This window comes from Canis lupus, chromosome 6 (genome assembly GCF_003254725.2).
Source record: "Canis lupus dingo isolate Sandy chromosome 6, ASM325472v2, whole genome shotgun sequence".
Classification (NCBI taxonomy): domain Eukaryota; kingdom Metazoa; phylum Chordata; class Mammalia; order Carnivora; family Canidae; genus Canis; species Canis lupus.
In genome coordinates this window covers 60,742,102-60,886,280 of record NC_064248.1, presented here as the reverse complement: position 1 = coordinate 60,886,280, position 144,179 = coordinate 60,742,102, and the positions used below count along the sequence as shown (strand labels likewise).

General features: G+C 43.2%; 2 long non-coding RNA genes across 2 annotated transcripts; both read left to right on the top strand.

Annotated features, from left to right (window-relative positions):
* The first annotated feature begins 55,982 nt into the window (after positions 1 to 55,982).
* Positions 55,983 to 74,840, top strand: LOC118354919 (uncharacterized). The gene is made up of 3 exons (XR_004816334.2): positions 55,983 to 56,242; positions 58,446 to 58,500; positions 74,768 to 74,840. It is a non-coding gene; the product is annotated as an uncharacterized LOC118354919 (long non-coding RNA).
* Positions 74,841 to 80,580: 5,740 nt separating this feature from the next.
* On the top strand, positions 80,581 to 112,769 carry LOC118354918 (uncharacterized). Its single transcript, XR_004816333.2, has 3 exons — positions 80,581 to 80,609; positions 80,946 to 80,996; positions 111,384 to 112,769. It is a non-coding gene; the product is annotated as an uncharacterized LOC118354918 (long non-coding RNA).
* The last annotated feature ends 31,410 nt before the right edge of the window (positions 112,770 to 144,179 follow it).

The following is a 144,179-nucleotide window of genomic DNA, read 5'->3' as shown; positions in this document are numbered from 1 at the left end:
TGGTCTGTTGGGGTCTCCAGAGCAGCTGTTCCCACCTGGATTTCTAAGCTTCCAGAACCCACCCTCCTCTCAGCTGGCTTCTGGGCAAGAAGCGCTGCAGCAGCCAGGATGACTGCCCCACTGCCCTGCAAATGCCATCTTTGCCCCTTGGGCCTTTGTTCATGTTCTATGTTACCGGGAAGCCGTCCTCTTCTGGTGCATCCTGCTAAATGCCGTGTATCGTTGGCCGCGTCCTCTCTAAAACTGTTCTTGGCTTCCCTGAGCTTCACCTCTTCTTCTTTTCTTTATTTTATTTTTTTAGATTTTAGTTATTTATTCATGAGAGACACACAGAGAGAGGCAGAGACATAGGCAGAGGGAGAAGCAGGCTCCCCCCTGGGAAGCCAGATGCAGGACTCAATCCTGGGACCCCAGGATCACAACCTGAGCCAAAGGCAGACGCTCAGCCACTGAGCCACCCAGGCACCCCTGAACTTCACCTCTTCTAAGCTCCCACTGACCACAGTGTAGCAACTCTTTCTGTTGTAGCCTCTAGTTTAGTCCTGCTTTCCCATATACACCCTAAGGTTTTCACAGCTACAAAAAGACACAGTGCTGATTATGTATCAGGCTGTGTGGGAAGGTGCGTCACGTTATTATTTCATCTTCATGACAACCCTATGAGGTAGGCATTATTGTTATTTCTACTTTTCAGATCAGGAGACGAAGGCCCAGAGGGCAGAGTTGACTTACCCAAGGTCATGCAGTTAAGAAGAGAGAGAACTGCTGTAACCCCAGGTCTCCCTCAGGGGTGAAGGGCTTACTCCCCCAGCTGCTGCACGTGCTGCCTGATAGCCCTCAGCTGTCAGCTCTCTCTGCTAATTGCCTCTGCCCACGTGAGCCCCTTCACCCAAGTCATGCCTCTTCGTTGGGGCAGCCCGTATCTGAAGATTGGCTTTCAGGGGTGCCAAGGTCTGCATGCCTCACTCCTACTTCGGACAACTTCTACGTGCAAATGGGCTTCAGAGCTCTCTGTGAGGTTGGCTGAGGCCTTACTTGTGACTGCATCATAGCCCAACTTCTCCCTGGGCCCACCCCTCTTTTCTTTCCTTTGCTTTCCCTTCTACAAAGGGTGATTTCCTAGTGTGTACACTAATCATTTTCCTGTATGTAAATCTCAGATCCAAAGTCTAATTCTCGGAGTACCCAGCCTAAATAGTTTGTACCAGTAGTGGTCTGAGAAAGGGACACTGAGATGGGATTCTAGAACTTGATCACCTGATTGCCACCGATAATGAGGTCTCCCATCTCTAGGGGTAGGTGGAGCAGTGCTAGATCCTGGCACAAGGTAGCAGTGGTGAACTCACATGGTGGCAGGGAATGTGCTAGTGGGCAAAGGTATCAGGCATTTGAGAAATATGGGGAACTGGTAATTATAAGAACAGTGGTATCAGATGGCAATATTGCTGAGGGCAATTAATGCTTTGGAAAAAGAGGGTAATTGGTTAGTAATTAAAGGCTCAATGTGAAAACCACAAGGCTTCACTGATTGGGTAAAAACTGAGCCTCATCTCCTATCATCAGAGGGCAGAGAAAGTTGAAGATCAGGGCTAGAACTCCATCATAACGTCAGTGGAGTTTCAGGGAAGGTTCAATGTTCAACCTAGAGATGTGTGCTATGCCAGGCCAGGGTTCTGATTGGGTGGAACAGGATCTTGAGATAAGAGTTGCTGTATTTGAACATCTGGAGTCTCCAGATTCCCCTAAACCCTCTGGGCCTAAGTCTTGTAAAATAAATGTGCCCCCTTCCCTTCAAGATCTGTCCCTACCTCCCCTCCCTTGGCAGTCAGACCAATGGATAGGATTAAATCACACCATCGCCCAGCTGGGGAATTGCTGGTTCTGCTAGAGGAAGAAAGGCATTGTGCCTTGAAGGAACTGCAAGATCTAGCCAACAGATACTGGCAGGATGTGGGGCATTATTTGAGGGACTAAGTTCTGGGACTACTGGATCTAGGCGAGTGGAATGTAAAATTATATAAGGGGGAATTTATTGAAATGGGAGCATTCTCCTAGGACGCAGGATGTCAGGTAAGGATCCTAGCATGCTGCTAATATTCTGCTAGGATGGCTCTCAGAAACTTGGAGAAAGAAGTAATCCACATCAAGTGAAGTCGAAATGAATTCCCATGACAGTTGGTGGGAGAAAGGATGAAAAGGCCCAAATAAATGGGCACAACAGAGTGGAAATACCACATAAGGTCAGAAATACCACCAAATGACCAAGTTTCGTGGGAGGGCCCAGAGAACAGATGTACATGTTATGAAATGCAGCTCGTGGTCTGCTTTGGGATTCTTCCTATTAGTCATCAAATGGTTATAGGGTCAGGATTGCCCATCATAAACTGTTTTTGTCAGACTCAACAGGTTATAATGGTAAGTGGGTAGACCCAGAAGTAAACCATTGAAAGATGGAAGGGGTGCACTTGAGATTGGACATAAGTAGGGCCAGAGGGCACAAGTAGATTGTGTGATCAGACCCTGTGTCATCATCTCCCATCATGGCACCGCCTGTCTCTTGTTACACACCGGTGACTCCATGGGGGTCCCTTATGATCAGCTGATGGAGGATATAAAGGGGCTGGTTTGGTCTGTGAATGGGTTGCCTTGGTATGTGGCTGCAAATCAAAAGAGGATTGCCACTCAAGAAAGCCTACTCAAGGGTGATCTTGAAATCACTGATTAGTGGAAATGCTCCCTATGAGCATAGCTTCAAATGGTGTACTCGCCTGCATTGTGGGGAAAGGGAATATATATAAACTCATGGACACTGGCAAATGGCTTGACTGAATGGAGCCAGAAGGAAGAAGATTGGAAAACAAGGAGGTTTGGGGAAGACACATTCTCGTGGGAATGGGCATGAAGTGTGAAGATCTTGGTATCACAGGTTAACATCCACCAGGGAGCATCGAAAACCAGAAAAGGCGTTAGACAAACAAGAACATGGATCGACTAGGCCAGTTGACATCAACTGGCCACTTCTATCGATCACCGTAGTGCTGGCATAATGGGTGCATAGATGCAGTAGGCATGGTGGTGGTTGGGGCTAGACATGTGTCCCACTCACCAAACTAATATGTGCAATCTGTTAGCAACAGATCGTATCCCAAATACGATATTGTCCTTTGAGATCACCAACTATCCACTTGGTTGCAAGTTAGCTACATTGTTAGAAGGGCAAAATTTCATTCTAACTTGAAAAATTATATTCCAGGGTTTGCCTTTCTGCCTACAGAGCCTCAGCTTGCACCACCATTTGCATCTGAGGGCTTTTTTGATCTATTCTGTATCACATCATGTCACTCAAGGGACCTATCTTATGGCAAGGGAGGTATGCCAGAAGGGACATGGCAGTGGGATATACTCATCCGATCTCCTATGGCACTACCTAGATGGAGCCGGTCTGCCAGAGTGATGGCATGACCTATTGAAGTGACACTGAGGTGCAGCCTTGGGGATGGTATCTCTGCTTATCATCACCCCCGGGAACCCACAGCTCTGGGCTCTGCAGGCTTAGAGGTCTTGATTTCCAAAAGCAGAGAGCTTCTATCAGGGGACATAGCAAAAGTCTCACTGAGTTCTCATTTATGGCTATTGGCAGGACATTTGGGGCTCCGTGTGCTAAGGGACCACCACCTTAGCAGTAGGGTTTGGCCCTGATAAAGAAGAGATAGAGCTGCTCTTCCACAAAAGGAGGAGGGGAGGCATATGTTTACCACCCAGTGAACCACTGGGACATCTTTAAGTATTCTCTTACCCAGTTTTGATGGTAAATAGAAAATTCATCAACCTTGGTCTTAGAAGAGGCTCAGGGATGGGATCAGATTCCTCAAGGATGAGAATCTGGAACACTCCACGAGGTAAGCCACCCAGAAGAGGAGCTAGCTGAGAATGAAGGGACTCTAAAATGGTCATTAGCAGAGGGAGATAGGGTATCAGCTGCAACCGAAACCAACTGCAGCTATAGTTGGCCCCAGATACCGCAGCAGGGGCTGTGTCTGCGGGGCTGGGCCAGTGGGGATCCATACTGCCGCTCTGACAGGCCCAGCTTCTTTGTCTTTCAGGCTGCCTGGCCATTTGGTTCAAAGATAGTGCTTCCATTTCTGATACACCAGGTGAGGCTTCTGGATGGCATCTATCGTCTCTTCATAGCCTTTTCATATTATTTGGAGCCTATTATTCATCCATTGAACATTTATTACCCTTCTATGAGGTCTTGGGCTTTGTTCTTGATACAGAGAATAAAAAAAATGAATAAGACAAATAAGACATGGCTCTTGCCTTTGAGAAAATCACAGTCAGATGGAGGAGAGAGATACTTAACTAGAAACGCTATGGTCAATGCAGTGGTAGAGATGAGTGTAGAGGAAGGATGCCTTCTCCCATCTGGTGGTCAGAAAGGAAAGACGGTGATGCAGTTTCCAGGAGGACTTGACGCCTGAGGACTTGACATCTTATCGAACAAGAAAAAGAAGAGCAGGGTGCAGTGGGAAAATGTTCCAGGCAGATCAAAGGTACAGGACAAGGCCAGGGAAAGCAGGAATCAAAAAATGAAGACTCTAATATTCTCCGTTGAGTATCAAGTCTATGCTGTGGATGATGTGGAGCCCATTGGCGGGTTTTGGGGGGGAGGGAATGGAGTTCTAATGCATCTCTCTGGTCTTCTTTCTTCAGTCTCCTGCCTGCAGCTGCCTCTCAGCTCACGGAAATGCAGCTGCTTGAGTGTCTTTTGGTCACCGTACATGACACCTTACAAAAGCATTTTACGCCAGCAGAAGGTCTCAGCTCTGGCAGCTACTAGTGAAGCCGGCTGCTAAAAAGACATTTTTGAGGTCACTACCCATGGGTAGGGTCTGTAGCATTGAGGTTGCTGGTGCCTTTTCAGCTGTTCTATATTGCAGAAAATTGCCTCATTCCCCTCAGCCTCCAGCTATTTAAAATAGCAATATCCAAAGGCATGGCAGGGAAAGTCAGTGACTGGTAATGGGCCAGTCCCGGGAGAACATTGGTTCTTTGAGATAGCCGTCCAGAGGCTTCTGCACATTTTTCGTGCTTGGAGAGTCCACACTGGTGTGGGCTACTCACTGATGATCATTCTGAAGACATAGAATCTACATGAGACTATCCTCCAATTCTAGTCCCCAAACCCAAGATTTTAGCATCCCAAGGGAGCTTCCTGAAGGCAACGAACTTTAATGATCAGACAAGATTGTATCCAGTGATGAACTGACAGGCGAAGAAGGAAAAATGTCAAGACAGATCATCATGTATTAGGAAACAAGGAGACATGTGAACTACTTTGCCACAAAGCTCCTGACCAAGTAAGTTAAAAGTCAACACTAACTTCTACCTGGAATGTACATAAATTCATCATGTACATGAACTCAGTATGAGGTAGAGATCAACTTTGGCTTTTTGGTTATTCTAGTCACTAATTACCATACAGAATGCCCAATGATGGAGTAAACAACAATGAGATTAAGAGCGAAGGCCAGTCTACCCAGCGGGAAAACCCTGCTTGTTTGCAGGTGTGTGCTATTATTGAAAAATTATGTCACCATGATGTCCCACTTGGGCCAGCTGTTCCAAATTAGGGATCCATAGAAACTTCTAAGAACTGAACAGTTTGTATCCTGTGTCAGCCCTTGGTCTTTCCTCATTTCCCATTTTGTCTATATGCCAAATGCCAAATGAGAAATGCCAAATTTATCCCAACATAGCCCAGGGTATCACTGACACACTACACACAGACAGTCAGGGCTGGGTGGCTGTGATGGTCTGCTAGTGAAAACAGGCTTGAAATCATAATTTAGGCATCATAATTGACAGGTACAGGGTACCCTTTAGAAATTAGACAAACAATACAGCTAAGACTGTATATAAGACAACAACAAGCGAGTGCTACAATCAACACTGTGGGACCATCCTTTTGTCAGTAGCTTTTTGCAAGCAAAATGCTTGGCAGAAATTGCATGTAGGAGAAGCTCTAAAAAATGGTCTCTTTTTAACCTATTAAAACCACTATTAGGGATGCCTGGGTGGCTCAGTGGTTGAGCGTCTGCCTTCGGCTCAAGTTGCGATCCAGGGTCCTGGGATTGAGTCCTGCACTGGGCTCCCCTGCCTCTCTCTGTGTCTCTCATGAATAATTAAATAAAAATATTTTTAAAATTTATTTACTCTTGAGATACAGAGAGAGAAAGAAGCAGAGACACAGGCAGAGGGAGAAGCAGGCTCCATGCAGGGAGCCTGACGTGGGACCCGATCCCAGGTCTCCAGGAGCACGCCCTGGGCTGAAAGTGGTGCTAAACTGCTGAGCCACCCGGGCTGCCCAAATAAATAAAAATCTTAAAAGAAAACTACTATTAAATTTACTTCATATGTAGATCTGCATAAAAATGGCCAGATTTCCAAATGGCTGGAGGAACCCCGAGTCGAAAGTCCTCTTGATCCCTGACCTCATCTCTGTCCCCTCCTTCGTCAACTGCTGCTCTCTTCCCTGTAGAAGCCCCTTTCAGGCCCTAGTAAATTGGACCCTGTAAGCCCAGAATAGTTTCCATCCTGTTTCCATTAGAGGCTGGGTGGCTCCCACAGTGAGTCACTGGTTGCCCTGCCCAGAAGGGCCTCAAGAACAGACATCAGCCACCATTGACTGTTGAGCTGGGCTCAAGATGGACCTAAAAAGGGAAGTGAGGGCTGCCTGGTTCCTGGAAGATTCTAGAATGAAAGAAGCCTGCTTGCCTTCTTGGGGGGGAAAGGATGGCATTTTAAACCAAGTGATCACATTGGACACACATGAACTTCTGGGCTCCAGATCGGATGGATCTCTTTTATCTCTTTTAAGTTTTAGAAAAAGAGGAGAGATGTGGCGTTTCCAGATCCAGCCCTGCTACCAACTTTAGGAGCTGAGTTTCCTTACCTCAAATGTGGTCGGATGAGGTAAGGATCTCTGAGTTTCCTTTTACCTTGAAAATTCCATGAAAAAGAATCACATCTGGCCACCCTGGGTGGCAATATTGCTACTGTATGTTTTCTTTACACTGAGTCTCAAATCCATTCAATATGAAGTAGATTAGTAATGGGAACCAGAAACTCTGAAGAGGCCACCCTCATATACAGGGAATTTACTGTCTTGCCCTGAGTATTTGTGTTTATTTCTGCTGACTTCTAGGTGGGGGTTGATTCTAGGGAAGTAACATTTATATGAGTCCAAGTGGAGGGAGAGGTTTTCTCTCTCACCTCCCCTTCCCAAACAATCCAGCTTAGTTCATCGTCTTGTGTTGACATTACTTATGAGTGCTAATGAGCTCATAAATGCTAATTAATAACTCCATGTGCTTCTATTTACTGGCAAATATAGGGATCCAGGTGTGGTGTAGACCTGGCCCCGAACACAGTACATCTCTCCATCTCTGAGCCGAGCACATGGGTGGGATGTCTCCTGTAGTATTGCCAAAGTCGGGGGCCTTACACTCCTTTTAATATACACAGGAGCTATAATTAAACTCTTACAAAGCATCCTCTCCTGATTTCCCACTGAGAACAGAAACCAGGGTCAAATCTGGCAAGCAGCAAGGTAGGGTTGAATGGCTTGCAGTCTTCGGGGAGGCGGGGGAGGCGCAGGGGTGGGGAGGGAAGCCTCCCCAGCCTGGCCTGGAGACGCTGTCGCCTTGGCACAGAGAGGGGCATGCACCTCAAAGACGCAGCGTGGACAACTCTGCAGGCCTGCGTGGGAAGGTCCACGGGGCTTCGAGGAGCCTGGCCCCCCAGCGCTTCTATTCCTGGTCAGGTGTAGCTGCCTCTGCCTCCTCCACCTGGTGGTGAGCGCCAGTGAGCCAGGAGCTCAGCCCGCCAGAAGCCAGGCCTCTGGAGAAGTGTGCTGCGTAGACGCTGTTGACCGTGCTGGTGCTTGTCTTTGGGAGAACCTGAACTCGCCTCAGCCAACGGGATGAGGCCTGGCCTTGGTTCTAGCTAACGCAGCTTGCAACTTATCAAACACTTGCTTTGCAGCAGGCTTTCACACTGAATTCCTCACAGCAACGCTGCCGAGTGGTTACTATTTATTACTGCCCCATCTGAGTATTTGGTAAACTGAGGCTGAAGGGTTCTAGAACTTGGCCATGGTCAGTTGTTCAGCTAGTAGTATAGCTGGGATTTGCATGTGGCTGTCACCCCGAGTGATGCCCCTCTCTAGGCTGCCCCCTTGGGTGCAGCTGGGGAGGGGGGGGCTTGGATCCGATTCCGCTTCTGAGCTGCAATGACTTCTGAGCCACCCCCCCCCAAGTCCTTCCTGCCTTGGAAATCCACCTCCACCGCCCCCCCCATCAGTGCTTTCCACTCTCCTCCCCTTCTCTGGGGGCCCCACTCCCTCCATCCCTTAGAAGCACTCCTGGGCCTGTTTTTAAAGTCACTGGTCAAGCAACTTAGGATTGCTCCCCTCAGCAAGGGAGCTGTGCTTCCAGGGAGCGGAGACGAAGGTGAGCACTCACATCCTGTGTTAGACCCGGGCCGGGGGCAGCGCAAGCTTTTGCTTTTGGATGAGCTTCCCAGGAGTGGAGGAACTTTTCTTTGTAGAGAAAGAGGAGCTTTATTAACGCTGTGCTCTTTTCAAAGAGGCTTTCTGGGTGGCACCGGGCTGAGGATAAAGCTGCAGAGGCACCAAAGGAGTCGCTAACTGTATGCAGGTGCAACATGCTTCCCCAGGGTGGGGTGTGGGAGGCGGGAGGGGAGATCCCCCCAGTCCCCATCTCCTTGGGTGCCAGGAACACGGGGGCCTTTGACACCCCATCTGCTGCCCCCACCCAGCCCGCTCCTCGTCCCGCGTGGTGCTGGAGGGAGCCGGGGCCCCGGGGTTGTGTCTGGCAGCCCCACGCCCGCAGCCGCACAATCCTGGGATAATTGCTTATATCTGTTTCTTCTCTTTTCCAGGCCTTGGAGAGTGTTCCGGGCATGGACTTTGCACGGTGCGATAACCTGCAAAGGCGGGCCTTCCATTTACATTTCAAACTCCAAGTCAGCTGTGTCAGAGTTTGAACCGGGGCTGCGGAGGATAATGGGTCAAATGCAATTAGCAGCCCAGAGAGCTGCATGTTGCAGTCTGATTTATTTTTTTGCCCATCAGATTCCAAGAATCCTAGTGCTTAAAAGCAACTAAACAATCGCTCTATTGTACTGAAATAAAGCTCAGTTAATTCAAAAATCAATTGCACCACCAGGTGGGGCACACTCTGGCCCCAAACAGATGGGGATGAAAACTCCCCCAAAATGCAGTCTTGTTAAATTAAAAACTCGATCCAGGAGTGGAACAAACAGGGAGCCATGAATGGAATGGAGTCAGGTCCACTCAGATTCTTTCTTCTCCCACTCCTTTTCCTTCCTTTAAAAAGGAAAAATCCACCACGCCACTTGCATCAGTGTTAGCATCGACGCAGAGAGGAGAGGCGGCCACGCACCCTTTACGGTGCAGAGTGTGACTTGAATTAGTTTGAAAAATAAAGGGCAACTCTGGGCGAATGTGAAAGATTTCGAAAATACATGTGCATCCCATGCAATCCTCTCATTTAATTAATAGTCTTATAAACTATATGGCTCACTTTAAGGCGGTCTCGAGGTATAACGAGTCCATTTAAATATCCACTTAATACTTAACAGGATGTGAGGGACACACTATAGCATACGGTCCCTTCTCAAGTTTCACTGTCTGAAATTTTTCAAAGCTGACCCAAGTCAACCCGAAAAATGTTTAACACCCTGGGCTTGAACACAAGAAACTCTGTGATGAACAGACATTCAATTACATTTTTTAAAAGTGAGAAGCATTTTTGTAAAATAGCGACTCTGGAAACTAATTGGCAGCCGCGAAACTTGTGAGCGAAGGCCAAATCTTGTGGGGAACTTTTACTACAGTAACACGACTCAAAGAGAATGTGAATAAAAGGCATCTTTGTTTCCCAGTCAAATTAGCTGATTAAGAAATAAAACATCTTAACGTGTTTTTAAATGTAGAATTAATTATTTATATGAAAAAAAAATTAAAGCCAGGCTGTGTGAATTCTGCTCTGTGTGTGAATGGAATGGGGCAGAAATAGCGATCCTTACGGATCCATGTCTCAGGTCATTAAGCAAAACTAACTATTAAGAGCTCCGGTTATTGGAAAAAAAATTGCATTCCGATCACATGTTATGCTTCCCATCTTGATTTTCAAAGTCCTGATTAGTTATGGTACACATGAAAAATGTGATTCGGAACAAGAAAACTGCTTTGTCTGAGCTGAGGACTGACAGTTTTGGGGAAGAGGGAAACACAGCCATACAAAGAGCAAAGCCAACCCCTGGGAGAACACAGGCCTTTTGCTCCTAAGGAACCCAGGAAAGAGTCACAGAAAAGAATTTGAACAGACTGCTCTTTATTTTGCTAATGGGTGAGTTTGGAACTCAGGAAAACAAGAAAAGCTAAGTTACTCCTCAGACTCGGAAGAGCAGTGGGCCGGTGACCTCTGACATCTCAGACCCCCTGTGCCAGCCCAAGCCCTTTGGCCCTGACCTCTTAACATTCCAGTGTCCCGAAGCCAGGCCCTGCCGGAGCCAAGGCTGTAAATTATCTTTGAGATGTGGATAAACATCCACCGGATCAGTGTTTTTCAAGGTGTGGTCCAGGGACCACCTGCATCAGGATTACTTGGAGAGCTTTGAAAAATGCAGATTCCTGGGCTCAGGGGGCACTGGGCTGGATAGGGATGGGGCCCTGGGTTCTGGAAGGATACTGAAGTTTGAGCGTTACCTGTACCAGGGTCTGCTTCCAGACCCCTGGAGTAGATTTACTAAACGTCTTTAATGGGTTCCCTTTAGTGAAAGGCATTGACTAAAATGTGGGAAGCCTGTCCACAAATCCTTCCTTAGGCAAAAAAAGTCCTCCAGTCATTTTCTTCATTTCTCATGGCACCTCTTCGCAGAGGGAGTATAGGAATGCTTTGTCCTTTAAAATAAGTTCAGTGAGTACTTGAAAAGTCATTTGGCAAGCGATGAGGGATGAGACAAAGGGAGAAGATTAATGACGAACAGAATCAGAGTCCTTGCTAAAATAAAAATGGATTCACACCCAACTTCTTATGAAGGGTAAGACATATGGCAGCTCATGTGGGAAGCGAGCGTGTTTAGTAGAAAGAGGTCCTGCTGCAGAGCTGTGTGATATAGGGTACAGCTTTCTCAGCCAAAAACAGAACATCACATGCTCTGGGAGATGTACCATCTCTCCGAGGTGATGGGAGGCTGACTTTCTAGAACTTGAGCAAACTCGGTGGGAATGGCTTTAATAAGTTCAACACGTTCCGCAGGGTCAAGATGATCGGGTTTGGGGGTTTCGATCTTGGCTTTGCTGTTATCTTCGGGTGTGGCCTGACAGCCCATCATTTTCTGTGACTGTTTATGGAAGCTCCTGAGGGCTTCAGGTTCCTCATTTGTGAGATGGAAGCCACGGCCCCCCATCGTTTCTAAGAACCGAGGGGAAGGAAAGTGCCGGCCTCTGGAAATCGTGTTTTTTGTGTTTTAGCCACCAACTACGAATGCACGTGTTACTCTTCTCCAGCTTCTCTGGGGCTTTGTAGAATTTCACCAGGAAAGTGCCAAGACACACCTGGAAGCTGTCTCTGCTTTGTCTTGTTTAGGGAAGCGGGGGGATCAGTTTTACTTCGTCGTGTTGGGCACCAACCGAACAGTAGCAAGTGCCCCAGAGACGTCAGGTCTCCATTCTAGGATCCGTTCAGAATGACAGATGCACAGCCACGCAGAGGGTATTTTCCAACGTGGCTCTTGTTCTGCTCACGGTAGCAGCGACAAGAGTTCACTGTTAGTCCATGGAAAATTGCTGCTTAATAAGAACTTTCCCAAACCCACGTCCCTTTGAGATAAAAATTTCCACCCCAAGTTTCATCGCCCTACTAGAATTTCCTTTGGAATGTTTGTGCTAAATTCCTTTCTCCCCAATTGAAGTATACAACGCAGAATGTAGCTTCAAGGCTGAAAAAAGTTGAGGCACTGAAACACATAGGTATGGGGGATGATTTGGGAGAGGCAGCGGGCAGGGGGCAGGCAGGGGGGAGCTGGGGAAATGGATTAAACTCCCCAATAATTAAGAAGTGATTTGCTTGGCACATTCAGCATTCGGACTGCTTGAATAAGCAGGGCAGTGTATAACTTCATTATATGCCAGGGGCAACACCAGCAACTCAGTGTTGCTGCAAGAAGCCTTTGTCTTCCTTCCTTCCTTCCTCTCTCCCTTTCTTTCTTTTTCTTTCTTCGCTTCTGCTGCTTCTCCTCCCTCCTCCTCCACCTCCTTCTTTGAGTATTTCCTGACTTGGTATGTACAGTTGTGAACTTAATTAACTCACTAGTGATTCTATCCCCGCAGGGAAAAATGGTAAATTTTGTAAGATGTAAATAGAGGGGAAAAAAATATAAAGTTCCTTTCCTTCCTGTTCACGGCAGTCTTGATTTCGTGTGATGCTTCGGGAAGACATGAAAGCCACATGAGGCTTTATAGAGCCCAGCCCTCAGACCCCACTAAGGCGCAATACCCAGGGGCTCCTCTAAATCATTCTTGCCTCTTATAGACCCTCCTAACTGCTTTTATGTGAAGAGAGCGCAGGGTTGATAGTAGCAAAAGTTAGCCCTTTAGATGATAGCATTACATCTTATGTGCCTTTTTAAAAATTATATTGCTCTCATTTGGAAGGAGCTTGAACAATTCCCTTTTGAATCAAGCCCTATAAATTTGATCAATATCATTATTTTCACGAGGCAAGTTTAAACCAATAAAGTTGTCTTGCTTCGTCCCTCTCCTCTCTCACCCACCCTCTTAAAAAAACTAAGGAGAGTCACAACTTTGGCGTGTAGCTTGAGCGTGAAGCTCTGGTATGGAAAAGTCTATGAAAAGATGACATTTATAGATGGGTACATATATATTTAATTTCTTGCGTGTCAGTGTGCATGTATATATATTTCTGCTTCTGTTCGTCGAGGATACGACATCATAACTAAGGACGCTTTATCCAATGAAGAGTTTTTTTCGGTTCTCTTTAATTGGTAATTTAATTACAGAGCTAATTAGGAACAGGGTGGGTGTTGGGATTACAATGATTGTCTTTAACTGGAAATTCTTACCACTTTCAAAGCAAGGGAGTTTTTAAATTATGGAACACTTAAATAATGGATTAATAAGTAACTACAACTGAATAAAGGTGGATCATTCACTCACAGGCCCTTCAATCGGCAAAACGGAGTAGTCTGATCTGTTCCACTAAGTAATTCTCACTCTGCAGTTCCAGCCTGCAGGGGGGGTGGGGGGGGGTTGGGGTCCTCTGCTGCGGCTCTGGGGAATTTATGTGGTAAACTCCAGGGCTGGAATTCCTGGGCCAGAGCTTCAGCTTCAGGTGGAGCAGCTAAAAGCCGTTTGGGACGGAGTATGGTCCAATACTTAGAGCAAAGGGGAATTCTCTTCCTAGCCTCTGCCACTCCCTGATACGTGGAGAAAGCAGAGTCCCTGTCTGCCTCAGTTTCTGTACACCGCTGCCCACTGCAGCTGCCACCAATGCTGGGGGTGTCAGAGTGGCATTTGCAGGTGGTGGAAGAATGGCCTTGGCCACAGGGGTCTTTAGCACTTGCTGGGTGTCCCTTTGGGCCTCGGGTTCACCAGGCAGGGAGGGCTGCATCTGTGTGAGCAAGTCTATCCCTTGTCTCCCACCCATGAAACGAGAGCCCCCTGGGGCTAAGCTTGGTCTGGGAGCGGGGCGTGGAAACCAATCACTGAACTGGAACACAGCCTCCGTGTTCCGAGAAGACTTGCAACTCATCTGTTTAGGGGGAACGATCAGTTTTTCAGTCATTAAACACAGAGGAGTGAATGTCGGGGCGGGGGGGAGTGTTGTGTGTCACATGCTCACGAAAGACCAAAAACACCCAGTGAAAGTATGCTGTCCCTTTGAACACAAACTACAGAGAATTCCCTAGAGATGGGAGTTTCATAAGTGCCTGAAAAAAGTCTAGAGCAGAGTCCCATCCCCAGGGCCTCTTTCTCAGGAAGGCTCCCCCTGGAAAGGTGGGACCCCGGAAAGGCCAGCGGGTCTGTAATGGGAAATGTTCGGGGCCTTCCAGGCCCAAAGGATATGCTTGGAGAAGTATACATTCTCAGTTCTCCATGGTGACTGCAAGGGAAGGAGAGAGAGGGAAAGGGGTGGGGGAGAAAAAGAAGAGGTAACTGGGGTGAAATGAAGTCTACCCATAGCTCCTCAAGCCTAGTTTTAGCTGGAAGCCTTACTCTAGCACATTCTCCCTCAAACTCAGCACCGTAATTACTGTTCATGAACTGAACTGACTTGGCTTCGCCGGTTTCCTTCTGTTGCCCTTAGTGTGGCTGAGAAAGGCCTCAAGGGGCTGGGCTGGGGAGACGCACACACACACCAAGCTAAGGCTTCTGACTGGTTTGCAAACCAACTGTGACCCCTACTCCGTCTCTCAAAAAGAGCGGCTTGAAAATGAAGGCAAAAAGGAATAGTTAGCCTTCTCTCTCAACAGAGAGTTGCTTGCTGAAGGAGTCCTTTTAGAAACCCCAGGGCTTAAAACCAGTTTCTCCTCACTCACCAACAGAAAGAATTTTCTGGTTTTTTTACACTCTCACCTTAAATAACTCATTTTTTTCCCTCCTAAATAACTCCTTTTGTGCTGATGCTTCCACATCCTGAGAAGGATAGCTCCCTTTTATTTATTTGTTGGTTCTCTGCCTTGCTTCAAAAATGATTTGAGCTGAGATCCCTCATGTGATCCACCCCCAGGGAAAGGAGACTGTGACCACCCAAATGGGCTTTGGGCTCCAAAGAAATCAATGAAAAAATAAAGTTCTGCCCATAAATACTGTCTTTTCATCATAGAAGTCACAATTCCATCAGAACATCCTTATATTTATGTAATAAAGTCACAGAAGTCTGTTGAGGGCTTATGATGGGGAAGGGGCATATAATTTGAATTTGAATCCATTCCCTGCCCTCTGTGAGCTTCTAGTTAGATTGGGGAGATGGTGTGTGCACAAATACTACGTTACCTGGGTGAATGGCGGATTGGGAAAGAGAAAGCCCTCTTGCCGCTGGGCTAACCAGGAAGGGCTTCATGGAAGGGGAAGGTGGGGCTCCAGTTGGGGCTTTGGTTGGGAGGAATTTTACAGGCACAGTTAGGGGCAGAGCGGCCCAGGAAGGGGCTTACATTCACTGAATACTTTTTGCCAACAACTGTTGCCAGCACATTATATGCATCCAACTCATTTAAGTTTCACCAGGCCTCAATGAGGAGTTATTATTTTCCCCAAAGTGCAGATCATGACAAAATTAACCCTTATTAAGCATTTACTGTGCGTCAGGCCCTGTCCTAAAGACTTCACATGGATGAATTCTCTTTAATCGTCAAAGCAGCTCTTGGAAGAAGGTACTATTATTACTGTTATCATTCCCATTTTACAGATGAAGAAACCAAGGCACAGAGAAGCATGAAACTTTGTCAAGTTAATCCAGGAAGTCAGTGGCAGCGCTGAGATTAGAACCTAGACTCGTTGCTCCGGAACATTCCTTCGATTTTAATTCTGTTCTCCTGCCTCTCCCATGGCAAAAGCTGCAGAAGCCGGAAGGGCCAGTGACCACATCTACAAACACAGTATTGACGTTCCTTTGGAATGTGTTTTCAAAACTCATGCGAATTGGAACATTTTTGATAATGGCCCACCTAAGAAAATGTGTGACTTTTATGTTTAATAAGTGGTGTTATGACAGAGGTGAAAAGATCATTTGTACCTCGTGCCATCTCATCTCTGCTGACTTTCAGAGCTGTGGAGGGGGGCGTGGGGCTCAGGAGGAGGGGGGAGGGTTTCGTGTGGGGGAGGTGTTCGAGCAGCACCTCCCTAGCAATGGCCCACGTCACTGCCTTTCCCCAGAGAACAAACCTCTTTCAGGCGAGGAGGGTGGGAGTGGATTATTTAAGGAAGTCATTTTGTTGAATTTAGTGATGCAGAAGGAGTGGAACTAGATATTCCGCTCCATGTGTCTGGGCATGTCTTCTCCAGCATGGAGCTGGTGGTGTCTGAGGCCATTTGGGTGCAAGCACCCAGGCGGCGGGCCTAAGGAGACGTGCCAGGCTCCGGTAATGAGAAACTGTCACTCTGCCGCTCAGTTTCCAGTCGTGTGCGAATGACCTTGAGAGATGATTTGGTCTGAGAGTCACCTGAGCAATGAAGGATTCAAATAGCACCCCCAAAGGGGAAGTGCACGACTCCCAGGATTAGGCCGGGCGCTCTGTCTGCAGGGACCTGCTCTGTTAGCGACGCTACTCTGCGTTTACAGACGCCCTTTCCTTGCTTCCTGGGTGCCTGAGAAGGGGGGGGCACGTGGGGAGTTTAAATTTGATGTGGTCTGAGCCTCTGGAGGGGACAGATGACCGGCCTCCTCCAGGTGGAGCAGAGAGGGCGACCAGGACAAGTGGGGAAAGAATCCGAATAGAGAGGTACAGGCTTCCTTTTCGGATTGGACATCACATACCGTGATGTTCAAATTCTGGAAATAAAACCCTCAAGACCGAATCCCCGAAGAGAAGATCTTAACCACTCGCGAGGGAAGGAATCGGGAGGGAAACAACAGGTCTGTAACAAGCACCTGCTCTGCCCCTGGGGACACGGAGAGGCTTGAGGTCTTAGTTTTTCTAGAACAGGTGGTCAGGGCAAGAGTGGGTAGGGACACGAGCCGACACGCGGTAACGTGGGGTGACCCTGGGGCATGCTCTGAGCGTGCTCTGGGGGCACGGAGGAGGGGCACCACACTCGCCTGGGCCAACTCTGTGCCAGAACTTTCCAGACGCCGTCCTGTATGATGCCTCAGAATGACCTCTCATCATGTGACGTAGGCATCATCCTGCGATTCTCAGCAGAGAAAATGAGGCTCCATGAGGTCAAGAAAGTCGCTGGAGGTGACCTGGTAATAATAGGGCGGTAGGAGAGAGATGGGGACACGCACTCGCTGGACTCCAGAGCTCATGCTGCTTGGAGTGTCCACATTCTGAGGGGCAGGGTGCCAGCTCATTTTTCTGTCTTCTCCCTTGGGTGGGGAAGAGGGAGGGAGGGGTGGCTTGGGGCAGAGGGTGAGCAGAGCGGAATTCACCCTGCATCCTGGCAACGAGGAAGCTTTGCTCATCCCCCGAGCCCAGATCTCTCAGGGCAAGCAGAGTCCCGGAGAGGAAAGCTCCTGGCTGGTGTGTGCCGAGTTATGGCATTTATTGCCCCATCTGATGCTCCGCATGCATTTCCTGTGACTTGGGCTGAGGAAGAGACAGAGGATGTAAGGCACAGATTCCCAAGGTCAGGAGGTCTGTCCCTCCTGTCTCTGTTTAACCTCTTAAAAATACCCCTTGAAGGGGGTCTGTGGGCCTGAATGTATTAAGAAAAAGAAAGCGCTGGTCGGTTCAGCCACCTTCATGGACAAGGCATGACCAGTTTCGGCCCAGTGGTTTCCTGGGGAGGAGGCCTGGGTGGGACAAGCCGCTCGCTCGTCTGCACTTGGCCCTGTCCCCCGCCCCTTGAGACCTGTGACTGGGGTGGGGGGTGCAGGGCCACCGCTGGCAGGCACCTGGCCACCCGAGCAGGGGCGCTCTGGGGGTTAACTCCAAAATAGTTTCCCGCCCTTGGATAATTATTTTGTCGGAAATGAAACCTCTGGTGTTCCCTGGCCTCGTTTTGATACCTGCCATCCTTCCTTTCCCTCTTTGGAGTCCTATAGTAATGTCATTAAAGTCCCCAGAAAATGTCAGCCGAAACCAAGGTTTCTGTCGGTTATAACCTATGAAAAATGTATTGGATTTAATATGTTTGGTTTGGGAAATCAGTTTTTGTCCACTATAACCAATTGTCCATAATAACCATGTCTGTTGTAAGTGGTGTGCACTGTAATAACCCTCATATAAAGGGTAAAATGAAAGACAAACCATTTCAGATGGTAGCTGGAGCCGTATCAATATAGATCACTGGCTACGTATATCAAATGATTGATGGCCATTTTTAAGGCTTTTTCAATTCCATGCCGTGCCGTCTAACGGCAGTAAAGCACGCAGTGTTTGCCGATACCCTTCCTGATAAACCGTCTGCTTGCAAGTGAGAACAGCTTAAGGAATGAAAAGGCACCAGGAGCCATTTCTTTCAAACGATCCATTCCCAGGGTCCTGGTGGGAGGACGTCCTCGTAACAGGAGAAGGGGACACGCTGAAAGCAGGCAGGACGTGCCCCCCACTTGGGGAGCCGGAGGGGGGCCCGGCACAGCTTGCAGGCCCCAGCCAGCTAACCACCACCACCGGTCAGTGGACTTGGAGGGAGAGATGATTCTGGTGCCCATCTCATAATGATGGCAAATACTTGTTAATTCATAAAATCCTCAGAGAAACCCATGAGGTCTGTATTCCCATCAGTCCCATTTTTCCATTTGGGGAAGTAGAGGCCCACAGAGGCTTGGGAAGTCACGCAAGGTCACAATCCCCAAGCCAGGGATTGCACCAGAAACTCCGGCTCTAGAGTCTAGGCGTTGAGCTGCTAGGTTATGCGTCCCTGCAGGTCATGGAAGTGTGCTTGGTCTCACTTATAGGCGGAATCTCAAATAGTCCAACTCACAGGAGCAGAGAGTAGGGTGGTGGTTACCCGGGCTGGGGGAGGTGGAAATCGGAAGGTGATGCTCAGAGGGTATGCGAGACACGAACGTTCTGGAGACCCGCCGTACAGCACAGAGCCACAGCTACTAATACCATACTGCACGCTTGGGGTTCGCTAAGAGGGGAGCGCTTACGTTGGGTGTTCTTGCTACGAGCGCACAAGGTAATAACAATAATGATAATAATAAAAGGGACTGCGAGGGAGCTTTGGGAGGTAATGGGTATGTCTGTGGCTTTGTTGGCGGTGATGGTTTCACAGGTGTGATCTTATCCTGAAACTCATCATGTTGTATACATTAAATATGTATAGCTTCTTACAGGCCAATAAAGTGTTTTTTGTTTCTTAAAGTCCATGGCTGTTTAACTGTGATTTCTGGCTGTTTCTTGCTGACGTCCACACCCACAAGCACCTGCTACTAGCCTTGGCTTGGTGAGGATGCCTTCATTTTTATTCCAAGCCTCGACTCATCACCATGATGCTAACCGACAATCTCGCCCTTTCCCTGGAACATGTGCCAAAATGTGACCATTCGGACCAGACTGGTTCTTCTCATGCACATTCACACACACAGGCACCTCTACCTCTCCTGCACAGAGCATTCACCTTTTATTTTAAACAATTATTTGCATGATTATTGTTTTTTTAAAGATTTATTTATTTATTTATTTATTTATTTATTTATTTATTTATTTATTTAGAGGCAGAGACACAGGCAGAGGGAGAAGCAGGCTCCATGCAGGAAGCCAGACGTGGGACTCGATCCCGGGTCTCCAGGATCACATCCCGGGCTGCCGGCGGCGCTAAACTGCCACACCACCGGGGCTGCCCTTGCATGATTATTTTTTATTATAATTCCTCAGAATAGACTATAAACTCATATATATATAAACTTCCTTCCTTTATATATATATATATATATATATATATATATATATATACATATATAAACTTCCTATATTCCTCAGAATAGACTATAAACTCCTAGGGGCAGAGGTCATCTGTCTTATTCATTGCTGCCTGCCTCCCCTCACCCCCAGCCCCATGACAGCCCAACAATGAGGCTGGAACACAGTAGGGTCCAAGAATTGTTAAAGAATAAGTAAAACGAATGAAATTCTTCAATACTGAAAGGAAAGTAGGTATTTTATCTGTCCTTCCTGGCCTTTATCCAGGATGAGAAATGTGATAAATCCTTTTCAAAAGGATTACTTTCCTTAAAATGTCCATGTCACTGTTAAGGAAATGAAATTTCACAAAAGCCAGGACCCTTCAATATGAAACCAGTGCAACTTTCCAATTGCACTCAATTCCAGACACACTTGCACATGCATGTGCACACACACACACATACCACACCCCCAGCGTGCACCCCATTAAGCGCACCATGCCCACGCTGCTGTTCTCCCGTCCTCTGAGAGGCTTCCTTCCTCCCGGGGAGCATGCCTCAAAGGAGTGAGCTCACTGTCGCCGTGGAACCCTCCTGATGCTCACTTGCTCTGGGAACACATGCAGATACTCACAGTTTAGCACACGGGCCCTGCCTTTTCAGCTGTCTTTTAATCTTTGGTAAATTGAACAAGCGTGGAGAACTTGCAGGTGACAACCAGCTCGGCTGAGACGCAGGGATGAAAACCATGTCAGTGGAGTCCCTAAAAGTCCTCCAATGTGCTTGAAGCATATAAAGAAAACCCTTGATCCCGGCTATCAAAGGGTGCAGAAAGATCAAGAAGAATTAAAACTGATGGTGTGCCAGAAACCACCTGCAACAGAAGGTCATTACTTCCCCTCGTTAAAACAGCCTCAGTTCTGGCGCCTGATCTGAAGCTTAATTGAAATGTTTCAAACAGTGGATTATAACGAAGATGAGACGTCCCCTGTCCATTTCATGACCTTTGCTAAGAAAGGCAGATTGGTAATAAGGTAAAAAAAAAAAAAAAAAAAAAAAAAAATTCTGAGCGATGCCTGAAGACCGCCGAGCCTCTTAATGATATGAGCCGGGACACCTTTCTTGGCCAAGAGGGGCTCTCCGGGCTGCTGCAGGGATAGGAGGGATCAGCACGAAGGCGAGGGGACCTGGATCCCAGCCACTCCCCCAGATCCCGCTTCTCCATCACCATGTGTGTGACCTTTCCTTCTCTAAACAGGAGTGGAGGGACATCAGATGCCACATTACCTCTGGGAAAATAATTGTCCGTTGTTCCAAACGTTACTCTTGTGGTGCAAAGGGGCCCATCGCCCTGTCAGGCTTCTTTTGCAATCTTTCTATCTGGCTTGTGTAATCACACATGACGCCCTTGATAGACGGAGATGAGCGAGGCCCTCCAGGTCCTCAGTGGATGGGACGGCACCAGGAGGGGACACTGGCAGGAGATAGCTCAACTCTGATGTTATCAATTGCTCTATATCCTGAAAAAAAATCACAATGCTGCTGCCACTTACACATTTCACATGATAATAAGTTGCAAGTCATGTTTGTCCAGAGATTTGAATGCCTGCTGGCTCTCTTCCCCTTTTTGGTATGATTATCTGCCCTGGCAATAAAGTCTATGTCTGAAGTCCTGTGATTATCTCAACCTCCAGCTGGCATGTTGTGAAAGTCACTGTTTTGGGGATATTGTTGCAGCAGCTGATATGAAAGCTTAGAAGTTCCTACGTCTTATGGTCATTTCTGCTTTGGACTCACCTGCTCTAACCTGATGTGTATTTTAAGCGTCTTACATGATTGCTCAGGTGCTTGTTTTTGGGAGCCCTCCATGGGCTCCCTTTGCAAAGCCTGGTCTACAGCATCTAGATCTTGGGGACATTTGTTAGACATGCAGAGTCTCAGGCCCTGCTCCAGACCCACTGATCAGATCTATAGTTAGGAAGATCCCCAGGTGATCCACATGCACATTAAAGTTTGAGAAGGCCTTTAGGAGCAGGAACTATCTTGGCTGGGTGGGTTTAAGGAATCATACTGAGCATTTCTGGGTGCAGAACACCTTTCTAAGATTGGATTCAGTTGACCCAGCGCTGAGCAGGCCCAGATGGATGCTTTGTTTCTCTTGCACTGTTCTAATGAGAAAGGGTTAATAAGTCCCTCAACAGCTGGAGTGATTTTGCAATCAAGGACCAACATAAAAAGACAGCAGGCCAGGCACCAAGGCCAGCCTGCCAGAGCTGTTGGATTAGAGGTCCTAAGACAGCCTGCGAGAAAGTACTAGTCGTTCCTTCTGACTTTATTAAACTTTTGTGTGGTGGCAAAGTTTGTTTGAACTTCACTAAATCCCCCAAATAAAAGACTAGCTTGGACCATCTGGTTCTCTAGGATGCAATAATTTAATTTAATTCAGGACAAGCAATTATCAATAATTGTTTTGGGATAGTAAAGAATGGAACTAGTCCCACCTGCCGTTCTCTCCGGAAAGTTTTTTTTTTTTTTTTTCCTAAATCGTTTGAGTGGAAAATTGAGCTAGGAAAATTGGTTTTATTTTTACATCTTGCTTTGGGTATCTCTGAGCCTATCTCATTTAATGCTAGTATAACTTTTTCTTCAAGAATCAATATTTGCTCCCCCTGAACAAATACACACACACACCCCTACCTTCCTTTTTCTTTTTGAATTTTGCTTTGAATATTATCTACATTTCCACTGTCTTTGTATTTGTTCTTTATTTATTTCTTTCTGAGTTTCAGCCCCAGGATATTGTGGGGTTCTCTTTGTCATCTTCAATCTGTCTCCCAAAGCATTTTCCCATTTTTCTTTCTCACTAGTCCTTTTAGCACAGATGTAACTGAAGAAACAAACAAACAAACAAACAAACAAACTCTATTTATTGATATGTTCAAATGGACTCTTCTATTGAGATATGTCCTGATGTAATTTTAAATAATTCTGTACCTATACTCAAGAAACCCAATTTTGGGGTTACTTTCTCAGCATGTCCTTTTTTGAAGCTTCTATAGCTGTGAGTGAGAAGCTGTGACCGTCACTGGACTTTGGAGCTCTGTATCCAGAGTTCCCAGATGATCTCAGGAGCAAGTCCTGTAGTTCCGTAAAGTGCCTCATTTTTCTGACCTGAAAAGTGAAGCAATTGCCATCTCCTTGTCCTTAGGAATGGGAGAGGGCTAAGCGGGCAGCCAGGCCTGTGGGCTCACAGTGCCCTGAGCCCAACACTTGTCATTTTGAGTGCCATGTGCCCTCATGGTTTCTCTACTCCTGTCTCATTGCCTCATCCCCTTGTTGAACCAGGTGCATCAACATAAGGGATCCTTCATAACTCCCTGAACAAAGCAGACTGCTTTGTCCTCTCGTGTGTGTGTGTGTGTGTGTGTTCTTCCTTCTGTGGGATACACTTTCCCCTTGTCTGGACTAGTCATCCTTCAAGATTTCCTAGCAGCATCACCTTTGAGCAGCCTACCTGGTTTTCCCAGGTCATGTTCATTCACTACCCCTTCCCTTGAAACCCACTGTTCACAGTACATTCCTTTGTCAGTAAATCTACTACCCACATTGTGTATTTACCTTCATGGAAATTTGTTTCTTTTTCCAAATGCATTTCTCTGCCTTCCCAACAGAACATGAGAATTTTGGATGTGATTGATTCATGTCTTGTGTTTCCATGGTCTGGTTTATAAATGATTGTGGACTCAATAAACGCATGGCCTTCTAGACCAAACTTCATTTGATTGTTTTAAAGAGTGTTTGGATAGAGCTCTTTGGTTGCAAGCAACAGAAACAAACTTGAACTTGGTTCTGCAAAAAGGAAGAGAATATGTTGTAAGAGTTCTGGGATGTCTCATAGAACCCAAGGGTGGGAATGCAGCCAGACTTGAAGACCAGAACGGAACTAGGGTCTTAAATCAAGAATCTCTTCATTTCTCATTTCTGCTGCTTATTTATCTGCTGCTCCTCCTCCTCCTTCTTGCTCTCTTTCTTCCCCCTCTCTCCATCCATTTCTTACCATAGGTTTCTGTTTCTCAGATCACATGAAGAGACATTATGTTATAGCGTCTCTATAGGTCCAGGCACCTATAGAGTCCAATAAATGTTCCCTTGGTTTCAACTCCAAATCCTCAATAGAGAATCTGGTTGGCTCAGCTGGGGTCAGACTTCTGGCAGAGCCAGGGGCCCAATGCAGGTCTCGATCCCAGGACTGGGGGATTATGACCTCAGCAAAAGGCAGACACTTAACCGACTAAGCCACCACATGCCTCTATTAAATACTATTTTTAAATGACTTTTTGACCACATACCACAATAGATTTTAATAAAACATGTGCCTGTAAATTTAATTTTCATAGGCTTTTGGGGCCCTTATAATTTTAATATGGTTCTTCATGTTGTTATGTAAGTCCTTGATAATTACCTCTTAATATTTTGCTGGAAAAATATGAAGCAATATGCTACTTAAGGCATATGTTGCCTAGTTGTTTATGTCAAGTGTAGTAACTGCAGGTATGTGATATTCCTGGAACTTTTTCTTCTTTCACATAAAGATCCATGCAAAGCCCTCAAACAAGTCAGGTTAGTGGGAGATATTGGTTATGATGGAAGAAAATATAAAGACTTTATTGACACACTGAATTTCAATGCTTGTTTCTGAAGGGTAAAAATATGTCTTTTTCAAAAAATTATATTTTGCTTTTCTTTCCAAATCTGTCATTCTATAGGCTCCCACCAAGTGTAATTGTCTAAAAGGTGGCTGTCTTAATCTTTATTCTCTGGAGGTTGGGGGAATAAGGGTAAATTGCCAATTGCAGATAGGATATCACAAAGCCTTCTGACTCTGGGACATCGGATCGCATTGTGCTTAGAACTGGGTTGGACAGTCTCTCAACTAGCCACAATTACAGTTTCAACAAGAGAAGGGCTACAATTAAAAGAGAGATGGAGCCATCTATTGGGAGGTTTTCTTCTGGAATTTTGCCTCCTTGTAACCTGCCAGAGGAGTAAATGAGGATTTATATACCTTTGATGTCTGTGTTATTTTAGATTACTATCAATGGATGTCCATTGTTCTTTAGAAACTGAATTTTCTCACAAAGAAATATTATCTTACATATAGATTCCAAATTATAAAATAATCATCATTTACAATCTGTCAGAACCAGGACTGGGAATAGACTTACTGTCTAGTCAGTAGACATTGTCAGCTATAATAGTAATAATATTAACATTAATAATAGCAACAACACATTTCTAAAAGTGCTTTATAATTTGGAGATGTCTTAATGATATAATGAATGTGAAATCACTCTGTTTGCAATTCTAAAATGTGAGGCTTTTAACATTACAGCCATTTTATTTATTTATTTATTTATTTATTCATTTATTTATTCATTTATTTATTTATTTTTACAGTTGACTTCATGCCCAGCTTGGAGCTCAGTGTGGGGCTTGAACTCACAACCCTGAGATCAAGACCTCAACTGAGATCAAGAGTCTGATACTCAATTGGCTGAGTCACCCAAGGTGCCCCCAACCAATCTTTTTAAGTCTGTTTAATCTTTATGTTCTTAGTATGTTACAGGTGGTGGTGACTGAATTTGGGAGGCAATGAAGATGTTGATCTCTTCTTTCAAAGAGTGGGTTAATTTTATTTGAGGAGGCAAGGTTAATACCGAGACAAATAGAAAAGAATAAGATAACACCAACTTGTGAGATATGACCCATATGTATGTGTTTATAAGAGAGGGGGATCAAAGAAATCTAGAACACAAATTCCATGAGGTCAGGAATTTTTTTACTCATCACTGTGTTCTACCACTTAAAACATGCCTGGAATATAACAGGTGTTCAATAAACATTTGATGACTATTAAATGAATGAGGAAAGATTTAAGCAAAACATAGAGAAATGGGTATTATTTGTATATATATGGAGAACAGAGGTAATAGAAAATAGGAATAGGTAATAGGAAAAAAAAAGCCATGTCTAGAAAATAGATAATGGACACTGTGGAAGGATGGATTGTTTTGCAGTGGCACCTGGGATGGTCACAGGCAAGAAAGAGTAGGTGTGGGAAGAACAGTCGGGAGCCTGTTAAAATAATCTCACACCTAAGCCACCATTATATCCTGTTGGTTTAGCCCATTATATGCTTTAAGGATGCACCAGAGGGGATCCCTGGCTGGCTCAGAGGTTTAGTGCCTGCCTTCAGCCCAGGGCGTGACCCTGGAGTTCCGCGATCGAGTCCCGCATCAGGCTCCCTGCATGGAGCCTGCTTCTCCCTCTGCCTGTGCCTCTGCCTCTCTCTCTTTCTCTCTCTCTCTGTGCCTCTCATGAATAAATAAATAAAATCTTAAAAAAAAAAAAAAAGGATGCATCAGGTTCTCTCCAGATCTACTACCACTCCAGCTCTGTTCGTCTTCTCTTTCCTGGACACTGCAATAGCTTATTAACTAGTCCATTCACATCCACTCTTGCCCTGTCCCATCCACCTTTCAGACACTGCAGCCGGAACAATCTTTGCAAAATTAAATTCTAATCATGTCACCCTTCTGTTTCTTATTGCTATTAAGATAGAGACAAAAGCCTCATCTGACCTTGTTGGACTGGCTTTGGTCTATTTCTCTAGAAAAACTTTGAATCACTTTGCTCCTCCTTCTCATAGTCTTCCCTGCAATGGTCTTCTCCGAGTCTTTTGAATGGTCCATACTTCCTTCAACCCGGGGCCTTTGCATATGCTGTACATTCTGTGTCTTCTCACCAGCCTTCATCCTTTGGGGCTCACTCAATAGTCATTTCCTCAGGCAGGCATTCATGGACTTCTCTAATTTAGGCCAAATCTCGTTATATGTTTTCAAAATCCTAAATGCATCTTGTTTCCATGGTTTTAATCTAACATTTATTTCCATGATTATCTAATTCATATCTGCCTCCCTCACTGGACTATGAACTCCATGAAGGAAGGAATATATATATTTTTGCTCACCATTGTATACTCAGTATCTATCTCTATGCCTGGCATTTAATAAGGACTTGTTAAATGAGTAAAGAAACTATTGAATGATCCAGGGTCTGAACAGGAAAGGGAACCCTAGGACAGATACACACAGCTTCAGGAGGAAAAGCAGCACTGTGCATTGAGAAAAACATGGTTGTGGTGCCAGAAAACCAAAGTTTGCATCCTGGCTTTTCTACCAATTGGCATAAGTTATTTTGGACCATTCCCTTAGCTGTTTTAAATCTCTACTTCCTAGCTTTAGAATGGGAAACAATACCACCTGTCCCCAAAGGTAGTGAAGAATGAATGAAAAATGTACACAAAGGCGCTTTATTAAATAGAAAGGACCTCATGAAGAAAGCAGTTTTACAGCCCGAAATGACCATAGAGAGAATCTTGTCCTGACTCTGGCTGCAAGGATAAGGAAAAAGAGACCAAGAGAAGTTAAATGATGACTTTTCCAAAATCAGTTCTCTGCTTAGTAAAAATACTAATAATGGTAATGATTTTGATACTGACACTTTTTAGGCACATCCTATGCGCTAACCACTTCGTCAGTATATTTCTTTCTCATCTAAACTTTGCAGCAACCTACCAAGCAGAGGTTATTTCTATTTTAAATTAAGGAAACTTGTCAAAGAGTCAGAGAAGCAGAGAGTTGGGATGAGAATCTAGTGGTCTTGGCTTCCCACATGCCAATGGATTGTTTATTTCTTTGCAGCGGGGAGAAGGAAGAAAGAGTCAGACGCATCTTCACGTTTTTGTGCTTGAGCTGGCCACTGTCAGAGTTAGATGAGGAACTCAAAGTAGAAGGAATGAGTTTTATTTTTGTGAAGCTAAGACTGTGATATTTTAATAGGACCACTTTTTGATGAAATTACTGAGATTTCCAGAGCAAGAAACAAAACCCTTGAGAGTTCTTTAACTGGCATTTCTAGTTCTTGTGAGGGTTTTATTTCCACTTATGGAAGAGAAGAAGTGTTTATTGTTGTGAAGTTCTTATAACAAGACATTTTAAAATGTGAAATTTATAATTTTATTGCCATTTTCAGTATAAAATGCAAATAAGTGTGGGTTGTGAGTTAAACAAAGAACAAGATGTTATTTCAGCCCCCACTTTTTATCACAATACTACGATTGTTGTTGCTAGCTTCCTCAAGGACGGGAAGGATTCTCCAATTTTTTCCTTCTTTCTTCCCTTTTTCTTTTCTTCTTCCCTTTTTCTTCCATCTCTTCTCCTATATCTTACCCAGGAAAGTTTTATTCACCAAAATATGTGCAAGGTCAGCACTAGAAGTAGCCAAGAGCATTTCACTCATACGTTATCTCTCATGGATATGGTGGCTGTTTGGCAGCAGGTGTTCTTGAGAAATAGTAGCCTGGGAGTTTGTTTATTCACCCAACAAGTATTTATTGAGTTCACTTACTTTTTTTCTTTGTTGAAGTATAATTGACATACAGTATCTTATTAGTTTCACATGTATATCAAAGGAGTTGGCATTTTTATTTATTTAGTTTTTAAAAGATTTATTTATTTTTAGAGAGAGAGTGTGCACGAGCAGGGGGAGGGGCAGAGGGAGAGGGGAAACAGACTCCCCATGGAGCAGGAAGCCCAAGACTGGACTGGATCGCAGAACTCTGAGATCACCACCTGAGCTGAAACCAAGAGTCGGACACATAACGGACCGCACCACCAGGCACCCCATGAGGCGGTATTTTTATATATTGCAAAATGATCCCCATGGTAACTCTAGTTATCATCTGTCATCATACAAAATTATTAAATATTATTGGCTATATTTCCTATGTTGTACATCTTCATGACTATTTATTTTATAATTAGAAGTTTGTAGCTCTCAATCCCCTTCCCCATTTCACTCGCCTCCTGAGTTCTCCCCTCTTATGACCAATGATTTGTTTCCTTATACTTATGAGTGTTTCTGTTTTGTTTTGTTTATTCACTTGTTTTTTAGATTCCACATATCAGTGAAATCAGACAATATTTATTTGTGTTTCTCTGTCTGACATATTTCACACAGCATAGTCCTTTCTAGGTTCATCCATGTTGTTGTAGATGGCAAGAGCTCCTTCTTTTTATGGCTGAGTAGTATTCCATTATATATATGTGTGTGTATATATATATACATACATATCTCCATATATAGTATATATCACATCTTTATTCATTCATCTTTTGATGGACACTCGGTGGCTTCCATATCTGATATTGTAAATAATGTTGCAGTGAACACAGTAGTACACGGTCTCCTCAAATTGGAATTTTTGTTTTCTTCAAATAAATACCCAGAAGTAGAATTGCTAGATTATATGGTAGTTCTATTTTTAATTTTTTGAGGAAACTCCATACTGTTTGCCACAGTGGCTGCACTAGCTTACATTCCCACCAACGGTGTACAAACGTTCCTTTTTCTTTACGTCCTTGCAAACACTTGTTGTTTCTTGAGTGGTTTTTCTTCTAATCAATCTATTCTTTTATTTTTGTGTGTGTGTTTTTAGCCATTCTGACAGGTGTGAAGAAATATGTCAATGACAGGTGTGAGGAAATATGTCATTGCAGTTTTGATTTGCATTTCCCTGATGATGAGTGCTGTTGAGCATCTTTTCATGTGCCTGTTGGCCAGCTGTATTTCTTTTTTGGAAAAATGTCTACTCAAGTCATCTGCCCATCTTTAAATCAGGGTTGTTTGCTTCTCTGATATTAAGTCATGTAAGTTCTTTATAAATATTGGGTATTTATCCTTTATCAGATGTATGATTTGCAAATAGCTTCTCCCATTTTGTAGGTTGTTTTTTTTTGTTTTCTTGATGGTTTCCTTTACTATGCAAAAGCTTTTTAGTTTCAAGTAGTCCCATTTGTTTATTTTGGCTTTTGTAGCCCTTGTCTGAGGAGACTGGTGCCCCACAAATATTGCCAAGACCAATGCCAAAGAGCTTACTGCCTGTATTTTCTTCTAGGAGTTTTATGTTTTCAGGCCTTAAATTCAAATCTTTAATCCATTTTGAATTAATTTTTATATATGGTATGAGACACTGGCCCAGTTTGTTTGTTTGTTTGTTTGTTTGTTTCTTTTTCTTTCTTTCTTTTGTATGTGACTGTTCAGTTTTCCCAAAACCCTTTATTGAAGACAATACAATGTCTTTTTCCTATTGTAGATTCTTTCCTCCTTTGTCATAGATAATTGACCATATAAACATGGGTTTATTCCTGGACTCTCTATTCTGTTCCATTGATGCATGTGTCTATTTTTGTGCCAGTACCATCCTGTTTTGATGACTAAAGTTTGGTGTTATAGTTTGAAATCAGGGAGTGTGATACTGCCAGCTTTGTTCTTTTTTCTCAAGATTGCTTTGGTTATTCAGGGTCTTTTTGCCTCTGTACAAATTTTAAGCTTTTTTTCCTAGCTATGTCAAAAATGCTATTGATATTTTGATAGGAATTGCATGGAATCTATAGATTGCTTTAGGTAGTATGGACATTTTAATAATATTAATTCTTTCAATCAATAAGCATGGAATATCTTTTCATTTGTGTCATCTTCAGTTTCATTCATCAATGTCTTACAGTTTTTAGAGTTCAGATCTTTCGCCTCCTTTGTTAAATTTATTCCTAGGTGTTTTCTTTTTCTTGATGCAACTGCAAATGGGATTTTTTTCTTAATTCCTCTTTCTGATAGCTTGTTATTAGTGTATAGCAACACAACTGATTTCAGTATGTTAATTTTGTATCCTGTGACTTTACTGAATTCATTTACTGGTTGTAACTGAATTCTCAAAATGACTTTTATCAGGACTCCTATTATGACTTTACACTGGCAACTTTAATGATTTTCTCAGTCATGTGAGAAAACTGAGGTATGGTGAAATTAAGCAATTTCCCTAAGGTGGTTCAGCTAGCAAGTGGTAAAGGAGAGATTTGAACCCAGGCAACCTGACTCCTGAGCCCATGCTTGTAATAATGCTCCATGTTGCCCTGGGTACAAACCACATCCCTGAGCATTGAGACTATATTGGTTCTTTTTCAGAAAGAATCCAAGGAAAACAGGAGAGATTGGGAGGCCAAACCCTGTTGGAACAAAGCTACTACTTTTTGAAGTGACTGTCATTCTAAGCAGCTCTCCCTACCCAGGCTTTGAGATGGTCTGTCACGAGCCACCTGTACTTTTGACCTGGAAATGGGCATGTTCATTATTCGCCCCGTCCTTGATTGGAAAGAATAATGTGCAGAGGAGGGTATTGGGTGGCTTCCACCTGCCAGATTCCCTGGCTGTATTTATAGTCATGTTTGTGCATTAATATTTTATACTTAGCTAAATTGCACACATCGCATTTAAGGCCAGGTTTGCCTTGTTTAAAAACATCCAAATTGGGATTAAGTATTCAAACTGTAATCTCTTTAGTGGGCGTCTGTCCATTGGATTTATACGACATAAAGAGGGTTATTGAAATACTGTAACTTTAATATTTTTTATCCTCTATACTGAAATCACTCTTAAATGAATTTAGAAACTAGGAGAGGCATTGGACAGATACCAAAGAACAAAGCAGCTCTCATTATTTTTCAGGCCAGTTATAGCAGAGCCCGCATCTGTGTAAGCTTCCCTATCCAGTTTCTTCCTCATAAGCAGTAATATGCTATGCTCCTTGGTGCCGCATAGTAAATTCCCTTGGGGCTTCTAATTTCTCCCCTCTCCCTGGTTGTAATGGTGTTGTTCCAAGTTGATACAGTTTCCCTTACTCTTTACCCTTGAGCTGCTAGAGAATTTGGTTCATTCAAACCTGGAATATTTGTAGGAACGTGGCAAGGGGTGGAGTGGGCCGGGGGTTAGGACTGGTGACTTGAAATCTACACATTTGTATTAATTGAAGAGAGTGCAGCTCTAGTTAGTATTCCACAAATATTGAATATGAATAATCAGATAAGACACTTACTAGTATAAAGAAACCAATAAATTTTATTTTTGTGGTACATTAAAATAAAATTCAGATAAAAATTTAAAATCATAGCATATCCAGAATAACCATTTGATAGCTATATATAAATCTACTTTAGAGATGTGCAAGCACAAATTATGGAATGCCAGAGCAAGTTGATTTAGGCTGCTTTTTCTCTAATATAAATAATGCAGAGTGCAGCAAATATTCAAGTACACTTAACTGAACATAATTAAAATATTGGAATATATTTTAAAAATAAATAATTAAGTAGTTAGAAGTATCTGCAATACTAATTCAAAGTGATAGTCATATGGTGATTATATTATGCAGTTTACCCAGTACTTTTGCTTTAAAGTGCAATAATAAAATTTGCATTTAATAAAAATTATGATTCTGTAATATTTGAGGATATGGGCAGATTCTATTTCAAGTACAAAACACAACCCTTGTCTCTCTGATCCATCAACAGATGGACTGAGAACAGACATTTTCAGCTCAGCTGAGCAGCTTGCCTGCTGAGCCACCACTTACACCCATCAGCATGTTTCTAAATGCCATGTCAGGGGTTTTGTTTGCCTGTCCCCCCCTTCTGGAGTGTCAGCTCCTTGAGGGTAGCGACCTGTGTATCTTTGTACACCCAGTGCTGAGTGAAATGCTGGTGAGCAGTAGGTATTTAGCAAATATGGTTCAATTAAGGGATCAAAGAATGAATGTCTCTACCCTTGCCGCCTGTTCTCAACAAGGTAGTAGGCCAGCCATGGCTGTCTCAGGGACTGGCCTCTGTCCTCCCCTTGGTCTGGGATGCTCTTCTCTCAGATAGAAGCAGAGCTCACTCCCTCACCTCCTTCACTTCTTTGTTCAAATGTCACTTTCTCTGAGGCTTCCTCGGACTTCTCTGTTTTGAATAAACTTGCTGCCTACCCCACCTCAGTGCAGCTTCTAGCTCCGTTTTATCTCCATAAGAAATAGTATATGATTTACTTATTTATTTTGTGCATGATCCTGTCACTTTCCCCCAAAATTGTAGAGCTCCACGGAGGTCAGGATTTTCTCTTTTGTTCACCCCTGTATCCCTAGCCCACAGATCAGTGTTTGACTCATAGTGGATGATAATAATAATTTGTTGCATGAATGAGTTGTGGTTGGAACAAAGGATTGTCCTGAAGGTATAAGGCGAGTGGGTGTGATTATAGGGTATGTTTAGTGTTTCGGGTCCCACAGGATAGGATCAGACACATTTGTGTACCTTTCTGCCTCAACTGCTGTTGATGGTTCCTCAAGTGGAGATGGAAATGGGACATTTTCATTTCCTGAAAATGCTTGCATGATGTGCCATTGATTCTACAATCTTCTCTGGAGATCCGAGTCTGCTCTGAAGCCTTGCCCTGGATGGGTAACACTTTATTCATCAATTCAGGCCAGAATGGGTTCTTAGCCTTAGATTAGGGAGCTGTTCCTCTCCCAGCTGTTCATCATTGTCCTTGTCTGTGTCTCTCCCCACCTTCCAACAACTTTACAGCCCCGAGTTCTCAGCATAGCACTAACCCCATCCCACACCGGCTCGGTCCAGGAGCACCAAGGCCAGTCAAATATTCTGGGTCTGCTGTCCGTGTGACCTCATGCAGCATGGTAGATTAAAAATGGCGGCAAATTTCCTGTCATCCTCTTTTTTTGAGAGGTGCTGCTGCATCTAGGCTAGTTTTATGACTGCCTTTGACCAAAGAAGATGGTGGACATGACACTGTGCCATTTCTGAGCCTAGGCTTTAAGAGAATTGGCAGCTTCTGCTTCCTCCTCTTTGAGGCCTTGTGCTTTCGCATAAGAAGTCTGGTTTTCCCCCTGGAGAGATCATGCAAAGAGAGACAGGCCCTAAAATTACAAGGCAAGAGGGAGGCCTGGTCTGCCAAGTGTTATAGCTGCCCCTGTCCTTGTGGCCCTTCCCAGAAAAGGCACCAGTCATGGAAGAGAGCATTTTGGACCTTCCACCCTATCTGCCGTGTGAGACTCAAGGGGGACCATCAGAAGAACTGTCTAGCTGAGTCCTAGTCAATCCACAGAATTGTGAAAAATAATAAATTATTGCTTTAAGCCACTAAACTTTGGGATAGTTTGTTACATTGTAATAGACAATTGAAGTAGGCAAGTTATAAAACCTCTTTAAGTCTTTATTTTCTTACCTAGAAAATGGAAACTGTAATCTCTGCTTGTGGGGCAGTTGGGAGGCTGTATGTAAAATACCTCAATGATGTCCGGAAGAGTAATTATTCAGTGAATGTCAGTATCCTTCCACTTCCCTTCCCTGGGCAGGTCCTTAAGTTCCAGACATCTCTCTCCAATTTCATTAGTGATCAAGCTTTCCTGCTCCTTGTCCAGCCCATTTCCTTTTGTAATTTATTTTGGAGAAGACAACCTGATAAACTCATCCCAGAGGCTATGGGGGGAAAGAACATGCCTTCTTGGAGCCCCTTGGCTTTCTTGTTTGTAAGCTCTTAGCCTTGGGAAAGCCCAACTCGAGATTCAGCCATGTTCAAACCAAGGGAAGCTTATATGTTCCTCCACCCAGTATCCATGTCAGCTTTACCATTAGGCATCTCAACTGCTCTTACTCTTTCCTTAGCTTTAAACCCTCCATAGACTGTTCAGTTTTGCCAAGTGGTGCAGAACTGCAAAGGAAGGCAAAGTCCATTTTGCAGGGATCCCTCAAGTATTCTACTGTGAAGCCAACAATTTCCCCCCAGGTGGAAGGGAGATAGGAATGACAGAGTCTTGGGTCAGAAAATGACCTACCAAGCCCTGGCTGCTTAGTTTATTATTAGTATATCAGTTTATTTTTAGGCAAATTTTGTCTATTTAGCAACTGCAGACTTTGTTTGAGGATACCAGTTCTGTTTTAGAGAATATGTGTACTACCTTTCCATTCCTACAACTATTTTTACTATAGAAATTTCATAATAATGATAAAGAAAACTTTCCCACACTCAAAAAAGAGAAAAAAGTTCCCTTGAAAAGTATCGAGATTTTTTAAAAGATTTTATCTATTTATTCATGAGAGACAGAGACAGAGACAGAGGGAGAAGCAAGATCCCTGTGGGGAGCCTGATGTAGGACTCGATCCCAGGACCCCGGGATCATGCCCTGAACTGAAGGCAGACACTCAACCACTGAGCCACCCAAGTTTTCAAGTTAAGTTAACGTTATTCAAATTTGATATGATTGTGAATAGAATAGGTTATTTCCAACATTGATTCTTTCTTTTGTTGATGTGTGTGGTTTCATGATATAGGAAGATGAAATTCCCAAGAAGTACCACAAACTTAATGAATTTTTTTCAGTCAAAAAATGTAATGGGACAAATAGTGATGATGATCTCAGAAAGTAGGAATGGTGAAAGGGTAATAAAGAATGCAATTAAAAAGATTAAGTAAAACAATGAATTGTGAAAGGTCTGGGTAATGCACCAACTACATATTTGGTCAATGAATAATTATAAACTGGTTAGGTCTAAAGACATGTTTTCATTTTAGCGCATGATAAAGGGGTGTCATAGATACTTTGTCTAGAGTCACTTTAATTTACAGAAGAATGTCTTGGTTTTTGAAATCGTTGCTGAGATCAAGCTATTAGGCTGAGAAAGAGGGCTATTTTCTTGTTCCCTTCCAAACTTTGGTTAATTGAATTTGTAACGGTTTGCAGATACACAGGTGGTGGAGGTTGATGCCTTTCTCATCTACCTCATTGTCATCCAGTAAATACACGCTGTTGCCTTTTCTCTTCTTTGCCTTGAGCACTGTAAAAACTCTTTCCTCGCATCTGAGAGACATTGAGGGAGTGTGAGGGAGTAGGGGTACCCGGCTTTAAGTGTTGGACAAGTCTAATTTCTCCGAAATTATCTGATCATCTGTAATGTGGGGATAATAACCTTGTCCCTATCTACTACAGTGCGATGATATTTGCACAACAAGAATGCAACACCCTTCAGTCTCACCATGAGAATCGTCCTGTGGCTGGTGATTGTCCTGGTCACTACATTAATATGGAAGGGTGCTGGACATAAGGTGGCTATGGAAAGGGGTCTAGGCCTTCTAAATGTGTTCATTCAGCCACACAGCCCACTGACAGCAAGCTGCCCAGGCAGTGATGAGTTTTCCTCATAGCTAAAGTGAATAATTCCAATTTGATGGATGGGCTAGTCTTGCCTAAATAGTATTTCAAAAGAGATACCTTCTTTTGGTGTCTGTGGATTGTGAAGGGCACACAGCCAAAGCTTTTAAACTAGCTAATTTAAATTCGAAAAGTAATACAAACACATGTAAAGAATAGTAAAAAGTGGAGTAATATAAAACAAGTCACTCTTAGGTCTTTAACTCTTATTATAGCTGCCATTATAACCCTAAACGGTGTACTTCTGTGGATTGATCACTATGGGTGCCATCTATGGACTCCTTGATATGGAACATGAAGTATTTAGGGCAATTGTAATATTACTAATTTCTTCTCATCCACTTCATTCTCAGATTTTGTTAGTTATACTTAATTATTACAAAAACTATCTTTGTAATTTTAATTAATATATATTCACCCCTCTGCTTCTTGATTTATTAAAATTAGACTTCTATTTATTTCCTGCTATGAAAAATTAGATTAGTTTATCTATACTCTCTTGAAGCTCTTATTTTTTCTTGCAATTTTGATTATGTCATTTTCACCTTGTTAAAATTTCTATTTGCATTTTGTTTTGTGATTATAATGTGTTCTGCACTTAGTTTGTAATTTGATTAAAAAAACTAAAAACCAACAAAAGTAGTCCAATGATTGTGCAAATATTATTCACTGTAAATCAAGAAGTCTGTGGTTGGACCTAAAGAGAAACAAACTAGCCCTGGGTCACCAACCTGTTTCTCTCAAAAGAGAATTTTCTAAGTGTCTTAAGGTCAAATGGATTCTTTCACAGTGTCTCTTTAGCTATTCATGTCTTCTAGCTCAACTGCACTCCTATTATCTCTTGTAGCCTTCTATTTTGACTCTTTTTTGTTTGTTTTTACCATATCTTGAGTAATTGTTTTTCATTTAGACTTCATGGTGGCAAACTTTGTGGCCTCTGCATTTCTGCAAATATTTATTTTGTCCCCATTCTCTATTTGTAGTTTGCTTGACTATAGGACTCTAGGTTTAAAATAATTTTTCTGAGAACTTAAAGGCATTACTGCTCTTGAAGGCATTTACTTTTAGTATCAAGTGTCATTGATGAGAAATCTCATGTCAACCCAAGCTTTAGTCTGTTGGGAGTCGCCCATTTTTTTCTCTGTGGAAATCTGAGATTTTTCTCTTTATCCTTGGATTTCTGACATTCCATTAGAATGTACCTTAAAATGAGTTTTTCTTTCCAGCTGCTCACCATTTAGTGGGTATTTTAAATCTAAGGACTCATGTCTTCTCTTCAGTTCAGAAAACATTTCTTGTATCATGTCTTTGGTTATTTCCTCCCTTCTATAGTCTCTGTCTTATGCTTCCAGAATTCCCATTAGCCGATTACTGATCTCTTTCCTCATAGTTGCTATCTTGTATTTTTGTGCCATATTTTGAGAGATTTCCTGGAGTTTGCCAGATTTTCATTTGTCATCTATAACACATTCAATTAGGCAGATTGCCCACTTAGACATTATGTTTTTCTTTTTCAAGAATTCTTATTCTGTTCTCTGAGCACTTTGAGAAAAATAGCACCTTGTTTTTGGTTATGGGAGCCATTGTCTTCTTGGATGTTTTCTGAAACTGAATTTTTATACAAAATCATCTTCTATCTTCTGTATAATCACTGTTCCCTGTAGGGTAAGTTGCTCCCTCTCCTTTTTTAGCCCTTAATTTCCTTTAATATTTAATAATCCTTAGAATATGTCTGCATATATATTCTCTGTAGTCCAAGAGTCTTTTAAGACAATTTTTTAATTTGATTTTCATTTTAATGATAATCTTTTAAAATATCAATTGCTGGGCAGCCTGGATGGCTCAGCAGTTTAGTGCTGCCTTTGGCCTGGGGCCTGATCCTGGAGACCCAGGATCGAGTCCTGTGTCGGGCTCCCTGCATGGGGCCTGTTTCTCCCTCTGCCTGTGTCTCTGCCTCTCTCTCTCTCTCTCTCTCTCTGTCTCTCATGAATAAATAAATAATAATAAATTACCAATTACTGACTCTGGAATATCTTGTGTGGCAAGCAAGGTCAGAACTCACATTTACATTTGTGCTTATACCATGACATCCATGTCTTGTGTTGCACAAATGACATCAGAGCTCTCTGCATGGATGATGATTTGCACAGACACACCAGTCTGTGCAGGATTGACTTCGTGCCTGGTTCCTGGGCTCTGGTTTGAGAAATATAGCTCCAGTGTATTTCACTCATGGATAGGATGACTATATAATTTATTATTCAAACTGAGAAATAACTAAGACATTTGGCACAGTTGGTGTCTGTCCCTAGCCACTGTGAGCAGTGGAGGGATGGCTGCCCAGCCACTGGATGATGAAGCCATGGAATTGGTGACACCCACAGATGTGGCTGGACCTGGCTTTGAGGGGCCCAAATGAGGATGTGACACTGCAGAACTTCTGGAACCTGGACTCTCTGAATCTCTCAGGACTGTGAGTAAGAGAAGCCAAGGACTCTCCCTCCAGCCATTTCCTGATTTCCTGATCATACCTGAATGAGAATAAAACTTACAGTTTAAAACAGCAGAAGCCTCCTGGACCACGCTTCGCTTTCAGCTGGGGTCTGCAGAAAATCCCAGAGTGGTCGTCATATACTCTTAGCTTCTTCCCCTTTCTGAGCATAAAAGGACAGCTGCTTATTAATGATTGTGTGGGGCTTATAACATAAGCTGGGACATTTGGGGCAACCCAGGATGACTGGTCATCCTACTCAAGGCAGAGCAGCTTTGTTTTTCAGTTTTCTCCCTGGCAGCTGTTACAGAAGTCCAGAATTGTCTCTGGCTCTGCTCTGCTTCTACCTCAGTGCCCAGCCCCAATAAAGGACCCTGCTCTAGATGGATCATTCCCCTTCTCTAGGGAATAATTCTCTAGGCTTCACCCAGAAGGCAAAAGCTATTAATTGTTAGCTGATCTGCAAGCATAGGGTGTGGGGAGTGCTTTGCCTCATTGGTTCAGCTGTTCCAAATGTAGTTCTTTTAATTAATTGCTCTTATGATTTCTCACTCCCCACCCGCCACCCCCCCCCAGCTCTGCATGTGTTGCCTCTGAACTTGGAACTTGTCCAGGACTTCCTTGCAGTTTTCTTCACTTTTCATTTCTCTGTTACCCTAGTCCCATGTGCTGACTTCTATGAATTCCTCTATTCCTCCGCTGATGCGGCATCCCGCTTTTCTTGAACAGGCTTGGTTTCATTAAGCCAGAAATGTTTCATTTTCAAAACATTTCTTTTCTATAATTTCCCTAGGATCTTTGGAGGAAAGGGAGGCAGATAAATTTGTGCTCAGGACACGATCATAAATCAGAGCTCCCTGTTCAAAACCTCTATGCTTTTGAATTGGAATCTGAATCTGGATGTATCTGCTCTCCTGAGTATAACACCATCTCAAAGTAAACCATAAAGTAATACTGAAAAATCCATTTAGAAGACTACTGCCTTTTCTACGCTGCCCTCTCCTTCCCTAAAACATTTCAGAACCCAATACTCTGTGAAGGAATCAATTCTCAGGAGAGAACTTTCTTCACTGAAACTCCATTCTAGTCCACTGTCTTCAGAGTTCACACCTATCCTGAATTTCAGAGGGAATAGTGAAGTAGTTTCAAATAGAGGACTGTGTCTTCTAATGTTCTTTGGACATGTGAGAAAAGCATCAGCAATTGAAAAAAAAAAAAGTGAAGTATATGTTGAAAAACTGGGACAGTCTTGGGCTAAGTGCTGTAGGGAATGCAAACAAATATAAGATTCCTTTCCTCAATATACTCATTACCCAGCAAAGGAGGAAACAGATGCAGAAAAAGTTAGGGGCGGGGCGCCTGGGTGGCTCAGTAGGTTGAGTGTCTGCCTTCAGCACAGGTCATGATCCTAGAGTCCTGGGATCGAGCTCCACCTTGTTGGTCTTCCTGCTCAGCAGGGACCCTGCTTCTCTCTTCTCCCCAGCTCACGCACTCTCTTGCTGTCTGTGTTGCTCTCTTTCTCTAAGATGAGTAAATAAAATCTTAAAAAAAAAAAAGTTCGGGGCAACAGCGAGTGGGTCACCCATCAGTACCTCAGTGCTAAGGCTGAGGCCAGCCAACCAAGGTCCCGATTTCATAGGCAGGGTTGTCTGTAGACCTGGGGGACTCATGGAGGGCAGCTCGAGCCTGTAAAACATACAGAAGCCTTCTTTTATTTGCGGATTCACTTTCCACCGTTTCAGTTACCTGAGGCCAACCACTGTGCACAAGTGGATAATCCTCCTTAGGTCAACAGTAGCCTAAGGCTGTTTCACATGCCTAGGTCATCAGTTTCACTTCATCTCATCATGTGGGCATTTAATTACCTCACACCATCACAAGAAGAGTGGGTACAATACATTAAGATACTTTGAGACCATATTCACATGATTTTTATACAGTATATTGTTATAATGGTTCTACTTTATTATTAGTTAAGGTTCTTAATCTCTCAGTGTGCCCCATTTATAAATTAACTTCATCATAGGTATGTATGTATTGGGAAAAAAAACATAGTACCTATCAGGCTTGGTTCTGGTGGTTTTGGGCATCTATTGGGAGTCTTGGAATGTATTCCCCCCCCACAGATAAGGGGGCTACTGTCCTATGACTTTTGAAGCAAGAATAGGAGTTAGACTGGTGGAGAAGAGTGGCTGAGAGGTTGCTGTGTGCAGTGGATGGTGGATGGGTAGGTGATGAAAGCACAGAATGCCCACGTTGTATCAGGGAAGGAAAAGGTCTGAAAGCAAAGAAGTGGGAACCTTGTGAAAGTTCTGGAATGTCAGCTAAGGTATTTGAATTTGCCCAGTCAGAAGATGTTGAGGAGAGGACATGATTAAGGTTGTGCTTGAGAAGGCTACAATATGCTTAAGATGTGCTTATGAATTACAGTTGTGAAGCATGGGGAGAGAAGAATGTGAAGACTAGACAGAAAGATAGCCAATATTTAATTTTATCAACTTTATTAATAAAAAAATGTTACCGTTTTAGGGGTGTCTGGCTGGCTCAGGTGGTGGAGCATATGACTTTTGGTCTCAAGGTTGTGAGTTTGAGCCCCATGTTGGGTAGAAAGATTACTTAAAAATAAAATCTTTTTTTAAAAAGTTGCCATTTTAGGTTATAATGTTAACAGAGGCTTTGGGAAGTAAAATAGATAATATCAGCAACTATTTGATAGCAAGCTTTATTTAGTGATAAATCAAAAACTGTAACAAATTTAGGAATTAAAATTTAAAGTTTATTTTCAAATTCCTTGTGAGCATTCCAAGACTAAGAATGTGACTTTCTTTTGTCATATCCAATAGAGATTCTAAAGGAACTTATTTTTCAAGGACATGTGTATGTGTGTGTTTGGCCAAAATTATTTAATGATGCACCATTGGGTATGATCACTACATTTGCTATATTCTGCTATCTAAACTATTAGAAAAAGACTCCAGGCTCTTGGCAGATGACAGAAAAATGGGTAAGACCCACATTTTCAAATAGATTATAAAAAGCATGTTTGTTTACCTTAATTATAGAACCTATAAAGAGATAAAATAACTCCAGCAATATAAATGAAGTTTTTTTTTGGGAAGCAATGAATCAATCAAGATGGTGAAAGTCAAGATCTCTTCAGAGCTAGGTTTGTAAAGTTAGGTTTGTAAAAACTTCAAATGGGTTCTTTAGTTTCAGCTTCCTCTTTGTGAGACTTTTTTGGGTCAGTCACTGGTAGGAGTACATGAAGATAAAGATAAGGTTCTTGAAAAGTTTGCCATCTAGTAGGAATATATGACACTGAGTGGAATTATTCTTACACAATGTGCATATACTTAACAGGATGGTCAGATAAAGCAAATCACTTCCTAACGCTCTTTACTCTCATCAGATGAGAAGTGAAGAAGTCTTCTTGTTGATTTTCCCGTAGCTTCTCCCCTGTTGTCCTCTTCCTTGATAAAATGCTGCTCTGGATGTTTTTTTGTACTGAATGAACTAAGGTGTAAGAGGGTAGGTGGCTGACCTTCAGTTCATATCCTGCCAGATCTAAGCTAAGCTTTGGGCCCTTCTTTGGACGCTTCATGAATTTGTTGAGCAGCCAAAATCAATCGTCCAAGAATCCATTTGCAGCCACTATTGCATTGTCTGGGAAAGCATAGCGGCAGCCAATGGCCACCATCTACAAACCTAAGCTTTTTGAATATGACACTGTGTTTCCTTATCCAGAACTCAAGGTATTTGGCACTCAGAACATTCATTCATTCATACAATTTATCAAATACTATTGAGTATCTCCTTGTGCCAGGTACCAGGGATGGCTAGTGGCTAAGGCACAGTAACATCCTAGGGTAGCTTTCCGTAGGTAGAGAAGGCAAACAGATGCTATGTTGTGAACATATATTGATTTTGTCTATCCAGCACCCCTCCCTTCCTTTTTTTCCTGGCAACACTTCTCCTTCCCATGAGGAAGTTCTCTTTTTCAATTCCAAGTGTTCTGGGGAGAACACTTATCAGAACAGTTCTCCTCTACCCTACAGCACCATGTGAAGTTGGGGGGCAGGTGATATGTGCCTATGGCCATAGTGATTATCCAGGAAATACACATGTACACCCAAGCCAGGCCAATGGGAGGAATTCCCTGGGGTTTAATATGTGGCTGCCAGTAGAAGGCAGCTCTGCATCCTCTGAGGTCATTAGAATGATGTAAACCCAGTACGCTCTGCAGTCAGGTTTTCCCTCACACCCACCCTCACCCCCCTACTTTCTGCTGCATGGAGGATGAGGCCCATACAGGGTGAAGCAGAGCTAGTAGATAGAGAAAAAGAGAAAGAGAATAAGGAGAGATCAAGAGAGAAAGTAAACTGACCATATACTTTGAGTCTTGCTCTGCGTGGCCATTGCAGTTACCCAAGATGATAAATTCTCTCTTTTCTCCCTAGTTTGAGTTGGTTTTCCATTACATATAACCAGAGTCTTAAGTAATACAACCTGATGGAGCATGACAACCTGATTGGAGTTAACACAGCTGTCAGGTGAACCAACACTCATCTGGTCTTGCAGGATGAGGGGTGACTTTCTAGAAGCCGAGACATCTGAGCTGAGACCATGTCCTGTCCTAGGAAAATCGCAGCTGGAGGGAGGGACAGTATGGGCTGTTAAAAGTTCCAGGCAAAAGGAACATCTCATTCGAGTACCTGGAAATAAGAGGAGAAATGGCTCATTTGGGGAATTACAAGGAGTCTGCTATGCCTGGGATAGAGTTCGCAGATGGCAAAAATGGCTAAATGGTGTTGGAGCCATCACTAAAACATGGATGGCCTAAGTCCTCATGGAGCAGAAGTAGATGAGAAAGATGGTCTCTGCCATCAAGGAGCCTGTAATTTCATCAGGGATGTTGGATGCAAATATCCACAAAATTAAATCAAAATGTTTGGCCACAGTAGGATGTACAAAATCAGTGACTGTAAAACAGACAGGAAGTGCATGAGACTCTGAGAAAGGTCTCTGGGAATTCTAGACAGTGGGAAGCCCCGGGACTGGGCCTTGAAGAAGAGGCAGGGTATAAGTGGATGGACAAGGGCCCAGCGCAGGGGCCCAGAGAGGAGAAAGCTGAGTGGCTCAGGGAGTCGAGTGAGGGAATAGTGGAAGACGGGTAGAGTAGGCGAAGGCCAGGTGGTGAAGGGTTTGGATGTCTATCGACTTCAGACTTTATTCTGACAGCAGTGGGAGCCACACATAGTTTTTGAGTGCAGGGAGGGGTGAGACAGCAAACAAGCCATGCGGTGGAATAATTTGGTGAGGACACGTGGAAAGACCTGGATCGATTGGAACCAGAAGGCCAGAGAATACTTCCTGGGCTAGGGCAGTGGCAGTGACAAAGGGTGGAAGGGAGACCCTTTATGGAGATGAAGTAGACTGGCTTGAACTCCTGGGTGTGGAGAAGGAAGGAGAAGGACGAGCAGGGCTGCCTGTCTGTCGGACCCAAAGAACTCTTGTCATCCTAAGGAGAGTGGACTCTCCTGTCCCAGCCCTTGCACCCAGAGCGCTGGGCCACACTGACTCTCCAGGAAAAACACGCGGCTGCTGCCACTGTGGTGGTGGCAGCACCGCTGATGGAGAGGGACCGCGGTGGGCGACAGAAGCGATTATGCAGTGATGCCTAACAACTAACTCGCTCTGAGTTACACCTTTCGTGTCAATACGCAGAACTGGTTTGACTGAATTCAGCGAAAAGAACACCTGAGTTCAGGAAGACGACACATTTTCTGGTGTGTCAGCATGACACCAAGGACCCTGCCTAATTGCTTCTGCCTTTCTTTTCTTTTTCTTTTTTTTAAAAAAAAACAAAAAACACCAAAACAGCTCTGTTGCCACACAGGCTAATCAGAACAGTCAACTGGTTGTCAGGCTAATAAGGCCAGTTTACTCCAGTTACCCCAGTCCAGGTGAGGGAGATCTCCGTAGGTTTCGCCCAGCGGTGTTGTTTAGCTCAAGTGTGTCCTGTGTCTATAAATGCTGGGAATGTATGAGTGCTGGGGATCCTGGGATGGATGGGGGCAGAGTGCTGAGACCAGGGGGGAAGAGCCTGGGCTCGGGGGGACAGGAATCAAATCCCAGCTCTGCCATTTGCTAGTTGTGAGACTTTAATCTTGCAGACCTCGGTTTTCTTATTGATAAAATGAGGATATTCGTACTTTGGATGACTGCAAGGATGAAAAGAGATATTTATGTGTAAAGCGCTTGGCATGAGGATTGGTATATAGTAAGTGTTCGATAACTGATGCCTATTTATTACACAACAAGATTTGTATGAGAAACTATAAAAGAACAGAAAGGAAACCATTAGGCCAACTTCAGGGCATCCAAGGAAGGCTGCCTGGAGAAGAGGACACTTGAGCCGAATGTTGGCAGTGGAAAAGGAGTGAAGAGGGGGCAGGGTTCCAGGTGGACACTCCAGCCCATGTAGGTAACACATGAATGACCAGCTCGGGGCAAGTTCACCCCATGGCTAGTAGGGCAACTCCAGCCCCAGGTCCTGCTGACAGTAAGTCCGCCTTTGACCCTGGATTCTAGAACCCACTGAGCCTGCCATCCCTGTTCTGTCTTACACCATCGGTGGCTTGTGCTTGGTAAAGGAGGCAGCTCTGTGCTGGGTCTCAGCCTTCCCCAAACCACAGACTAGCCCGTCCTGTCTTTCTTCCTCATTCTCACCAGACCCGGGGCACAGACTCCTGAGGACCACAGGGAGCATGTGAGAACTGTCCTAAGGAATGCACCCCCCTCCCCAGGTGCCTGACATGGTTTTAAAAACCGGAAATAGGGCAATTAGTAAAATGTCCTGGTGCTGGCAGGGCAAGGCTTCCTCTAGGCCCTGAGAGCACTCCCCCTCTTTCATGTACTGCTCTTGAGGCCTGGTGGAAGGCTTCTCCGGGACTGCCTTGTTGTGCCGAGTTCCAGATGGGGCAATTAAGTACGGACAGTCCGACTTATTTTAGTTGCCTTTGGAAATAGCATGGACAGTGCTCACTTGTGCTTTTCGGTTTTCCCCAGTGGAGCTGTACCCCTTCACCCTGGGGGAGCCGCAGCCTTGGCGGTGGAGGGAGCCGCTCCGGGCCCTCTGGATGAAAGGCCCAGCGAACTTGAAGTCATTATCGTGATCAAGGACGCAGGGAAGCGTTCGGCGTGTAAATGCAGATGCTCTCTTGGTTTCCGTGCTAGATACGTTCCCAGTGCCAATGCAGCAGTGTGCTGAATTCTTTTTAAAATCTGAAAGACCTGCAGGCTCTTCTCTCCTTTTTTTAAATCCATTTCCCTGTTGAGATGAAAAATGTAATACTTTTCAGCTTACTTTAGACTTTCTTCAAAAGTATTTCTGGAAAAGGATCCTTCATGTGGAGCATATGAAAACTGTCAGAGGATGGGAGCGAGCGGGGTATTGAAAACACACTAATGGACAGCCATTATGCCGTGGGGGGTCCCCCGGGGAGCAGAAAAATACAGACTGGGGAGATCGCGGGGAAGACAGAGCACAGACGCCAAGGATTAAGGGACCAACACAGGCCAGAGATACTAAAAAAAAAAAAAACCCTGGATGCATAATGAGATGGGAAAAGAATACCGGCTAAGATGAATAAGACTGCCGAGGTCTGCCCGAGGAGAGTGCTGGAAAATAGAAGTTTTGGAGTTTGACAGACTGAGTTCCGATGGTGACTTTGCCGCTCGCTAGCTGTGACAGTGGGGCAAGCTCATGTTTATGGGACTCTGCTCTCTCGCCTATGAAATGGCCCTGGAAACGACATCCACAAGGATTGCCGTGCTGATTAAATGAGATACTGTATGTAGAGTGTCCACCTTATTCCCAGGTATACAGTGTTTAGTAAATGCGATCTTTTTTTTTTTTAAAGATTTTATTTATTTATTCATGAGAGACACAGAGAGAGGCAGAGACATAGGCTCCCTGTGGGGAGCCCTGATGCAGGACTTGATCCCAGGACTCCGGGATCATGACCTGAGCCAAATTGGGCAGACGCTTAACCTCTGAGCCACCCAGGCATCCCAATAAATATGATCTTTTATTATTATGGCCATTATTATTGTTATTATCACTGCCGGGAGGGCATAGCTAGCTTCTCAGACTGCTTGGAGGCCCCACTTCCACTTGAGCGTAGATGTGCATGCGCTTTGTCAGAGGTGCGGGCACCCTTCTTTCCCCATGGCAGGGGGTCAGCACATGTAGTCCCTGCGCTGGGACTTCCTTGCACACCTCCCAGGTCCTCTGTGAAGTGTTGGCCATGGCGGGGAGCTTTTCATGGACTGCTCTTCTGTGCAAGGGGCTGTGTTCTCTTTGCAACAGGGGCTCCATGAAGGAGGTCCTGGGATTCATTTTCATCTCTTCTCCAGTTGCCTCACCCCTGTGCCAGAGCTGGGAAGCAACGAGCAGGAGGTTTGGGCCATGAGCAGCTCTGAATCATGGGAGAGAATATGAAGGAAAATGAGCAGCTTAAAAATACTCTGTAGGAAAGACGACACGGTAAGTGTCGTGGTTTCTTTTGAACTTTCCCAATTCGACCTCTAGAAAAGGTGTCATAAACCTCCGCAGGAGTGACTAGGAGCTGGGACAGAGGCAAGCTTGTTGCAGACGTCCCCGTAACTCCAGGAGCAAATCTCTTTCTCCCCCTCCTAAATAACTCCAGAACATTACATGGCATTAACAAGTTTCCCAGGACAGGAACTTCTAGTTTATTACTTGCTCACATTGTCATCAGAAATTAATTTTGTCCCTGAAAGACAAATTGGCTGGTAGCTTATGAAGTTAAATGGAAAGAACAAGTGCGCATCTGTTTCTTCTGCATTTTGTCTCCTTGGTGTCTTACATATAAATGAATCAGAGTGTTCAAACTTAAATTAAGATCTTTGGCTAGATAAACAGTTAAAACTGGTTCCCATAGCTACCTCTCACACATAGCTGTGATTGCATTATAATCCCCTAGTAATCAGCTCTAAATGAAAGAAAGATGATAAGGGTGCTCTTTCCAGTTTTCAGTACTGATTTTTATTAGCTCTCAATCAGTCCGGGACTGCTCTGCCTTTCATCACATTGTGGTAGTGTTTGTAGAATCATTAGAGTAATAAAGTGTAAATCTTACCGAGGTGCATTTTTCTTGAGGTGTTTAATATAAGGAAAACTCTGAAGATGACACTGGCTGGTACAAGGAAGATTTGTTTCTGAGACGAAAGTAAGAATGTAATGTATGCTATATTCATTTATTCCTTCCCCGAGTCGAAAACCTAATGAATTATCCAGCCTAGGTGAACCAACCACCACAAAAATCTCTTGGACTTAGGCGGCCAAGTATCACCATCATATAGATTTGCATGCATTTAGCCACTTCCTAATTTGCCTTGTTATCCTTCTCCAACACTCTTCCAGTGTAAAGCCCTCACATTACAAACGCATTACCCACAAAACCGCAAGCTTTGGTATCCCTGACGTGATTTCTTAAGCAAACCAGGGTAATCCAATAAAACATCATGTCTCACCAACATTGAAGCATTTATTGCGGAATAAATTTCAGCTTTAAAAAAGTGCGCTTTGCCCCCCTTTCTTCTCATATATCACAGACTGACCGGTCTTTTGAGCTTCATTTGGGTCAGAGACCACTAAGTGGGGTAGAGGGGCCAGCGGACACAACGGTTCTCTGATGCCCCCCTCTCTGCATTTGTTCTCGACTTTTCTAGGCCCATCCGAGAGATGGTAGCATGGAAAGGAACTTACACTGACTTTCTCCGAGTGTTGTAGGATTTTTCACAGATTTTGCAGGTGTGCTACACATTTGCAATTAACAGAATACTTAATCCTGGTGTGCCTTTTCTTTCCCATAGGCTTTATTATAGCGAGAATATGTTACAATGCATCATACTCTACGATACCTATAAAAATGCCTGCTTGTTTTAAATGTTGGATTTTATGCATTTTATGTTTATATTAGGCCGAAAGTGTCCCTATATTTTAGTGATAGACATTTACACTCATCCACGGGGTAAGAAACAATATAGTGTAGCGGTATGTAGTCTCTGGAAGAGTTTATAGAAATGTGGTGGTTTTATATTTAATTTTAAGTGACTGAGTTTTAAGGAAAGGTTTGCTTGTGATAATTATTACAGTTTCCATGCTCACCTGGTGATAATGTGCATCTTTGCAACCAGCAGAGTGTTTGTAAGATTCAGGTACCCAGAGTCAGGTGGAGGCATTGTGAAGATTTTCTTGACGCATCTTTTTGGCTTATATCATTACATGTAAAAATGTGTGTAGGATCTGACCTGCAGATGGAATTTTTGGAGAACAAGAAGGAGAAATCCCTTGACTAGGGTGGTTCTAGATGATAAAAGAAACCTTGTTTTCAGAGCTCTTTTTTACCCTTAGATAGTCCTGTGAGAGACCTCAGACTTTATTTACTATTTATGTTTAAAAATTTAAAAGCCCGAATGCAAGCACTGGTTCTCTCTCTCTTTTTTTTTCTTTTTTAAAAGAAAGCAAATAAAATATTTTGCTGATGATGGCACTTTTTGTATGTGTTCGCATGTTGGTACTTAAATGCAATATGTCTGGGAGATGTTGCTATTTTACACTACGCGCACAAGAAAGAGTAAATTGTAGGTCCTGATTATCAACAGATAACAAGACATACTGTATATAAATAAATGCTCGGCATCAAAACCCATTATTGGATTAGCTATATAATCATGTCTCAGGCTGTAAGTCTGTGCTGACAAATGAACACTTTTCATTTGGCTCAAGGTCCTCATCAGCAACGGAACTAATTTTACATTCTCACCCATTAAGTGAATAAGATGTGGAAAAAGCTGTCTGCTTTTTGAAGTGTAAATTTGCTGCTACAGGCTGTGCAGACCAAAGCGCTTTTGAAGCAGGCAAATGAGATCATCTCTAGGGACATGTGAACCTCACAAAGTTTAGGTCATTTCTGTTGAAGGGACGGGGTGTGTGTATGCATGTTCACCAATGTTCGTATGATTTGGGTGGACACGTACGTTGGGCCAGGTGGGTGTTCTTGGGCGTAGATGATGAACGCTTTGTTTAAACCTGAGAAAACCGGGAACACAGTCTTCATCTTCTCCAGAAACTGAGGATCCATAGAATGTGTGTAGAGAGTGAGGTGGAACAATCAGGGGTTGGCATGTTAGACAGGATTCTTAGCCCTCTGCAGCCTTCAGGAAGGAGCAACAAAGCCTCTAAATCTCTAGTTCAATCCCCCCTGGTAGGCCTGAGCAACTCCACAGAAACACCAAGATAAAAGACATTGGTGGTGTTGGGGTTGCTGGGGGACAAGATGTGCTAGAAGAGGGGAGCTCCCTCCTTCAACCATATTGAGTGATTTTAAATATACTATATGCTGACGACTCCACAGTTGTATCTCTAGCCCGGATTTCTCCTTTGATTTTTACAGACAGCTGCCTACGTGGTCTATCTATTTGGATGACTCATACATATCTCAACTTAATACATCCAAAATGAAGCCATGGGGCTCCACCCCAAAACATGTCTGTCCTCCGGCTCCTCCTCCTCTCCCAAATTGTATCCCTGTCTTCCTCTTGCTCTAGCTGGAAACTTAAGAGTCATCCTTTAAAAAAAAAAGAAAAAAGAGTCATCCTTGATCTACCCCTTTCCCTCACCAATGAAATACAATCTCTCAGCAGTCATGCTAGTTTTATCAACAAAATATATCTTAAATCTCCTTGGACATCTGGACCAGGCAAACATCACCTCTCACCTTGGCGACAATGACGCCAGCCCCCCATCTTGCTTCTCTACTTCTACCCTAACTCCATCGTCTCTCATTTATAATGAGCAGAGCAGAGTGTAAATCTTCCCAAATTCCTGTTAGGCATTGAAGTCTGTCCCTATCCCCATTCGTATGCTGCAGTTTTAATCCAGCACTTCAGGATGTGGCCTTATTTGGAAGTAGAGTGATTACAGACATAATTAGTTAAGATGAGGTCATTCATGTTGGAGTAGGGTGGATGCCTCTCCCGTACAACTGGAGCCCTTATAGAAGGAGTGCCGTGTGGAGAGAAAGAGATGCCCTGGGAGTGAGGATGATGTGAAGACACAGGGAGAGTGCCATCTATAAGGAATGCCAAAGGTGGCCAGCAAACTACCAGAAGCTGGCAGAGAGGTCTTGAACAGATTAGCCCTCACAGTTCTCAGCAGGAACCAGCCCCGTGGATATCTGATGTCAGACTTCCAGCCTCTGGAACTGTGAGACAACACGCTTTTGTTGTTCAAGCCACGCAGTCTGTGGTACTTTGTGATGGCAGCCGTAGCAGGCTAATGCGGTTGGCAATCATGTCCCTTCACTACTTTTAAGCCCCAGATGGCTTCTTGTCTTATTCAGATTCAAATTCAAATTCCACGTCAAGACCTCTAGAACTCTTCATGATCTGGCCCTGCCCACTACTCCAGTCTCATCTCCCGCCTAGTCTTCCCTCCTCATTTTCAGCCACCCCAGGTGCTTTTCTGTTCCTCAGTCATGCCAGACTCTTTCCCTTCCCATGGCCTTTGCACATGCTGTGCCCCCGTGCTTGGAGTGCTTGCCACCTCCTCCTCTCTCTTTGCACGGCTAGTACCTTCCAGATCTTAACTTACCTGTCACCCCGCCTGCCTCTGCTGCTATTCTCTGCCTTTGCCCCACTTTTTCTTTTATAATTACTTATTACCATATATATTGACTTTATATTTCTATGTACTTTCTTCTTTTGGTTTAGACTATAGGGTCCAGCAGATCATGTCAGCCTGGCTCCTCAGTGTATTTACTGCCAATGCCTAATCGAGTGCCTGATAAACACACTGGGTAGACAATAAATATTTGTTCAGTGAATGAGTGAATGAGAGATGCTTGGAGAAGCACCTCTCCCAAAGTCTGATAGCTGGTGAAATGTGTTTCACATAAGACTTTCTCCCTTTGTTACTGCTTGGAAAAGTATGATACTCTCATAGGGAGGAGCATCTGCTGGCTTGTACCTAAGTGAGAAATGTCTAGATCACTTTCTATCTTCAAGATTATGTCTAGGATTGGAGGACCTGATTGAGAATTGAGATGAAGGGAAACCACAGGCTAGGTCTCTGCCCATCAATTGCATTGTGAAGTTTGTAAATCCTCTTCCAGAAAGAACATTGCCTTGGCAGGCCAAAGAATATAATGCTGTATAGAAATACTCCATGAACTCAGCTTTTGCCAAGTTGAAAAATAGGAAGTTGTGTGGGTGAGTGTGGGAGAGATTGCTAGCTGTCCACCAAAATCTGTTCTCCTTTCTCCCTGGGCACATAACTAAATTACATTTCCCAGCCTCCCTTGCAATTAGGTGTGGTCATGTGACTGAGTTCTCTCCCATGGCATAGGAGCAGAAATGTAGGATGCTGTTTTCAGACTCACCCTGCTGAAAATCTCCCTTGCGGACTGTCCATGATCTTTCCTCTGTGGTTTGTGGGGCTGTCAATGCCCAGGGCAAGCCTAGAAGCCGTGGCTGAAAATGCAAAACCACTGTCAGCTCGAGTCTCCGGTGACCACGTGGAGAAGACCTTCCATAGAGACCAGAGTTGAATGGGCAATCCTAGCAAGCAGTTTGTATGAAGCCATTGCAATTTCAAAGTCTTTCTGTAATTGCAGATAAACCAACCCTAACAACGTCAGGGTACCTTCCTGAAGAAGTTGGTACTCAGGAGAGGGGTGAAGCCAGCAATAATGTTTGACCAAAGGAGGAGGGAAGTAAGTGAACTATTAGAACTGGCTCAAGTAGGAATCTCTTCTCTCTCATGAGGCCCAGAGCCACATGTAAAGGGATTTGGAAAGAAACAAGGTAACAACTGGTTCTTTTAGGATTGTGAAAGCTGAGTTCATGGAGTATTTTTCCATGAGAAGAGGATGGTTTTGAGTTGCCTACAGAGTTATCTTGCTAACTATTGCTGCATATCCCTGGACACTGCCACTCCTGATTAGTCCCCTTATGGGGACTAATGATGGTCTTTTCTGGCCATCACTCCTCTTGAGAACGTTGCGAAGACTTTGAGACCAACAACAGGAAGACAAAATTAAAACCAATAATAGGAACACAAAATACATGACATGAGCACTGAAGACCTGGAAGAGGAAGAAAAAGGCAAATAAATTTTGGTTGACATTCAGATTTAGAAGTTGGATTATCTTCTCAACGGTTGTATCTGTGAAGAGAGTGGGGATCCTGTTTTATTGAGCTCTTCCAGCACAGTACTTGGTAGATCTTATGTGTTCAGTGAATGTTTGAGAAATGAATAAATACATTGTCTCATTTGAACCTCCTAAAATCTTATGAGGAGATAAGGCTCTATTGCAGACAGTCTTGTTTGTCTATTAGGGTCAAAACCATTCCTGTTCCATTTTTCCTCCTTCCAGTACAAGAAAGAGTAGACTTTCCAGCCTCCATGTAGTTAAGTGGGGTCGCATGACTAGTTCTGGCCAAAAAAGAAAAAAAAGTGAGTAAAGTGACATGGTAGGAAAGTCCACTCCAGCTTTTCTCTGCTACTACAGCCAATCCCCAGGTCTTGTATTGGTGAAGTGGAGCCTCTGTCAGCCTGGCCCTGACTGACTTGCACTGAGCATGTAGTATGAGTGAGATAGAAGATTTTGTTGGGTTAAGCCATCATATATGTTATATTCCAGCATAACTGGGCCTATGTGAACACATTTACCCAGAATTAACTTTTCCCTCTTCATTTTGTGTGCAGAGAAGCTCAGATTCTGCTTCTGCTTTTCTTCTCTGGGTGGCCATCTGCTGTAGGTGAGGTGAAATGGGGATGGTCTAAGCTGATCATGGTTCATCTGGATCCCCTTAGACAGTGAGTGCTTTGGGGTAGGCATGCAAGCCAGGTCTGATCAATGTGATGTCTGGGGAATTCTCCTGGAGATTTTTTTGGGGAGAAATCATTTCTCAGGTATAGATCAAGAGATAAGAATGCTTCCTTTTCATGCCTGGGGGAATTATTTTGGGAGGACGTGAAGCTTGGAGCTGATATAACCATCTTGTGGCCATAAGGGGAGATGCCAACATACTGAAGATGGCCAGCTGGAAGGAAGAGGAATCTTTCTTAGGCTATCTTACTTGAGTATTGTGTTCCTTGTACCTCAGAGTACCCAGAGAGATTAGCTTCATTTTGTTGAAGAGGAAAATGAAGCTCAGAGAGTATAAGTGATTCACCCAAAGTCTCTTTTCTTATAAGTAGAAATCAGGTCTTTTTAACTCCGAGTCTTTTCTTTACACTGTTCAGGGGTCTGCAGATAGATTTTTCTCTCATCTGTCAGACTAACTAATTGGGGATGGCTGTTTGGAGAGTTCTGTTGAGAAGTTTTCAAGATCACATCCAGCAAGAAAAAGGGCTTGGGTTGATTAATAATTTCACGGGCAAAGGATAGGGAAGCAGAGTATTTTTTCTCCCATCCTCATCATGTTGTGTGTCTCCCTCCCATCCACAGGTAGTGTTACTTCTAGATGAACTGTGCTATAGGAAGAGTCATGTATTAGCTACCAACTGCTGAGTAACAAATTACCCCCCAATGTAGTGGCTTAACAAAGCCAAACATTTACTATACACAGTTTCTGTCGGATACGGAAATATGGGTGTGGATTTGCTGAGTGCTTCTCTCAAAATGTCTCATGTGGTTGCAATCAAGCTGTCCGTGGGACTGCAGTCTAATCTGGAGCCTCAGCTGAAGGGAGGGTCTGCTTCCGAGCTGGCTTACCTGGTTCTTGGTAGGATTCTCTTCCTCATGCACCATAGGATTGAGGGCCTCAGTTTTCACTGGCTGTTGCCTCAAGCTCTTGTCACCTGGGCCTCATCACAGGGCAGCTCACCCCATGGTGCCTGGCAAAGTGAGAGAGAGGGTATCCAAGAAAGAAGATTTTGTGTAATTCACCCTTGGAAGTGACACCTCATCATTTATGGGGAATCCTATTCATTAGAAGTGCATCAGTAAGTCCAACCTACACTCAAGAGGAAGGGATTACACCGAGAAGTGAATATCAAGAGGCAGTCATTGTAGAGGCTGCCTACTACCACAAGTGGCAAATAATAGTCATGATAATAATAATAATAACACATGAAATTACTTTTTCTGTTATCATAACTGTAATTATTGTGGTTAACTACTTTGCCCCAAGTATTGTGGTTTCTCTTCTCAACATTCTAGTGTCTCTCTGGGAGTGCAAGCAATACCATGAACCACAAAATAATAATGCCTTTATGTCCCCTTTCCATGTCAAGGGTTTAAGCATATAATCATAATAATATTATTAATGCTATTTCAATAATCAGTATTTATAATAAATAAAAATAATAATAATGTTAGGAAAGAGTCTTACAGTGTGGTGAATGCCATTGGCATTGATATTTCTCTTCTTTCTCCTTCCCCCAAATCCTGGGCACATCACATGTGTGTCTGTTTTGAAATCAAATGTGACCAGTGCTCTCTCTGTCTGACTTTCTTATCTCTTCCCAGGAAGGATATGACCCAGGGCTGCCTTTAAATCTGGTCTGCCTCTGAGAATTTGCCTGTCGGTGGAGGGCCCGAGAAAAGAGAAGGGAAGCCATTCACTAGGGCAACGTCCTTTTTTTTTTTTTAGAGTTTGGTGCTTCCTTAGACACCAGACACACATTCCTGTGAAAGAGACTGCTCAGAGATTGGGGGAAAAGAAAAGAACAGAAGTAGAATGGGTTAATGTTAATCAGAGAAGTTGAATGGTCGTGGGGTTTTTACTAGTCTATCAGGATGGATAAGACGAGAGAAGGAAAACTGGACTTTTAATAAAGGACGGCAGATTAAATTAATCATGACAAGAAAATGAGCAAGAAATGCTTTGACATTGTTATTTAATAAGAAAAATGTGTAATTAACTGATAAAAATAGTTTTTGCAAGAAGCAGGCAGTTAAATAGTTTATGAAGCCAGCCAGGCCAAATCCTCAGCATCTCTGACTGTTAGCAATCAGAATGCTTTTTATATGGTGTCTTTCTTTGGAAACGCACAAACCATCTTGCCACAGACATTACCTCATTTGCTTCCCAGCCTAACGAGTGCTTTATGGCTGAGAGCTGGTGGAGGAAGCAAGTGAGGTGGGAGAGATGAAGAAACTGAGGCACGGGGGAGAGACCGGTTGCAGCATTTCCAGCAAGTTCCTGTGAGCAGTGCTTAGGTTTTCTCATTCCTAACCTCCTGCCCTTTCATTGGGTTTTGGGCATTAGCTAATGAATTTAAATGAAACAATTGCTGTCTCTTCCAAGAGCCGCACAGAGGAACCTGAGGTATGTATTATGGCTGATATGATACTAGTCTTCTGAATGGGAGGTGGGGATGGGAAGAGATCCTGGCATTTGCCATCTGGTAAGCCTGTCTTTAATCCTCAGTAAAGTAATGGAATGGAGACGAAGAAAAAAATGCGTAAGAATCAAGAGCATAATGCCACCATGAGCAAGCAGCTGTCTGGATTTTTAAAGAGCAAATTCCATGAGACAAATTTAATTGCATTTTTTAATAGAATTAAAAAAAAAAAACCCTCCACAACATTAGTGGGTGAAGGAAATGAAATGGATGCATCCGGAAATCTCACTTGAAAGATGAATTCAACCGAGCTGGTTCTGAGCTGTGTCTCATGGATCGAAACCTGGCTGGGAGGCCACGTGAGCAGCCGGTGGGCGGCTGTGGACTGCCTGGGAGATGGTGGCCAGTGGCAAGCTTCTGGCAGGCTCTGAGATGGGCTGATATCTACAGCATCATTATTAATGACTTGCAGGAGGTGACGAGCAGATCGTTAATTAAATGTGCACATGTGGCCAAGTGGGAAATTGGCGGCAAAAACACCAGAGAGGCAGGCGCATGATACCCAGGTACTTGGTTTTTTTTTTTTCAGCCTCTGCGATTTGGCCTGTGAAAAGTGGCTTGACTGCTTCCCCTCCTCTCTGCCTGCTGCCTTGGGTTTGAACTTGAGTCTTGCATGATGCCATGGAGGAAGAGGCAGGGGAGGGACCTTTGAGCAGGTTCACAAATCCCCTTCCCAAACACCAGGGTCTGTACAAATTGCACCTCCAGCCCGACGCTCTGGAAAAGGAAGCCTACAGAAATGATTATTGATATTAGTAGAGTAATGAAGCAGCTGCAAAGCTGGTTCACAGTCGTCTCGCTCCATTTTGTGGCATGTTTACATCTGCAAAGGGGACAAGAAACAGGAGACACAGAGGTGGGGAGGCATCTCCTCTGAGGCACCTCCAGGAGAGCCCTTTGGCCCATCTCATACTTCCTAAGAGAAGCCCAAGGGGCGGGGATTGACTCCTGAATACATTCAGGCATTTGAAATTAGGTGACTCACCCCCAATCCTAGAGAAAACCGTGCTTATGAGTGAAGTTCAGGCAGTACATAGTTTTCACATTGAGTTCTCTCCTTAAGAGATCATTCTTAATAACTCCACTGGCTTGGCTGGTGGCTCGGTCACAACTGGGTCTTGGCACTGCCCCTATTGGAATTTATATTTATTTGAAAATGCCTCTGTTGCCAAGGTAGAAAGAATGGTTCCGGGAGAATGCAGGCTCCCTGGTCTGCAATATCAAGTACTGTGTGTTCTGAGATGGGAGATTATCTTTTGTGTTTTATTTAATTTGAGAACTATTAGCCAAACTCTTTGTAGACAGAGAAAGTTTTGTAGTGGTGACAGTGACGCTGATCAACCCAAGCCATTCTGAAGCTGTACTGGGGCTGGGGAGGCAGCCAGGCAAGTATTTAGGAAAAGGGATGAAAATGCCACCCCACCACTATGCCAATGGCAATAACGTGATCTCCGTGATCTCCAGTATTCACTGACTGCCGATGTGCATTAACTCATCTAATTCACATGCTAATACCATGAAGATTAGTGTTATTATTGTCCATATTTTTTAAAAAATGGATCCATGTTGGGGTGAAAGCTTCCAGGGAGTGTAGGGTAAACTCCAGAGAACAAAGTCTATAGAAGGCAGATCTGCTCTGAGTCTCAGACCCATTGCTCCAGCATAGAGATCGTTACCCAACCTTGATCCACGGCTACTTTGGCAGGGGATTTGATGCCCAGCATAATGGATCTGGAGTCCAAGGCCAAGACAGTGACATATCACCTTTTAATTATCTGTTTACTATTTTTCTAGAAGAGAGGCTGAAGTTTGCATGAGGGATGGGCAGAAATGAAGGACTTTTAATGACAATATCTGCCTTTTTTCTACTTACAAGCCATTCATCTTTGGCTCAAGACTTGCGTAATCCCCCCTAGGAAAGCAAAACCCCTCCTAGGAAAGCAAACTTTCTGAGTTGGTTGGGCCTGTCCTCTTGAGAAGGCACTTTAGTGGAAGCTTCCCCAAGGCCTTCTTCTGAAACCTCTGGGGGTTAACATTGCCTAAGGAGGGCTCTGAGTCTTTCTTATTCTTTGGACTCCATATCTATGCCATTCTGTTTTTTTTTTTTTTTAAGATCTTATTTATTTATTCATGAGAGGCACAGAGAGAGAGGCAGAGACACAGAGGGAGAAGCAGGCTCCCTGTAGGGAACCTGATGTGGGACTCGATCCCAGAACCCCATATCATGCCCTGAGCCAAAAGCAGATGCTCAACCGCTGAGCCACCCAGGTGCCCCTGCCATTCTTCTTCCTTCCCCTGCCCCTTTGTTTTTGCTCCCATCCCCACCTGCTCCTGATCTCCTTGAATTCTCTTCCTCCTGTCCACTCCCCTCCCATCTGGGAAGATAAAATGAAAGGGAGTTCACGTGTGCAGGGTGATTACCCTGTGGGGTACTGTGCTACCTATGTCTTACATTTTATCTCCTGGGCAGCCCGGGTGGCTCAGCGGTTTAGCACCTGCCTTCAGCCCAGGGCCTGATCCTGGAGACCCAGGATTGAGTCCCACATCAGTTTCCCTGCATGGAGCCTGCTTCTCCCTCTGCCTGTGTCTCTGCCTCTCTCTCCTCTTTGTGTATTCTCATGAATAAATAAATAAAATCTTAAAAAAAAAATATCTCCTGACAAGCCTCTGAGCTAAGTGGGATTGTCCCCCCACCCCTTTTTTTTTCAGATGAGGAAACGGAGGCTCAGAGGAGTACAGTAACTTTCTGAAGGTCACCCGGCAGGTAAATGCTGGAGCTGGGTATGCTCCTAGAACTGTCTAATTCAAAGAACCATTCTTTTGCCATTGGTGGCATGACTTAGCGGGAAAAGCACTTTACGGCCATAATCCTGTTTCAGTTAACTGCTTAGCAAGCCACAGGGTGTGCGTCTTCCACAGTAAGGGTCTGATCATTCCCACAAATCCTCTGTTGTCTTTACAAAGTCCAGAACTAAACAAAGAAACAGCAAAGAGCAAAATCCCCAAGTTTTGTTATCAATGTAAATCCAAAGCTCATGGGATCTTACAGTCAAGTCTCTGGTGAGCACAATGGGTAAGTCTACATCTTTGAGGGCTGAGTGTTATACTAACAAAGCAGGAGCTTAAGGACAAGAGTTTCCATCACAAACTTAAACATAGATAATGTTAAAATGGCAGTACCCTGGGTGGCTCAGTGGTTCAACAGTCTGCCTCTGGCTCAGGTCTTGATCCCAGGGTGCTGGGATCGAGTCCCGCATCAGGCTGTCCAGAAGGAGCCTGCCTCTCCCTTCTGCCTGTGTTTCTGCCTCTCTCTCTGTGTCCTTCATGAATAAATAAATGAAGAATCTTAAAAAAAAAAAAAAAAAGAATGGCAGTACCCAGCATATAGTAGGTGTCCAATAAATTTTTCTTAAATAATTATTAAGATTCCTACTTTTGTATTTATTTTTTTTTTGTTTTTCCTTTTCTCAATATTTTCTTTTTTTTAATTTATTTTTTATTGGTGTTCAATTTGCCAACATGTAGAATAACACCCAGTGCTCATCCCATCAGGTGCCCCCCTCCCTACTTTTGTATTTGTGGGGGGAGCATATCCAATGTTATAGTTGCTGCTGAATTTTGTGACTGTACATCTCAACGTGTGTGTGTATGCGCGTGTGTGTATGTCTGGGGGTGGTGGTGAGAGTGGGGGGGGGGTGGTCTAGCAGGTGTTTCCCCACACACCATGTGGGCGAATCACAGTGCCATTCTGTACCTCAATGTGCTCCTTTACAAAGCAAAAGTTGGGGTGAGAGGACCTCTCCGGCTCGCTCCTGCTCTAGGTATGACCATCGTGATTCTCACATTGAGACCTAGATATATGCTCATTAAATGTTCAATGTGGGATACTGGGAGCCTGAATGAGTATAATCATACAGTAGGGATTTTTATTTCAAACATTATTTATCCATGACTAATCAAAAATACAATGAAAGGATTTAAAAAATAAAAAGCAAACTGAGAAACTGCCAGACTATAAAATAAGCATTCTTTTCTTAACATCTGGGGGATTTACAGGTGTTAAAAATGCCCCTGAAAGGAGTCTTTTTATTTACTGGGGTGATGGAAATATATTGATAATTACATGGAGAAATCAGTTTATTTTTTATTTATTTTATTTTATTTTATTTTATTTTTTATTTTATTATTTTATTTTTTATTTTTTTAATAAAACAATTAAAACGACTTAGTGTTTAAGTAAAGGGGAGTGTAATTTTTTAAATTTTATTTATCCTCATATTGATGTTACAAGCTATTAAAAGAGTTTAGTCAAGGCTGATTTTCAAATACAATCCATATTTATGTGGATAGTCAGAGAAGAGGGTGGGAAAGCCCAGTGCCTATGCACCCATGTGCACATACATCCTATGGGGGTTTCTTTCTTTAAAAATCATGAAAACAAAAAAATAAAAATAAAAATCATGAAAACACATGCTGACAAAGGGGCACAATGTGGGATTGAGAGAATATGGAGATCTACAGGGGCAATCCCTGCTTCCTATTAAGAGGCAGTTCTTGATTTAGTGGGAATATTCTACACTATTTCCTCTTGTTCTAAGTGCATAGCTGTAATGTACGAGCATCAATATGTGACGTTTGAATACATCTGTGGAGAGTTGAGCATGATAGTCAAGGGTGCGTGGGATAGCCCTCCTGTCTTCCCAGTGCCATGCCAGTGACATCACACTGGTAGCTGGCAGTCGGCGACGGTGGGAGTAGTGACACGATGGAAGTCAGCAAGTGCTCAAATCAGGCTTCCCGTGCCCCAATCTGGTTGTAATTTAACTATAATCAGTGGAATGTATTTATCAACACACCACTGATCATAGTTCAGGGAAACTTACAACAAAATTAATGGGATATTACATTCATTTATTGTTTGCAATGATAATTAAACATAAATGATTTATACACATTCACCGAGGTAACCAGCTGCCCTTTACTGAGCACCCCCATAAAAAGCACCTGTGCCTTTTATAGATGGTCTCTAGTCCTCATCAGAACCCCGTAAGGCAGGTGTCACTGTCCTTATCTGCCAGGTGAAGAAATTAAACCCAAACTGAGACTCCAAAGAAATTGCCTGTGGCAACATTGCTAGTTAATTGTTCAATCAGGATTTGAACCCAACACATTCCTCGCCTACAATCAGGGAGCTCAAGTGTTGCTGAAGTCAGCTCGTGAGGCTGCAGGGAGGGCGTGATGCTGAGGGAACCCAAAGTACCCTGAGCCTCTTGTAAGACTCCAGGGTCCCAAAATTCAGAGGCTGAGCTCTCAAGTGTCCCGTTTCTACAAGAGGGTCTACCCGTGGCTCAGGAGTGCTGGTAAGTCTCTGGTGTTCCGGGAGGCCCAGCTTCCCACCGACACTGGGAGTGAACCCTCAGGAGTCTCTACAGAGCTGAGAAGTAGTTCCGGGGCAGCCTACCTCCAGAGATTTTCCTGCTGCCCTTGCCTTGTCGTCTTCGTCACCAAAGCTTTCCCACAGACCTCCAACCACTGATTTTTCGTCTCCTTGAAAAACCTCTTCTCTCACTTTTCCCTCCTTATTTGGTATCTGTGCAGCCCAAATCTCATCCTACATGTTCAATCCCTGCCCACCTTTCCTCACTATTGACTAAATTCATCTCCGCTCTCAAAAGCATCTCAGTAGAACATGATCTCCTCCCATTTTCTGAACAACATCAGGGTTTCCCAGAGTAATGGGGTGGAGAAAATTTTATTCTAATGATTGGCAACAGAGCGTTTTTGAGGGGAGAAGTGTCTTTGGTTAAAGAGATGTCTTGTTGGGTGACTGGGGAGAGGTGTCTGGACTGGCTCCAGGGGAAGGGAAGCCACTCTGTGTGATAACTGGAGAACAATTTAGAGCCGGGTGAGTGGAAATTAGGAATTGGGTTAGTAAAAGCAGATGTGGGAGGAAGGAGAGACAGTGTAAACCTGCCTGGGACGTTTGGTTAAGTTTATAAACCTATGAAAGAGTTGGGTGGGAGAGTTTCACCTTTTGATTATGGAAAATGAAGAAGGCACTGGATCCATACCAGGGCTGATGTGTGGGAAGGAGGCGATCAGTTAGAAAGTTGCAGCCAAAGACCTTGATGAGGAGCCTCTGGAATGAGCAGAGCCTTGGAGCAAAGCTTTGGGTTTCCAAAGGCCAAAGAATGGGTGAGGTGGGTTCTGGGCAATCTTCTTCGTACCTGCAAAGATCGAAGGCATCTGGCTGGCATCTGGGTTACCTCAGATTCCGGTAGCTCACGGCTTCACCAGACTAACCCAGCCTGCTCTGATCTTGACCAACATCAACATTCTATTCTCCCATGTTGCCATTTTTCTCCTTTGGCCAGCTGGTAGTGTGGGGGGGACTGAGTCACTGGAGGCAAGGATATTGGGAAACATAGAGCACCAGGAAGCGGGAGAGAGGCAGAGACCAAGAAAGGAGGGCGACTGGTAAAGAAAAAAGAGGTTCCACTTCATAAACCTCCTTCCTGCCAAATGAAAGTACAGCAAATACATATCCCAAGCTAAAACTGGCACAGAAATAGAAACTTCATCCTCCCCACCCCCAACAAAATCTATCACAGTAAGAAAGCATCTCTTTCCAGATGGTGGTGAGGTGAGGTGGGAACAGACAAGGACAGCAAAGTCTTGGTGACCTGGTTGCGTGGGGTACAAATGGTAATTTAGGATGGAGCATCGGGCCCAGGCAACAGAAGGTGGCCATGGAGATATTTTATGCCTTCCTCAGTTTTTCTCATGTACATGCCAGTGAGAACTGATGTCTTAAATTCTGTCCCCAAGTGGGAAGCTGAAACCGGAAGGCCCATTAAAATGGGCCTTTCTGAATGCTATGCAGAGATGATAAAGGTGTGGGAATCTTGTCTATGCCACCATCACACACAAGAAAGAACTTGAGGATATTCCTTTTCAAGCCCTGGCTGATGGATTTTGAAGTGGATAGCGGGTTTTAAAAATCAATGTTATGAGTGCTTGGGATGGAGGCAAAGCACCTCAAATTCTTCAACCAGCCAGTTGCGAATAGAGGAACACAGCTCCATTTTTTATGATTTGGCTTAGTCGCTGAAAGTGATCTCCTAAACTCCAGAAAGTTGTTACCAACTGTCAGACTGCGGGTGCCATAGCCCCTAGTCAGAAAAATAACCCCAGATCGTAGGAAATTCCGACCTCTACCTAAAAGAAAAAGAAAGGCATTCAACTAAATGACTCAGACTTTGAAAACGCAACATCATTTCTCACTTTGCTTTCGTCTAGTAATAGACGTTTTAACAAAGGTCATTCTCAAGTGCACAACTGTATAAACGTGCCTTCTGAATGGGAAGATTGGAATTTAGGCAGCTGACCCCTGGGATGGTGTTTATGAGCAAATCCAAGAGAATGCTGTTCATCTGTTATGTTCTAGTTGCCACCACCCTGCCTGGCATCTCTCTTTGCCAGGTGGATACAACATGATCGAAGTCAGTGAAAATAGAGCCCATGCCTTTTTCCGTGTCTGGGAACCAGAAAGAAGAATATTCACAGTGACCAAGAATGAATTCCAGAGAAATTCAAAGAGATTTATTGGGGTGCCACTTGCTAGCTGTAAAATGGGAGTTGTGATAGTCTCTCTCTCATAGGGTTGTTGGGAGAATCAAAATGTGATCAGGCTTGTAAAACCTTAGCCCAGAGCCTGGCACAGGGTATACACACAGGAAATGGAACTAGAGTTTTTATTAATAAGTGATGGGAAGTTTCCATGATGTGGGAACTTTAAAAATGAATAGAACACAGTCCTTTAAGAATCGCAGAGGAGGGAGTAGAGGAAGACAGGTTAACGGATAATTATGACATATATCACATGGTAAATACAATGTACAATAAATAATAGGAGTATATATCGGGTACTACTTCAGGAGAAGCTTCAGTGCTCCGAAATGGGGAATCATTAAGGGTGAAAGGACCATCTACTTGCATTAAGCCCGTGAATGGGAAAAACTAGGTCCTAGCAAGGCCAGGGCTGTCATTCTGCTGTCCTAATGATGGATGGGGATTTGTGAGCAATTGAATTGAACCTCTGCCATTACTATCGATTGTTGGGATAGACTTCTCGATCAGAGCCAGGGGGCCACAGTCTGGGTCGGTGGTCGCACTGACATAAGGTTTATGACCTTTCGTAGGCTTCTCATGTGCCTTGCCACACACCCATCTGCCGGGGACCTGGGATCAAGCGGGCAGTAAAGGACCTGGGGAAATGAGGATTGAATTAAATGACCTCAGATTTAAGCCAGCTGTGGCAGAGCTTCTTCCTTCTTTCGAGGAGGAATTTTTCTCCTTTCCAAAGCTTCGCAGCCGCAGCCGTTTGGTGAAGGCATAGAAGTGGAAATGAGCAGCATGGGGGTTTAAATAGAAGTCCCTCCTGCCTTGCTCTTTGACCCTGAGCAAGTTACTCACCCACTCTGAATCTCACTTCCCTTGTCCACCAAATAGGGAAAATGAAACTGACCTCATTAGAATTTGGGGGGTTTGGTTTTAATAACAGATTTATTGGGATATAATTTACGTGCCATAAAATTTGCCCTATTAAAGTTATTTCAGCAGTTTTTCATATACTTACAGTGTGCAACCGTCAGTACTACCTTATTTTAGAACATTTAGAATATTTCCATCACCTGCAAAAGAAACTCATACACCTTAGTAATCACTCTCCGTTTCTCCTTTCCCCCAACTCCTGGCAACTGCTAATCTAGTTTTTGTCTCTGGATTTGTCTATTCTAGACATTTCATATACATTTCATATACATACAATGTCTCATCTTTTATGACTGGCTTCTTTTACTTATATGATGTTTTCATGATTGATCCATGATGTAGCATGCATCAGTACTTCATTCCTTTCTCTTCCTGAATAATCTCCCATGGTGTGAATATACCATATTTTATCTATTCATCTGATATATATTGATGGGCATTTTGGTTATTTCCACTTTTTCAACTATTATGAATAATGCTACGAACATTGGTGCACAAAGGTGTGTATGGATATATGTCTTCATTTCTCTTGGGTCTATGCCTATGATGGAGTTGCTGAATCATCTACAAACTCTGTGCTTAACTTTTTGAGGATTTGCCTGTTTTCCAAAGTAGTTGCCCCATTTTATAATCCTGCCAGCGAAAAATGAGGCTTCCAATTTTTTTAGATCCTAATAATGTTTGTTACTGTGTCTTTCTGACCTTGGTCATCTTAGTAGGTGTGAAATGGTATCACATTGTGATTTTGATTTGCGTGTCCCTCATGACTAGTGTTGTTGAACATTTTTTCATGTACTTATTGGTCACCTGTATATTTTCTTTGGACAAATACTTATTAAACCGCTTTGCTGATTTTTTAAAAAGATTTTATTTATTTGAGAGAGAAAGAGAGAGTATGAGAGCAGGGTGAAGGGCAAAGGGAAAAGCAGACTCCCCGCTGAGCAAGGAGCCCAATGCAGGGCTTGATTCTGGGACCCCGAGATCGTGACCTGAGCCGATGGCAGATGCTTAACCAATTGAGCCATCCAGGCACCCCTGCTTTGCTGATTTTTCATTGGTTTGATTGCTTTTTTATTGTTGAATTTTAAGACTTCTTTATATATTCTGGATACAAGTCCTTTTGCATGATACATGATTTATAATATTTTTTTTTCCTATTCTGTGTGTTGTCTTTTCACTTTCTCAATGTGTCATTTGAAGCACAAAAGTTTTTTAGTTTTGGTGAAGTCCAATTTATTTTTTTCTTTTGTAACTTGCACTTTTGGTGTCATATCTAAGAAACCACTACTTAACTCTAGGTCTTGAAGTTTTACTCCTATGTTTTCTTTCAAGAGTTTGGTAATTCAGCTCTTATGTTTAGAACACTGTGTTTAATCCATTTTGAATTTTTGTACATGGTGTGAGGTAGGGTTCCACTTTTATTCTTTTGTACATAGATAGATATCCAGTTGTCCTGACATCATTTGTCAAGAAGACAATTCTTCCTCTCTTTAACCGTCTTGACAGCCTTTATTAGGTTTTAAAGAATAAATAATTTATGTAATGTTCCTGGTGTATGACGTTTTAATACATGGTAGCTACTACTATTATAATTATTGTTGTCAGGCTCATGGGTAAATTTCTAGGCAAAATATGATAGGTTATAGTTCTTTAGTAATTTTATTACTAGAAATTCCAGCACATAGGAGAAAAGAGCAAGTAGGAGCAATAAGCTTGCCATCTTCTATGTAAGGTTTGCGAATCATTATCATAATTGTAATAATAACATTTATTTAGCAGCTACATTTGTTAGTACTTTCAATGCACCTGACATTTTATTTCAAGTAACTCAATAAGTTCTTACAAAAGACTATGAAATAGGAACTCTTTTAATCTCTTTTACTCAGATGAGGAAACTGGCAGGGGTCAAGGTAGTTGTTTAAGGCTGCATAAAGCCTCACAAGTAGCAAGCCACAGAGTGGGTATTTCAGTTCCGACAGTCCCTGATTGTGATGAGACTGGGTCTCAAGAGACATGGGTGGGCTTGAGAATGAGAAAAACATGGAATGGCATGTGCATTGACTAACAGGGTGAGAAGGTGTTTAGGATCTCACTCTGTGAGTTCAAATCTCAGCATGGCTGCTTTCAAGCCTTATGACCTCAGCAGCTCAGATTCTTTAACATAAAATGGGGATAATTAGATTTCTTTTCTTATGGGCCTATTTTGAGGAATAAAGGGGTTAATATACGTAAAGTACTTAGAACAGTTCCTGGCACATGGGAAATGCTCAAAATTATCAGCTGTGATACTGATGGAGAGCTTTAAACCTGATCCCAAGTTTCTTTTCCAGAATTATTCCTACTGTCAGGGCTAGCTTCATGGATGAGCAACCTGTGCAGGTTTTCAGGACTCTGCTCGAAAGGGCCTTGGATTTGGCTTAATGCTCTGTTTGTCCCCATCTTGAAATTTTAAATTATTTTTGAACATGGGGCATTTCCATTTTGCCCCTGCAGCCCACAAATTACATAGCCAATCCTGGGCAGGACATAGGCCTGGCTTTGGCTGGAAGCGTTCTTTTCCCCACCCAGAGATGTCCAACATGACCCATGCTCTTCCTGCATACACACACACACACACACACACACAGACACACACTTCAGAACCACCTTGGTTGCTACGAGCTCAAGTGGATCTCAGTGTGGAAGATAGTACCGTTCAGTTTAATTACCATGTCAGGAAGGCCAATGCACACCCACTTGACATTCCTGATTTATTACCTAAAAATGAATGCAATGCATAGTGGGCCCCAAATCCTGCCTCTATTATTGGACTGAAAACCTCCATTGACTTCAGCTGGCAGCCTGCACCACTAATTGAGGACAGAGTTAGGCCCCATGGGTTTTATATAGAACATTTTTCTTTATTTCTTGTTTTCATGGGTGTGTGTTGTGGGCTGGGGATTATTTTTATGCTTTTCCACTTCCTGATTAGTTTTAGGACTTGTTTATTTGGAGACTGCTTTAATAAATTTGCACAGCAGGGTGAGTTAGTAACAGGGTTGGTGTATTTAACCAGGAACCACCTTCTTTTCAGTTTAGTTTTTGGTGTTTAACTTCAGGGCAGAGTCATTGAGTCTTAGAACCAAATCTCTGCCAAAGATCACCTATCCCTGCTCTGGAGATGCCACGGTGGTTTAATCTGAAGGCGGGTTTAACCGGAAGGCAGGGCTCTGCTTCCATGCAAGACTCCACCACTGCACTGTCAAAGTGCTCTTGATTTATTTATTTATTTATTTATTTATTTATTTATTTATTTATTTATTTTTTAATTTTTTTTTTTTGTGCTCTTGATTTAAATGGTATTTTTCTATCTGTCTCCTCCTCTAGGTTGTGGATACCAGATGGCAGGTCCTTGGTCATCAGTATAGTTTCAGCGTCTAGCATAGCTCCTATCACAACTTCATTTGAGAAACTTTCCCTGAGCATCTTCTCTGTGCCAGATAGAGTAGATATGACAAGATAAATGGGGTCCCCGCTTGAGAGGGCCTTCCATTCTGTGAGTGAAACACAAGTACCAGCGAGCAAAGGGTTGTAGTAATAATTACAGAGTAAGGCTGTTATTAAAAAATAAAATGGGGGTATGTGATGGGATGACAGGTTCTGTGCGTGGGGTGGGTGGTCAGGGAAGCACTCCCGGGAGAGCTGACTTCAGAATTGAGATTTGAAGGCAGGAAGGAACTGGCCCAGTGCAGATGATCACCGCAGGCTGAGGATGCTGCTGATGCAGAGGCCGGCGAAGCAGAAAGGAGTTTGGCGTGAGGGGCAGAGGGGCCGTGGGAGCAAAGTCAACCTGAGGACAATTGCAAGAGATGAACCTGGTCAGGTAGGCACGTCCCAGGCAATGCGGCCCCGGGAAGGGATCCGATTTACCCTAAGGGCAGCGGGAACCTCAGGGAGGGGCATTCCTTACCCTGTCAGAGAGCATTCTGGCCGCTTTGTGGAAACGGAGGCGGGGGTAGTGTGGGCAAATTTGGAAACAGAAAAACCACTCAGGGGGCTTTTGTGTAAATTTGTTGAACTGACTGGATTATTTGCAGAAAGCCTTGGTGCCGTTCTTGCCAAGGCTGGCAGGGGAAAGCGGACGCGGGGGGACAGATGACACTTCTGTGACCTCTGACTGGGAGAGCCAACGGCGAGGTGACCTTCTCCCCGACTGAGGCCTCGCAGCCGCGTTGCGGGGACCCGACGGCGGCCCCGGGTCACGTCCTGCGAGGCTGGAAGGACCCCAGCTCTGGGGAGTGCAGCGCCCGGGGGTGGGGGGCAGCGGCGGGCTGCGGTCAAGGGGCGGGGGAGCGGCCTAGCGGAGGAGGGGACCCGCGGGCGGAGGGCCTGGCGGGCCGCGGGGGGCGGCCAGGAGCTGGGGGCGCCGCGGTGCCACGGGCAGCGTGGGGTCGGCCCTGCCAGGCCCCGCGCCCCGGCGGGTTTAAAGAGGCTATTGTAAAAGTCTCCGAGCCAGTTAATTACCAGTTTTTGTTATGTCAGGAACTCCTTGAGTGGAAGCAGAAAGAAACCATTCATGAGTATGTTCCAGTTCTGTAGTTTAATGGGACAAGTGCAAAAAAAAATTTTTTTTTTAAAAAAACTGATAAAATGATTTAGTTCATGGCAGGGTTGAAAGTCCTCAAAAAAAAAAAAAAAAAAAAAAAAAAAAAGCTGCAATTACATGCTGTGCTCGGCCTCCTCCTATAGAGGCCGCTGGAAGGGCTGCGGCCCTAACCCGACTAAGGACGCGCGGCTGTTAAATGCATGAGACTCGGGAGTCCGCGGCGTCCCCGCCCCGATGCCCCCGATGCTCCCGGGGACCCAAGCGGGGTCCTCCGGGCCGAGGCCAAAGGTGAACGGGCAAAGGGACGGGGCAGCAGCGCGTGCCAGCCCGGCGTGGGTTCCAGGCCGCCCGGTGGTGCCCCGGCCCTGCTTGCTGGAGGCAAGTGGAAGGACGTCCACGCGCTCCCTGAAGGATGGGGGGCGGGGGGTGCAGGTCACAGGGCTCCACCGGAAGGGGACTCTTCCGAGAGCAAGGCCCTGAGCTCGCCCTGCCCCTCCGCCCCTGCACCCAGCCTGACCCTCTTTAGAGAGCGGTTCCTCCGGAAGAACCGAGGGCGGGCCCCAGCTCCTGCACAGCATCGGGCAGAGGGACCCCACGGAGAACAGCAAGAGCCAGAGATGTGGCACAGAGGGGACCCCGCACCCCGACCCTGGGGCCGGCGATCCGGGCCAGGTGGGGACAGGACTGCGGGGCCCCAGCAGGTGCGTCTGGCCCCTGCCCAGCGGCGCCGGGGGGTCCTGGGGCGCAGGGAAAAAGCCAGGGTTTAAAAGAGCAATTATAAAGAGAGTGACCAGCCCTAGGACCCTGCCCGCAGGGAAGGAGCAGGTGGGACCGTGTGGGGGTCAGAGGGGCTGGCCAGTGCCGTGCTTTACTCCCCCTTGCACTTTGACAATGGGTAGAGCGGCCAGGAGCAGGATGCTGGGTGTCTCAACCAATAGGCTGCTTCAGCGAGGCACACACGGGCCCGGTCAGTGCTCACTACAGCTCCAGCTCTCACACCAAGGTGACACAGGCACAAGGCACTCTGGAACACTCTATGCCTGGCACCACTTCTGCTCCAGATGGCTTACTAGGGCACCGCTGGCTTGGAGCCCTCTGGGGCTCTGTTTTATCCCTGCTGCTGCTGTGCTGCCTGGGTACCCCCCCTGTACCCAGCAGACACAGCAGCTTGCATTCATTTCAGCCTCCACTATCCTGCCAGGGTGCCCTCTGTGTGGAGAACCCCAGGAACCCCTGGCACATGCCTACTTCAGCTCTAGCCATCACACCAGGGCAGCCTTAGCACAGAGTGCCCCGTTGGGACCCCCCAGCCCATGCCAGCCACAGCGCCAGCCAGCCAGAGTCACCAGGCACACACAGTCTACACAGGGGACAACCATACACAAGACCATTCCTTCAGGTTTAGAAGAAGTAGCTGTTCTGCCTAATTCACAGAAACAAGCACAGAGAGTGAAGCAGAATGGGGAAATAGAGGAATGTGCTCCAAATGAAAGAACAAGACAAAAACCACAAAGAACTAAATGAAACAGAGATAAGCAATACCCTTGATAAAGAGTTTAATGATTGTAAAGATGCCCACTGGGCTGGAGACAAGAGTAGAAGAACTCCGTGAGAACTTCAACAGAGAAAATATGAAAAGGAACCAGAGTTGCAGACAATAACCAAAATGAAAACTACTAGGGGAGATCAACAGTAGGATGCAGAAGGATGGATCAGCAATCTGGAAGACAGGCTATGGAAAGCAGTCGAGCTGAACAGCAAAAAGGAAAAGAAGAATTCTATTATTATTATTTTTAAAAGGTTTTTTGAATTCATTTATTCATGAGAGAGGCAGAGACCTAGGCAGAGGGAGAAGCAGGCTCTCTGCAGGGAACCAATATGGGACTCGGTCCCAGGAATCCGGGATCATACCCTGAGCCAAAGGCAGATGGCTCAACCATTGAGCCATCCAGGTGTCCCGGAAAAAAAAAAAAAAAAGGATTTTATTTATTTATTTTTTATTTAAAAAAAAAGGGATTTTAAAAATGAGAATAGGTTAAGAGATCTTTTGGACAACATCAAGCAAACAAATACTCTCATTATAAGGATCCCAAAGGAGAAAAGAGAAAGGGACAAAAACCTTATTTGAAGAAATAATAGCTGAAAAACTTGCTAACCTGGGGCAGGAAACAGACATCCAAGTTCAAGAAGCACAGAGAGTTCAAAACAAGATGAACCCAAGGGTGTCCACACCATGACACAGAATAGCTATAGTATTAAAATTAGAGAGGAAAAAAAAAAAACAGGAAAAAAAAACCCCACACAAGTGTGGTTGTACAAACTGAACACATTTGAGAAAAACAGAGGCTAAGTGTTTAAGACCTTCTGGATTAGAAGACGTTCCCATCTTGGGTTTTAGTTCTTTTTCACCTGCATTGGCTTATTCAAGTCTCTATTTGGGATGCATCACTACTCCAGTGTGGATATCTGGAGTAGTAGTTGAACAGAGCATGGCACGCATGGAGTTTGCCTCCAGGTTTTACACACTACTACCCCGGAGTCAAATAGACCTATATTCTAGTCCTGGTTCTGACACTTACAGGTATGTGAAATTGGGTCATTTACGTTACCTTCTCATCTGCCAGAGATAATTCAGAGCTCATCAAGGATATCTGTCATCAATTGAATTTCTTAGGGTTGCTTGCAAATATAAATATATATGTATATATATTTATATTTGATGAAGGGCTGAATTCTTCAAGTCATCTGCGCCCACCTGGGATTGTCAGTGGGCTGTCTAGTGTGTTGGGTCATGGTTATCCCTGCATCTCCTACTTCAGGTCCTCTTCACTACCACTTCCTCAAATGGACAGTTGTCCACTCCAAAATATAATAATGGTTTCACTGTGTCCGAAATAGGCAGGTCCTCATCTAAATCAGGGTTATGTAACAGCATCGGAATGAAGGCAAGCGCCCGCCTGCAGGCATAGAACAAGGTGATAGATGAATGAAGTGAGGGATGGGCTTGTGAGGCTTTGTCAGTTGTCTTGACAACAGAATTTTACAGTTGTACTCATGCTGATCTGCATGATTTAAAGCAGTGAAGTCATTTTGTATTTTCTCTTTTCATTTTGTATTTCCAGGGAAGGGCCTGTCAGTAGGCCCAGCTTATAGCCATGGGGGAGTAACTAGCAGACACAGTCTAACAACTGGCTTGATTTGCTCCTGAGCTTCTTCAAAGAGATTGGGGTCCACGCTTGCTGCCTTGATTTTTTACCACTTCCTCACTCCACCAGCTGCTACTAAATTCACTGAGGAGGTGTTACTGCCAAGTGTGATGGACAAATGTCTGGTCCTTACTTATTTGAACTTTCTAAGGAATCTGACTCTGCTGGCAAACTTTCTCTCCTCCAGACTGTTTGTCTGTTGGCTTCCAGGACACCACTCTTTCCTGCTTGCTCTCCCTCTCTCCAGTGTCACTCCCCCTGGGACTCTGGGCTCAGCCCTGTTCTCTCTTCATTTGAATTCTCTCTGGGATTCTCACCTTCAACATGGCTTCAAACACCCATGACCCATGAATCTTTGCCTCTAGCACTGGTAGCCCAGACATGATATCTCCAACTATTCTACCCCTCTTCAGCTACTCACTCTTGTGCCATTGCCAAAATAACAGCTCTTCTATAATCTCAAAGTAATGTCCTTGCTCTTGGCGCCCATGTCCTCTCTGACCAGCTCCTTCTCTGTAGTAGCCCAGCATGAACAATCCCTTGGCCACCAGGACCATACTCTATTGATTGTTCCACATTTTCGCTGGCCCTCACCCCTTTGATGTCCTCATTCTTCTTCTTACTGGGCTTAAATTCCATGCTCAATTATCATAATTACATCCTGCCATATACTGTTGACCCCCTTGCCCCTTCCTCATTTCCTCAAACTCATTTGGCGAAACCACAATCTTGGTTAAAACCAAGTCTCTTCCTCCTCCATCCGTGCAGCTGAATATGACTGGAGAAAAACACACAGCTACAGACAGGTCTCACTTTCAATTCATGACCATGAACCTCTAGTTGGCCCTTAATGCTGGTCCTTTCATTGTGTCGGTTAACTAATTTCCTCCCCCAACAATCACTCCCAGCTAATGACTTTGCTTCTTACTTCACTGAGAAAATTGAAACCATCAAGGAGAAAGTCCACAGGTTCCTGTAGATATGCTACCTGTGTTCCCATCTCCAGCCAGTCCCTCATCATCTACTCAAGGCCCCTCTCCCTTCCCTCTCACATCTTTGAGGTCTGACTCCACTGGAGAAAGTCATCAGCATGCTCCCAACTCAGGGAAGAAGCCAAAGTCCTTCGAGTCGCCACACAGCCCCACGTAATGGCCCTCCATCAGCTCTCTGACCTCATCTCCTGTGTCTCTCCCCTTGCTCACTTCTACACCACATTCCGCGATCTCCCTGCTGGTCCTCCAGCCTCAGGACCCTTTACTTCCCTGCCTGCAACCTCTTCTCCCAGGTCTGCTTGGCTAGTCCCTTACCTGCTTCAAGTCTCACTTCCCTGACCACCCTAGTTAGAACCATAAAATCTGTCCCCACAACCTCTGTACTCCTGATCCTCCCCACCCTGTCCTACGGCCTACTCTGTTTTTTGTTTTTTTGTTTATCATCTATCTTCTTAGTTTGCTTATTTATTTGGTTCATTGTTAATTGTCTCTGCATTAGGATGTAAGCACGTTAAGGGCAGGCATCTTTGGTTTGTTCACTGATGTATTCCAAGCACCTGGAAGAGGACCTGGCACAGAGAAGGAGCTCAAGAAATTCAGGGGCTGACTACTCTGCTGGTGCTATCCATGTAGATATTCTCTTATCTTTCTGGCTGATATCTGTAAAATATTAGTTTATATAATGGAAAACTTGCCATTTCTCATAAATGCTGTAGTCCCTCCTCTCCACCCCGCCATGGGTTAACTTATGTTCCAGTCACCCAGACGTTCTGGCCATTGATAGCATATGCCACGCTCTTCTGTACCTCCAGACTTCTGTTGTTCCCTCTCCCCGGAAAGCTCTCTACTGCCTTGTCCAAAAGTAGACTCTGCTCAAGAGTCAGCCCAAATAAGCTCTCTTTTGTGAAGCTTCCCTGGGAATTTCAGGCTTTCCCTGGGCTCCCAGAGCACCTTGTATGTCATTTTACGACAGGGGAAGAGACCATTTTCATCTTCTTTGTCGCCCAGTGCCTCCTCAGTGCTTGGCACTGTGTAAATGACTATACATTTAGTTCTCCCCACCCCCAGCTTATTGAGATATCAATATATGACACTACATAAGTTTAAAATGTACAGCATAATGATTCGATATCCATACATACTGCAAAATGACTACCACAATAAGTTCATGAGCAACAGCTAGCTCCGGGAATAGCTGGGTCCAGTTTATCATTTCTCTTCTTTGCATGCCTATGCTTGGCTTAATTCTCAGGAACTTTCTATCCATGAATACCAAGATGGCTACTGGTACCCCCGACTAATTGTGTTTCTCAGGAACTGTGGAAAGATCGATTGGTCTAACTGAGTCATACGCCCACCTCTGAAGTCATCACTGTGAATATGGAGCTGGTGGATTGTATAAGCTAGGATTAGGTTGACACGAAGACCTTCCCATGTGTTATGAGGGGTGGGGGGTAATTTATGGGCACATTGGCCAAACTAAGCTGCATGGATTGAGCCACATTATCATGGAGTGGGTGAAGCATAAAAGAATAAGTAATGAAGGCTCACAACAATAGCAATAAAAAAAACCTATCATACTATGTGGAATAGAGACCTTGTGCCCTTTTTGCTCCACAAATATGTTCAATAGATGGCCATTCTGTCCTTTAATTTTCTCAACTGCCTGGCTTTTCTGTTTTCACCAATTTCTAGATTTCCAATCATTGAACTCAAGAACCACATGTTCATTACCTTGATAACACTGATCATTGGTCTGATGGGTGAGTTAAAGCTACATCTTTGTTTTTCCTTATCTGCTACATCCCATTGCTGATTTCTGGGTGAGGTTCAGTCATGTTCTACATGTGAGAAGGTTAGCACCTCTGTTTTTGTTGTATTGCTTAGCATAATTTTTTGATATGTTAGTGTAGTGTTTTGTCTGGTAAGATGATGCATAAGGATTATGATTAGTTTTTCGTTCTTTAGGAAAATTGTTTCTTTTATTTAAAGTAATCTTTGGTTTATAAATGTTGATATTTTGCAAAAAGGTTTTCTGATAATAATATATGTTCACTAAAGAAAATCTAGAAACTACAAAGGAATATGAAACATGAAAAATGCATATTTCCTTACCCTAGTGAGAATAATTATTAAAATTGTTTTCTATTTCTTGCTAGGTTTTCTCAATGCATGAGTATGTCTATATGTGCGTATAACTACAGAATTCAAGTTCTCTGTATACATCATTTAAAGCTACTCATTTGCTTCATATAGCATGCAATATTTCTTGTAATTAAATATTCTTCTAAAACATGATTTTTTAATGGTGCAGAGTCTAAACATATGGCTGTTGCCAAATTTATTTAATTATTTTCTCTATTTTGAGTATTTAGGTTGTTTACAATTTTATATTGTAAACAATACTGTAATATGAATCTTTGATTTTTAAATCTTTGCAAGTATTTTTAGACAAATTCCTGGACACTGACTCCTGAACTGTTTTAGGATTTTTAACATATTTAAGTTCAGAAAGGTTATACTGCTTCACACACTTAAGCAGTATGCATGAGCGTATATATTCCCCTGAATCTTCTACAACATTGAGAAGTAACATTTAAAAAATCATAATTTAATAGGCGTGGGGAAAAAGCATCTCATTTTGTTTGAATTTATATACCTTGATTACTGGTCAGTTTGCCCATTTTCTTTGCATTTAGTGGCCACTTATGTTTCTTTTGTGGAATGTCTGCTCCTAGGCTTTGCCTATGTTTCTTTTGCTGTGTTTGTCTTTTCTATTTTGAACAAGTCTTTGGTGACAGATCCTTTGGTGGAATACCACATATGGGCCCAGAGACAGAACTACTGGGTTCTGCAGTTTCCTTATCTTTAAGATAGGATAATTTTAGATGGATCCACAAACTGTTTTAAAATAGTCAAGTATTAGCTATTTCAGACAATTCAACCCAAAGACTTTGTCTTACCTCTCTTCCAGGGAGCTTAAGAGAGTCAAATGAGTTGAGTAGGCAAATGTTTTATGAACAACAAACTCGAACCAAAGTAAGGAATTCAACAGCACATCCATGGTAATCTAGGCACAAACCATTTTACCCACAGTAAAAATCTCACTTATTTCTCATCACAACCCTCTGAGTATATTCTTTCCCCCGTTCAGCAGATGAGGAAACTAAGGTCCATAGCTCACAAGGGACAGAACCAAATATTAGCCTGGGATGTTGGGCCCCCTGGCTGGTGATCTCTCTACTGTGAGATCTTGCTTCTCTCCAAGTCCTTCATAAAGGCCGGTAAACGAATTTCCTCCCAGACATAATCTACTTCCGTGGCATGCTAGCAATGGACAGTAGCCAAAGCTGTGCAGACAGTCTGGATCAGCACGGTGACCGACCAACTCTCATTAACAACATAAAGAGCATTATTGAGTGCAATTATTTTCTTTGGAAGTGATTGTATTTCCGAGACTTGCAATTTTGAACACCTATCGATGTGTTCGGTTCATAGGGGTAACTGCTATGATGATTTGGAATCATGGCCGTCCTGGGTAATTCCTTAGGTCATTGTCATTTACGGTTGCCTAGGTTATGAGAAGGCAGATTCACATCCCTTATAAAGCAATTGGGAGAATAATGCCTTTAGAGTTCTGAAATTTCCAAAGAGGTATCATGTGCTTCATAGTCCCTTACCTCTCCATCTGGGCATGTGAGAATAAACAAAATCCCTGGAAGAATAATATTTCTAGAAATATGAGGAAAAGCTTAATTTCTTTCATTTTATATCCAGATGTTTTCCAGCAGGAAGGAAAATCTCCATAGAATGTAAGGTTCCCAAACAAATAAAACTTCCAAAAGAATTTTCCTTTTAGCAGATCTCATTGTATTACTTGCAAACTGGCTGGTGAATAAAAGATGCTTTGAAGTTTGCATAGTCAATTAAAAATGTTTCTTAGGGACAAGGAGACACATTCATAATCTATCAATGGGTATTTTTTTCTTGATCATCTCCTGTGCTTAATCTTTATATGTAGCACTTAAGGAACTAAAGCAGCCGTTAGAATTTATGAAGAAGACCCTGGACTAGGCAGTGGGGAGATGCCAGAAGGAATAAGTCTTGGTCAGTGACCAAAGTGGCCTTGCAAATTAGGAAGGGGATTAAGTCTAAGGCAGAAAACTATACATTTCATGAAGAAAATGCTTCCACATAGGAAATCCTGTAGGAGTCCCAGTGGAAAGGGATCCCCTCTGCCTATGGAGACTCTGCAGGGGAGGAGGTGGCACGGGGGATGGGCAGGCTTTGGACAGCCTGAGGATGGAGGTAGCAGATTCCAGGTGAAGAAGACCATAGAGGTCAAGCTGAGGGGGATACAGTGCATGGGGTGAGGGAGAGATGGGTCAGGCTGGGCTGGTAGGTGGAAGGGAAAGTGGGTGCTGAGGCCAGAGGAGAGAGCCCCAGCAAAATGAGCCTCCTGGGGTTGCTGCCCTCCGCTGTGCTTCTCCCCACATCCTAGTCCCCCGCAGGGTACCCTTCACAGGAGGTGCTCCAGGAGAGCGCTTCAGGATATCCTTAAACTCAGGAAGGGGCGTCTGGGTGGCTCAGCAGCAGTTGGGTGTCTGCCTTCGGCCCAGGGCTTGATCCTGGAGACCCGGGATCGAGTCACACATCAGGCTCCCTGCATGGAGCCTGCTTCTCCCTCTGCCTGTGTCTCTGCCTCTCTCTCTCTCTCTGTCTCTCATGAATAAATGAATAAAATCTTTAAAATTTTTTTTAAAAATCCAACTTTAAAATAAATAAATATAAATAAACTCAGGAAATGAACAAGTGAAAGAACAAAGACCAGAATAGCAATAAAAGAGGACAGTGCCTTCAGGTTTGTGGAAGGACATTGTTATGTCTAATTCACTCTCTGGGCATTTTGTAAATTGGTACATTTATCTCCTAATATAGTTGAATCTCCCTTTTCAGACTGGTAGTTAGTTGCCTGAAAAAGTCAATTAAGAATATTATAGAAAACTATGTACTTATTTCTTAAATATTTTTATTTTATTTTAGCATATATAAATGAGCTTCCATTTACCAGGTTTTTTGGGTTTTTTTGTTTTTTGTTTTTTTAATATAGAGCCAAGGCTTTTTCTTTGAGTAAAGGGTGCACTGATTGGATCTTCTCCAGTAGTTTTGCATAAGCCACACCCATAACTCAATACCTGTGATTTCTAGTTGGTTTCTTTTAACATAGGAAGCAAATTGAAAGACACCTGTGAAGCAATCTGAATGCAGGGCCATTTTGAATTTTACTCTTTTACCCAGTTATTCACAATTGTTTTGCCACATCTCATTAAACAGCATTTTTTTTTTTTTAGCAACAGCCTTTATTCTTTCCAGATTATTCTAGTTTAGTTTTCACAGAAACAGCCTTTTTTTGTCCCCAGAACTCACATTTCATCAGGTTTCATAATATTGACCAAAATTACGTAATTATAATAACAAGGAAATTTGGAAGAAAGAGTCTAAGCAACAACACAACCAATTCTTGGTAATCACACACTTGAGATTGTAGGAGTAGAAGCCTTTGGGTAACTAGAGAGGGCCCTGCTGTTGGATGTTCACATGCTGAGGGCCTCTGTGTGTCCTCCAGAGGGACGTGAGAGTGCCTGTGACCTAAGCAGCTGGGCAGCTAGTTAGTCTCAAATGAGAGAGTTTCTAGGGTTCTAGTAGCATCTCTTTGCACAATACACTGAAACCTCAACCAAACCCCATGCATGTCCCACACACTTGATGCAAAGCCCATCTGCCTTTGAGTGCAGCTGAGGTGTCTAACCTTAGAAATGCTAAGGAGATCCTGCTCTAACACATTTACTTATCACAGGGTCCCATGGGGTGGCCTTCACAGCAAGTGTTTGAGTGAAGCTCCAGGGTGTGTAATTGTTTTAGCATAAATCAGTCCAAAATGGGGAGGAAAGCTCTTGGGGATCATGGAACAGTGCTTGGCATGTTGCTAATATGTATTAAATAGCTCCAAATAAAAATGGACATGGCTTTCTGCTACACTAGGCAGATTGCTTGGCTCTCTGGGAGTTGAGTACTTGGAGGAGAAAAATGAAGGCTTCCAAGACTCTGGCTGGTGTCCTAGCAAAATTCATTTTCCCTTGTCAAGGTTACTGGTTCCCTGCAGGAAGGAAGGGAAGGCAGGCCCACCTGAGCATGTCAGGCCAATGCCTTAAACCCTGATGATTCATGTCCGCACCAAGCAGGCACAATGACCTCCCGGGAAGAGAACCTGGGCAGTGGGGGTGGGGGTGGGGTGCGTGGTGGTGGTGGTGGTGGTGGTGGTCAGGAGCCAGCCATCCTTTTCTTCCTTGTGCAGAACTGGCCACGTAACCTAAAGAAAATCCTTTGATCCCTGAGTGCCTACTTTTTTTTTTTTTTTCTCTAAAATGAGGGTAAGTTGAAAGTATTTTGGAAAGTCGTTCACTGTTCATGACAAGCCACGCACTATTCAGGGGCAAGAACCATACAGCCATTTGCTGCTCATCCTGTCTTCACTTGAAGGAACTGAGTAGGATCTGACTGATGCTGGACTCACCAGTGGTCCACCCACAAGAGTTAATTAGTGTGTCTGCCCTGGAAAGTGATCCTGCCCCTCAGGATTGTCCTTGGACCAGGAAGATCATTGCCTTAAAGAATATGGGGGAGTCAGGGAGTTGAAATACTGCGGTTGTTTTCATTGGTTTTTCTAACTTCTGAATGCTCTGAGGATTTTTAAGATCCTTTGCACCTACCCCATCTCCCTTCTCCGAATAGTCAGCACCTCCATCTTCTCGAACCTCCACCACTGAGCACATGTTTAGAGCCTCCCATCGTGGAGCAGCAGCATGGCCTTTCTCTGCATCCCACCCACCTGTGGAGTCGTGAAGTCAGGTAGCAGAGGAGGCAAAACAGCTCAGCTAGTGACTCCAGGAGCCCTGGGCCTTGTGATCCCATCCCTGGGAACTTGGTGCTCCCCGTTATGGGGAGAGGAGTCAAAGACGCTAACGGGGGAGTCAGCTGGTAAAACGTTCCATTACCGTGTACGAAATGTCACTGCCATTAAAACAAGTGAAACCAAAATAGAACAGGGGCGAGCAAAATGGATGATGGTTACATCTGATAAGGAACAAGTGAACCTGTAGTTCTTCCTGTTTCATAGTGGCTCAGGCCCAGAAAAGGGTTTAGAATGTGTTTCTGGAAGTTGTATAAAACAAGACTTTCTTTAGAGCTACCTTTGAGACCTGGGGTTGGGGTGAGGAGGACTAAGAAGTGGAGGCCCAGGGAGGGAGCTCTGAGCACTGGCAGGGTTGGGAGGGCCCCAGGCAGCCGGGACCAGGTGACACTGCCATCTGGCTCCAGTTTCGTGGGCTTTGGAAAGTAAGTCAGTGTTCTGAAGGCAAGGCAAGAAGGTTCCCAGTGCCAGGGAACAGAGTAAATGAGAATTTGTCTCTAGGCCACGGATTCTGGAATTTCCCATAATTAACATTCCAGCTGAACATTCAAAAGGCCCAGGCTTTTGGTAGGACTGTAAATTAAAGCGGGATAAACTATTTAGAGTCTAGTTATGAGGGCAATGGTCTAGGAAACCATTGCATTTGTTATCTGTGAATTGTGACTCAGTTTTTGCATCTGTAAAGTGGCAATAGATTCAGAAATTTAAAAAATGTTAATGCTGGAACAGATCTTAGAATTAATCTAGTCTAATGCCTTTATTTTGGAGAAAAGGATCCTGAAGCCAGACAGGTGAAGCTTGTTACTCTAATAATATTACTATTGATAGAATAGTCCTGTGCTGAATGACCTAAGTATAGAAATTCATTTAATCCTCACATATTCTATTATCCCTACTTCACAGATGAGTAAACTGAGACCTCAGAAGGTTGAGCATCTTGCCCAAGGTCATGCAGTAAGTAATGGGCACAACTGGGACTTAAGCTCAAGTCTAGTGTGTTCTGGATTCCAATATCTTAGAGAAATAGGTCACAGCCACACATGCAGAAAACTTTTCTTTTTCACATCTCAAGGGTCTGGAGAGGATCATAAATGTGAGATGTAAGGAAGAAAATGGTGCATTTTCAAACAACCTCATGCTGTATCGTCTGACAATAGCAAAGAGGAAGAGTGCTATGTGTCAGATACTGTATTAATTTATATGCCTGGATCACATTAACCATTTAATCCTCGCTTCAGCTCTATAAGTGATCTTATTATTCCCATTTTATAGATTAGTAACCTGAGGTGCAGAGATGAGTCAAGGTCACATAGGCAATAAATGGCCGAGTCAGGATATGAACCCGTGATCCTCACCTCTCTGCTCTACATACATCTGGCATGCCTGTTATTGAATATGCTTCCACAGAACTATAATTGTTGTTTAATATATAACAACATTATATATAGAATAACAATTTACATTTATTATGATGGCTTTGATCATTAAAGATAGATTAAAATGTAATCTCCAGGGTGGATCTTATTGTACTCAAATATTTTGAAGATGAGTAGTCCCGTTTAGTCTCCAGATAACACTTCTAGATTAGCATCTCAATCCCTGACCATTCACCCATAAGGATCTATTTGCTTAGGACAAAGGGATTGACCTGGCTGCCTCGCACCCTGGCTCTGCTCTTTCCTTTTCGGAATTGGTTGGGAACCCTGCCCTGCCTTTAGTCTCAGCTTTGCCTCCTCTGATTGGCGGTATTGAAGTCATGTTGCAGATGGGATAAACATTAGGTTTTGTGAAATTGTGGCAGGCATTAGTGTTGAAAGGTACAGAATGAAATTACTTAAAGTAGAAGCTCTTTTCCAAATGATTTCATGTCTAAGATTTAAATTATTCACTTGAGAAATTAATCAGTTTGCATTTTAGAAGTTACTGTGAGGTGTTTTTTTTTTTTTTTTTCTTTTCTTTTGCCTCTAATGGATAATTTGAGGGACTTGGCTTTTATATTAAGAAGATAAAACATGAGTTTGCAAAGTTAACATCTGATCTTATTGCCTGGTGGGATGCCTAGGAAAAGGATTCTCTGATAAGTCTTGGATCCTGAGGTGCTTGAGAGCAAGAGCTACATATATGCTATTCTCTTTGTCTATTATTTAATGCAGAATCTTGCATAACTGGATACTGTACACTTGCTTGTTAAATGATATAGAGGAGCTGATTTGAAAAGCGGAGGTCCTGACTACAGAGTTGACCCCTTTCTGGGCTAACCATCCCTCCTTACTTGGCCTTCTTTGTCTCAGCTGCCTGCCAGCATCTGGCTATGAGCTGGGTGGTCATCCCTGTAAGACACAGAATGGGTTCATAAAGCTGATAAGAGTGTATTTTATTGAGCCTATTCCTTTTTTTTGGAATAAGGCCCACTGAGTCATGCCAGTCTTCTTAGCTTTTCCTCTTACATGGTAATTTCTGAATCTGAGCACGAAACTGGCCCCAGGGTGTCTATCTGTTGTTCTTAAGCCCATGAACAACTTCCACTCTTTTGCTTATCTATTTGTTTAATTTTTCTACCCATTTTCAACTCTTTAAGAAAGAATTACTCTTCCACTCTCTATTAGCAACCCATGCCTCCTTCCTTTTTCTTCACTTTAGTTACATTTTTTTTCTTTTTCTTTTTTTTAAAAGATTTTATTTATTTATTCATGAGAATACACAGAGAGGAGAGAGAGAGAGGCAGAGACACAGGCAGAGGGAGAAGCAGGCTCCATGCAGGGAGCCTGACGTGAGACTCAATACCGGGTCTCCAGGATTACACCCTGGGCTGAGGCGGCGCTAAACCGCTGAGCCACTGGGGCTGCCCTAGTTTTACATTTTCTAAGGAGAGATCTAGTCTTAAAATTGTCATAGCTATGGTTTGTTGAATGCCACTGTGTATCTGGATCTGTGCTTGGAACTTCATTACTAATTTGTAATAATGGCCATCACTGTACATTTACTATGTGCCAGGCACTGTGCTAAGTGGTTTATAGACACTGGTTCATTTAATCCTTATCACAACTTTATGAGGTGAATATTATTATTAAATCCATTTCATAGATGAGGAGACTGAGGAACAGTGAGGTTAAGTTGCCTATGGTTATCCAGCTAGTGAGGGGCAGGGCCTAGAGTCAGGCAGCCCAACCCCCTACCTTATACTTGTAACCACTACAATGTATAGTCTCCCCTTTAAATCTGCAGTCTTGCATATTCTTCATAACCATCCTGCAAGGTCATATTATTATTGTACACAACTAATAAGAGCCATTGATCTCTTGGCTGTCTGCTTCCCAAATCCTTGTCCTTTCCACTCTCCAAATTGCCTTTGAGAAAGATAGACTCCAAGTTGCCCATCATCACCTGCCCAGTTGTTCCTTTCTCAGGCACAGGGAGATAGGTAGAATTATTTATGCTACACATGATGCCTAAGCAAATCCAATGGTTTAGTCCATTGATTTACCAATGACTTTAACCTCAATATCGTTTCTTCAGATATTATATGGTAAACCAATATGTTCAAGAGATCAAGACAAAGCCCTGGGCTTGAAATAAGAGTAGGGTATCAGTGCCCTTCTTGTGTCTACCTTCCATAAATCATGGTTTCCTCAGCAACTCCATCAAATTTTGAAGGACACCGGAAAGCACAGCTGAAATATCATTGATCTCATTCTAAGTCAGGGACACATGGGAACCATCCCTAAGTTGAAAGTTATTTATCCCATTTCTATATTTATCAACCATAAAGTTATCTTAAGACATCAATGGTTTCAAAAAGTATTGTACTAATCTCAAAGGTGCATATTAAAGCCTGTGTTCGTATGATGACCATTAAAAGAAATTTACTGGTAAGATCAAATCAATAAGCACTCCTCTAGTGCCTCCTAGTCTTGGGAATACAAGACTATATTCAATATGACATGGTAGCTTCTACTCTAAGTTGTCATATTATTATTATTACTTTCTCAGACTGTTTTAAGCCTAGGCACTTTGGGCCACTTTAGGATTAAAGTTTAAAAAAAAAAAAAAAGCTGTCTTGGATTTTTCTTCCCATAGGAACATCAACATCCAAGCCACGGATACATCACAGACTTTGGTCTCTCTCTGATTGCACTAAGCAACTAGAATCAACCAGAGCTTACTTTCTTCCTACAGACAACCCAGAGAACATGGACCTCAGCTGCTAGTTACCTTTATATGAAACCAAAATTGATCATAGTTAACTCGTGATGAAACACAGTGTCATGAAGTCAAATTTAAGCTTTCTGGCTGCATCTATTATCTTTACCATTTTACTACCAGATTAATCTGAATTTTGACATTCAGATATAAGGATAGGTAAATCTGACTCTTCTGGAGTGAGGAAAGTGGCAAAGATGCCGCATACATCCTTTAGGTTATGGGTATACGGGGTGTGGCCAAGAATAGTATGTGTCTACCAAATATCACTCCTTTGTCTTTTAGGCATACACCGGGACTACATTTCCAACCCATCTTTGCAATTAGGGGGCATCATTTCACTGAGTTCTGGCCTAAAGATGTTGGCAGAAGTGATGTATACCATTTCTTGGCTGGCCCATACCCTTACACAGCCCTCTATGGTCTCTTCTTGTGTATTTTCTGGCTGAGTGGAGAGGACTCAGGATTTAGAGGAGGGCAGAGTCAGAGGGTGGAAAGAGTGTGGGTTTCTCAATCATTATATAAAGCAAACCTTCCTCCATCAACCTGCATCAACTGGACTGTGACAGTGAGAATCAAAATTTCATTGTGCAAAGCCACTGAGATTTGGGGAATGCTTGTTACAGGAGTTAGCCTACCCTGACTAATACAGAGGTACGGTGAATAGAACGTAAGAATTAGAATCAGACAATTATGGGTTCTATACACACTTTTCCACTTACCAGCTGTGTGACCTTGCACCAATTACTTAACCTCTCAGAGTTTCAACTTCATTTGTGGAATGGGAATATAATAACACTTACCTCATAGGATTGTGGGAGAACTCTATGAAAACATATGTGTATAGTGTCTGTTACATAGCAGGTGTAGCAAGATTACAAATTTACTCACAAAATCCAATTGTGCAAAGAAAATGTAATTTCTTTATTTCTCTATAACTGACTGAATTTTCTTCAAGATCCTTCAGCCCTGAGGTAGCAGGGAAACAAATGTGAACTTTAAATGAGCCAATTAACAATATGTCAGTCTCCTTTTGGTTTAAAACCATCTCTTTCAGGTAAATGCTCAGGCTTTCAGAATCCTTCCCCTCAAGGTGGCAGTTGGGGGAGTTTATTCTGTTGCCATGGCAATGAGGAGTGGTCCCAGGAAACTTGATGTAGGCTCTTGGGGGACTCTGTGAGTCCTCACTGGCCTGGCCGGATCTTATCCCTTCCCTGTATTGTTAGTGTTTGCCCAGTTGGCATCTACTGCTAGAAACTTGAGAGCTCTTTTCTCTCAGTTTGGTGATGGCTTGGTGGGCCTCTCTTTTGACCCAGCTGTTGCTATGTAGCCTTCTGAAGTCTGGCTATGACTTCCACATGCTTACTGGCCTGGACTGCCCGTGACTGCTGGGTCATTTTGCTCTACCTTGATGACCCCTCTGGTAAACTGACTATCCAGCAAGTCCATTACTTTCCAGTTCCTTCTCTAGAGCATCCAGGAACTTCTGAATACTTTCCGTCTAGGAAGGAGATTTCAGGAGACCAGCTTAGGCCTCTCTCAGCCTAATCATGTTTTTGCTGTGATATGGCTACTACATGCTGGGTGTGGGGGTAAGGGCAATACTCTGCAAGACAGTATTTCCACAGAGACTCAGACAAGGACGGGGCCCTTTGCTTTTGGTATTTGGGGCTGATGGACTCGAGGGTGACCCCCTGTGTTTCCTACTTTCTCCTCCCCTAGTGTATAGGTGGAACTTGTGATTGCTTATATCAAATAGAATATGGCAAAGGGATGCAATATCAGTCCTGTGATTACATTACATTATAGAAGACTCCATCTTGCTAGTAGATTCACTCTAGAGACTTTCTTTGCTGACTTGGTGAAGTAGCCTTGTTGGTAAAGCCCATGTGGGAACTGTGGATGTACTCTAGAAACTGTGGATAACCTCTAGGGTCTGTGGGGCCAGCAGACATCAGCCAATAAGAGAAACAAGGGCCTCAAGTTTTACAACCACAAGGCAGTGAAAACTGATGACAATCTGAGTTTGGAAGTGGGTTCTTTTCCACCGAGCTTGCAGATGAGAACACAGGCTGGTTGACATCATGGTTGGTGTCTTGCAAGACACTAAGGAGAGGACCTGTGAGATAATACAGGCATATTATTCTTGTTTTGCATCAATTAAGTCTCAAGAACTTTGGCTGGGAAGAATTGTTCACAGTATTTATGTCCCATCATTTCTCTCCTACATTTGTCTCCTTATGCTTCACACAGTCCACTGGGGGCTAGAAGGACAGATCTTAACTTACTTCTTCAGTTGAGTGGGAGGACCCTTCCTTCTGCCCCCACTTCGCACACATTATTGCTTCTTCCTGCCTGAAGTTCACTCTCTCTTCTTCCTTTGTGCTCAAGGTATAGAGTGGCCACTATGAAATATAAGTTAGAAGAAGAGGTAAAAGGTATAAAGAGCATATTATATTAAAAATACTGTCCTTGTGATATAGATCATATTATATTGTTTCCTTCCCTTTAATTGGTATGAACCCCATTTTTTCCCAGGTCTGGAAGTTATACAAACTATCTTTAATTTTCTCTTGAATTTTGCCCTATCCTAAACTTCTCCTGGCATGAGGAAGGTCATCTAAGCCAGGTGGCCTGCTTACTCAGATGTAAATATGACTTACTACAAATTCTCAGAGTGTCTGGTTTCCCATGGGAATACTTCTGTTGGAAAGATGATAAGGATAAGTAATTAACGAGTAGGGGTTCATGGAATACGATCACAGATTATGGGTGCTAGAAGGAGAAGTATAAGGTCCAAATACTCTCATTTTATACGAAAGGAAACTGAGGCCCAGGGAAGTAAAATGACTTGCAAAAATTGACCCTCTTTAGTTATTCCAAAGTTGGAACCAGAATCTGAACATTCCAACAAGCAGCCCATACACTAGCTATCTTAAAATATCATGTATAGACTGCAAATAAGTGTGTAGCAGAAAATTCTTTATGAAGCAAATTTTGCCAGAGTGGATTATTTTTTAAATCCACCTTCTTGAGACCTCTTCTTTTTGTGTGAATTAAGGTTTATCCTTTTCTGCTGGTAAAAGAAAATCTTCCCAGGAAAAGTCAAAGAATAGCTGCTTTTTGCTGACCCACCAAATGGTAATAACAGCTGTAGAAATATGTCCCATCACATCCCAGGGAGTAAGATATGGGGCATTTACAAACTTTGGGTTCCAGTTGGCGTTGTCTGGATCTGGGCAGTCTGCTGACCTTGGCCGGAGACAGAATTTTTTTAACTGTACTTTTATGTATAGTTTCTTCTGTCTCTATCTCTCTTTTTTTCCTCTTAAGAAGGGGAGCTAGTCTTTATATCATTTTTTCTTTTTAGTCTCGAGTTTCTGACAAAGCCGTGGAAATATGAATACAGCCTTTGTGAAATGAGTGAGAATCTTTTTTAAAAACAATTCTTTTATCACTTTTATTCATTTTGTAGAGATTCTTTTCACTTATAGAATTAGAAAATGGTCCGGGTCATAGAGAATGACCTTTTTAAAGCATGTTGTTATCTTATTCCTAATTCTCATGAGAGAGCTCCCTGCAGATGAGTTGCTCGAGACACTGTTAATGTTGCTTCATTTTATTCTTTCCCAATCCTGACAACAGCCAGTTTATGATGTCAAGCATGGTACCATCTTTCCATTTTGTGTGAGACAGGGTAGTGTGGTGGATGAGAACTCTGGTTATGGAGTCAGACAGACCTGAGGTCAGAGCTCTGTGATTTTGGGTGAGTTTGTCTTAGTTTCCTTATATGTAAACTGGGGAGAGTGATAGGGTTTAGCTCTTAGGGTGTTATGGACACCTAGCCCAGTGCTTGTCTACAACAGACAGGACACTTTGTTGGAATTACTGTGCATATTGGATTGTCCATATTCCTAGCTGGACTGAAAATTCCACTGAAGCAGTCACTAATGGCTATCTCGTTCACTGTTAAAATCCCAACATCCAGCTTAGTGCCTACTACATAGTAGGTGCTTGGAATATATTTATGTGAATAAACAAATAGATAAATGAATGATCAAAAACTGGTAATTATTGTTAGTGTTACCTTGGACTTGGGCTGCGTACCAGCAGATCACATAGGCCAGCTGACTCTTCTCCACAACATCTTGTCCCAAATACACATCCAGGCTTGCACATGCAGAGATGTGGGTATCAACTGCTTCTAGGCCTCCTACCTTGGATATATTTAATTCAAGTTTAACAATTGGATAGGCCTTCCTTCATGACCTGCTATTGATGGAAACCTATAGAAATTACTAGCAGCCAGGTGTTTAAAAAACATTATCCAAAGAAGAGCTGGAAAGGGCAAGTGTTAAAATAATCTGGTTAGAAAAGCAAAGTTTCTTATAACTTAGTTCCCAAAATTCAAAACCCAATATGAACCCCTCATGAGTTCAATAATTTCTAAGGAAACTGAGGCTTTTAATGTTCCTGTTCCATTATAGATAATTTCCTTCTCATAGGAGGCCTCTAACAGCAGTTGAGATGGAAATAAAAATAGTCTGAGGAGAGAGAGTGGGAGAAATAAAAAGGAACATAATATGGAAGTAAGAGAGATCCCTAGGAGATAGAGAGTTTTGTAAACAAGCTTTCTCTAGATAGTGATTACATTCATTTTTATGTCTCTGGAGCCTAGTGAAGAGCATGGGCAGGTTTGTGATCACACATTCTTGGGGGGAAGGGGACTGATAGGGTGGGGAGGTGGCGGAGGGGATAGGGCTGGAGTGCAAAAAGTTAGAGCAGAGGGCATCAAAACAGAACAGAAAGAGGGAGACGAGCACTTGGAAGGAAAAAAAGGGGGGAAGCCAAGAAGATGGAGTGAGAGGCCCTTCTACTTTCACTTGAACTCTTTTGATTTCTTTACTTAAGAAAAACAAGAAGGGAGAAGTATCAAGAGCAGAGAGTTCTAGAAGGAATTGAAGGCAGAGGTTGGAGATAAAGCTAAATTCCTTGTTCCTGTTTTTGCTCTGAGAAATGTTAGACCTCTAGTCTGATTCTCCACTGCCTCTTCCTATTTGTGTATGTCCTCATTTGTCTCTCCCAGTAGACCATAACCAACTTGAGGGCAGACAATGTTTTATTCCTCTTTGTGTTCACCACTGGACCGAGCTGGGCAGCTGGTTCATTTGATGTTTAATGAATTGAGTTGGCAAGAATAGTTGATGGGTATGTGAGTGGATGTATTTATACACAGAAACTATATTTCCCCTATGATAATTGGGCAACCAATTCTTTCTCTGCTCTCTGTTCCATTTGGAACAGAAAGCTATAAATAAAAAGGGAAAATTTGTGGACTTCCACATATGATGTTATTGAAAATCACTAGAATAATTTAATCAAAATAGTATACAACATAAGTCAACTTTATTCTTGGGGATTGTTTAAAGGAAAGCATATCTCTGAATGAGACAGAAAGCACTCAGAAGCATGCACCAGTTATAATCTACTAGTTCTCATTTCAGATTAATTTATTCCATGTGTATAAGGTAACACAATTTCTTCCAGCTATAAGGTCCTGTCAATTGCAACTCATTCAATGTCAGAAATAGGTGAAGTCATGACCAGGGATATGGCTGGAATATTTTATTTTATTATTTTATTTTATTTTATTTTATTTTAGTTTAGTTTAGTTTATTTTATTTATTTTATTTTATTTTATTTTTTAAAGATTTTATTTATTTATTCATGAGAGACACACAGAGAGAGGCAGAGACACAGGCAGAGGGAGAAACAGGCTCCATGTAGGGAGCCTGACGTGGGACTCAATCCCAGGTCTCCAGGATCATGCCCTAGGCTGAAGGCGGCACTAAACCTCTGAGCCACCGGAGCTGCCCTGGCTGGAATATTTTAAAAATGGAACATTCAGGAGATGAGCTGGAATGGAAGGATATGGAGGGGGAAAGAAAGTAAAGACAAGAGGAAGACAGAAAGGAGGAGCATAAAGATCATGCAGTGGAGAATAATAAAGCTACATTGTTCTTATCTTTGATATGTATAATTGATCAAGCCTATATTTCTGCATACTGAGGTGGGAAGTTGTGGTTTAAGATGAGTTGCAAGTTGGCCCTTGAGTAATGGAAAAAGTATATCATGTAATTCTATGTGAGATCAGGTTCTCAGCCTTTTCTGGGTCATAGATTCCCTTCTAATAATCTAATCAAAGCTAATAGGTCTTTTTCCCAGGAAAACACATAACCATCCAAAATTTTGCATGTAATTTTGAGAATACTGCAGCCTATCTATGGACTCTGGCAAGACACCTTCTGATAGATAAATTCTCGGGTTCTTGGTGTTCTTTACCTCTTACCCCAGATTTAAGTGTTCCGTTGCCATTTAACCTCAGAGCAGATTAGACACAAGTGCTCTCCATCTGTGGTTAGGGGTTATCTAGTATCTCTTCTGTATTTTTGGTGCAAACAGTTGGCCTTCCAGAAATGGGAACCGCTATTAATAACTAATGTTTGGCTGAGGCTATTTGAAAGTTTTCTCCAAAATGCTCTATGGGCAACATAAGTGAAGGAGACAAACCAAATACTAATGGTTTACATGATTCTGTCAAGGGATATGTGAGGATTAGTGGTAAAGGGAGGGGAAGAAGAGGCCATGTATCAGTGTGAGATGCCTCAGAGCCAGCGTGTGGCAATGTTACTATGTGATGTCACACATCTGTTTTCAAGCTGTGATATGCTTCAGACTAGAACAAATAGATCTAGCAAAAGGTCAGGAATAGCAAACAGAATTCATCTTCCTTGGCAGTTCCAATAGATTGTGTGGTAGTCAGTTATACCGGTACCCCACCTCTCCCCCCATCCTCTAGTAAATCGCTTCTCCTGGTATTCACATCATTGTGCAACCACCTTTCCTCAAGTTGAGGCCACTCCTCTGACTTGTTTTAACCAGTAAAATGTGGCAGAAGTGTGGTTGTACCAGTTTTGGCTGAAGCCTTAAGAAGACCTGGCAGTGTCTGGTCTTTGCTCTTGGGAAGCCTAAGCTGCCATTTAAGAAATCTGTTTGCCCTGCCACAGAGACCATGTGGAGAGGCCATGTGGAGAGAGGAGGTACCCTAAGACTCCATGAAGGAGAACTAGGAAACCCAGCCAACAACTGAGGCTTGAACCATATGAACTTAGGCAAGTCATTCCAGCTACCCTCAGCCCTTTGAAACATCCTAGCTGAAGCATCAGACACATAAGTGAAGAAGTCTCTTTGAATGTTCTTGCCCCAGAAGAAGATATGAGAGGTAGAGATTAGCCATTTCTGTAACAATAGCTTGTTTGAATCAATTAAGTTTTGGAGTAAGTTTTCTTTTTTAAACAGTTAATAGACTACAAAACCAATAAATTTTACCCAGAAGTAGGGCATTGTTATAATAAAAGCATAAACCTATTGCATTGATTTTGGGATTGGGCTGTGAGTAAAATACTGACAAATCTTGAGAGGGATGTTGACACAACGCTAATAACCATAAGAAAATTGTATTGGATGCTGGAGAAAAGGTGACCTGAAGTATGTAATGGCCGTAAGTGGCCCTGAAATAACATGGAAGATAGAAAATATGTATCTAATGAACTTGTGGATTTTCCTGAGATGATTATCAGGCAGAATGTTGGAAGGACAAAATTATTGCTTTTTGTGGTGCCTCCTAAGGTACAGATGGAGAGAGATAAATTAGAGAAGGAACTATTTTGTTTTCCAGCAGAATCATGAGGGAGCATTCCCAGCCCAGGATCTGCTGAGCTGGAAAATAAAACAGTTTCTCATTCCCAACCTCTTCAGCCTATAAAAAAATTCTTAAAATAAATTAGAATCTGGAAGCAGAGATTAACTCCATGACAGTGCCAGTAAATCATGACCTTGAGGTCAAAATTGGATCAAAGATGTGGTTATAAGACCCTTTGTGAAAACCTCAGAAAGATTTAGCTTTGTGTCTTGTAGATCTTCTGAGCTGGACAATAGGGTTTTAAGAATTATAAGGCCCTGTTTCCTATACTATCTCAGCTTGACAAAGAGTTTGTAAGAGTCTTCATGGCATTTTTCCTACAGCACCTTGACTTTCAGCCCAAGGCGGAGAGGAACTTGTTTTGGAGAGATTTATGAGTGTGGGTTGTTTTTAATAAATTATAATTTGATATAGGAAGCCTACAAAAACTTAAAATAATCATACCAGCATGGACTAAAAAGCACAAACATAGTTAAAAATTAAAAGTAGTCTTGAGGCCTTAACTTCCAATGGTCAGAAAGCACATTAAGAAAGTTATTCTGCAGCAAACATAAAGCATTTCTAATGGAGAAGAAATAATGACTTGGCCGAACTAAGAGCCATGGAAGTACTTCAGGGGGCAGAACTGAGCCCTATGCCAGGGACATTGGAGGATTTCAGAATTGCTATGGACCAGTAACTTCCATGTGCCTCCCACACCCCTCCCCCATTTACGAATGGGAGTGTCTGTTGTGGTTATCCTGTCCCCTTTTCACTGCCATATGCTGGGTGTGTGGGGATTAGGAAACTTACCTTTATTTTACTTTACTTGAACTTGAGGAATCATCCCTGAGTATCTGCAAAGGGAACCACACATCTGTAGCCATACCTGATTTAAATCATGAAATTTCAGACTTTAAGCTGATGCTGGTGCCATGATAGGATGAGACTTTTAGAAATCTAGGGAGAGAGGGAATATAACCTGCATGTGAGAAGAACACGAACTTCTATGGTAGCTCTCAAAAGTTGACTGTCAACAATTCCTCCCCTGGCAGTATAGACAAGCTGCTCTTCACATTAAGAGGTAGAGATCATTTCTCTTTCTCATTCTCTTGAATGTGGGCTGATGTTGTGACTGATTTTGACCAGTAGAATGTGGTGGAAATGATGTTTTGGAATGGGCAGTTTCCACTCATGGAACCTATCTGCCATGCTATGATAAGCCCAAGTAATACAGAGAAGTTAGGTAGAGAAGAACTGAGGTTCTTCAACTAATGGCCCCATCTGAGATAATAAAATGGTTATTATTTTAAGCCATTGAGTTTTAGAGTGATTTGTTATGCAGCAATAGATAAGTGAAACAGGTTGTAGTGGTTTCTTGGAGTACTGTGTTGAGAGGATTTTTAGCCACATCCAGGCTTGGTAGGAAATATGTTGTGACTGATTGCTAGTCTCTCCTAGGGACAGGAAAGGAGACTGGAATCCTGTGTAAAATGGGACTGGAATTACCAAATCACAACTTACGCTTTCTCAGTAGAGCTCAGAAAGAGCCACTGGCAGCTTTTTGTGAGAAAGTTATGATTTAGAATAAAAGTAATTAAAAATCTTAGGTTTTTTTTTTTATTAGCTCTGAGTTTTTCTGTGTTTTGAAGTTTGAATTTATCAGTTTCTGAAGAACTTTAACTCAGGAGAACTGACAGTAACTCAGTGAAGGGGTCAGGCCAAGTGAAACCTTATCTAGGATTTAGCTATCTCTGTTTACTCCTCTCTCTCCCTCCAAACTCAGGGTTTTGAATAGCTGTGAAGGGTCCCTGGGACTGTTAGCAACCCTGCATGTTGGTCTGTGTTTTCCTGAAAATGTCTAAGCTCAAGCCCAGTATAGTATACAGGTGCTGAACATGCATGTGAAAACTTCACTTGCTCACTCATTCATTTTAATTTATCTATAGTTATCTGATGTGATGTGATGTGATGTGATGTCATATATAGGTTTGTCTATGCCAAACATCTCTCCAGAGACTAGAGAGAGAGAAATAAAAAAGTTATAACTTCTAAGCAAATCATGGTCCTTATCTTCAAGAGGCTCATGTTCAGGTGTCCAGAAATCAATCCAGACATTATCACAGGATAAAAACAATCCAGCAAAAGAGGTGAACATTATAATAGTAACTACTATTTATTGTACATTTACCATGTGCCGAGTATCTCACATAATCTTCAATATTTTTTAACTTTAATGATTTTTTTTATAATAGCCTTATTGAGATATATTTCAGATATCATTAAATCTATCTCTTTAAAATATATAATGCAGTGCTTTTGGGATACTCATAGAAGAGTGCAAACTGCCACCACTATCTAATTCCAGAACATTTGATCACCCCAAACAGAAATACCTACCCATCAGCAGGCACTTTCTATTCCCCTCGTCTCCCTATCCCTTGGTGATTATTAATCTTTCTGTCTCCATGGATTTGCTTATTTGGAACTTTTCATATAATTGTAATAATTCAATATGTGACCTTTTGGGTCTGGCTTATTTCACTTACAGAGTTTTCAGGTTTCATCCATGTTGTAGCATGTATCATCTATTTCTTTTTACATAAATAATATTACATTGTATGGATATGTCATATTTTGTTTCTTCATCGATTGACAGACATATGAATTGCTCCCAATTTTTGACTGTTATGAATAATGCTACTATGAACATTGGTGTACAACTTTGTGTGGACATATATTTTTTATATTCCTAGGTATTTGCATAAGAGTGCAATTGCTGGGTCATATGGCAACTCTCTGTTTAACTTTGTGAGAAACTGACAAATTATTATTGTCCATATATTTATTTTTTAGCCACTCTAGTGGGTGTAAAGTGGTATTTCATTGTGGTTTTAATTTGCATTTCCCTCACAAATAATGATGTTGAGCATCTTTTCGTGTGCTTGTTGGTCATCTGTATATTTTCTTTGGAGAAGTATCTATTCAAATATTTTGCCTATTTTTAAATTGGGTTATGGTCTTTCATTGTTGAGTTTTAAGTTTTTTATATATTCTGGATACAGATTCCTTTATCAGAAGTATGATTGACAAATATTTTCTCCTATTCTGTGGTAGTATTTTCAGTTTGATAGTGTCCTTTGAAGCCTCTAATTCTTTATTTTTTTAAAAAAAGATTTTATTTATTTATTCATGAGAGACACAGAGAAAGAGGGCAAGACATAGGCAGAGGGAGAAGCAGGCTCCCTGTAGGGAGCCCAATGTGGGACTCAATCCCAGAATTTTGGGATCATGCCCTGAGCCAAAGGTGAATGCTCAGCCACTGAGCCACCCAGGCATCCCTGATTCTTTAATTTTGGTGAAGTACATCTTATTTATTATTTCATCTCCTGTGTTTTTGATATCACATCAAAAACTTTTCCAATCCAAGCTCATGAAGATTTACTCCTGTATTTTCTTCTAAGAGTTTTATAGTTTAGCTCTTATATTTAGGTCTAGGATCCACTTTGAGTTAATTTTTATATATGATGTGAGGTAGGGGTTCAATATTATTTTTTTGCATATGGATATTCAGTTGTCTCAGCCTTATATGTTTAAAGATTATTCTTTCCTGTCAAATTGTCTTGGCATCCTCATAGAAAATCAATAGACTACAAAAAATGTAAGGGTTTATTTCTGGACTCTCAGTTCCATTGACCTATATGTCTATTTTTATGCCAGTTATTTAATCTTTATAACAGTTACATGAGGAAGGTACTACTAAGGCTCAGGGACTTTGGGCATTTGGTTGAAGATCATGCAATTAATATACAGTGAAGCTAAGACTGGAAACTTGGATTCTCTGATACCAAAGTCCAGGCTAAAAAGTTAATACTTTGCTCTCTCAGAAGGGATGACTGTCGTATGTATTTATACAGGCAGGGAATACCAGGGTGCAGGACATTTGGATTCAGGGTGGATACAACCTGTAGGGATGTGAAACTATATAAAGCAATGTCAAGACCCAGGGGACAGTTGGAATGGAAAGAGGACAAGATACCAACCACAATTAATTAGGGCCTTTGAAAGCTCAGAGGGAACAACCTAACTAGCCTATGTGGTTCAAGGATGGTTTTCACAAGAAAATCACATTTAATCAGTGTCAGGAAATGTCTGCAGAGGTTTGCCAGGTTGTGTGTGTGTTGGATGAGGAAGGGAATTGCATGCATGAAGACCCATTGGTACTAAAGAACATGACATAATCAAGGAATGGCAAGAACTCAGATAAAACCTAGGAGGAGCTTTGGGAACTAGCAGGAGAAAAGACTGAAAAAGTACGTTAGGAGTATAAGGGCCGTGAATATACTGCCAAGGAGTTTGTTTTTAATCCTAGACGCAGCTGCGAACAAATGTGGATTTTTTTACGTAGGGGAGTTAGTTGTTCATATAATTGATAGCAGAGAGCAGGATAGATTAGAGAAGAAGGAAACAGCTGTAGAAGATGTGGATCAGGAGCTATTGCAGGTGAGATGTTGAAAAGAGTAGGGGTGGAAAGAAGGGAGGAGTTACTCAAAATTCATAATTAATAGGGCTTGGTGATTGGTTTGTTTTGCGGGAAGGAGAAGGAGAGAGAAAGGGAGATAGGGTGAGACAGAAGAGAAAAAGGAAGAAAGTGAAGGAAATAAACATTTTTGAGGGTCTAATATGTGATAGCCTTGTTAATATGTTTCTATTTTCAGGTGGGAAAATATATTCAGACAAGTTTATCCAAAGCCACAGAGCTGTTAGTCAATGTTAAGGCAGTTTTCAAATTCAGTCCTATTAGACCCCAAAGCCCCTACTCTTTCCTCCATACCATATTGTCAAAGATAAAGCTCAGATTTTGTGTACAGGTGAAAGAATGAGTACTGATACTATTTATAAGAAAAGAAAACAAGAAAGAGAAAAAAAAGAGCTCGTTTTAGCAGGAAAAGGGTACAGAGATTCACTGGGGGGCACGTAATGTTTGAGGTACATTATTTGACACCAGTGAAGATGACATACACATGGTTAGAAATATGGGATCAAAGCTCCGGAGAGGCCTAAGGGCTTACGTTGCCGCCCCAGAACTCTCTTCTTTCCTGCTTCTGAGCTGAGATGTTGAGTGATGCCATGAGAAGATTATCCATGGAGCCGTACGGAATGTGAAGAGAGGGAGGGCAAAACTGAACTGTTCAAATGGATCAAAGATGAGGGATAGGAGAATCTGGAGCATCTTCCCTGGTGGCATCACTTCATAGGCACACCTGGCTTGTACTCACAGAAATGTGGCTCCCAGGCCTCAGACAGGCTGGAGTGACAGCAATGAGGAGCCTTTTCTTTCCTGTAGTGAGCACTCAATAAATGATCGCTATTAATATTACTGTGGTTATAATTCTACATGGAGCAAAAATCAGCAAGTATCTTTCAAGAGTATATTTAGCATAGTCCTCTTCAGAGGCAGGACTATGGGATAAAATGATTTCCTGTGGTCCTTCCCAGCCCCATGGCTCCATAATCCTCCTCTTTAGTATATGACTAGTGAATAAGAACTATCTTGAAATTTTGATTTCTGGCACAGAGTCTATCATTATACTTCCAAATTTTATTGGGAAATATTTGAAGCCAAAAGAGACTTTCATTTTGTTGACTTTGAAAAAAGCTTCATTCATATTCATCTAACAAATATTCATTTAACACTTTCTCAAATAAATAGTCCTAGGCTAGCTAGGTGCCATGGCAAAGGCAGGTAAGTACAAAATCTCTGTCCTCAGGCAGTTTGTAATCTAGTTAAGAGGCGAAGATGAGCAGAGCTGTAAGTGGAGTGGGTAACAATCCACAGTAGGAGAAGCCTAAAGTTAGCCTTGAGGTTGGGCACAGTTTGGATAGTCAGGGATGAGGCAAGTCCAGGTGAGAGAAAAGGGAGATTTGCATAGAAAAGAGGAAGGACAGATGGCCCAGGTGTGTTGTAAAAGCAGGAGTCAATTAGCCTGAGGAAAGCAGGGCGCTGGTAAGTTATAGCCCTTGAGGCTATATTAGAAAGGGGGAGGCAGGGTTATAGGTGATGAGGCTCAGGAGTGTATCCTCATGAATCCACTCAGACTAGGCTCATCCTAGACTTCACATAGGGATGCCGTCTTCTGTTCCATAGAAAGCCCTATCAATAGGCAAATTGCTCCCATTCCAACCTCTTGAGATGCTTATTTTGGAAGAAATGAGGTTATCATTATCTCCCAGCTATGGGAGAAACCCATTCACTACCACATACAGTGGTCACTATTGGAGTTCTGTACATTATCCAGAGTTTTTACCATTCCTGGAATGTCTCCCCTATACTCTCTTTCCCAAAGCCATGAAGCCAGCCCCAGATGCTGCCATGTGAAGAAACAGAGGTAACTGATTTGAAGGACTATTGATGATTGAAATGCTGTCTGATTTCTCCTCTCCGTAGCTCCTAATCCCTCTCCTCAGTAATTTGTATGTGTTTTATTTATTTGGGATAAAACCCCCCATAGAGGGGCCTGGGGCACACTCTGTTTTGAAGTTCCTGGATGGCCAAGGAAGGGGCTTTGGGAGAGGTTTCTTAGATACCGAATGGCACATAGATGATTTATACATAAATGAGTCAGAAATATGGAGATTAAGTTTTCGCTGAGATGCACATGAATTAAGGAGAAAAGTGTTTGAGGCAATTTAAAAAGAAATGCCATGAAACTTAAAGCATATGGAAAATAATACAAGATGTTGAAGAAATCTCAAAACGGATGGGGTTTGGCCTAATGAGTCCTTAGAGCCCCTCCCCATTTCACAAAAATTCTCATCATTTGAGGAAATTAACATGACTTTAGAGACTGGCAGAAAAGGGTCCATCTCTCCAGGTTTGACTGGCTCATCCCTAGTCTAATTGTTTGGATTTTAATTTTTTTTTTTTTTTTACCTTGTTCTGCGGTTCATGTCTAAATACTCAAAGATGTTTATATTGCATACATTCAGCTTTAATTGGCCCTTAAAAGAAGGTGTTGATTAGAATCTGCTCAACATCAACAGCTAGCTCACACAACATTCTGTAATTACTGTTTATTAATTTAGTTCAAGTGGCATAGTTGAAAGCCCTGTTCAGATGGGAGAAGTAAATTGTCACTGGTATTGAATATGTAAATTATGTGCATTGTAAATTTCCATGAAGAAATGTTTAAAGTTAAATGCTGAGCACATAAACCCTTCCGGTTTTATCTAACCCAACCCTTGGAGTCGAATCAGGTCTTTACTTAGAGAGCACAGGGTAGAAGAACCCTACGGGGGTGCTGGGCCATTGCCCCAGGGAGGTGCATCTTACCTTGAGTTTGTAAAATGAGATTTTGTAATCAAGTTTTGTTGTGTGTGTTCCTTTTTTCATGAAACAAGGCAACGCTAATGTGCTTTCTTTATCTTTGTTCACAAAGCCCTTCGATGGAGTGTCCCAGCAGATTTTCTAAGGCTGTTTGGCAATCCACCCAATTCCCCTGCTTCCCTGAGGAAGCTTCTAGATGCTGTTGGGTGGCGTGCTGCAAACAACAGGAATTGAAGACAGCTTTTCTTCAGCAAATAGCTGAAAAAAGTTACTGTGAATGTGTGTGTGTGTGTGTGTGTGTGTGTGTGTGTGTGTGTTTTCTTCCCCTAGAATATCAAAGAAGATGGCAGAAACAGGCAAATTTTCAAATTAGGATTGTTTCTTGGAGCCTGAACCATCTGATCTCTGGAAGCTGTAGTATGGGCTCTGTGTCTCCCAGGAGACAGTGTGGTTTAATCTGGTTGGGGAAAATTTAAATTTATTATATCAAAGATTGTCCTAGGTTCTTGCTGTATCTAGGTAGAAATAAGCAAAATTTTCTTTGAAACATCAAGAAGTGACCAAAATACTTTGCTTTTTTCTGTACTAATGGTGCTTTGGGAAAGTTACTTAATTTCCCTGTTTCTTGGATTCTTTTTACCTGCTAAATGAGAAAGATGATAGTACCCACTTCATGGAATGGATACAAAGATTAAATGAGATAATACCACTCAGTGTTTAAAACAGGCCCTGGCCATAATGTAGGGGCAATATGTGTTAATTGTTCTTTGTCTCTGTAAAAGTTTACATGTTAAAACTGGATCCCTAAGTGCTTTTATACATTCATTAAAAGATTCCTTTTCTAGAGATTCCTGATTATTTGGAAAGAGTCTGAAATTTGTGACTAATCAGAGAAGATACTTTAAAAAAAATAGAGAAGAAAACCAAGGATTTTTTAAATGTGAAAATTTAGTTATATTTTTTTTCCTAAAGGTTGAAAAGAGTAGTTGAGGCAAAAAGTACATCTGGCTCCTATGTTGCTGAAGCCCACACATGCCCATTTGGGGGGCTTTCTGGCTTTGTACAAGTTTTTCAGCCCAGATGTTGGATGTTTTCAATTTTGTAGAATCTGACTATAAATGAACTGAAAAAAAAAATGGCCCAACTGTTACTGGGACTAATTATGATAGTTCCAAGGAGAATGTGCATGCTTTCACTTTTCCTTTATGAAATGTTCCTCAAGAAAGCCTTTTGATTGAAATAAGCCTTTCAGATGATAGCTGACATTTTCAGTAATAATAATCCTACTTCAGATTCATAGAGAGGAAGTAATGGAAATGCAAAGTGCTTTACAGATGCTGCCTTGTTTATTTGCATTACCCTCCTGTGTGGCAGGTGGCAAGAATTATTCTCCCTGTTTTACAGATGCAGAAACTGAGGTACTAAGAAACAAAAGCTCGAAGCACAAAAGTTCTAGAGCAGGTCAGGTGATAGAACCAGGAAGTCTTATAATCTACTAGAACAAAATCCAAGCTAGTTAGGAGCCATCTACTAGGACACTCATGCTAATGAGATCTCTTGTCAACCAGGTGAACCTGCCTCCATGGGTCAGATGTGTTTCATCTAAGCTGTCTGTTCATTGCTGTAAAGCAAATCCCATTTTCCTAGTAGTGTCTTTCGAAAAGACATGAGCCCCCAAATTACTCCCATAGTGAGAGCTCAACATTTTTGAGATGGGGGAGAGCTGAAACTAGTTGCTCAGGCTTTGGCTATTTTTAATCACTCCACCTCCCACCCTACTCCCACCTCATTAGTGTTTTGAGAAGTCAGGAAGAAAGATGGCATGGAGCTGAGAGGAGAGTGCAGTACCTTCCCTCCTTTGGTGCTCACTCTGAGCAATCTTTCTCTAAGTCACCAGGAGCTCTGCCCAGCCAGAGGCCTCCAGAGCAGATACTTCATACCTTTGGAATTGGCTTTGCATCTTCCTTGGGTGATACTAAGCTGTATTTTTCAGATCACAAGTAAGCAACACCATCTTATACTTGGTCTAGTTGCTTAAATTATTTTTCTTCATTTATAGATCTTTGCCCATCGAAGCCCTATTTGCATGTCAGGTATAGACTAGCAGTGGGAAGAGGTGAGTAAGAGAGGTGAGCAGGAGTCTCTGCCTTTGAGGAGGTTGCAGATCACATTTGGCAGTGGGACAGGGAGGAGTCTGGAGGTGGAACAGAAGCAAATCAACACCTAGCCCTGTCCTATGGGGGTTTCCAGGGGAGCTGTGGAAGAGTGGAAAGGAATTAGCCAGGTGAAAAGGCAGTCGGATGTCATTTCAGGCAGAGGGTGTAGCATATGCAAAAGTATAGAAACTTGAGAGAGCTTGACCTTCAGGGAATGGTGAGGAGTGAGCAATGTTGTATGACTCTCATGTATGGTGCACACCCAAGTTGACTAGATATAGAAGTGGAAATGGGTGGAAACCAAGCACAGAAAGTTATTTTCTGGGGAAAATATATGAGCTGAGGAACATTTCCCTGAAGACCATAGGGCACCCCTGAGCTCTGATATGACAATGATTAGAGCATGACCAGCTGAAGTCTTCCAGTTCTACTGAACTGACTGGTTTCCTGCCTTGACAATTAAGTAAATCTGATGTATATTTATGTGTTTATTAGAGTAACAGAACCAATAGGATGAATGTGTGTGTGTGCACACATTTGTATACTTTAAGGAGTTGACTTACGTGTTTCATGATTATGGAGGCTGACAAGTCCAAAATTTGTAGGATGGGCCATCAAGCTGGAGACCAGGGAAGGGTTGATAGAGCAACTAAAGGCCATCTGTGAGCAGAATTCCTTCTTGCTCAAGAGAGGTTATTCTTTTGTTCTCTTCAGTTCTTCAACTAATTGGATAAGGCCCACCCCATGTAGAGGGCAATTTGCTTTACTCAGAGTCCAGAAATTTAAACGTTAATTTCACCCCCAAACACAGAATCATCCAGAATAATGATGATTATATTTCTGGGCACCATGGCCCAGCCAAGTTGATATGTAAAATTAACCATCACAAAGGGCATATATATAAATATTATATATATATATATTTTTTTTCCCATGGGTGTAGTATCCCTCTAATCCTGTTTTCCATAGAACTCCATTCATTCATTCATTCATTCATTCATTCATTCTTTAAAAGTTACTTATTGAGTGCCTACTATGTGCCAAGCTCTGGAAATCCATGAGTGAGCACGATAAAGAGTTGCTGACCTCATGGATCTTTCTAGTAAAGCAGGGATTGGCAAATTATGACGCATGGGCAAATGTGGCCCACAGCCTATTTTTGTGAGTTAAGATTTATTGGGACACAAGCATAAGTAAATGATTATTTATGAGTTGATGAATGTTTGCATGCTACCCTGGCAGCGTTGAGTAGGTACTACAGAGACAATATGTCCCGCAAATTCTAAAATATTTACTATCTAACTCTTTATAGAAACTTTGACACTTCCTGTATTGGAGGATATAGATAGTAAGGGCATAGGCAAATAGACATTTAATATGATTTCAGGTGGTCAGTAGTGATTTGAGGAAAAAATAAAGCAGGACAACGGGCTAGGGTGATAGACTCCTATTTTGACATGGCAGTTAGGAAAGGGTTCTCTGTAAAGATGATATTGGAGCAGGGACCTTAATGACAGAAGGAAAGCCATGAGAATGCCTAGGGTTAAGTGGGTCCCTGGCAGAGGACGCGGCAAGTACCTGGCATACTTGAGGATCTGGAGACTACGGAATGCCAGGGCTGATCGCCTGCAAGTTATTCTCTCATTTGCTGCATCCAGGATGGCCTGTGTTTCACTAAAATTGATGGAGACATTAGATTCTTGCAAATCATGTTTCAAGTTTTTGATTCTGCAGCATTGGAGACCAAGTCTTCATAGCGTCCTCATTGGTCTACCAAAGCCCACGTGGGACCAGATGCCTCCTTGTCACTCTCTTCTCCTTATCTCCACCATTGCAGAGTCCAAACTGCAAATTGCTCAGCCTGGCAATGCAAACTGTCAGTGGTGAGTCCTACTCCGGCCTCTCTGACGTGGAGTCTCTTACCCTTGCACTTCCCATTGCTCCCAAGCTCCCTCCCCTTAGAGTTCCTAGATTTCTCCTTCTTTCATGCTCTTCCTCTTCCCCTCAGCTCATGCTGTCCTACTCCTTCTGCAATGCCTTACTCCATCTTTCTTGGCTTGCTCTCTCCCTCTCTTCTTCCTTCCTCTCCTCAAGCTTCCAAGTCCCCTTCCACCCATCGCTTGTTCTTGACTCTCCATAAGCATTGACTGAATTAATCTAATCCTGTTTATGTACCTGTATCTCTTTTCCCACGAGAACTATGAGGCCCAGACAGCAGAAATGCAGTGAGGGCAACATTGCTTTTTCTCCACAGAAGGAATGCAGTCAAATAAATGACTGTCACTCAGCATTTTATTAAAGACTTGTTTGTACCTGGTACTCTGCAAGAGTCCTAAAGAGACAGTCATGAATCAGACATAATCTTGACCTTTACAAAGCTCAAAAGTGTAGTCGGGGGAGAGCATACGAACAAATGCATATTGTTCAAATAGATGCTTGTAGAATGTGCTTCAGAAGCAGAGATGGTGTGTGGCTAGCTCTGCCTGCATGAACGAGGGAAATTTCTTTGAGGAGGTGACATTTTAGTAAGGTGTAGATGGAAAAAAGGAGGGGGGATTCTGGTCAGAAGAAGCTGCATGTGCAGAGGTAGAAAGCTGAGAAAGGAGCTGAGCTTCTCTGAGACTGAGGAAGAAGTTGTAAATGGTGAGGATGAGAGAGAGTGAGAATGGTAGGACATGGGGCTCGTAAATGTAAAATCCTGATGTAGCTGAGCAAGCATGATCACAAACTTTATCTTTGTATCTCCCTCATTTAGCCTTCCACCTTTGACAGAGCTGTGAACACTTTGTGGTGTCTTGTTTTGAACTAAGCAAGTTAAACTTCACTATGTATCCTTAAGACCCATTTGAACATGGTGTGTCACTAATTTTTGTATGTGATATACGTTGCATATATTCATTGTGTCAGATATATGCATCGCACTGCAATGTATATCACAGAATTTCATTGAGCCTATGACCTCAGCAAGTATCTCTCAGTGATCTTCTATGTGGTTTCCTTGGTGTGACCAATTTATTTAATACGCCTAAAAAACTTACTCTCCATTAAATAAGAATTAAGCTGCGTTTCAGTAATGAAATAGATTGAAGTCAGGGGACCCACCTGGATCTTTACTTTTAGGGGACCCTCACTGGATAGTAAGTAATAAAGTCAGGACAAGTGGATGTGACAAGGCTTCCTTCAGGAGGGACTATAGAAACAATGACCAATGATGAGTTAGTGTCAATATTTAATTACCAAATGAGGTGAGTGCGATCTAATAGCAATGTGATTTCCTGCCCAAATAGCCCAAGCCAGACCTTTTTTTTACAAGGTTATCCATGTGTTCTTGGCAGGAAGCTAACACCATCTTAAAGATGAGTTTGTTCTCTATTAGGTCAATGAGGAGTGAACTAAATATTTTCTACTTGGGTCTTCACATGATAAAAGCTTAACAGCTTTGAAGGAGCTATTACAGGCAAATGCCTAAAAGAAATACCCATTTGAAAAGTCTATAATTATGTACTTCTATAACAGTGTGTAAAGGGATCACAGTTCCCATCAAGGGTTATTGAGTAAATAGTGAGTTCTTAAGTCAGTAACTACTTATTTACATGATGGTCAGTAATGGCAATAAAGGAATCATTGCAAGCTGCTGAGTAGATCTTATTCATCCATGTAGTTGGGGCTCATAAAGTGCTGAAGTCTGTTCTCTGCTCAGGCAAAAACAAAACAAAACAAAAAACACTGCAGTAACTTGGAGCAAGGTGAGGAGCTATCTTTCCATTGAGCCAGGGGGTGCTAATGAGTTCCTAAGTCTCCTGCAAGTGATTTAGTTTCAGAGTGACTGGAAGAGCACTGCTTGAAGGACATCTGCCTTTGACTACCCAGCCTCCATTCTCCTTTCTTCTGATAAAAGCCTTTTTTCCTTGAGATCTACCCCTCCCACATTCCTTGTGACTCTGGTAAGGCTGTCAATCAAATGGTCAGGCTTCTCCATCAGCAAATGATCCAAGTAGCACTCTTAAGAGTCCTTTGGGGATTTGATATAATTTCTGGGAAATAGAAAGACATACTTTTTTTTCCTAGGATGCCCTGGTAAAGGTCAGTGTAAGCTTGGAGCTGCTGCTGGTTTTCTTTACCACCAGGTAGAAAAATCTTGCCTGAAACTAAAACTAACACAGAATAAGGTAGAGGTAAGAGATGATGAAAAAAGAAATAGATTTCTAACTACACTGTTGAGCATCTGGGTGAGCGACATCAGAAGCTAGACCTCATCTTGGACTTTCCAGTTACATGGGCAAGAGATTTCCGTTTTATGGTTATATGGTTTGAAATGAGTTTTATGTCGTCATCACTATTGGACTCCTCAGTGTGGGATACCCTATTTTTGATTTTTCTTTTTCTCTACTGTCCATCCCATTTTGTGAGAACTCCATCATGTGTTTATCACATAACATGCATTTGTGTATCAGGATGGTTGAGCTCTCGCTGGCTGACTTCTGCTGTCAATAGTCCCAGAAGTGATTGTGTAAGAAGTGGAAACTAAAGGTTTGGCTTTCTCTGGCTAATGACCCTCCCATGCTCAGGAATCAGGAAGAGTTATCTGCCTGCCTCTACCTGAATGACAGTCCCAGAAGAGAATGTCCCTTTCCATATTTTTTCTTTTTTAAAGATTAATTAATTAATTTATTTGATGGAGAGAGAGAGAGCGGGCACAAGAAGGGGGAGCAGCAGGTAGAGGGAGAGGGAGAAGCAGGATCCCCGCTGAACAGAGAGCCCGATGAGGGGCTTGATCCCAGGACCCTGGGATCATGACCTGAGCCAAAGGCAGATGCATAATGGACTGAGCCACTCAGGTGCCACCCTTTCCATATTTTTCATTTCATTTCTCCTTTTAATCTTTGTCATATATATGAGGTTTCTACCTTTTTAACTTTAAATCAGATGATTAGCACAAGGAGATGCTCTATTGCAGAATATTTAACTTTAATATTTTCACACTTGTAAAAAAAAAAAAAATGATGCTGGGAATGACATGCTCCAGAGGCTGTGATTATAGCTGAGAGATCACTCAACACAGCAGATGCAGTCATACAGTCCGTTGTCAATGTGAAGCCTCCAAGAAGATGAAAAAATATAATTTTAATTGACATAAGTCTTTATAGCCAAATGAAACCTTTACAATGGAGTGAATAAAAATGTAGGATTTTGGCAAAGCCTTGAAGAAGTGTTCACAAGAGTGACCACAAGGTCACTAGGAAATGAGATTACTCCAAATTAGGCTTTAGTCTAATTTTTCAGTATGGAGTTGAGAATCAAGAACCAGACTGAGGTTTTTTTTGGAACCATGGATGCACTGGGTACTCCTGGGGTCTCAGGGTTGGGGTTCAAGAATCAAGGATTAGAGGACACTCTTCCCAAGTATTAGTTCTGGTCTTTGCTGGGAATGTCACACTGTCACTTTGATTGGTGTTTGTTTCAGGGTTTCTCAGCAACCACCACCATTTCTGCACCAGCAACGGGCCAGCAATGGATACACATTTCTTAATCTTGCTCCAGATGTCAAAAGTCTTAATTGTTGGAGTGAGAAAGGCAGCTAGAGATGGGGAGAGTAGCTGTCTCTATAATGGGAATTGATATCGTTAGTTCAAAGACTTATTTAATATTGTGCGTGTGGTCTAAAGGAATGCAAAGCTTATCATGGGATAATAAAAATAAAGAAGTTGTGACAAAAATATACAATAGAAAAAAATAAAGCTGAATAACAGATGGTAAAAATCTAGAGGAAAGAATAGCAGATGACATACATTAAAAAGAGACGAAGAGGAAAAGAAGATGCCCAGGAGAAGGACAGCAGTGGAGCAGAGCCAGCAAAGGATGAACAGGGGCAAGTTTGAGGAGTCTGTTGATGTTACTCATGTCTGCAATCCTAGGTTCCCCTGGGATGCACACACCAATCACTTCAAAAGCTTTCAAGGTCTAGCCCATGAGCAGAAGAGTGCTATACAATTTTATTCTTCGTGTCGACTTCACAATGTTCTTTCAATAGGAGACTTATACTGAAATTGTACAAGGAAATCTCAAACTTAAATGTTTTCACTTGCATTTGGAACCTTAAATTGTTTGGGCAAGAATGCTGGAGAATAGAAGATAAAGGAATAGTGCTTTCACACAGAGTTGGTTCTGTTCTATTATTGATTTACAAGTTTAATTTCCATCGAAACAGCAAAATAACCTGAGACATTTCCAATGGCTTCTGAGAGGCTCAGGATTTAACTTGGCTGACAGAACAACTAAAATTACCCAGGGTTCTTCACGTGTGATTGAAATTTGGGAAAGGATGCTTTCTCAGTGGTTATCTTTTTCCCCCTTATCATCCTCGCTAATAGTTTCATAAACCCTCTCTACCAACTAATGCCCTCTCTCCTGCCCCACCTTCTCTTCTGTACCTGCTCAGTGCTTCCCAGAGTGTACTCCCATTCTTTTTTTCTTTTCCTGCCCTTGGCTCATCTCTGTTTGGGTCACAGTAGCGCTAGAAATGGGGGAAATTTCTACCATGGGATATTGTGTAGTGGCCTCATCTACCATGAGTGTAATGACCATGGTGCTCAGAATACTTTCTGTTCCTTAGCATGGATTTATGATGCTATGGTCCAGACTATTCAGAACTCTAAAGGCCCCATCATAAATCTGAGGACTCGATTTATACATCTGCCAGAAGAGCAAGTGGGACAGTGGTTAACCTAAACTGATTCCTTGATTGTTTACTCCTGTTCAGCCTGAATCCCTTTTACATTCTAGTGAAGAGTTTATTTTCCACTTGGCACCTTAATTAATGGTATTGTAGCCTCTGCAATGATCATTACAATTCAGTGGCTGGGGAAACGAAGGCATCCGACCAGTTTGCTTATTTTGAATATTAGCTTTATCGAAGGGGAAGCATAGAAATGCTATCTGTTCAAGTCCTAATGGAGCTGCTCCCATTCCTCAAGGGGTTATCACATAGTATCAGAGAGATCTCAATCTTTAAGACAATGGAATATGGAGTAATTAGGCTTCAATGTCTTCAGGAGTGGGTTTTTTTTTTTTCTTTCTTTGTGAAAAAAATGCCTCTTTCCAGATGTAGAACTGGAGTATCTGTTGCTTCTGATGTTGCTGTCAGAGGCCAATTGGGAAGCAAAGTATCAAACACAATGGCTCCTTTGAATTCCCTTGCAAGAGGCAGAACATTCCCAGCCTCAAGATTCCGGTCCTTCTTGCCTTAGTGTGTGGAAAAAAGCAAATCCCCTCCAACTTGAAGAAAGAGTCTTCCTCCTCCCCACCCTTGCCCCGACCTCTGAACCCAACCAAGTTCTGCTATTTCTTAGGAAATGGTTTGGTTTAGAAGCGTGGCATTTGAAGGTGAAAGAGAGGGAGATTAGAGGAATTTGAGCCTGTTTTCACAATTCCAGTTGGGATGTTGGAGAAAATTTCTGTGACATTTAAACTGTCAGTTACTTTATTAGATTTTCATTTCTAAAGCAGAACGAAATAAGTGCAGTCAGTCAATGACTCTGGCCAAAATAATGTGCGTGATTAGGCTCATTAAAAGTCTTTCTTTCCTTAACTGAAAAGTTTTAAATTCTGGCCTTGAGTGGAAGCACCGTGGAGAATTCAGGGTAGCAAAGTTTCTCATTTCAGTCTCAAATGCTCTCAAGTACTTTTTTGTATAAGGAATCAAAAATTTGGGACTAAAAAAAATAATAAAGTGCTGAGTCATGGCTGTTCCTTTTTTGAATGTTGGGTTTCCTAAAGAGAGAGAGAGAGAAGAAAAAAGAAAAAAGGAGAGAGAGAAGTGGTTCAATTTCAGGAGTTGTAGGTGGTATAGTTTTGAACACAATCCCGTTGCTACCTGACAACAAAGCTAGAGAGAACACTAAGTGTCTTCTGTGCTTCCTTCTCCTCCTCCCTGCCCTGACCCTTTTGAGAATATAATTTAACTTGGAACATATGTAGATTAAATCAGGGAAAATGTGGTTGGGGACAGTAGGTTCACATTTTTCTTGTGGTTTTTTTATTTACTTATTTGTTTTCCTACTGGCTGTTTTGGGGTCGGGGAAAGGGGTTGTGCATTTTCAAGATGGAATTGCTCTCTGGGCCTTCTTTTATTATCTTTGAAATTAGATTCTTCTCGATTATTCAGGAGCAGATTATCTAGTTTACAGACTATCCGGGTATTTTGTTTCTTCCCTTTCCTCTCTCCTCGTTGCCAGTGTTTTGACAATTTCCTCATGCTGCTGACATCCTTAAAATTGACCATAAAAGGAGAAAGGAAACATCCAATCAGCTTTGTTTGTTAATTGCTCTGGTACAATTTGTTCAGAAAGAAACTAAAATATAGACCAAACTGGAGTTTGAAGATTATCTGTGAATCAAATCTTTCCATACTTTCTGTAAGCCTCACTTGTACAGATAATCGAGCATTGGCAGAACTTCAGAGAACTATCTCTTAAGAGAGATCAAACACTTCTCAAACCCCAGCTCCCTCTGCAATGGCACATTTTTTCATTCCCATGGGAAAGTCATTGCTTAGAGAAGCAAATAGAGAGAGGTGCTGAGAGACAGAGGGAGAGAGATTCCCCTGGTCTGATTCTACCTTTGATGGGACAGGCTCTGCAGAGACTGGAGAGGTTGCTGATTTGTTCTGGGTCCAACCTTAGGTGTAACTGTGTGCACGTGTGTGGGCATGCGCATGCTTGTGCACTACCTAAATCCACCTCGAGGCAAGATGCCAGGAGAGAGATACGGAGGTCAATGCCTGTGAGCCGCATGTTTCTTCTCAATAATGAGAACTCTCTCCAACCCCCCTGCCCCTCAGTCTCCCCTCTTTTGGGTTCAGGGCTGCTCTTCTACTCTGACCACCCAGTGGTGTGAAACTAATGATTAACCCTTTGGCACCAGTGCTAGAGGTATTTGCTCCACTAATTGGTAATGCAAAACCCATTAGTGATTAGTGTGGGGCTACTCTGAGTCCAGATGTCAGAAGGTTAATGAAAAATTGAGTATTGTATTTTGCTGGGGGATTACAGTTTTTCAGATGGGTGATGTCTTTTTCTCCTTTCTGCCAGCAGCTGAGGTTGAGCATCAGGCTACTGGCCTCCATGGGCTGGCCTGCTTGCGACAAGTCTGGTTGGATTTTATCTGGAAGATCAGAAAACCTCTGTCACCAAACTCAAAGACCATCTAGAACTATCCTTCACAGTTCAGAAATGGAGATGGTTCCCAAGGGCCACATTAAGAAGTAGATTTAATTGCCCAATAATTGCAAGAGTTTTGCCCGCAAATATATTTGTTAATTGAAAAAATATTTTTTTTTTGCCTTATTTGGGCTTCTGGAAATGGATAAGAGGGAAATTTATTGGAGAACTTTATTTGGACTGGAGGACCCATTTGTGCAAGTACATTCCTTATTAATAGGTCTTTGTTCTTGCTGTAACCCTCAGCAGGTATTTTGAGAGGCATACTCATTTTCTTCTAAGTCATATCAGCATGGTAATCACTTTTGGCTGAAAACCAGCTGCCATTTGCATGTTTAATAAAAATATAACACTAATACCATATTCGAAACTATTTTTCCTTTTAGTCCAAGACTTCAAAATTACCTGCTTCACTACAGCTACCATAAATGCTGTTTACCCCGGGTTGAAGTCTTTAAAATAGGGAGGAATGCTACAACAGTTTGATTACTCTTTCTTTCCCTATCAGTCACCAACCATCTCTCTTAATTATGGTGTAAGGACATTTACATAACCAGGGGGAGTGTCCTATAACTACATTTCTATTATGCTTGGCACTTGTGTGAAAGGATATTATATTCATGTGCATTAGAGATTGCTTATAAAAGATCAAGACAATAATAGCCGATCAGACAATAAAGGTCTCTTTTCTCCTCCCAGACAGGCTGTCTCTGACAGAAGAATACAGTTCATCAAAAGTGTCTGCAGGTTGTCAAACTCAGGGAGGTTTGGGGACCCTCTGAGGCTGTCATGGTCAACAAGAAGATTTTCTGTCGGGCTTCGCCATCACTCACCCTGAGGAAATAATCACTCACTACATTCTGCATGTTCTCATGATAGAGCTCTCCATTTGAGAGAAAAGAGCCATTTTATCAAAGGACAATATAGCCCTTCTCTGGGTCCACGTAGCTTCCATTATCAGACCATAATAAATCATATTTATGTTCTCAGTTAATAAGACTGATTACAATGCAGGTTTCAGACGTGGGAAAGCAAAGCAGGTGAAAAGACGTTTTAATGAAAATATGATAAGAAAACAGCTTCTAGTGAACATTTCATGCTATTATTTGTAATGATTACAGACAATTTTTGATGCATCTTCTTTAGCAGTGGTTTAAGCTGCATAAATTGGCTCACTGGTAGATAAGTAAAAATGATAAGAAAAAAATCATGAAATTGTCTTGTGTTGTCTAGAATCATTATGTACATAACAAGTGCAAAATGGGTCTAATGTATGTGCTGGGGATGGAGGGAAAACAGATTTCTCAGGGAAACATGGTTTAGGTATTATTCAAAATGATTTAGAAATTTTCTCATCTCACTTATTAAAAGTGTGTGCTCCCTGAAATTTGGGGTATGCCAGGCATTAATTTCATCTTGGTAAATGAATCAACAACTCTACCTCCTTTATTCAATCTCAAAGTTGTTTTTCTTTTTCTTTCCCCCTGCCCGCCCCCCTCTTTGGAGCTCAGTACAAAGAGACAAAGAGATATATACTTCCTACCCAATGTTTGTGTACAACTGCCATTTGTGCTAATGGGAGCTGAGTGCCTACTTGGGAGGAGAACAGACCCCAAAGTTTAATATTGAAGTGTACCCTATTAAAAAGGTCTGGACATTTTTAGCCTCAGTGAATTCAATTACATTAAAGTACCAACTTTCTAAATTAGTACAAAGAAGAAAAAAAATCATATAAAGTATTGAAATAGCCTTAGCCTTTAACTGTGTAGTAGAGAAGAGCAGCTGATGGCTGAGAACTTGGGGTGTGCAGACTGTCTTGCTCATTCCTACTAATTTATGGATTTGATAGTGTAACAAATAACAATTCCAGGTTAGCACCCACAACACTTAGAACACTTCTTTCTACTGTCCATTTGCAGCTTTGATGAGGACTTTATTATCCTTGGCTTTCAGGTTTCTAAAAGACAATGAGACTTCCTGCATTCCATGCTATTCTGGAGAGTGGTATTCTGAAACATTGGCTTACTACAGTTTACCACAGATTTAGCAAGTGGTTGGGATATTTTCTTTATTTGGGGGAAGAGGGGATTGGCAGCCTTCACCTGTACACTTATGAGAGGATCTTGTAAAATTTGCTGGTAGGAGAGCCATTGTTATGAATTGAAAAAGCAAACATTCTCCATAATGAAGTTGTCGTGGCTAGACTGCTGGAAAAGGCACAATATTGATGGCACTGCAAACTCTACTTACCAAAAGCAAATTTAACAACAACCAGAGTCTCTATTTTACTCAGAGACTTTGGGATTGTATTTTTTCTGAGCCAGTTTGCACTAATATTAGATATTGGGAGACTTGGTAATGTCAGTGAAGCCTAACAGATTAACTTCACGAGTCAAAAGAAAAATTCATATGGAAGATGTATGATTTTCATTGATAAGGGTAGGCATGTACTTATGGATGTATGTGTGTGCCTATGCAGGGGTCCTATGTTTTTCTGCAATACTGTTCTTTTTCTTGAAATTAAAAACCTATTGAGATTCAGTCCCCTCCCCCTAGATCATTGCTTTCTTTGTTGGCAATTTCTCTTTGTTCTATTCTAACTTGAATGGAGGAGGGGAGAGTGATTGGCCCCATGTCAGTCACATTGTCTGACTTCCACAGAAATAACTGCCAAGACTTTTGCTGCATCTTCCTTTGATTTTAGCCCTCACTCCATTTTTCTTTTCATAGGTTGACCAAAAAATATTGCCTGCAAGAGAATTCTGTAATGCCACCATATATCTAATATCTATGAGGCGTTTTGTTTTAGCGTTACTGGACTTAACCACAAAAGACACTTGACATTGATAAAGAATCTGTCAAGTCCACCCTGATCAGTGCACTGAAATCGCTCATGACAGGGAAGACACCAACCCCCTAAAGCAGTGGTAGATTAGGAGAAAAATGATTAGGAGTTTCATCGTTGTGAAGCCATTTCATGTTGGACCATATACTGAGCCAAATACATTTTACTTGTCGCACTCCATTAGCATGTGTGAAACAGTTGGGGAAATGGCCATATGATTAGACAGAAGGAAGCCTGGATTCCCCATTATTGGGACTTGTTACTACTGAATAATGTCTATGCAAGAGGGATTGGTTTAGATTTCATTAATTTCTTGTATGATGGAAAAGAAGTAGAGTTCATGAATAGAACCTACATAGTTCAATCACAAACAGTGCCTCTATATCTCTCCCAACTTTCCACATTTTTTTAAAGAAGTCTTGGTGAAATCCACATTTTTATTGGCAAGAGCGTTCATGAATGTTCGACTCCTAAAATTTCCTCCCTCAATCTTTCTATCGAAGCCAATAGATTACATTTTTCCCAGGGCCCAAGCAATCTTTCAGTGGCTAAGAAAAAAACAAAAAACAAAAAACAAAAAAAAAAAAACAGAGAACCAGCTTGAAATGAAGACTCATGTCTGGTGTAGTTCTTATAGTTTACATTAAAATTTTTTAAAGGGAGAATGTCATTGAAAAGATGACTTTAAGGATGAGAAGGTAAGAAAGACTGTGATACAAAGGAAATTCCCAGCAATGCTTAAAACTCCATGACCACAGCACCATAAGGAAAAGACAGAGTAGGCAGGCTTTTCCTCTTGGGGGTAATCTGTTGAAAACCCACACAGAATGAAAGAAAAATCTATTGTGGGAAAGAAAGATAGCTTTCTTGAATGCTGGCTGCACGATCACATATCTATGAGTTGTTAACGTTCTTTAGAACAAAATCTTGTCCCACATATGACTGGGGAATTATTAAATGTTGACTATTAAATCTTTTAGTTAGTTTCACACTGTGTTTATTTCTCCAGGATGATGAATATGCAGATTTAAAATTGAATGCCTTTGTTCCCAAGAAAATGATAAAACCAAGTCCTTGCCGAAGTCTAGTATTTACAGATGGGTTCTCTGAAGGGATGACTCACCCCAGCTGGTGGCTGCCAATGTCAAGTAAAATTTTGCCACCTCCCACCTCCATGGAGAGGGACCATTTGGATTGGGAAACTACAGGGACTTTGATGATGGTCCCTCAGCACTTGTGCAAAACTTTGGCCTTATTTAGTCATTGTGGGTGACTTTCCCCAGCCCCAAATCCAAGCAGAGGCAGCAAACAGACATTGTTTCCAATAGCAGGAAAGGGCAAGGACAAACCAAAGGGCCAGGCCAAGAGGTGTATGCCCCCGGACAGACCAGCAGGGTGGGCAGTAATTAGTGCAAAACACCCACCTGTGTCGTTTTTCTTGCATTTCCTCAGCTTGTCAGGCCCCCAAAGCTTCGTAGTTGGTCCAAGAATTCAGTGCAGTCAGGCCTCCCTTGTGGCCACACAGAATGTGTTTGCAGTATTGAAGGCCGGCCCAGGACTAATTTTGAAAAGCAAATCTGGGAAACAGCTTAATTTCATTTCCCTTGAGATTTTTCTGGGACAAAGTTAGAAGTTAAGACAAGTTGAACAAAATAGCACTTAGAGGCAGAGGCTACTTTGAGCAAAAGTCTCCTACATTATCTCATTATCCTTGTCCCCCAAATTCTCTACTATGAAGGAGATTTAATGGCTTTTCAGTAAATGGTGGTAGTTCTTCATGCTACACTACCATGCTTTGCAACCCCTGTGATGCTGCTGTGAACTATGGGATCTTTAATTAGAGTGTCCTCTTGAACATCCAGGAGAAAAGCATAATCAAATGTATATAGTAACTTGTGGGGCTCAATTTCACAAGTGTTTACTGAACACCTACTATGTGTCAGGTACTATGACTCATAGACCAGGTCTCCTAGACCAGGGCTCTTCCTACCACCTGACACACTGCCTCCTTGGTGTGATTGAATAAGACCCATAGTTAGTGCTTGCTTCTGATTTTGGGAGTCTCAAGTTAAAAATAGCCATTTTGGTTGAAACTCAAAAATACGAATGTAAGTGAAATGTGTGCTTACTTTTCCTCAAGGTCTCAGTAGACAGTGATGTACGTAAGAACACAGGCTTTGAAGTTCTGGTCTAACCATGGCTCCTCTGCTTTCCAGTTAGTCCTTAGGCAAGTTACGTTATCTAAGTCTCAATTTCTCCATCTCTAAAATGGGTATAATAATATGACTTCTTTTCTTAGCATCGTTGTGAGGATTAAATACATGTGAAAAATTGGAGCAGCCGAAGCCAGATTAGGAGTTGGGCCATCAAGGCAGCTTCCTGGGGCAGGGGGTTGCATGTCAATGTTTAAGGGACACCAGACACCTCCAGAATCAATGATAAATGTCATTCCAGTAACTCTGCTTTCTGTACATGATCCTGATATATCTGACTAGATGGAATTAATCCTATCTGCCAAAATAGATAGCATCCTTCAGAAGAGAGAGAAAAAAATCCCCATTTGCCAGTGTTGCTGTGTTTCAGGCTGTTGCCACCCACCCTGAGACCAGTAGTTGCAGGGAGCTAAAAATCAGCCAAACAATGCCTGGGCTGCGGCTGTATTCTGGAGAATTATGCTATGTTCTAAATCAGAATCCTGATACCAACCTTCCCAAGCAGTTTTTTGATTTAGAGAGTCTTAAGAGAATACAAAAAAAACAAAAAACAAAAAACAAAAACAAGAACATGGGAAACAGTCTGTCAACATGAAAGTCAGGGAAATTAGATTTTTAAGCAAAATTTGAACAAGATTTTATAACTCTATCAATATAAGTTATCTCTGTGCTTTGAAAGAAATGCTATTCAGTTATAAGACTAAAATAAGTGAAATGGAAGGCAATTCTAATCAAGTTAAAATGTTTCAGTGCATGAGATAATTCTCTTGTTTTTAATATCAAGAAAGACATACATGAATTATATTAGGAGCAAATCAGTTTTTTTCCATTCTCAGTAAATGACGGTCGGTTAATAGGATATTGGCTTGTAGGGACACTGCGTCGGTCGGCCTGGGCTCCCCACGTTCCTCCTGGCCCTGAGCTCAGGGCTTAGCACACGGTAACTCTCAGTGCGCCTTTGCCTGTGATCAAGCATCTGATTATGAATTCTGGAGCAAATATTGAGTCTGTAAGTTTAGGACTTCACTTTGTGGCACAACGGCAAGGGAAGACGCTGAGCTGTTGGCAGTGCTGCTCTTGGCACCTCCGGGCTGGGCTGGCCTCTGTATCTCCCCTCTTTCCTCTACTCCCTCTTCCTTTGCACTCCTTCCTTCTTCTCCTTGCCCACTTCCTGCCCCTGCTCCTCGGCACCTCGTGCACCTGGAGCCCCTCTTGGTGCACCGTCCCGTCCGTGCTAGCTCTCTTCTCCCTCTGAGGGGAAGTCAGAGCTGGTGACAGATCAGTGGCCTGGGAGGGAGGTCAGGAAGAGGAGCTCCACAGTCATTTTGCGCCCACCAGCCAGATCTTGGCAAATTGGTTGTGAGGCTTAAATGCATGTGATAGGCAGGTCTTCGGGACATCAGAACCCCCAAAAAGGACCCAAAAGGGGAGCTGGAATATACTTGTTAGTGTTCACACATTTTTAAGGATGTAAAAACCTTTTTCACAAACATCAGTCAATGTGAGATCCAATATACAGAACACATGAAGCAGGTGATGCTCTAGAAGCAGGAGACCAGGAGTTCAGCCTCTTAGGACTCATCTTCCGCCACCACTCCAGCTCCCACTCTTGCTCTCAGGTGGCCTCCCAGATCCACTTCAGATCCAAGGTAATTCCAATAGTGGTAAGGTCCTTGAGGGCAGGTGCTGAGCCTATCTCTTCCAATCCCGAGTCCCACCCCATCCCCTCAGTGCTTCCCCAGCAAAATGCTAGTTAGGTGTAAACTGTGCTTATTTATTTACTCCAGTCAACTTCCTTGTGGCTAGAAAATAGAAGAGTATTACTGTGTGCTTGTAATTACAGAGATTTCGTCTATTTGAGGTGATATTTCAGAGCTCGTTTAGGGTTTTAACGATAAAGTGATAAAAATGGGATGCAATTTCTTAGTCAGGTCCACCTCGTGGTCCTGGGTGTTCTGAGCACTTAATCAGTACGCGGCATCTGTTGGGGTGGTTCTTGACTCACAGTTCCCTCTTCTCTCAGGCTGACACCAACAAGTGCTAAAAAGCCTCCTTGCCATCACCGAGAGTAGCATCACAAAGGGTTGAGGGGAAATTATTTGGGAGTCTCCCTGACGCTGCTGAGATGTTTCTGAGTCCTGATGATGGTTTTCCTCCAAAGGGCTGGTGTAAGGGACCCTTGAGGCACCCAGCTCAGCTTGTTATAGGAAGGACTAAATGAGTATCTCCAGCAACCTAGGAAAGAGGATAGAGCATTTTGAGTGTTGAGGGTTTAAGGTAAAAAACCAAAGCAATTGGACTCCAAAGGTGGAGCCCTGGAAGGAAAGAAGAATGGGGTTCTGAACCCCTGAGGGAGTGGACACTGGAAGCAAGACCAGCTCAGTGCCTCTGAGGCTAAGGAGTGCGGAAGACCGTGACTGGAAAGAGCTGGGCGTAAGTCGCTGCCTGGTAGGAGCACAGGTGTGGGAGACGTGGAAGATTCTCGCTGCGCTCAGCTCTGAGGAAATGGCGCCGTCCTCCCTTGGAGAAGGCCGCAGGCCTGTGCAGGGATCTGGATCTGCGAGGCAGTGTTCCCCAGGGAATCGTACCATCTGCCAGGCCCACAGGACTGACACTGTGTTGCTAGGAGAAGCGGGGTGGCGGCGGGGGTGGCTGACGGCCCGAACAGCCTCCTGTACTCTTCTGGTGGGGCTGTGTGGGAATCCAGACTTCCTGAGTGGCCGGTCAGGGAGCAAGGAGGTGGGAGAGACACCAGAAGAGCCTGTTAACAGTGAGCCTCCAGCAGCTCAGCAGAAGAAAGAGAAGTACCACGACCAGCTTTTATTATCCCAATTCGGAAAGACAGGCAATACTGCCCACATGTTGAATAAAGAAATGTGATGTTCGGGTCACCTTTGTGACCACAAACACCACAGCACACGACACACAAATGTGATGTTGGGCTGTGTCCCAAATTTCTGTATGTCAAAAGGTCCCTCCTGGACTATTACAACAGAGAATGCCAGATGTTTCTACGGGTTTCACTCCTCACAACGGTCGTGTTGAGATAAGCAGGGCAGTTAGCACTATCTCCATTTTCAAGGTGAGGAAACCATTGCTCAGGGAGATGGAGTGACTTGCCATTGTCACAAGGACAGTTAATGGCAGAGCTCTTTCTACTGTGCTGAGAGGTAAGTCCTTCACCAGGGTGGAAAATCTGAGAGAGAGCACTTGGCTCTTGACAAAGCTGTCAAGAGGTCTGGCTTCCGGTTCTAGTTTTTCCACCAGCTGGCTAGGTAATAACAGGCCAACCCTCGTTGGGGGGGTTCTTTAGGTTTCTTTCTCTCATTTTGGGGGATAAGTCATGGCCTCAAAGGCCCTTTCTAGTGTGAACATCTCTTGGATTTGGGGAGAGAAGAGATGGCTTGTGTATGGGATTTGGGAGAAAATTGCTAGTTAACTTCCAATGTCTAGTTTCCTCTTTTTTTTTTTTTCTTTAATATACTTTATTTAAAAATTTTTCTTTTCTTTTTTCCTGGGGGGGAGGGGAGCAGCAGAGGAAGAGAGAGAGAGAGAGAATCTCAAGCAGACTCCATGCTCAGCACAGAGCCCAACAAGGAGCTTGATTTTAGGACCCGGAGGTCATGACCTGAGCCAAAATCAAGAGTTGGATGCTTAACCGACTGAGCCACCCACGTGCCCCAAATAAACTTTCATTTTAGAACAGTTTTCGACTTACAGAATTTTGCAAAAAGACAGTAGTTCCCACGTATCCCATGCTAGTTTCCTCTATTACTACATCTTATTTTAATATAGTACATTTGTCACAATTAATAAAACCAATATTGATGCTTTATGATTGACTGAAGTCCATATTTTTTTTCAGATTTCCTCAGTTTTTTTACAAATAACTTTTTTTTTTTTTTTTTTTGAATCCCAGGCTCCCATCCAGGATCTCACATTATACTTCTTAGTCATGTATTCTCTGACTCTTCTTGGTTCTGAGAGTTTCTGAGACTTTCCTTGTTTTTGATGACCTTGACAGTTTTAGGGATACCAGTCAGGTATTTTGTAGAATGTTCCTCAACTGTGATTTGTTTCATGTTTTCCCCATGATTAGATTGAAGATAATATACTTTTGGGAAGACCACAGAGGTCAAGTGCCATCCTTATCACATCGTATCAAGGGTAGATACTATCAACATGATTGATCACTATTGATGTTAACCTTGATTATCTGGCTTGAGATAATATTTGTTAAGTTTATCCTCCATAGAGTTACTCTTTTTTCCCCTCCTTTTCCATACTGAAATCTTCAGGAGAAATTCACTTTTAAATGTAGCCCACACTCAAGGAATAGAGAATTATGCTTGACCTCCTTAAAAGTGGAGTATCAGATTTGTTTATTTTCTCCTATTTACATAGTCAACCATTTATTTATATTAGTATGGACAGATGAATATTTGTTTTTACTTTGTGTTATAATCCAATACTACTTTATTTTGTCACTCCCTTCTTTCATAGTAGTAAACTAAATAAGTGTTTAGCTGCATAAATGGCTATCATGAAAAGACTACATTTCCCAACACACCTTATACCTAGGTGTGACCTTATGATTAAATCCTAGCCAATGGTATGTGAGCAGGAGTGACAAGTGCCACTTGTTTCTTTTCTTGAATGCTGAAATGTGGCATTGAAGCTAGAGCTGGAGTAGCCATCTTGGACAAGAAGATGACCTCGGGAATGCAGACCACAGATGGTGGTGCAATAAGATAAGAGCCTTGGTCCCTGACACTGTGGAGGTCCATAGAAACCCTGGCCTGACGTGCCTGCCTGTATATTACCTGAAATAGAGGAAGGAATTCTATCTTGTTTAAGCCTTATAGTTCTGACTTTTCTGCTACTCCCAGAAGAACTTAATCCTAACTAATACAGTGTTGTGTGTGTGTGTGTTTAACTTTTTTTTTTTTTAAGAGAAGGAGAGGGGGAGGGGCAGAGGGGGAGGGAGAAATAGAATCTCAAGCAGGCTCCACCTCACTACAGAGCCTGACGTGGGGCTCAATCTCACAACCCTGACCTGAGCCAAATCAAGACACGTGAGATGCTTAACCAGCTGAGCCACTCAAGCACCCTAGGTGTGTGTATTGTTACAAATGTGTGTTTATAAGGAAGAGATGGGTCCAGGAAATAAAACTGATTTAAAAAGAAAATACACCAGAATCTTCTAATTAGCTTTCCAGAGAAGAAGAATTTTATTATATTCTTATCATTTTTAGTAAAGATACAACTATGAGTAGTAGGGTGTTATTTGTTTGCCGTCTGGTTCTCTGACTTCCTTTGTCTTGGGAAACTCACTAAGATTGGTTCTTGAGTCACAAATATAAGGCACGTTCCACCTATTATCCTTGGAGTAAACTGTGAGGGCACCTGAAATCTCTCTGCAGATCATGCAGAGTGTTCTATTTAGTAACTTAAACTGGGTGAGTCTTTGCTGCTATGTTTTTTGGGGGGAAAAAAAAGAAAGAAGATTTTCTGAAAAACATTTAGTTAGAAAAGTGTGCTGGTGTTGCCTGATATGTGTTTAAGATTGAAAGACTTACACTTTGAGAAATAGACTGTGGATTATTGCTTCTGTCTTGTTTGGCCATGGAATATTCTCCTAACTTCAGGTTGGGGGAGTGAGAGTGAGACAGTTTGGGTGGAATTAATGGAGAAGGTTGGATGGGCTACAGGGGGCTGAATGGAATACACAACTTGGGACGTGGGGAAGAAGGGATGTAGGACTGACTTTGAGAATGAGGACCAAGGATTTTAGTGAGGGGAGAGTGACACAGTCATGAATTAACATGAAGTTTGGAAGGTGATTATGAGGTTGCATAACACAAAGCCAAGAAATGACGACTGTACATCTCAGCTACAAATAAGATATTACCCTTAGGAAGTTGAAGGCCATGTGATTCAGTATCACAAGAGTGTCACAACCATGTGATCAAAGGAATTTTCTGAATAGCCCAATTTCTTCACTCGGATTTCTCAAAAATCATGACTATGACTCAAAGAAGAACACAATTCCTTTTCCTTTCTTGTTCTTTTCCATTCCTATGGCTATTCCAGCAGCTGCTCTCCACAGTTTTTGGAAAAGTCTCTTCTCAGACCTTCACTGATTTTTCTCTTCCTCTTCTCCCTCCCCTCATCTGTACTTCCTTCTGTTAAGTTGACCTAGCCCATGTGGAGCAAGATTTTGAGAAGGACACTGGTGGGAAATTAGGATGGAAGTTATAGGGTTCTGTTTCTGCAGGCTGGAGGATGTGACAGGTATCTCTCCACCCAATTTTATTATGAAAGTGACCATGTGAATACCAGGATGTAAGCTTCCTCTAAAATATAAGCCCCATGAGGCAGGGATTTTTTTTCTATTCACTGCTGTATCCCAGGTACTTAAAACAGTACTGATATACATTAAGCACACGATAATTATTTGTTGAATTAATGAATAAATGCATCCAGTCAAATATATGCCTTCCCAGATTCCTTAGGAGTGGCCAAATAAGAATTCTGGCCAATGACATAAATAAAAACCTTCTGAGAGTTTCTAAGGATATTTTTATTTCCCTGGTCAAGGTTCTCGTATATAGCATGACCCTTCCATCTTTCTTCTTACCTTGAATGAGAGCATGGTGTTTGGATCCACAGCAGCCATCTGTGGCCATGAAGTCACAAGCACGAGAGAAAGTCCATGAAAAGCACAAAGGCATTGATGTCAACATGTACAAGGTGCGGAGCTAACACAGAAGCAGCTTGTCTCCAGACTTCTTGTTACATGAGAAAACGAGCCTTTTTATATAAGATAACTGTTAGTCAGGTTTTCTGTAACTTGTGATCTAACACGGTCATAACCAATGCACGAGGGGGAAAGAATACAAATATTCTCATGACAATAATTTCTATTTCAATTTATATGTATGTTATTCATGGGCCATTTTCTTCTGCCTAATGTGGAACTCTCACAGTAGAGGTTGACAAGATAGGGGTCTTATTTTTTCCAACTCAGGACAAGTTATGCACATAGGATTTCTATTGACTTTAGGCAAGGAAGACTTGAATTTGTTCTTAAGGTAGGTGTTATGGGCTGGATCGTGTCTCCCCAGCCCCTTCCCCAAAACTTATATGTTGAACCCCCACTACTTCAGAAACTGTATTAGTAGATAGGATCTTTAAAGAGGGAATTAAGTTAAAATGTGGTCATTAGAGTGAGTCCTAACCCAATATCAGTGGTATCCTTATAAGAAGAGGAAATGAGGACACAGGTACAGAGGGAAGACCACCATCTACAATCCAAGGAGGGAGGCACCAGAAGAAACCAACCCTGTCAACATATTGATTTCTAGCCTCCAGAACTGCCAGAAAATAAGTAAATGCCAGTCATTTAAGTCACTCAGTCTATAGAACTTTGCTATGGCAGCCCTAGCAGACTAATACAGTTGGGCATCAGACTTAACCCACTGATAAGCTATTGGTTCCAGAGTTCTCTGCATGCGATGCTATAGCCAGGAACTCAGCACCTTCATCCTTTGTTCTCTGGCTCAGGTTTCTATTTCCTCATCCTATAGGCTGAAGGTTCTCAGGCTTTGGGCATAACACACCACCTGTGGAGCTTTCTCAAATACAAATGCCCAGGCCCCATCCCCCAAAGATGCTGGTTCAATAGGCCTGGTGGAGCCCAGGAATCTTTATTTTTCAAAAAGTACCCCCCATGATTCTGATGCCCCTAGAGTTGAAAGCCACTGCTCTTATCTTCTGTCCTAAATGGTCAGATACCCTCCACCACAACTGACTGTGCTTTAAGATGGATAGTCAACATTCTTCTGCAGTTGATCCTCAGAGACTGCTTCCCCTCTTTTAGGGCTTTTAGACTTTTGGGGATTTGCATGACCCACTTGTCGCCACAAAAAGAGCCCTCCTAAGAATGACCCAACAGTCACCCAGAGGTAGTAGAACTGAGAGGTAAAGACAGATGGGCCTCTGTCTTCATCATCTGACCACCTGGGTCACTTTCCAAGTTATAAGGAATCAATAAATTCTTTCTTTTGCATAAGTCAGTTCAGAATAGGTTTCTGACACTGGTGATCCAGAGAGTCTTGAAAAATTCATACCAATATGGCAAGTTGGCGTTGGAGAAGGATATCTTTGATGATTCTGTGAAGGGAAGACCTAAGAGGGCAAATCTGAAGGCAGAGGTCTAGACAGGAAACTATTGTGATAGACAAAGAGAAGGCTCTGGTATAAAGTGGGACAGGGGCCACAGGGGTAGCAGAAGGGATCTAAGATATATGAAGGTGGTGGGATGATCAGAAGTGTGTTACTGACTGGGCTGGGATCTGGAAGCAGGAGGAGGATGTCAACATTCTGGCCCAGGGGACTGGAGATGGGTGTGCCATTGGCTGGGATGAGCAGCAGCATGTAGTGATGTGTAATTTTGTGGAAAGACTCTTCTGAACATGTTGAGTCAGATGTGCCTGTGGAGTGGCCAAGTAGAGGGGATTAGCAGGACTTTGGGTGAATGAATTAGATCAGGTGAAAGGTCCATGCCAGAGCTGCAGGTCTGGGAGGTGCTGCCTGGCTTCCAGAGCCAAGGGGGTGGTTGAGGTGACTCAAGTGGGATGTGGAGAGTAGAGGGGCTGAGGCTGGAACTCGGGGACAGTTGTGTTCCAGCACCATTTGAGAGAAGAGGTAGAGCTGGAGCCAGAAGAGAGAGAGGAGGAGGCAAGAGAGCATCATTAAGAGGAAGAGCCTGACCATGCCAAAGGGGTCTCCTGGGCCACTGAGCAGGTTCTGTGTCGCAAGCAGCTCTGGCTGCTGAGCCCTGCTTTGAGGAGGCAATGTGGTGCCAGGAAAACAGTGGGGGCTTTGAAATCGGATCCTACCCCTGCCCCACAGGCTGGTGTGATGTTGGGCAAGTGTCTCAGCCTCTCAGAGCCTCAGTCCTCAAACCTATAAAACAGAGATAATATCCCATGCCTAGGAGTCAGTGAAATACTGAATAACTGGTACTGAGAAAGCACTAAGTGCAGAGCCTAGCACATCCCAGGTATTCAGTGCATGTCAGCCTCTCACCTTCTTCCTCGTTTCTGCCGTCGCGGTGCCATCCACCGACCCCACACTAGTCTACTCATTCCAGTCTGACACTAGGCAAGGCTAGTTGAAGCGCGTGAGCAGATCGAGGGTGGGATGAGGCGTGAGGGGTCATTAACCAGTAAGGGACCTAAGAAAAAGAGACCAAGGGTATAGGGATCTTGTTGCTTGAGAACGGGAGGTGCTGGCTCTTCAGAGCTCCCAGGGCTGCGAACCATATGCAAGTCCAAAGGGTGAACTAAGTAAAACAAAGAGCTACGAGGGCCAGAGCCAAACAGTGGGCCACAGACCATCCATCGATCCGGATCCTTATCTAGCGCAGAAGGCCATTCAGGAAGGCAGGATTCTGGTGAGGAAATTGTGGAATTAAAATGAACTATTTAGCAGAGTGAGGAGAGGGTGAGTGGAATGGGCTGAGGGAGTCAAAAGTTACAAAATTCCAATTATAAAATAAATAAGTCCTGGGACTGAATGTACAGCATGGCAAAGACAGTTAATAGCACTGTGGTGCATATTTGACAATTGCTGAGTATAGAGCTTAAAAGTCCTCATCATGAGAGAAAAGATTCCGTAAGCATGTACGGTGACAGATGTTACCCGGACTTGGTGTGGTGATCGCTTCACGATACACACAGATATCGATTCGTTACCTTGTACCTGAAACTAATATCATGTATGTCAATTATGCCTCAGTAAAAAAATAAAAATAAAATATATTGGACTATTTGCCTGTAATAAGGAATACTTCAAGGGTAGGTGGTTCTCCCTGGCAGGATGCTTTCCTAGACTGTTTTCTATTTTCACAGGAGATTTAAGCCCCAAAGAAGATGTATGTGGGGCAATCCACATGCCCTCCCTCATCCCACACTATGTGAGTGCCCCACACTCTAATCTGGCAACCCAGAGCCAGGCTCTTCTTACTCACAGCAGTCCCCCAGGAAGAGCCTTTCTGAGTCCTACCTCACAGAAAGGGCAGAAGCAATACAAATTTACTCAAATTTTGTTAATAACATTTTTGTTTGCAATAACCTCTAAATGATAGCCTATAAAAATGTAAATTATTTTCTCTGCTATCTGTTACTTAGGAGCAATATTACAACAACAGTAAAGGAATCTAAACATGATCTAATTTCACATTTTACTCCAAAATGTGGCCAGGGATAAAGGTCCCAGCAACAGTGGTGTCTGGAAATGTAGATTTTCAATTTGCAAGCCTTGATGGTCTCTGGAGGACCGATTTAGTCGGTCAGGCTTAAAAAGAGGGAGTCTCTTTGTAAATGCTGGGCATCGTGGATAGTTTCTCTCCTTTTGAGGGTTTGAATTTTAAAAGATACACTCAAAGGTTTTGCACATATATTTTTTGCTCACCTATTTATAGAAACTGGCTTGGTTAATCAATATAGCTCATTTATATTACAATGATGGTATTTCACTGGCTTCAGCCCAGCCCCCTGCGAAGTCTGAAGAGTAAAGAATTTCATGATTCGTGCGGGGAGACATGCACGGCTAAGAGCAGGGGTGGGGATGGAAACAAAAAGAACAACCATTCCAGAGGATGACTTGAGGATGATGGGGATGGTGTCACAGCATGTGCAAGAGAGAGCCCGTGGTACCATCCTGGGGGGGCTGGGGGTCTCCTGGTCTGGTAATTGAGAAACCCAGGGTTCCAAGGCATCGGGTGATATCAGGCCTACAGCTGAGTGGGCGCTTGGCAATTTTTGTCACACCCTGTTGCCTCTTGAGGGTCTGGCTGTGACCCTTCTGTGTACACCTCCAAGAGAACCTCAACTCCTATTTTACTCTTAAGAGACCAGAAAGGATAGCAATCGCTCCGCAAACCTCATCTTGCTCTGAAACCTCTGGAGGAGACTTTTAGAGTCAGGTTCAAACTTTGTCTTTCTGATTGGGTTATACCTTGTCTGACCATAGAAAAGTGTCCTTTTTCGCAGCGTTTTATCATCCCTGGGTTTTTTTTTTTTTTTTTTTTTCATACCTGGGTTTTTTGACAACCTAAAAGCTGATAGCTCTGACAGCTGGGCTCTGCATTAAGTGTTTAACTTGTGGACCAGCAGATGGCGCCATTTGTCACCCATTGACACCCGCACACACACGCGTGCGGCCTCTTGCCTCTTTAATTTGGGTAGTATTAGAAGCGCAGTGTTTTCGACTGTTTATTATGCATGAGCCAAAATTCCATGAATGTGTAACATTTTCTCCTGTATTTCCCTTTTTTATAACATCATTTAAATTCCTTATTAATAATTTAAAAATGTTCTGGATTTTAATCACTTTTCTCATCACTAAAATATCTGATGAAGGGATGCTCCACTCCCCCCCACCCCCCTCCCCCGGCTGAAGGTGAGCTAGAGGAAACCATGAGCAAGGAAGCGAGATGAAAATCTCACTCCTAACTCAAGCCCGTGGCCCCCCTCGCGCATCATCTCATCTTTTTGGTTTAATTGAATAGTATTTATTTAATTAATAAAAATATCTGTCTAGTGCAGGTTTCAGAAATCCAGGGCTCGAATAGGCTGCCATTAATAAAACAAGTTTTTTTTTTTTATATCCAAGTTTAATTATGGTGGTGTTTGTTTGATAGCTTGTTACTGTAAATAAAAGAGATAAAGGCAGCCCTTCACTGGAGTAGCTCGAGAGCTGTGAAATATGTACCTAATTAAAACTATTGGTGTAAGAGGCTAATAAAGTACATGTGCCTACTAGATGTCTTATTCTAATGAATCTCGGCTAATTTGCTTTGACTGATGAATTTCGGTGTTAGTGGTAGGGGCTGAATAATTATGAAATTTATCACAAGATACAAGGACTCATTAAGGATTACTCAGGTTGAGTTAGAGGAATGTTTTCTTTGTCAAGAACACAGGCCTTGACCAACATAATTACGGCAATGCCAAAAAGTAGCCAGATTCCGATCCAAACCCAAAGGAATGTCGCGGGCCAGGAGGAGCGCATGTCATGGGGGGGGGGGGTAGAGCGAGGTGGGGGTGCACAGGGGACTGTCAACTCTGGAAGAAACACCTGTGCGGTCCTCAGCCCTGAACTGTAATCTGGCATTCAGCGCACACAGAGCTCATGGATAGTTCTAATGACAAGGACTCCCTTCTCGCTCTCTTACTGAAAACACTTTCCCACTCTTCATGAGTTAAAATTGATGAGGCTAGCATTTATTTAGCAAGGACACCGCTGCAGGAAGCCCAGTCAGCCCCAAATTCTTTTTTTTTTCCCCTCTATTTATAAGTCTTAGCTTTCTGAGTCTCCCAGCTGATTAATTAATCTGATTTCATTAACTCCTGGGTGGTAGACCCCCAAACTGAGGCCATGACCGGAGCCCATTTGGGCCAGTCTCACGTAACCACTCGCAGAACACCCAAGAGGTAAAAAAAATATATATATCTGTTTATCTTGGAATGGAAGTTCCCACTATTACAATGTGTGCTACCGGCAATGCAGAGAAGGGCTGTCTTCCCCCAGCGACGAATGAGATAGTCTAACCTCCACCACCCAGGAACCGGGGCAGAAGGTGAGGGCGGGACACCATCCCGAGGAAAACAAGAAGCAGAGGCAGTGACTCGATTACCCTCCTGCAGGCAGGCAGGATGGAGGATCAGAGCATGGGAGCGGGACCGAAAGGCCACTGGGGCTGGTTTCCACCTCTTCTTCTGGGGACCAGGAGGAGGGGTGGGAGAGGCGGGGGAGGAGAGACAGCAGCGTTCAAGTGAGTGACAGGTGATGACACCCCAGCCAGAAGCCTTGTCAAACAAATGGAGGCCTATTTATCCCCCTACCACTAGAGATGGCTGTTCCCAGGGCTGGAATCAAGGGGAACAACACAAGGTCTCACGGGGGCCTCATGCCCCTGCCGCCAGGGCCGTCACAGTGTGAGAGGGTTTCTCTTCTTGTTCACATACGAACAAAGGACTTTAAGCTCTATGACATCAGACCAGATCTATAACTATACCTAAAATGTATATACACGTACATCAATATTTGCTTCTAAATGTGATTTAAGACGGAAACAACTAGAAATTCAACTAGTAGGTGTTTTCCTACCAAAGCTTTTCAATCAATTAACCCCTTGCTTTGTTTTTCTTTTCAAAACAGTTTTGACGCAAACTATCCCAATTTACTTAACTTTGAAGAGAAATGCCAGGCACAACATTAAGCGAGATTTCAACCTTCGTGCCAAAGAGCAAAGCTTATTAGATAATTCACTGAAATTTTTAAGTTATTGTTTTCTAACTCAGGAAGGCATCTCTTTTTCAGGAAAGGAAACATCGCTGTGATTTAGGACAAGCGTGATGTAGGGTTTAGGATTTCCCCTTCTTCCTCCCCCCCTTTCTCCTGACCCTTTTGCCTAAATAAAGTGATGATGATGATGAATATTTAGTGCTTACTGGGGTGCCTGGGTGGCTCATTCTGTTAAGTGCTCGACTCTTGATTTCAGCTCAGGTCATGATTTCAGGGTCGTGAGATAGAGCCCCACGTCGGACTCCACACTCAGCGGGGAGTCTGCTTGAGATTGTCTCCCTCTGCCCCTCTCCCTACATGTGCCCATGCTGTATCTAAAATAAATAAATCTTAAAAAAAAAAAAAATTCAGTGCTTACTGTGTGCCGGGCATGGTGCTTTACAGTATCCTCAAAACAATCCTGAGAGATGGGAACTATTATTACTTTCATTTTACAAAAGAAGGAACTTCTGCACACTACCTCAGATTGCTGAGGGATTTGCTCCAGGTCCCACCCAGCAGTGGATTAGCCTCCATCCCAGGTCTGTATGTCTAACTACTGCACAACATTGTCTTCTGATTGAAATCTGGTCTGTGTCACCTGGAGAATCTTCTAGAACTTCACCACGGTTTTGCCTTTCTTACCCCATCAGCAAAAAGAACCCATAGCTCTAATACAAATTAATGCCAGCTCCACAGGCCCAGATGCAGTCCTGTGGGGTTAGCATCCGTTTTGAAGGCTTTGCTCAAGTGACGGCGGATAGGAAAGCAGGAGGCTGGGCACCAAATTGGAGACTGAACCTGGGTGTCAGCATTGGTGGGGCCACTGTTTTATGTTTGTTTTCCTTTTGCCTTGGATCCATCATCTGTAAAATGGGGCTGGCCAAACCGTCTAAATGTCAGAGGGTTGAGAGCCTCTATTGAGGGGCCTGCTAGGAGTCCCCAAATAGACCTGCCTGCCCCCTAAAACCTTGCCTCTTCCCAAGCCATGATTTATATACACTGCTTTGTCTTTTATGGTTTCCTGAGTGAGTTGTTTCAGACTAAAATTTGTGTGTTATAAGCCTCAGCGTGCCTGATTTCTTAGGTTTTTAATTACAAAATGTAGTTTTGACCTATTAAATCATGTGTGAGGTAAATTTACCATAATAAAGCCTTATTAATCCCCCACAATTAAGAATTTACAGTTCTTTTGCTGAACTTTTTATTGACTTTCCCATGAGGACACTTGCACAACTCCTGCGCAGAAACTTTGCAGTCTCTGACCAGCAAGCCAGTGGTGCAGGAGTAGGAATATGATTTAGGAAATAACTTCTTACATGCGAACCAGACTTCCTGTTTTTGCACACGGCGTCTCCTTGAGGCCTTATAATAACCGTGTGAGATGGGCACCATTGTCCCTATTTTATAGATGAGCAAACCGAGGTACAGAAATGTGGTATGACTCGACCAAGGTCACACGGCCACCAAGTAGCAGAGCTCTTCCCCCAGGTGACACTGTCTCACCTCCTCCACACTCCCACCTCCCCACCCACCCAGGGAACTTCAGCAAACTCACTTCCAGTCCCCTCTCCAAACCCATCCTGCACTTTCCAGCTGCGGGGCCTTTTCTCCAGCTGTTGGCCTGGCCCGCGACGGTCGCTTGGTCTTGGGAGGCAGACAGGCTTGGGTTCGGTTCCTGCCTGGGCTGTTCCGTAGCTCAGCTGCTCATATGCCGAGGCTCACCATCGTTGGGTTTAGTAAAGGTGGGGGGGGGTCCCACTCTCTTCCTACTGCTATGATGACTTTCCGGGGTGAGGCATGTCAAAATTCAGGTACATGGTCAGTGCTCAAACAGTGACAAGGCTTTGTGCCTATTATTCTCAAAGCCCACTTCAGGTCCCTTCGTCTGCAAGTGCCTTCCGTGGATGGGATAAGCAGCTGGCCCTGAGCTTCCCTGGTCCTCTGTGAATCTCTCTCTACTTAGCACTAATCACTGCTGGTTTTGCATCATTTGACTTCTGTGTGTGTCTGACTCTCCCCCTAGACTTTGAGGTTCTTAGGGTCAGAGACTCTGTGTTATTCATCTTTATGTCTCCAGATGCAAGACCAGAACCTCATGCATATGAATTCTTAAAAATTTTGTGGTGGATTGAATTCCAAAACAATGTGATAGAACAGTGGGCTCCGTTAACTATGTGCTGCACCCCTGGCGGGTGGGGGGGCTTTCAGGATGGCTGGGGGTCGCTCCCATCACGGCACCTTAGAGATGGAGCCAGGCCACCTCTCGCTTCATCTGTCCCCACGCTCTACTCTCTGCTGCTCAAACCACCAACAGCTTTCCTGAACGAGGCCTTCCTGCCTCTGTGTGTTGCCCTTGCTGCAGCGAGCTGGGGTTGGGTGGCTGGAGTACTGCGGGTGATTGGAGTTAAGTCTTCCGTCATTGACTTGGATGGTACCGGACTTGCTCTTCACCCAGGACCTCTTCCAATGACCTTCCCTGGAGTCTGGAAATTCTGACCCACAATTTGAGATTAAAGGCGTCCTCTTCCAAAGTTCTAAACTGATGGAAGCGTGGGGTACACTGCCAAAGGCGCTGCACATTCACCCAGTTCCTCGTGGCATGAGCTACACCTAGAGGTTTGGGACCTGGAAGAAACAGCTTTTGACTGGAGGTGGATGGGGCAGGGTGGTGTGCCGGGAGGGACCATGTCAGCAAAGAGGACCGAGACACGGATGCCTGGAATGAAGCTGGGTCTTTAAGCAGAAGAGAATGGGAGATGGAGAAGGTGGGTAGAGAAGAGCCAGGTCCCTGAGGGCCCTCTGCTTCCTGGCTATGCCTTCACTAAACTCAGAGAAGTCACCTATTGGATTTCTGGCCAGTAGTTGAAGGCCACCCTGCAAAAGAAGGAACTTAATCCCCATGGTGTTGCTTCTGTTAAAGGGCAAGGGGAAAGGCAGTGTGCTCTGGCCACTGAGAGATCGGACTCTGCGGCCACACAGGACCAGATTTCCATGTGGGCTCTGCTGGGGACTAGCTCAGTGACCCTGCACAGCTAGTTGACCCCTCTGCACTTCACTTGCCTTGTCTCTAAAATGGGAGACGTAAGTAATGGTGCCCCATGAAGTTCTTAGGAGCATGAGAGGAGATCCTGGGCAGCGAAAGACAGCCAGTCTTGTTAAAAGAGGTAGCCCGGGTGTTTTCAACCTCTGGGCCTGGGATCTGCTGAGGAAAGCACCAGACCAGTCCGAGGGGCAGCACTCAGGAGCCGGCAGGTCGTGACCCTGGTCTGCAGAACTCCCCGGTGTTAGTCCTGGGAGGGTCTGATCCCAAGCATTAACTGATTAGGCCTAAACACGTGGCCATATGGCTATGGCCACATAGCTGAGAAGGTACCAGAGTTGGGCTTCCACCTGGTGCCTCAGGGCTCCTGACGGTGCCCTGTAAGCCAGAAGCACAGCCAGCAGCAGGCTTTGAGAGGTAGGCTTGGGCCACGTCCCAGCCCATAGCAATCGCCATCCCCAGACCAGAAGGCTGGCAGTTCCGTGCTCCATAGGAGGAGGAGAAGGCCTGCAGGTCACGGGTTGTCCGCAGGTTGGCTCTCTCCCAGCGAAGACAACATTTCCTAGGCACTTAGTGAATGTAGCCCCTGTTTCTTCTTTCTGACCCTCATCATCTTCTGCTACTTTTCCTTGTTTTCTTCTCAGGCTGGGCCTAGCTCCCTGCTCTGGGCTTGTGGATTTTCCCTTTCCCCGTCTGCTCCTCTGCCCGCCCTGGTGCCTATCAGGACAGACACTGATTGAAATTATTGATTCAATCCGTGTATCCTCCTGCCGCCATGCATCCTGGCTGGATCACTGATTCTAGGGCCGAGCCCCGGCACAGTCCACTGGTTTCCTCCGCTTGGCGCCAGGGGCAATCGGAGCTGCAGAAATTCCTGGGGACTCATCAATGAAGACCAAGGACTGGGCCAGTAATGGACTCTGGTGCTCCAACCAGCTGCAGCTACTGAATCCAGGGAACTAGTGACACGGCCAGCTTCTCGAAGGCAGGGCCCAGCAGCTTGGTCCATTGCAAAAGAGGCCGACTTAACTCTCAAGCGCCAAGGCTGAAGTTCCCCCAAACCCCCATCGTGAACTCTTACAAGAAATCTCTCTGGGAATACTCCTTGCTGCAGTCTGGAATAATTTGGAACCACAAGAATGAAGACATTGCTGTTTCCTAAGTGATAATAAAAGCGTCGTCTTGGGGGCAATTGTGACTGGACTTATTGTACATGCCTTCCTCTTTTACTAGATCTCTTAAGTTCTCCTGCCCGCCCTCATTTATTTCCCAAGAATTCTGTGTAGCTGAAGTAATGTGCATGAATATTGCGTAACATTCTGTGGACGGATACAATATCGTAGAAATAATTTAATTGACGACCTGTAATGAAAAGAGCGCTGGGTAAGTCGCTGGGGTTGCAATTTCTCTATATATTTTTACATTGCCAGGGATAGTGCTGTTGACGTGAATAGGCCAGTATTGATTTCATTTAAAATTTTCAACATCTGAATGATGTGAGCAGTGATCTGTGGGAAGATACTGCAGAGTTGTCGGCACATCCTCTGCTAACAAAATACCATTTTAAAAGGATTTTTCTATTAGCATTCACAACGAGAAGAGAGAGTGAAAGGGGTTATGAGAATGTTAAAATTTTCACTGACCAATGAAATATGAAGTCACCGTCTTCATTTTACTCTTAATTAATTGAGTTATTGGAGCTTATATAATCCTCTGTTAAATACCTAAAAGAAAGCAGGCAGGGACCTTGAGGTGTTGTATAGAAGACTTTGTTTTCTAAAGGTAGTGACTTCAATGACCCCAGGAGAAAGTCCCTGATGGCCCTCAGACTCCCCCTAGAAATGGATTTCAAATGCAGCAGCAACTCCTTAATGCCGCCCTTTTAATGAGTTCCAATTCAGTGGTTATAAGTTACCACCATTTAACAACAGGAGCACAAATTACATTTTCTAACTTCAGAGATGTGGTTTCTCATGGTGCCTGAGTCCACCAGTTGGATAATAAAAGGTTGAGGGGTGATAGACACTGGGCAGGTAGCCCCACGCATGTTTTTTTAATCACTGGGGACAGTGATTGGGCTCCATTTGGGAGAGCCAGGTTTTGCTCATGTTGGAGAGAAGTTTCTAGTGGAAATGTGGACGATAGGTAAGGTGGCAGCTCTTGCATTCATGTCTCTGTTGACCTGGAAGTCAACAAGGAGAAGCAGAGGGACAGCACTGGGTGCGAGTGGCCGTACAGGTCCCTGGAGTACCACTAAGCTACCTCTCAAGCAATGACAGGGCCTAGCTTCAGCTCAGGTGGAGCAAAGCGGTTTGAAGGGACAATACGGAGAGGGAGCTTTCTAGAATCACTAGTGACAGGTCTAGTAGAAGAGTCCTCCGAATATAGAGTCCTCTGGCTGTGGATTCTTCCAGAAAATGGGTTTCCTTGGGTAGTAGGACTCCCTTGCCTACCCAGGCAAGTGGAGGGGATTGTCAGCCTTGGGAAAGGAAGCCCAGGAGAAAGAACCAACCCAGCGCACCAGGAAATGGAGACACGCCCCCCACCCCAGATGCTGCTTTGAAGGGTAAGAACTCATTCTGGCCTCGGTTCTGGCAGCAGCACAGCGGGGAGGGCAGAGATAAGGCTGAAGGGAAGTCACGGCAGTGTCTTGGGTCTTCAGGCTGGCGACAAGGGATGGCATGAACATGTTTTTTTTGTGTGTTTTTCTTTGAAGATGTATTTCTTTATTTGAGAGAGAGACACAGAGAGAGAGAATCTTCAAGCAGACTGCCCACTGAGCTCGGAGCCCAGTGCGAAGCTCAGTCTCACGATCCATGAGATCATGACCTGAGCCGAAACCAAGAGTTGGACGCTTACCCAACTGAGCCACCCAGGTGCCCTGGCATGAACATATTTTAAACCAACAGAGACACATCAGTCTCACATATGCCTCGATGTGTGGGCTAAAAGCAGTGCCAATACTTTCATGGACGTTCTTAGTAGGTTTTCGAGATTGTAAAAACATGTATCATTTCCATGGAACTCAATAAAGCTAGTTTCATTTTGAAGGAAGAAAAAGTTCTGTAAACTCTTTTAAAACACCAAGTTGGTTTCTTGCTGCTGACAAAGACTTTCAAAGAGGCCACGCTAGTGCTGACAGCCTTCTTCTTCCAGACTGTTCTCTGTCCTAGCTTTGATTGTCCTCCCATGAGGCACAGGGTGGGTAGCAAAAGTTAAAAGTCCACCGCCAGTGGGTCCTCAGGAAGCCTTTCACCCACATCATAGAAAAAGCTCACACTCTGGAATGATGCCGCCCCACAGTAGCATGGTCTGCCCCAAGTGTTTCCTACAGCAACCTGCCGGCAGCCTGGTGTTGCATTGTCAGAGACAGATCTGGGGGCTACCCACCGGCTCTGGAGACCCCCCCCAAAGTGCTGTTATTGTTTGAAGCTGGGGTGAGAATGGGATGGTATGGTATGATATTGTATCTAGGGATGCTGGGCATCTTCCTGGTTGACTGCTCAGCCTCACTCTGAGGAGAGTGAGCCAGTGAGACAGAGAGAGAGAGAGAGAGGAGAGGAGAGGAGAGGAGAGGAGAGGAGAGGAGAGGAGAGGAGAGGAAATGGGATGGGAACATGGGTTTTATTATGAGCTAGCACTGTGGTTTCTATTAGCCCGAGAAATCTGGAATGCTGGGCTGGACCACACGGAAGGCTGACCCCTCTAATCTGTCCAGGTCCAAGGAGCCTCAGACTGCAGCTGGCTCAGGGCTTTGCTCTTTCATCCCTCAGCAGCCAGGCTGGGGGCTTATTGCCACATTGCTACAAAGGTTGACCCAGTGCACAGTGGGCGATAACGAGGAGGCTGGAGAGACAAAGTGAGTTTGTTCTCAATCCAGAGCAGGGAGGCAGCTCACCTCGTCCTGGGCATTAGCCCTGTGCCTGGAAGCAGAGAAAGCCTAAGAGGAGAGGGAGAAGGAGGAGGGAGGGGCCTGGCACACCTGAGCACCACACCTTGCCACACTGCTGCAGAGCATACGAGCTCACCCAAACGCCCGCATTTTTTAACCCCTTGAAGCCAGGAGGGTGAGACCCAATTTCCTATATCTGACTTAGTCAACTTACTGTTCTTGTCCTTGAGACAACCCACGCATTGGTTGGCTCAGTTCCCATATTAGCCGGGGCGGCTTATCTGTGTGTCCTAAGGGAGCGGTAGTGTAGCTGAGGTGACTTGAGGTGGTTCGTGAACACAGGTACCAAGGCATATTGCTTCCTTCAGTGAGAAAATTGTTCCATTTAAAATTCTCTTTCAATCATTCTGATTAATTCAGCAGCCTGTCTCAGTTGATACTGTGTGTTTTTAACATCTTTTTAATAACCGAGTCTTTTTAAAAAATATATATTATTGAAGTATTGTTGACATGCAATGTTATATTAGTTGCCAGTGTACAACTTGGTGATTCAACAGTTCTATACATTACTCAGCGCTCACCGCGGTAAGTGTAGTCACCATCTGTCACTATACAAAGTTAGAATATTATTGACCATATTTCCTATGTTGTACTTTTCACCGCCCTCACTTACTTATTTTATAACTGGAAGTTTGTACCTCTTAATCCGTGTTACCTATTTTACCCATTCCCCCCACCCACCTCCTCTCGGGCAACCACCAGTTTGTTCTCTGTATTTATGAGCCTGGTTTTTGTTTGTTTGTTCATCTGTTTTGGTTTTAAGATGCCACATGTAAATGAAGTCATATGGTATTTGTCTTTCTCAGTCTGACTTATTTCACTTAGCGTAAAACCCTCTCCAAGTCCACCCATGTCATTGCAAATGGTGAGATCTCATTCTCTCATTCCTTTTATGGCTGTGTAATATTCCTCTGTGTGTGTGTGTGTGTGTGTGTGTGTGTGCGCCACATCTTCTCTGTCCATTCATGTATCGATGAACACTTGGGTGGCTTCCATAATTTGCCTATTGTAGATAATGCTGCAATAAACATAAGGGTACGTGTATCTTTTCAATTAGTGCTTTTCTTTGCCTTACGTAGATATCCAGCAACGGAGTTATAGGATGGAACAGTAGTTCTATTTTAATTGTTAGAGGAAATGCCATACTGTTTCCTACAGTGGCTGCGGCAATTTACACCTCCAACAGTGCATGAGGGTTCCCGTCTCTCCACATCTTTGCCAACACTTGTTATTTCTCATCTTTTTTATTCTAGTCATCTGACTGGTGTGAGGTGATGTCTCACTGTGGTTTTTAGTTAGTCTCTTTTTTGTAACAGAGTAGGTCTCATTGTCAGAGCCTTTAACTGACAACAGTATATAGCAATAATGTAATACATGTTTTATTTTTATTTATCAATAAATTTCTTTTATTTAAGGTAAATGATATAGATTATCCTCTTGTGTTAGTAATAATAAATAATAATAATAATAATAATAATAATAATAAAAGAGTTATTCAAGAGTTTATCATTATTCAATGATAATGAGTATATCATTTATCAGGGACTAGAAACTGTTTTTAGTGTTTAATGTATTTTAACCCATTTACTCCTGATACCACCCTTTAAGATGAGCTATTATCACCCCCATTTTACAGATGCAGAAACTGAGGCAGAGAAAGTATTAATAGTTTGCCTCGGTTTACCAGTTAGTAAGTGGTGAAGCCAAGATTCCGATTCAGGCATTCTGACTCAAGAGGGTGGGTGGTAGGGTAAGTATTACTCACTTGCCATCCTGACCCTCCAATTAGTGGCTCCTTGTGAAATCCCTATTATGTTACCTGTGTTATCTCAGGCAGGAGGATGAACTCCGGGCCCAGAATCAGAACTCTGGTCAAGTCCAGGTTGGCCACATTCCAGCCTTAAGGCCATGGTCAAATCATTCTCTTCTGAGCTTCTACTATTTTCACATCTCTTCTACGGAGATCTCTTCTACATCTCTTCTTCTTCTCCTACATCTAATAGTAGTATCTACCCTGCTGGGCTACTGCAAGGATTAGTACAACTTTGACAAGTGATAGAATCCATGTAGATCTTCCTCTAAATAGAAGAAAGGACATGATATCTGCAGACAGAGGACCTGGTTTGCACATGGCCTCCTTCATTTACTATGATGAGACGCTGAGGAGGGCCCCCTTGGGAGTCTCACTTGTCCTATCTTCCTGTCGGTGAAACAGGAATTGAGACGGTAGTGATCTTGAAGAGCTTTATTCTAGATGCTGTTCAAGAACCTTTAGGATCAGTGAACTGTATCCTTGACTGATTTTTTTTTTTCAGTGAAACTTAATGGTGTCATGGCACTAACTTTGAAAAATCTCTACATTTGAAAAACATTTAAAAATATTTTTCATATTTTAAACATAATTTGTGTTTTTGTATAGAAGAGCACTAAATGGGGCACCTGGGGGGCTCAGTGGTTGAGCCTCTGCTTTTGGCTCAGGTTGTGATCCTGGGGTCCTGGGATCCAGGCCCTGCATGGAGCCCGCTTCTCCCTCTGCCTGTGTCTCTGCCTCTCTCTCTCTCTCTCTCTGTGTCTCTCATGAATAAATAAATAAAGAAAAGAAAAGTGCTAAATATAGTTAATGAAAAGAAGGATCCCCATTAACACCTCCGTCTCTATCCTTTCTGATACATACACACACACACACACAGATACTATGTTTTAAAAACGAAAAGGAGATCATATCAAATATACTGTTTTTTGACTATCCTTTGACTAAAGGGTGCTATCTTCTCTTACTGTGGTCCATGTCTCCTTCGGAGAGGCAAGCTTTGCATGTTTCTGATAGGGAGACACTGAGGTTTAAAATGGCAGAGTCTAGCGTTCCCTAGTTCTGAAGATTGCAAACGAAGGGTCTATGATACCTGTCAAGAGCCATTAGTGTAACAAGATATCACTCCAAAGTCAGGGAAAAATCCTTTTGTCTATATGGAGTTTGATCCCTTTGTATATTTGGGGCCTCATCAAAGGGAAGGTTGGAGAGAGTCTTACTTATTTTCCACATAAAACTCAGAAAATCGCTTGATTTAAAATGCAACTCCTCTCCTCTTTTCCATTTGTCATTTCTGAAGCATTTTTTAAAAAGTGTTAAAACCAATGGAGTAACAGACTGCAATGTAGTAATAATATTGTAGGTAGACAAAAATGCATCCTGGTAGAAAAATAAAGACATAGTTACAGTCAATGACAGTGGAAGGGAAAAATAAATGCTGCTTCCAGCCTCAATCAATCTGGTCTTACCTAATTTAAAAAGGTAAGCAGTTTTGAATTGTGTAGTTGTTTCTAATGGGGAACCAGTGGAGACATTATGTTAGTGTAGCATGTTCTGTAATGACAACTTTAAGGATTTGTTTCATGTCTTTTATTTTGGACGTTTTTCACAGGTTTCAGGTCTTGCCTGGTGGCCAAGCCCCAGTGTTCTGGGGCTCTGTGGAAACATGGGCTTACCTCCTCCTGGTACCCCACTCCCTCCAACTTTAATTAATACCATACAGTAAAATTCCTACTCTCTAGCCAAACCACCATTGGCTGTAATCTTGTCTGCTCTCGTAAGCCTAACAGAAACACATACTTTTTCTTGTTGTTCAGTCACCTGCATCTGCTATTTAATTTCCAGAACAATCTCATCTTGCTCTGTGTGCCCCTTTATTTGTTTTTCATATTTTTTTTCCAAAGAAAACCATAGGTAATGAGCTATGCAAATCTAATATTGAAGATTCTAATGGTAGATGCCTCGGTTCACGACAATCCAAATACTCTTTCCAAATTGCGGCATATGGGGGATGAAGAATTCAAAAAGCTACCCTGGCATCACAGAGGGGGGGGCTTCACCTTTAACTAGGGCAAGGGTTGAAAATGGGGCAAATGCGGCAGGTTGCATTGCTTCAAAGTGTCAAGGTTGAAACTTTAATGCAGTTCTTCCTATTGAAGTGCGCCAAAGATTGTGTGTTGTGGACTGCTGTGTTTTGTAGTCACCTCTGTTTAAGGACTAAAGCAAGCACACGTAATGTAAGCGCCTCTATTCACGGACCACAACTTTACTTACCTGCTTTTTTTCTTTTCAATGAGATCAGAATGTCCTTGTGCTCCTGAAAGCGAGACAAAACTGTGCATTCGAATCGTCACCATCACCATTAACTATTGCCCAAATTAACTATTTGACTCAAACCCAAGTCCTGCTGACGGTGGATCCTAACTTCATCCACACCTCAGCAGCATCCCCCAAACAGGAAGCAACAAGGCTGAGGTGCTATATATGTATGTTATTGATGTTCTAATAGGATATTGCATATAGTTAGTTCTTTGCTAGTATTTTTGATACTTTAGTGCCATGGTTGGGATTCGCCCATCCATCTGCCTTTCCCTCCTTCCCTCCCTCCCTCCCTCCCTCTCTTCCTTTCTCTCTCTTCCTTCCTTTCTTCCTTCCTTCCTTTTGTGTATTACTAAATATATATTTTATATACTCTGATAAAGTAGTGGAAAGAAACTGTAGTTCTCTCGAGCTAGTAGAAATAAGATTGCTGTTGAAAACCTTTAACTCCACATTCTCTGGCTTTCATGGGAATGGAATTTCAACTCTAATGCAGCATTAATGGGGTTTTGCACTGAATTGCCTTTTGGGGTTTGATTTGCCTTTTAGAGAAGCTGGTGTTTGACTGCATGTTCAAACACGGCATGTATTCTTATGAGCAATGTGAGATTCAAATAAACACAACGAGTGCGTTCATTTTGATGACCTCCCCATCACACATTCAAATAAACACAAATGTTCTCAAATGTATAAAAGCAGCTGTGTTTATGTCAACGTGCAAAGCACCAGATATATACATTCAGATTCACTCATCTATCTGGAACCATGTACCTCCGCTCATCGTTAAAAATTTAGTGGAAAATCATGCATGGGGCATGTGTAATGTGCAATTTTCAAGCATACACACATCTCTAAACAAATTTTCTTCAAGCATGTTACTGACATTTGTTCTAATTGAGGATGAAGCCTGGAGAAACTTTGAAGTTTTTGAAAACAAAACAAAGCAAAATGCAAGTTGCTACCAGAGGGCACCGCGCATCTGAAGTATTTTGGCAGCATGGGTAAGTCACCTTCCCGGATATTCGATATTCGGAACAACCTTCCCTGCCTTTCTGTTCTCTCCCTTCTCTGTTTTTCTCCTCTCTCTCTTCCCCTCTCCCTTCTTGCCCCGCCTCCCTTCCTTTCTTCCTTCTGGAGGTTAAACAAAACCACGCCAAGTTCTTTTCTTTCTTCCTTCCTCCTTCCCTCCCTTTCTTGCCTCATTCTTTCCTTCCTTGCAAAGCCATGCAAAATGCCAGCTCACAAGTGAGCCCCCCCCCCCCCGCCTCACCCCCTTGTTTGCTTTAAGTATCACAAATGGGAGACATGACAAATCTTTTCTTCAGAACCTCAGCTGGAACGGCTCAGGCATTAATGCTGGGTTAAGCTGTACTTTCTGCGTAAGAACCAACTTTGGCTTTGCGTGTCACACTAAAACAACACTTCCATCTTGTATTTCTTCAAACGTAAGAACAGTTTGCAGGTCTCCAGAAAATCCCAGCCTCCATTGTGCCGGCAGACAGTAGTGAATAGAGTAAAAATAACACCTCAGGTTGATGGAGGTCTACCTGTGTGCCCAGGACCATCCTAAATATTTTGAATGTCTTATCTTATTCAATCTCCACCACCCTCTGAGGTGGGACTGTCACTATCTGCACTTGACACACGAGGGAGGCCCAAGAAGCTTCCTCAAGGTCGCAGAATCAGCAGGTAGTAGAGCCACAGGGGCATGTAGGTTCTAGGCCTCACGGTTTCTCAGAGAAGCCGTCAGTCCATATATTTACAGGTCATGTCTTGATTTTTAAATGTCAGCAAAAAACTCAAATTTTTAAGCAACTCTGTCGACTGAACAAAACGCGTCTGGAGGCTGGATGAAGGCCCGGGCCTGCCCGTTGGCCTCCCAGATCCCAGGGGTTCTGCCTCTAGTCTCTCAGGGTTAGAAAGTCTGCGGTGGTGAACTGTCCGGTGAGGAGAGAGAAAGTAGGATTGGGAGGCAGAAAACGCACGTTCGCATCTGACGGCTTCGGATTCCCAGCAGAATGGCCTTGAACAAGTCAATTCCTGAGCCTGGGTTTGGGAGACTCATGTGACTCTCGTGTAGCCTTTACATCAAAGCACGCGCTAAGGGGCAAGTGTCCTACAACCAGAACCTACCGTCCTTCTGTCACCTCCGTGTATCTGAAGGCGAGCAGGACAGGTGCGTTCCCTGAGCGCGGGGCCTTGTGTGACACTTTGGCCTCTCCAGTCTTCACCTGCCACAGCGTCACCCCCGGTTTATAGATGATGACTCTGAGACGCAGAGAGGCTAAGGAAATTACCCTGGAGTCCAAACCTAGTCGGAGGCGCCTGACTCCAAAACCCATGCTTTGTTTTCTTCTCCCCCCTCGCTGACAGCACACAAGGTAGTAGCTTCTTTTCTTTTTTTCTTTTTTAAGATTTTATTTATTTATTCATGAGAGACACACACAGAGAGAGAGGCAGAGACACAGGCAGAGGGAGAAGCAGGCTCCATGCAGGGAGCCCGACGTGGGACTCGATCCCGGGTCTCCAGGATCACACCCTGGGCCAAAGGCAGGTGCTTAACCGCTAAGACATCCTTTCTTTCTTTCTTTCTTTCTTTCTTTCTTTCTTTCTTTCTTTCTTTCTTTCTTTCTTCTTTTCTTCTTTCTTTTTCTTTCTTTCTCTTTCTTCTTCTTTCTTTTTTTTATAAACTTTATTTTTTTTTAAATTTTATTTATTTATGATAGGCACAGAGAGAGAGAGGCAGAGACATAGGCAGAGGGAGAAGCAGGCTTCATGCACCGGGAGCCTGACGTGGGATTCGATCCCGGGTCTCCAGGATCGCGCCCTGGGCCAAAGGTAGGCGCCAAACCGCTGCGCCACCCAGGGATCCCTTCTTCTTTCTTTCTTTCTTTCTTTCTTTTTCTTTCTTTCTTTCATTTCAATGTATGAAGCTTCTATGAGGCATCCGATTCTAGTGGGAACCTGTTTATGAGACTTGTCATAGTGACAGCATAGGATCCTGCTAGAATAAAGGTTAGGGTCGGCAATTATTGATGAGAAAAGGCAGAAAAGCATAATTCAGGGCAGGCAGAGGGGACAGCCTGGACCAGGCCCCACGGTGGCCATCACTCCGGGCTGGGCATGGGAATGCTGGAGGCCTGAGAAGAGAAAGGAAGGTTCTGACTCTCCCACCACCTGCTCCTGGGGGCGACCCCCCTGGGCCAGGCTGTGCCCTGCATCCTGCTGTGCATTGCCCTGATGCCTGAGGTCCACACTGCCACACCTCGGGTGGGAAGTGGGGCTGGCCGTGCTGCTTGCTAGCTTACCAGCCGCAGACAAAAGCCACACCTGCACAAACTGGCCTCTTCCATCTGGGAGTGATGCTTGGACCCTCTTGGGCCGTGTCCCTTTGTGCTGTTTCTCGGCTGGTTCTGCACTCAGGAGGGTGCTATCTCGTGGTCCCCGAGGCCCCCCGCACAAGGCTGAGCGAATGCAAGAGAGAAGGAGCCTAGTGCTCTTTGGTTTGGGGGATTTCCTGGGCAGTCCACCTTTCAGGCCACCTTTATTTATTTTTTTTATTTTTTAAGATTGTATTTTATTTATTCATGAGAGACAGAGAGAGAGAGAGAGGCAGAGACACAGGCAGAGGGAGAAGCAGGCTCCATGCAGGGAGCCCGACGCGGGACTCGATCCCGGGTCTCCAGAGTCCGGCCCTGGGCTGAAGGCGGTGCTAAACCGCTGGGCCACCTGGGGCTGCCCATCCAGGCCACCTTTAAGTGAGTGCGGAATCGCCCTTTGGCCTGAAGAACTTTAGGACTGAAAAGATCCATTTCTGGAAGACAAGGCAAGCCCAGCAGCCTATGGCAACTTGGGGAAAATGATTTGGGCCTTCCTGAAAGTCATTTGGCTGGTGGTGGTGGTGGTGTGGGGGGCAGGGAGGCGGTGGGAAGTTTTTCTGAGGGAGTTCGGTGCCCT